Source organism: Chaetodon auriga, chromosome 2, assembly GCF_051107435.1.
Source record: "Chaetodon auriga isolate fChaAug3 chromosome 2, fChaAug3.hap1, whole genome shotgun sequence".
Taxonomy (NCBI): domain Eukaryota; kingdom Metazoa; phylum Chordata; class Actinopteri; order Chaetodontiformes; family Chaetodontidae; genus Chaetodon; species Chaetodon auriga.
In genome coordinates, this window is record NC_135075.1 from 21,726,249 (window position 1) to 21,847,913 (window position 121,665).

At 42.0% G+C, this 121,665-nt stretch overlaps 1 protein-coding gene across 3 annotated transcripts; it reads left to right on the forward strand.

Annotated features, from left to right (window-relative positions):
- The first annotated feature begins 17,629 nt into the window (after window positions 1-17,629).
- Window positions 17,630-111,439, forward strand: tox2 (TOX high mobility group box family member 2). 3 transcript variants are annotated; one of them, XM_076740847.1, is made up of 10 exons: window positions 17,701-18,260; window positions 49,201-49,293; window positions 64,393-64,452; window positions 81,173-81,460; window positions 97,727-97,993; window positions 99,488-99,718; window positions 105,271-105,351; window positions 108,094-108,504; window positions 108,582-108,730; window positions 109,385-111,439. In XM_076740847.1, exons 1-10 carry the CDS (start codon window positions 18,168-18,170, stop codon window positions 109,425-109,427), a joined length of 1,716 nt encoding a protein of 571 aa, XP_076596962.1. In that variant the 5' UTR covers window positions 17,701-18,167; the 3' UTR covers window positions 109,428-111,439. The 3 variants fall into 3 exon arrangements, with proteins under 3 accessions (XP_076596979.1, XP_076596962.1, XP_076596970.1); XM_076740855.1 differs by lacking the exon at window positions 17,701-18,260 and adding an exon at window positions 36,227-36,298; XM_076740864.1 differs by lacking the exon at window positions 97,727-97,993 and having other exon boundaries at window positions 17,630-18,260.
- Window positions 111,440-121,665: the final 10,226 nt, after the last annotated feature.

Here is a 121,665-nt window from a genome sequence, read left to right on the forward strand (position 1 = left end):
AGAATCTCATTGTTTCTCCCGAAACCAGACATCTGAGTTTTTAATATCAAGGCTGTAGCTCTGCTTGTGACAGTGATACTGATGAAAGTGATACGGGGGGGAAATGCAAAACGCCTGTTATCGACTTTTGCAGATGGCACAAAACGTCTGTGCCTGAGAGCAGATCCTTCAAGCCTTGCTGGCCATCCGAAAAAAAGGCACGTTGAAGAGTTTTCTTTTATGCTGCGCCTGTGTGGAAAAAAGACAGCTGAGCCAATTGTGGTTATATATGTGTGGGTATAAACAAATCATAATGAAATGAGCAGAGTGAAGACAATGCGCTCGTTTTGGACAAAAATACATTTGAGCTTATATAAGCCTTATCATCTCCATGACAACGGCTTTACTGGTAACATGGAGATGTATTTGTTTATAGCCACAGCGATGTCTTCCAATTGAATTAAGCTGCACCTGTGCGCATTATGGATGGAAATAATAGACTGAAAGCAACTGTTGCAGTGAGCCTGTCGCTGGCTAGATGTGAGCATGCGACTGTTGGATTTTGTGTTGTTTTGAGCGGCACTGAGAGGATGTGTTTTTCTCACAGATGACAGAAATGAAAGAGATTAATTAGCCGATAAACAAAACTGATGGCGAGATAACAAATGTTTCACTTTTGTAGTATCATTTTACAGTATGCTGTGAGAAAGATATGACTAATAGATCCTGTTTTTACAGTGTTTTTAGTCAACCCCTGATCTTCAGTTGGTTATCTCGTACAATCATTGTGTCATGTTTGGAATTTCTCATTCGGCTTCACGCATGTTAATGAGGGTGAAATCGGAGCTTGTGTTCTTCCCGATGCACCATTGAATAAATAAATACAATCTTAAACCTGAATGAGAAACTGCAACAACACAAACTCCAGTGGATCTATGATGTAAAAGGAAAAACCTGACATTCAAATGAACAGCTACATTGTGAACTTTTCCCCCATTTTGTTTACCACTGGGATCTAAACTAAACACTGGATTAGTGGAAAGGGCACCAGAGCCGAGATACATACAGAGAATATTAGATGTGAAACAAAGGTAAGAATATAAGATGAATAACACGAGGTAAGGACAGACTCCTCTCTGCCACACTGTCGAATAATTGGAGAATATTATGCCGGCTCTGTCAATACATTTTCTTGGAGGATAACAGTCCTGTGCCAATGAATATTTATGATTAATACGACTATTTGTAATAAATATTTTATGTCACTTTATTCACCAAGCTGGCAATACCGAATGAAGGTTCAGGAGACTGAGAGGTGCTCATACGAATCATTCGATGTGTTTCTTAGTTTAATCTAAAATACAGAACTTATATTCATTCAGCTAGCAAACATCAAGTCTGACTTACCGTTATGCTTTTTCCCATTAAGTTTTAGGCATTCGCTTAAAATTCGGTGCATTGTGGATCATCTATTCTCAATATAATGGGTTTAATTAATGAGTCACGGCACAGCAGTCTCTGCAAACACCTGGGTGAGTTTGCTGTTTTCCTGGGGGGCCACCATGTTTTCTGAGGGAAAGGCGTGACTTCTTCTGCCCTCACTATGCCTGCACATGCTGCATTTGCACAACTATGCAGCGAGGTAAACACACATCCAATAAAGGCTGAAGATAGCAGTTGATATTTGAGGTGACAGGAAGCGATGTGAAAAACTGTGAAAACAGTGTTGGAGATGACATTTAATGATGAAAACTGCAAATCAGAAAAAAAAAATCATTATGGCCTCGAAGGGCGACAGCTTGTGAGGAGAACTTAGGTTTACTCACAGCTGAAAAGTTGCAACTGGAATAGCTGAAATATTGATACAGCTGAAGCTGAGGATGAAGTGGCAGTTGTATTACAAAATACTCAAAGAAGTTGAATTAGCAGTTAAAGCTGAAGTTTCTGTTATGTCTAAGCATCGAATGAAATTGAGGTGTCAATCCAAGTGTAGGAGCAGGCTGAAGTGCAAGTTTCATTTGAAATAAAAAGTCAGAAAGAAACTGGAAGAGTGCACTCAGTAGAGTGCAGATTTCTGCCAGGTGTGTTTGGGGGCATGTGGGCGAAGCAGTTGTTGATCGCTTTTGGCCCCTACCGGCTGGTTAAGAGGAGTGAGGGGTCAGCAGGCAACAGTGGTGTAGAACAGAGTCGTCAATAAAACAGGTTTTTAAAAAACTGTGAATGACGGCAACCGTGAGAGGCCCATGAGCATGAAGTCATAAATGTGCACAAAAAATATTAGACTGATGGGTTCAGTAGTATGTGAGATTAGCTGTGGTTGGACACACACACACACACACGCACACACACACACACACACACACACACACACACACGGCCAAACGCACGATCCACTCCAGGCTTACACCTGCAGAGGTAATGGAGGGAAGATTCAATAGAAGTTCAGGCACTGAGTAGTGGTTGAAATGTCAGTGTAGGTGATGAATTGAGCTGGAGGTGTTGGTTGAAGTGGAAGTGCTGAAAGCAGTTGGTATACAGTTTGTCTGAACAGTGAAAGTTGCGTGTTTGACAAGTTAAAGAGTTTCTGCTGTTGTCCAACTGAGAAGACCTGAAAGCTGAAAGGGTTTAAAGTGACAGTCGAAGTGTAAGCACTGAAAGGAGTTAAAATGCCAGCTGGAAAGAAGGAGATGGCCAAATCTCAGTTAAAGGTGTAAGTGGTGAAAGCGGTTGAAATGTCAGTTGAAAAGTAAAAGATGAAAGCACTTGAAATGTCAGTTGAGGCACGAAAAATAAAAGCAGTTTAAACGTCGGCTGAAGACTAAAAGATGAAAGCAAATGAATGTCGCTTGAAGAGAGAAAGATGAAAGCAAGTGAAAAGTCTGTTAAACAGTAAAAGATGAAAGCAGCCGACATGTCAGTTAAAGAGGAGAATATGAAAGCAAAATGTCAGTTAAAGAGTAAAAGATGAAAGCGGCTGAAATGTCGATTAAAAGAGTAAAAGACGAAAGCAGTTGAAATGCTAAAGAGTAAAAAATGAAAGTACTTAAAGTGTCGGTTGAAGAGTGAAAGACGAAAACAGTTGAAACGGGAGTTGAAAAGTAAAGTTGAAAGCAGTTGAAATGTCAGTTGATGTGTTGTGGTTCTGCGCTGATACTGCCATTTGAGCAGCTGAAATTTCAGTCATAGTTTTAGAGATAAAAGTAGTTGAAGTGTGTAGAAGAAAAGAAGTAGAATGTGTTCAAGTTTCAATTTCAGAGGAAGCGAGCGCACAAATGTACCAGCACATCAAAAAGAAAAGCAACACATCGGCTAACTGTTAGCTTAGATACATGAACTTCATACCAGGAAGAATAAAGGGATCAATAATTCTCCAAAAAAAAAGTAAAAGTAAAATGAGGGAAACGCAGTTAACCCAACGGTAAACAGTTAGAAACAACACATTAGCCTCAGGCAGCTAGCATAATGGCTAGCATGGTAATCAGTGAACTAAAACTGAATTAACCAATCACAGAACAAAGGAGATATGATTAAAAAAAGACTACCCACATATGATGATGAATGGATGTGTGGACTTAGCTGCATGTTCAGAGATCTGAGAAAATGTTAACAGTGTCAGTTAAAACAGTGTCGACAGTGTTTGCTACTGAACAGCAGATTGTTCACCTGAAGGACTGACTGATTAATACCCAAAAATAAGACATTTAACAATGAAGGCGGCCTCTTTAAATGTTGCCATTGATTTAATTAGTTGTCAACACAACATTTGTTTCTGAAAGAGTCATCATCAAAAAAACCTAAATATTCTCCTCCTGTATTCTTATCTTTGACTGCGTGATTTAATATGTTAACGATCATTAAAACATGACAGCGTAATGGATTCATTAATCACTGCACACATGATTTTTCCTGATAAATGTTGGTGTCAGGGGTCTCTCGCACTCTCAGTTCAAAGGACTGTATGGAGTCAGATACACAAACGCTGTCTATTGTATACGTCCATACAAACCGACTTAACTTACACTTAGTGCACACTCCGAACCAGCGCCATGTGCTCCCTTTATAATCAAACACAAAAATGACTATTTGATTTATACGAAAACATAAAAGACATAAAAGTGAGGTGCTTTACGGTTAATGTGCCTTTGCGGACTAAATGAGAACACCATTACACATACTGCACTTTTAGTGGATATTTAGCCTGTTGGAATTAACCCCGCTGATGAACATACAGCCATTATAAAGGCCCATTTATAGATTAACATACAGGCTGTATTGAAGGAATAATAAAGATATATTGATTTAATTCTGAGGGAATCTTAAGCAGACTGTGTCCAAAATGTCACGGTGAAGCCTTTTCCTAATGTTGTCTATGCTGTTGTTACCGAATGTTGGAAAAGGAGCAGGAAAGCAGAGGATGGGGGACTTTTTAGGCTTTGATTTATATATAGTAGGGATGTAATTAGGGATGCAATTAAAGATGTTCATTATTGATTAATGCGTTAATAATTGTCTCGATTAATCAGTTAATCTTCTAGTGTATAAAATGTGAGAAAATTGGGAAAAAAGGCTAATATAATATAGTTTCCCAGAGCCCATGGGGAACTATATTATATAATAGGCATAAATAGGCATATAGAAATTCCTTGTTTGTCCAACCATCAGTCCAGAGCTTAGATATTAAGCTTGCTATTACATTTGAGAAGCTGACATCAGACAACGTTAAATATTTCAGTCATTTTTTGACTGGAAAATATACTGTCTGCTCTTCACTTGATGGCATCTGTTGTCAGTATTACCTCAATATCCATCGAGTTCAAGCGGGATTACACGAAATGACATGACAGCGATGAATCAATCAAAACGATGCAGATGTTGGAAATAATTGAGCTGTGCCGGTAAATGTCGTGATTAGAGAGGTTAAGGAAACATTTATGACGGAAGAGGAGGGTGGCCGAGGCAGATGGAATTTAAGATCAAAGAGGATGACTAAATGCTCTGTCTTTAAAGACAAGAAGAGTTTTTAATTCCTGATCTCAGATGGGGAGGACGGGCTACACGGAGGTGTGCGGCTGATTCGGCGACAGAACCAAGCGAGATAAAAGCAAAACCCTGTAATTGCACTGTGACACAAGGCTCACATCAAGAGCAGAGAAAAGAAATGGTAAAAATGTTCTTCTGATAAAAAAGCCATGTTTTCTGTCAAATATTAATGACTCCATGAAAGGCTTTACTCATAACAGCAGCTATTCTGAATTTATAAGGGGCCACAGTTACACAGAATAGTGATAAATAACTTCTCCAGCTCTCACAACCACACCCCTTTCTCTTTTAATAGATGGCAGTCGCATCTCTCTCTCTCTCTCTCTCTCTCACACACACACACACACACACACACACACACACACACACACAGTGTTTGTGTGCAGCTCTGACTTATTTTTCACTTTTCCCTTTAACTTCCTGTGAGTCACCAGCAGTGGAGGAAATACTTTACAGCTGTACCTTTATTTTTTATGTGAAAACACAGCTTAATGCACACAGAGAACAAAAGCAGGAATCTGGTACAATGTTTTGCTTCACTTGTAAATTCCTGTGCACCTACTTAATTTGCTTTGCTACTCAATGGTAAAGTGCAGTTATAGAGCTGTTACATAACCTTTGCTTATTTAAGTATGTCATGAGCCTAGAGTGGCTTATGTAACTTTACAAGATGGTATAAATCTGTAGATCCTCTCCTCTTTTCACTTATCTAAAATCCAAGATACATCTTTTGTGCTGATGGAAATTGCTTGCAGAGAATCTGTGAGAAAGTGTCCTCGATTATCATGCATGAGATTAGATTCTCTAAAGTGGATGGTGTCTCCAGAAATCTCTCTCTCTCTTTTTTTTTCACCACAATTAATGTGATGCAGTGCAGCACTGGTTGCATGTGTTTCCTGTCACAAAGGAGATGCAGGGAGAAAAGACATGAAGATATTCTTCATTTGAGATAGTCACAATTAATGTTTTCCAAGTCACCACGCAAAGAATGAAAAGTCCTTTGATGACAGCGGAGCTTGATGGCTGCTTGTTCATTTGTCATTCACAGAACTGCAGGGAGAGATTAAGAAAATGAGAGCTGTCTGCAGAATTTTGCCTAATGATTTGTAAGAATTTCGTTTTCCGAAAAAACACAAAAAGCACCACCTTCGCTGGGAGTAAACTGCGACACAGTCAAGATAAACCTGTCATTGTGAATGCTTCTGGACGAGTGGTTGGAATGTTGCCCCAGTGTTACATAACCCAGAGGCATCCACCCCGAGGAGCGGCTGGAGGAGTGATTCGTGGAGCGTTGAAAGATACTTGGAGAAAGTCAACCAGGAAGAAGCCGAGCTTTAGATGTTAATGTGATGAATATGGATCCGAACTCGGAGGTGTGCCATGTCACGCCGCTCAGGCCATAATTACAAGCAACCAGAGTAAGGGTTTACACCCACCTCTTCACTGTAATTCTGAGTAGGAATTAACTTGGATTTCTGATCGTGAAGATATTTCTTGCTTGGTGAAAAGACGACAGAAGTGTCAACAAACCTGTGGCAACATGGCTCCAAAGCCATTGCTGGCGGTTAAGCGGTATCTTCAGAAAAATCCCATATTAACACAAATACAATTGATTCAGCCACTTCAAAAGGAGAAATACACCATTTGAATGTGGTTTCACTTGTAAACAAACCACACCAATGGTTTATCTTGGCTAATGTGTTCTAATTGAATGATGTGACCTCAAGGCTAGCAGCAGGGTAAGCATCAGGGAAGGACGTGGGAACACTCCCAAGTCAGACTAGTGGGAGGTTTTTTCAAAACTTAGCCAGCAAAAGTATATTTCTTTGTCTAGTTTGGACTCAAAATTCCTGAATCTAGAAAACATTACCTCTAAGATTAAGTTCAGGCAACCGTGTGCTAACACATTAGCCTTAAAAGCGATAATATGTCAGGAGTGCAGAGTTTTTCTGCCCCCAAATGGCCAAAAAATCCATTAATGCAGCTTTAAAACTGGCTTACATTATATATAGTTTTACATCAAAAGTTAGTAGCTCATATAATATAAAAAATGAACGCTTTGTGCTATGGATGACATTTGGGTGAACACTCCACTGCACCACCTTGACCCTCACAATATGGACATACAGTAAAACATCAGTGTTAATTCACAGAACTACAAACAGCACAATTGTCTGTTTTTACTTTTGAGACTTCTTTTGTAATTAATATTTGATTGTATTTTATTGTGGTCACATTTACCAGTTTGTTGGGAGGTTTGTGTGCCATATTGCTGCATTTGGTGTGAACGTTTATGTGCCAAACAGGAAGTTGATGTTAACTGAACTAACACCAACTGCACCGATTGTGGTGCTTATGCAAGGCCACCATATAAATAAATAATCGTGTGGCATTTAATTGGATCTTTCTTTACACTGTATGTCTCTTTTTTTTTTCTCCTCATGCTTCAGCCTCCCGTCTCTGCCCCTTTAGCTGTCAGACCAGACATTTTAAAATCTTTTTGTATCAGCCTTGTTTGGCTCGCTGCCTGCCCCACAGGTCGGCTAGCCACCGGGAAAACTCCAGGCACTCCAGATGGCCAGTCTGCTTATGAAAGCAAGTTACCAAGCCCTATTGAACATCAGTGCATTTCAAATGGTGTTTCAGAGCTTTAATATTCAGTAACATTGACAAATGAAATATATGTTGTATACAGAGGTACAGCAGTGCCTGATGTCAATAATGATGGCGTTTTATTACAGTGTTGGATTAGCTGACCGTCAAAATGCTGCTGTGTTTCCTCTCACATCTGTGCATCAACACTCTTTTCCAAGTCACTGTAAAAGCCCACATTCAGCTAAGTCGTAAGTGTGGGCAAGAGATACTGTAAGGCAGGAAATTACTGAGTTCTTTGCTTCCTGTAGGTTGCCATTTGTTGTGGTGGAAACTATGAAACAATCACTGAAGTCATGTACGAATTCAGGAGCTGGATCCTCTGCAGTCTGCATTTCTTCACCAAATCTGCTACAATGGGCATCGAGGCCTGTGCTCGAAACGCTCCACGTGAACAAAAACGGCAGCTTTCTTTTCTTCACATTTGGAAGATACAGCTTGTTTATCCTGCACAGCCTTCACTGTCCAATAGAATCCTTTGTGGATTATTAAGTTTTGCAGCTTGTTCAGATGACCCCTGCCATATGACTACGGGGTATTTACGAGGTTTTTGGTTGAGATGGCTATCATACATCACATGAACCGGACCAATGAAAACGCCCCAGCAGGATGTAAATAATGGAAACCAGGCATAAACACCATTGTTCTTACGGAGCACCCTGGACATGATGTTCATCACATACTGTTAAAGTATATATTACATTGAAGTTATTTACAATTCATCTGGCGCAGCATTTGCCAGTAATGTGATCATGAAACATCACAACTTCAACTGCACACTTTCCCCAGTCCACCGCTGGTATTTACACATTGTCATCCTTTGGAAAGCTGCGTCCAAGTGATACACTTGGAAATATTTGACTTTAAAAAGTTGACATGAACCACCTGAATGCACCACTGGGCTTAATCGCTGTGATGCTAACCATCCTATTTAGGGAGGAGGTGCAGGTTTAATCTGACCCTCAGGTCTTCTGAAAGATGAATCCCACAAAGGTGGACTCACATCCTGAATTGTGGCACATCTTAAGAGTGACTCAGGGGAGTTTGGACTCCTTTGGAGCTGTAGCTTTAGCTATAGGTTGGTACTTTGTGATAAGTGTTCTTGGTTAGGCTTCCTTGTGCCCATATAACTCAAGTCAAAACACTCATTAAAGCTGCACAACCACAGAGAGGAAATTAATACTTGGATATAAGTCACACTGCCGATGTCATTAGTATATTAAAAGGCTTGTCAATACTGATCTGGCATATTATATTTCATAATGTGGTGCAGGTATATAAAAAACCTGACTGGCCTGTGTAATTTGACGCAGTCTGTCAGTGTGTGTGTAAACTTGCTATTTCTCAGAACTGTTTCTTTCTTTTCAAACATGTAAATGTTTTAATTAATTTAATGGATTAGGATCAGATTCATGTTATGGGATACGGGTTTGAAAGCAATGTCCTCACAGATAATACCAAGATGAAATTAAAGACTGTGCCGTTTTTTAAGATCAAACTCAATTTTAAAGCAATCTAATCAAAATGTGAATGTTTCACTCAGTCCAAGCTGGTAGGAAATCTTTGTTTCTCCCAAAGACAGAAATGCAAATCTCCCCTCTGCGTGTTTCATCAGAGCATACTGAATATGAGACTATAGCCACGGTGGCTGATTTCCACTTAAAGATATACAGTCATATTAACATTAAAGTCAAATATTAAGAAGGTTGAAAATGACTCATTGTGAGAGAACAACAGCTAAATGCACCAGATATTAATTTTTGTTTTGTTAGTGAACGCTTTCAGCAACGATCAGCGTGATTGGCAGCTAAATGGTTGTCTCCAGTTTTGGAAGACATTTGAATTATAAAACAGAGCCTTAATTATAGTGAATAGAATTCATTTGCATGGCCGTTATTTAGCAGTTTCCCATTTTGTAGTTAACAAATAAACAACAATTATATTAAATTACAGTATTTTTTGACTGAGGAAGTGGAGCAGATGTTAAAAGCAGCTTTAAGAGCTGCAGGATTAATAAGGTTTATAAAAACGTCCAACAAGCTGCAGAGCAGCGCGTCTCGAATTCAACAGCAGCAGAAGGATATCAATGAGAGATTGAACCATGTATCTTTTCTTCCCTCTTGCCTCGACACCCTTCACATTCAAATGACCTCTGAAGGCAGCATGGGGAGCTGCCTGATACATATTACAGTATTTTGTCTGTCTGCTCGGTGCTACTCTTCAGTGCCACCCTCCCCCACCATGCAAGCTGACCTTTCATATTTAGTATACCATGTTGGGGAAAGGTCACTACTGTTTTAGCTTCTCTCCACTGGTTTTGTTGTATGATGGGAAACATCCACTGAGTCTTCGATATATAAATATTTCCGTGTTGCTGTCAAAAGCATGCAAAGGGCAAGTAATCACGCTGGATTTTCAGTAAGTGATTTTTGAGATTTCTATCCACGCTGGGCTGATTAGCTTACACCTGAGCATGCAGAGCTATACTGTTAGTTTCTCCTCTCATTAATTTCCATCACTTCTATTCAGCCATGATCAGCTTTGTGTTCTTGTGACCTGAAGTCTAGGGCGTGCAGAGCTTGAAATTAGTGTAAGACCTTATGTATCATGTGTCATGAATTGAAAAATAAAATGCTTTGTTGTCGGGTGAAAGCATCACCTGCTCAAAGCAGTAAATTACCAAGATATAAATATATATTTTCTCTTTCAACCACAGATTTAATATCACTGGCATGTTTTTTTTTTTTTTTTACTTCACTTTCAATGGAAAGGCAATGGATTTTCTTACATTAGATTTCCCAATCACATTAAGTGCCTGCGCCGGGTCCCTGTGACAGGTGCAGAAACCTAAACAGCCTCTTTGAAAACTGAATACCTCATTGCGAACACCATGTACATTATTTCATTACAGGCAGATCTTATAATAGTGGGTGAGACACATCTCCATTCCTCTATGTTAAAACGATTTCGACCTTCAACATATTTCACTCATCTAGTGGAATTTTAGACTTTTGTTTCATCACTCTGTCTTTCATTCTGTCATCATCTCTCTCTGTGGTGGTTCTGTTTTAAGACTTGGGAATGTGAAAGCCTCCAGTTAAGCTTCAAATGGCCCCCCTCCTCTTTCCAATGAGATGGAAACATTAATCAATTAGGTTGGCCCTTAAAGGATCTGAAGGAGATGAAGCTCCCCTCTCTCTGAAAATGAAATGCCACAGACTTTTAAATCCAGTCAAAGGGCATTTTTCCCAATCTTGCTCTCTTCTTCTCCCCCCCCCCACCCCCTTTCATTCCCCACTCCCTGTTTCATTCATCTTCCCTCCCATCCCCCTCTCATTTCTCATGTGCAACATAAGTAGAAGGTCGGGAATGAGAGGATGATGAAGAGGAGGGTTTATTCAGGAGTGGAATGGGAGGATGAGGGGATGATGGGGCCGCAGAAACACCAGTTAAAATAACATTTTCTAGCAAATGTAAAGGCTAAAAATACACAGATTTACATAATTTCTCCTCACTTTTGTTGTCATTTCATGTAAAAGACAAAAATGGTAAAATTGTTTGATTTTTTTTGTGCTTCAAATGCACAGATGAGCCACAGCCCAGCAGTCATACATGTACTTGACATGGAAATAATAATGTCTAATTTAATAAAATGCCATACATCTGTATATGAATAGCAAATATTGTATGAGGTTGGTTTGCATCTGGTGGAAATGCAACAGCAGCTAATTACTAGTATGGAAAAGGGTCACGCAGAGGGTGGAGCGGACTCCATGAATGGCAGTTGTTTCAATGGCCGATTGTCCAAAGGAACAAGAGACAACATAGTCTCATTATTGAAGGTCAGTGGCTAGAAAAGGTTAGCAAAGGTTCATCAGTGAACAGCCCTTTGTGGTGCGCCTGCCACGGCCTCACACAGAATTTATTCACACCAGCTTTGATACAGAACTCCACTAAAGAGAAGTGCACATTCTGCAAAGCATTCTTCGGCATGTAATTGTTGTTATTCTGGAACTGTCATACATTTTAGTTCATTTGCACATTTTAATTCAGTTGATGCCCGGCCAGGAAATGTTTCCGAGCGTTCTGTCATTTGAAATGCCTGCAGTTTAGTCACAGGTTTTCATGTACAGTACATCTTTAATCGCCATGTGCAGTGGAGCTCTCTGAAAGAATGTGCAGAAATATGATCTCATCAGGGAGCAAATAAAATTTACTGGGGGTCAGTAACACTGCATTAAAATATCCCCAGACAAGAATGGGGTGTGTTGTAAAGCTTTGGTAAGTGTGTCAGTTCTAGGCAAGAAGCTTCTTGTTGTGTCTACAAAGTCTAGATGTTGCGTCTGGAGCCATTATATGCCTTGTTAACCCAGAATTGTATTCCACCAAACCCATGTCATCATTTCCAATGTTTGTCTGCACAATACTTTCCCAGAGCCCTGTTTAAATTCATTTTATGATCACAGCAGTTCTGAACAAAATAAGCGTAATCATTTGATGTGCATGGTTAAGGAAGAACAGCCAAGCACACTGAGCTGAATGGTTTTTCATTCACCATATTTAGGTTGCCGGAGACGAGCGGAAATGTGAAAGTGAAAAATTAAACACCTGAGTACCAGTCTGATTGAGCTTACATTGACATAAAGTGAAATTCATTGTAGTGGAAGCAAAGGCAAAGGCAAAGTCATTTATGAAGGCATTTACAGAGCGTTTTTACAAGCTGCTCTATCGCAAAGTGATTCACAGAACACAAATCAAAGCAAAGGTGAGTCTTTTCAGCTTAATCAGTTTCCATGGGTTTTATTTTTGTCCATAAATCCGCTGCTCCTTTGTAATACTGCGAAAACAGCGTGTTTTTCTGTGTAAATTAAGGTCATTAATGAGTCATCTCTCTGCTTAATGGACCTATTGAACTATTTCCTGTTTACCATTACTTTGCTGTTTGCTTTTCTCAGGACAACCTTATATGGAATTTCTACCAGTGGACTAAGGCAATGCTGTTACAACATTTATATTAGTGCTAAATTAAATCAGAGAGAAATGGAGCACCGTTAAGGACCTTAAATTTGGACTGAAAGGAAAAGAACTTTGTGCGACTTCCATGTGAAAAATAATCACGTGCTGCCCCGATGTTATTAAAGGAAGTACTTGACCTCGAAAACCTTCTGAACCTGAAAGCTTTGACCTGTTTTGCAGAAGAATAAGCATAAATATTTTACTCAAAATGACCAACAATGTACGTCCTGCGGTGTCTGATGAAACTGCACCTTGACAGCTTCACTTTCCATAACTAGCAGGGAACTGAGGGTCTTATTATAGTGACATTAAATAACACTTGCATAACTCTGCTTATTTGTTACAGATGAGAGAGTAGGCTGATGTGTATTCTCTCATGTGGAGGAGGAGGAGGAGGAGGAGGAGGAGGAGGAAGCCACTTAAGAAACACTGAATTAGTGCACAGCAGGACCTCTGAAATACACAGTGTGGAGGTTATTTTTTGAAGGACACCTCTATTTTCCCATTTCGTATGCCTTTAATAATGATTTAGATTTTTTTTTTTTTGCATGAATGAAACCGAGAGTTTTCTCACAGAGGCAACAAGGTTCATTTTTTTCATCATGCATTAATGTAATGTCAAAAAGGTTCTAGCCTCCGTGGCTACAGTCAGCCTCAAACTTGGGTCTATGTGGCTCCACAAAGAAGGACCGACCACGTTCTACCTCTGAAACATGCCTCATAGTTCTGTGGCTGACTCGTGCATCAAAACAAAACATGACTTCACTGAAAGTCTTTGCTTTCTGTCGTACGAGTTCGCTGCAGAACCTTATTTTCTGTCAGGCTAACAGAACGTGTGTCAGGATGGAGATGAGTCTGTGGGCTGGTCGGTCCGCTGGTCAGCACACGTCAGTTTGAAATATCTCAACAGCTACAGGATAGATTGATGTGAAATGTACAGACATTCACTGGATCAATCCCACTGACTTTAGATCCCCTGATGTTTTCTGTAGCGCCACCATGAGGTTGGCATGTGGTTTGAGTGAAACATCTCAGCAACTGTCGGATGGATTGTCATGAGCTTTGGCACACACGTTCACGTTCCCCTCAAGATGAAGTCCAATATCTCTGGAGATCCTCTGACTTTTCTTCTTGCACCATCAGCAAGTCAACCTTTGTCCCTACCTGCCTCAGCCTCAGCTGTACTTTGTGTTTTGTGCTACTTTGCAAATGCTAACATGCTGACATGCTAAACTAAGATACACCTGATAAACATCAGCATGTTGACAGCATGAGAGCAGGAGCAGCCAGCCCGGCTGTAGCCTCCGATTCCTGTTATTGTGGCCAATAAAAGAATGCTTTGCCTCAGCATCTCAAATCCTCTGGAGGTGATGGTGAATGGCTGACTGTTAGCATGCAAACTGTCATTAGTACACTATTTCGAAACATTAAATGTAAAATGCATGTCTGTATACAATGCATATAACACAACACATTATGATTGGATTGTGCATATAACTGCACACGTTCACTCGTTGTTTAAGTCTACATTTGATCTGCGAAGGACTTTTATATCCATCACAATTCATTTTAAGCCTACATAACAAAGATGATGCCAAACAAAAAGGCAGAGCGTGAGCAGAAACCCCGTCACACTGTGTCTTGAGACAAAGGAAAGAATCACTCCTTTGGTGTTGTTTATCGCTCATTGCTGGTAATCAGTGCAAATTTCCATGTGGAAGAAGAATTAACTGCTCACTTAAATGCGAGAAGAGAAATCTGAGGGGCAGAGTAGAGAGGGAAGAAAATGTTTCTGTCTTTGTCTTGTGCCACTCTTTGTAAATGCTTTGTTTTAAAGTGAAATCGTACACCAATTCCACTAAAACTGATATTTTTCTCCTCAAAGCCAATTACTCCCGGAAAAGCACAAAGCGTTACTGAACGTGTCTGAGTTCCTTTGCTTCAGCAGCTAACATTTTTGAGGGCTTAGAGTCACCACTTTTAGAAGTTATCTCGCTACTAAAGAAAAAATAGTTATCAATTTTCAAAAAGTAAGATCACTTAAGCTCAGAAGAAGCTATAAAACCAGCTCTGCTGACATCATCTAAGTAATGGCAGGGTCGTAACCCTTAATGGAAAATATTGTTTTATATTTTCCTCTCATTTCCTGGTACGAGCAGGAGCTCTTACCAAGGCAATAAAACGTATTTGTTCTGCTAATTGCTCTGAGTGTATTTGAAGATGCTAGACAGTGTGATTTGCATCCTACGTTGGAAAGAAGTTCTTGAACGTTACACATCCTTAAAGTTTGTGTGACTTTGACTTTTCTCTCCCTGTGTCATCTCCCCGTTATTTACATGTTACACCAGTCGACCAGTCCCTACTTTGTTCACCCCTCCACCCAGCAACTAATTCCATCTCCTATCTCAATCTTTATGTTTTCGAATGCTTTCCCCTCTCTTTCCATTAACCAAATTTCCTCCACCCCGCCTTTTTTAATCAACCACCTTTCTTTCTCAATAATTCCCTTTTTGAAGACAGACAGTGACGCAGAGCCGCTGCAACCCAACCGCCACAATAAATGTTGGCATTGTACGTTTCTTCAAACCACAGGATTTGATGTTTCTTTCGGTTCAAACGTAACATTTCTTTATGTTTCAATTTTCAATTTCATGTTATGACAACGCTGTGGTTAAGGTCTGGTTAGATTTAGGCACAAAAACCACTTGGCTAAAAATACCTGCTTTTGTTGCCACAAACACGGCTAGAAAATGTCCCGACGTCTCGATAAAAATACTGATTGAAGAAACACGGCTCAAGCAGCGGTCGTCTCGCCACCGCCACGCCGCTCTCCTCCTGATGAGACACTCAGCTCTTACGTGTACAGGTAGTCTCAACTGTGCAACTATTCTGGAAAACGTTGACATATGAGACGAACACACTTGACGCATCTGTGGAAACGTACCATTCCAACACTTTATTCTGGGCAGGGTACAGAATGAGGAGAAATCTGCGTCTTTGTGATACTTAACCTTATGAGCCTGGAGTCAGGACAGCCTGAGCTGGCAGCTGATGGCAGGCCGCCACAGCAAGCCCACGGTGTGACCCATCTGTGCCTGGTATTAAAGCAGGCTCACACCCCAGGGCCAGAGCCACCACGCTGCGTAATAGCTACACGGACATAGGCACAGTCCTGAGGGGGCCAACAAGTCGCCCACTGGGATGACAATAGCAGCTTGGTTAACACAAACACACACTCAGACTGGTACAAAAGCTCCCACACACGCACCAAAAGCACAGAAAGACAAGAAATACACACGGTGGCTGGAACACGTAACTTGCATTCTGCTCTGCCTTGCAAAAACACATTAATGACACTTTCCTACACGCGTGAGTGGGCACATAACACCACTCCACCCTATTCTTAAAAACAGTGTGATACACATTTGGCCGTGAGCGATGTTTTTTTCCCTCTCCGCGCCGATTTGAGGCTCTGGTTGGACATTGTTCAGTGTTTACATCCTGTTGTGCCGACCGCTGTGTGAGTATGTTTTGCGTTTGTGCAGGTGTGTGCAAATGTGATGCGTGTGTGTGTGTCTCTGTGTGTGCAAGGGTCAAAACCGACGCACTGGAGCAATGTAGATTATCTCAGCGACCACGAGAAGTCTATCTGTTCTCAGTGTGTATTCAACTGCCCACTGGCTAGAAGACAGGCATCAAGATGAAATGAGAAGTGAAAAAAAGTACATTTCCAGAATAGCTGTCGGCAGTGATGTGGTGGAGTCGAGCAGGTGAGAGTTTACCAAAAATGGTGTCTTAGCATGAACTGCATGATCTAACTTATGCTAATATTACACATCATAACAAGTGGTATCAAAGTGGTGGAAGTCATCCGAATGTAGTATCTTAAAAAAAAAATCACGCATTCATGGAAACATAGGTAATAATTCTCCTGTTGCTATTAACTCCTATTGTGATATTCACCAACAGACCATCATTTTACTTCCACTCAGTCTCTGCTTGTCTGGGTTAGTCCTCGCTGACTCTCAGCTGTGTCCCCACTAATATTCAGCATGTAGCTGCTGGACATCCATGACAGTCCAGTCGGTGAGATTATAAAGAAATAAAAGGAAAATGTGACAACAAGGACAGAGGAGGCTTATTGGCATTTGGGGTTCGATTTTCTTGTTTGGATTAGAGTAAGACCCCGATCCTGCAAAGCCAATGGACCAGTCAGCAGCTTCAGTGCTGACCACCCCCCCCCCCCCATTTAGGCCACTTTATTCTTCAATACTGTACTTTTAACTCCACTACACTGATGTGACAGCTATCGTTAGGCTGCTCGTTTCATTGCAAATAAATGTTACATGCAAAACATACAATCAGCTTAGAGAATATGACACCATGTTATAAATTAAACTACTCAGCAGTATATAAAATACAAAATCCTCAATAGCCAACTACAATAGTAAATCTAATGTACTGAGCCATTTCTGCATGAATTACTTTTATCATTGAAACTTTAAATGTACTTCGCAAATACTCACATACAATTAAATGCAATTACAGATATTAGTCATGCAGAATTATTCTGCATGTGGTTTTACTGCAGAAAAGAACTTGAATACTTCCTCCACCGCTGCCTCAGTTACATGGATACCACATGCATTCATTAACCATTAATACGTCAGGAGTCGGTTGTGGTCTTGATGACACTGTCAGAGTTAGATTACAGAAAACAAGTGTGACACCGACGATTCGTTTACAGATCTTTAAATCGGGCTGACTGGACTCTAAGACTCAGAGTTAACTTGAATTAGAGGTCGGTTTGTAATGCAAAGACTGCCTCTATCCCGCCATCTGAGAGGGAACTTGACCTCAGTTTTTTTTTTTTTTTGGGGGGGGGGACTCATCTCCACCCTCACCGTCAGCCTGCCTGTTCCTGCTCTGACCGGTAGAGGTCGCAGTCTAGCAGTCACTCCGTGCATCGCATGGATGTATCCGAGCGCTCCCACATGACAAAGCTACAGCGCGTCTGGAAACCAGGAACAGAGCACGGGCGGTTGATTTTTTGGAGAAACAAGATCAATTCTGCATCTTTACGGCTGACAAACAACTTCAGTGAACGCGTTACTTTGTGTTTTCTGCCAGCAGTGAGACGGGCAGCTCCCCCTCTCTTCCTCCCTCTCTCCAAGTGAACTTTATAGGGATGTTATATCAGAGCATCACCGCGCTTAAAGCCCTCATAGTGCTGAAGTAAGTGTTGGACGGATGTGAGGAGTGAGCGGCTGGAGACACTCGGTCCTCTTCTTCTTCTACTACTTCTGCGACTTTTTGTTCGGTTTTACACACCAAGTGAAAAAAGCAAGGGAGAGAGAGTGTGTGTTTGCGTGCAGGAGAGAGAGAGAGAGAGAGAGAGAGAGAGAGAGAAAGAGAGAGAGAGAAGTCGCACCGGTTTTTTGGAGCTACGCTTTCATGCCGTCAGTCTTGCGGACTCTGAGATGGACGTCAGATTTTATCCAGCTCCCCCTTCAAGCGTGGGCTCATGTACGTTACCGACTGACTCCGGTTTGGACTATTACCACTCCAACAAGGTAACAATTATCTCTACTTTACGAGCTGATAGTCGGTCAGATGTGCAGCCTTCTGTGGGGTGATGCACGCTCGCACATATGCATGGTGGCCCATGTATGGCTGCATATGATCAGGCGCAGTGTCTGAGCGAGAGCTTCAGTGACAAGTGCTGCACTTTTAGTCCCCTCGGGATGAATTAGATCGAATCAGCTGCGTTGTCACCGAACTTTGTTGTCTTTCTGATGTGCAGACTCTTTTAAACTCAGCCACACAGCACACCTGTTCTGAGCTCGAGCGCGCGGGTTTGCCTTTAATTAGAATTTGCTAATGTGTTCATCTGGATGGAAAGTGTGGGGACGTTGTGTTGTGGCTGTCCTGTGAGCTGAGTTGGAGCGCACCACTCTCTCCACAGCGCTGGAAGCATTGGCGAACGGTGTCTGTGAGCAAACTGGACACGAAATGTGCCTTTTTTTTTTTTTCTTTAAAGCGAATACGTGTAAGCCAGCAGATTGTGCTGTGCGTAATTGAAACCTTTTCGAGCTAAGTGCGGAAGCACTATCTTATCTGCTCCACACAGGTTCGCACCTGGGTCAGTGCACAATTAGTGCAATAAACAACTATCATGATTGCGTCTAAATGATGCATGCTATGAGCCCGGGCTATTTGTGATGCTCGAAGGCATATAGGCTGTCGTGCGGCTTGCGACTGACCAATCCGCATATTTATGTGTCTCATTTGGTCTCACTGCTCGAGAAAAGTGCTCCCGTGAAGAATATACAGTGTTCTGACGGGCTTGGTTATCGACACCTTTTTGCGCATACATTCAGTCTCATCGGTGCGCACATAATAAGTTTTTAGTAATTAATTATCCATCAGCGACCTAAAATAAGAAACCTGAAGGTGTTTTTTTTAATTCTGAGGGATCAAATGTTGAATTTATTAATGAGCATTTGTGTGCTATCACGGGGAATAAGTTGCGAATTGCGTTTTTACGCACGAAATCGTATCCAATATTACTAGAACCTCTTTTTTCAAACCCCTTCTTTGGTAAATTGCAGTGGGAATAAGTTTTCCTATTTGAAAAAAAGTATCACAAAATCAGGTTGCATCATCTTCCTTTTTTAAGGTATATTGACAAGTTTCCTGATTTATACAGTTATTGATGTTTCTGTTGAATGTCATGAGGCCTACTGTACAGAGATCACTTTTTCAGTGCTCCTCTCGTTCCATGTGGTCTACAGCGGTGCTGACTCTTTGCTTTACTGACAAAGGTTTTTGCGTGTAGACAGATGAAAAAAGTACAAACCCGCCAAATAACCCAAGCTTACAAATCAAAAGCACCCAGGCTCGTATTCGTCTTCATGTGGTCAAGGTAAAAACTTGTGCAAACATTTGGCTGAGCTAGAAGAAGGCATTATACCCTCGACCATTCAACAAGGTTTGCTTGCCTTAGCACCTGGAGGGAAGCCAGCGGGCAGTTAACATTTGCTGATGACAAAGTGAAACATTATAGCGCAGTACAATATTTGAATTGTTAATCTCCCCTGTTCATACACGCAGTCACCTGTATGTATACATGAACAGCACACGCAGTCAGCTGCACACACAGACACACACTCTCACACTCGCTCGCAGGGAGGTTTGAATTACGACACATGGGTAACTTTACATCGACTACGGCCGTTCTTTAACCCCTGACCTACTACACCATCAACATCAACCCCTTAACTATAAGAAAAACTGATCCTAAGTCTGGAGTTCACCTTAAACCACATCTTGAATTAACCTGTTATTGAAGTGAGGACCGGCAAAACACTCTCACATGGAAGGCTTTTTGTAATCTTTTTGTCCTTGTGATAATGTTACAGCGTTCACACTGTGTTGGTGTGCGCATGGCTAGATCTGTCTCACACACATAATAGGCATATATACAGTAGCTGCAGTATATTTAAGATCACAATGAGCCCTGGCTCTTTGACCAAGGCCGTGTCTCAGGTCTTGTAGTGTTAACACAATGAGCCGTACTACTTGTCATGATTCAGCGAGCTTGGAGGTTGTTGGCCCGCTAAGAAGCAGGTTTGGGTTTCAAGGACAGAATCGCATAACATTGTCATTACTGAAGTAACAGCTGTGACTAAGATGTAGAGTGACATATTATCTGTGCTGTGCCGCCGCTGCTGCACATAACTGTTGAATAATGATACAGGAGCTTTATATGACGATTTGGCAATAGTTTATCTTAATGGCAGTTTCATTTCGGGAGCAGGATGGAGTTGACCTGCTGGAGTAGCACTGTGTTAGCAGTGCCACATTGGTCCAGTGCTACATCACCTGCAGGTGTTAAGCGGGAAGCTTGCAAAGATGATAAAAAATGAGTTTTTTTTTTAATTTCACAGCCATTATGTAGTTAGTCATGGCTTTTGCATGCTTGGTTTGAATGCTTTTTGTTAGAATATTTCACAGGAAACTGGAAAGATGATTGCATGTCACTGATTTTTGCATTAAGTTGCAGTAACTATGGCCTGGATTTTTTTTTTCCCAAGCACAAGCCACAGTGATAAATAATTTCTATTCTACACTGTCAGTGCTGTGCACATACAGGGTCTGAGCTGGCACAAAAGTCTCAAACCCTCCCGACTGAGACCTCCTAGAAGGTGTTGATTCTCCATCATTTACACTTGAAACAGGCAGGAAATAGCTGGTGTGAAACTCACTGGTGTCTTTATGTATTACTGTACGGTATTAAAGACACCAACCAGGAAGTGAGAATAATAGTATGCGGGAAAGTCCATATATAAAAGCCTATCACTTCCTGTTCTAGTGCTGTAAACTCAAACGCATATATTTCTGAGGGAGACTATCGGGCTTGCCTGAATTATTTTTGTGTGTGTGCTTGTACTTGGACCTGTAGTCATCCTGTTTTCTACCTGAAGGGGTTAATGACAGAAGAACGTAAAGAATGTGTAAGCTGAAACGGGTTTGAGCTGATTGGCCACGTTCGGTCTAATGATTGATTGATGTGTTTTCGGGAACATGGATCACACTGACAGGAGAAGTCAATACCACAAATCTATGAATGCACTTGACCTTTGAATTTGGGGAATGGTTTTCCTGCAATTAGACATGAACCATCAACTAAATATAGCATGCAGCAATCACAAGTGCTGATTGGTGATTGAGTCTAAATGATCAAAACCCCAAATGATAAGGTGATTATACAAGACAAAAACGCCATTGTGCTTCCCTGCACTTCATTGTAAATTCCTTGATAAAGCAACCTGTGCATCCGCATTTCAGAACAATGCAAAGAAGTGCACATGAGAGAAGCATCGATTTGTATTTTGCTATGAACCCCACGGCTCTGTTGCTCTTCTCAACTCCATCCAACTTGCATTGTCCTGCACTTGCACAATCACCGTGAGTCATCTTTACTTTTCGCCCAAGATTTCTCCTAATCTTTTTGAAGCCTCTCTGTATCTTTCCTCGCTGAGTGGGAGGCTTGTTTGTTCAGCGTACACTCAGCTGTGTATACCAGCGCTGAAGGCCACTTCTTCGCAAATGCCGGTTTTAGCGGGAGACTATTTGTCAAATGCATTATGACTTGTGCATACCCCCTGGCAGAATCACTCCGGTGAAATGAAGTTGGATAGATTACTGTAGCTGTTCCACTTTCTCCTCATCCCTCTTCCCTCTAACAGCACGGTGCCCAAGAGAGAGGCTCTCATGTAATTATACTGTAGTTATACTGTAGGTTTATAATCCAATGGTTTGCAGATGTTATTCTTTACATAGTTGCAGTGGGTTGTAAGTTACTGTACGTTATTTATATATGCTGAACTCGTTTTCACCGCAGTGTTGGACAAACACTTTATTGATATCTATTGAAGTGATCTCAAGCAAATCGTTGCTGTGTCTCAGTATTGGGTGAAGGACTGTATGCATGCGTGTGTGCGTATGCATACCTAATTTCTAATATACCTTGAGGCGAGATGTATGAAATATGTTTAACAAGATAACCCTCATTTATGCATTGATTTGCTTTGTAATGCCTTGTTGCATATCTTTCTATGAGTGCAAGCAATAAGCAGATGACATTTGTCCACCCGAAGAGCAATGAGGCCAGCTTTTTTCAGAGCATGTACACCCCCTTTTCAAGTGGTCCATTCCATTTCCACCACTATCCAAATCACTGTATTAGTCATGGGATACTTCAAAGTATGGACAGGAGAAAATATTTTCCATGTTGAATTCTCAGAATGTGTGCGTTTTTTTTTTTTTTTACTCCCTCTTCAAAACATGATGGTAATAGAAACAGAAAAAGAAAGAGTTATTCCAGCAGTACCTCATTCTGTACACAGAGAGAAGTTAATTACATGGAGGCAAGCATTCTTGGGTCGACAGCGTGGACTTGGGGTTTTTCATTGTGCCCATTCATAACATTCTGCTGACTGGCCAGTCCGAGATGCAATATCCCAACCGTTCTCACTGGGAAAAAGTTAACCCATGCATGGCTCTAATGCACACCAGAGGGAAAAGTGCAGTCGAAAGCTGCTGGAACTGGGAATACTCAGTGGCCAGTTTATTGTTGTAATGCAGTTCCAGGCAGTTAACTCAAAGTAAATAATAGATAAAATGAAGTCATGAAATGAACATTATTTTTTCTGCATTTGAAAAACCCCTCTAACAGGCTACTTTGTGAAGTTATTTTTTGGTCTAACCACTTCCTGGCACTATTCATAATCAAGTCTTTCAGCCTCCCCACCTCTCCCCCTCTTTGTGTCTAACTTCTTCTCTCATTTACCTTCCCAGCAGCAATGTCAAAAGGTTATGGAGGGAAGCCGGATCGCCTGGGGCTGATTGTGTCTTTGAGTTAATGATAAGTAGCTACAGTGTTATTCTCCGGAGCAGTGGGGCTTAGATTGTGTTCTGTGCACAGACCGTTACAGTGGAAGAAAAACTGCATTTATGAAGACTTTGTTGTTGATCGCTTGTTTAAAACGCAAGAAAGGAAAATGCAGGACTGAGTTGAGTCCATTTTCTGAATAGAATTAGATGGATAAATTGTGGATAAGGGAGTTGCAGACCTCTTTTGAGTCACTTCTGCTACAGCACAGTTACAGCAAGGAAAAGTACCCACATTGGTGCCACCACATTACTGCTACTGTAGTTTTTATTCCGCAGGTACACCTACGTGGGGTATTTGAGGACAGCAATTGGCTGCTTAGAGAACAGGCCGCGAGGATACAGTACTGTCCATAACGGGGATTTACCACCATGGACTTCAGTTTAACCTACAGGATAGTGAAGGTGACAGAGCCTCAACCAGACTCTGCAGCACTCCCGCTGCTCTGCTCTGTACTTTATAATCTCGACCAGACGTGACTCAGAGCTACTAGAGGTGTTAAGAGGGTCATAAGTCATGTATGGCTGAAAATAGATAGTATAGTTTATCCTGCCTGGTTAGCTACTTAATCACCTAGGTCCATAGAAACAGGCTATTTATGTCGATGATTGATTGTATTAACTGCCAAGAATTCAGTCATGACAGTGCATTTTTTAAAACTCTTCCCAATATACTTTTGTGATATACTACTGCTATCCAAATCATTTCTATGCTGCCATCACATTGCAATCTATCAGCCAGAAAGTCGGTCTATTATAAGAAATCACCAGACTGCTTTCAGGGGACGACTGATAGCAGGTTTTCAGGCTTGCTGAAACGAATGGCAAACTGTAACGTAGTGCGAAACACGGCCACATCACAAGGTGTCAGAGTAATTCCGATTTTGACGTTGATTGCGAATTGAAGCGGCCCGGCCCCGGCCCGACTCGTGCCCCTCATTAAATCACATTAACCCTAATTATCGTCACTGCCCCTTGAAACCCAAATACTACAGTCAGGCTTGACTCCTGGCTCCTCAGCTGGATGTTGGGTGCGTGTTTCATCCCCTCGACTTGTGTAAAGGAGTTCAAGGCGTTTTAAACTGTCTTCACCTCAGGAAGCCACTGGTTTCTCAGTAGCAATAGCCCAGCCTGTCTGTTTGTCTCTCTCCCAGTCTGTCTGCCCCCCGCCCCACCGCCCAGTTTCCTTGTGCTGTTTTATATTCACTTCTTGATTGGTTGGGGGATGGGGTGCTGGAATAGCATTTGAGAGGTTAGCCGGTTAGTGCGGGGAGGGGGAAGCAGATTTGGGATGTGTGGAAAGAGAGAGAGAGAGAGAGAAGGGGTTGTAGACAGAGGGAAAATGGAGAGAGATTTTTAGGGGTACTTTATTTTTCAGCTCGCCATTGAGTCTGTAATGTCATTCAACGATGTGGAAACCAAAATGAGCCTTGCCACCAGATGTGTTCCAGTCCAGATAGCGACTTGAAAGACAGACGTTTATTGTTTTAGTGCATTTGGTGTGGTTCAAACCCAAACTGCATGAAATGCTGATTGATGGATTTCACTAATGAATGTGTCTGTGTGTGTGTGTGTGTGTGTGTGTGAGTAAGACTGACAGAGAGAGAGAGAGAGAGAGAGAGAGAGAGAGAGAGAGAAAGAGAGAGAGAGAGAGAGAGAGAGAGGCATCTGCTTCATGTGATTTATTTAACCATTTCTGTGCTCTGCTCCACGCTCGGTCTGCTGATGAGAAGGCGTGTATTTCACTGTGCTACAGTAGCATTTCAAAGCAGATTAATTCTCTTTCTATCAGTGCAGCAAAATGAAAAAACAACCACTTTTAGCAGTGTTTCCCTTTGATATCTACAGAATGTTTCTTTAAAACATATGGACCAAAATTATACTGTATAACAGGCTTCAATAGCGATAAGAATGGCAAACATACACTGCAGCAGGACAATAGCACACAAAGTTGTGGCATGGTGGGCTCTGATTTTTATAATAACAAGAAGACAAAGTCAATATTAACATCCAAAGTGCTGCAAACTTCTGTTATGCAACTTTACATCTCTGCTTCACCTAGGCAACAAGCCAACTTATTTTTGATGCTGACATTTAGCATCATCCACAATGCATGTGGTTAAGACTGCATGTCAGGAAGTGCGCAGCTCTCTCTTTTTTTTTTTTTGATCCCCACCGTGAAGTGCACATCCTTAATTATCATAAAGTAACATTTTTGTTGCTGCTATTGTTTGCCAATTAAGGTATCGGCTCGCCAGCGTGGTCGAAACAAAGACAAAACATTTTTGCTGCTATTCCCCAAACAAGAAAGCTGATCTTCATTAGAGAAATTGCTACGTTTCATTTCTAAACAAATAGACCACAAAGTGTTTATTCTAGATGTTGGAGATTATGAGTGCAGTTATTGGCCTTGGCAGATTTGTGTAAAGCAGGCTTTGCTACATAAATTAGCGTGCTCATTGTATGAGAAAAGCATATCAACATTTCACATAAGCACAGACGGAGCTCATCATCTCTGACTTTCACACTCGCCACTCGGCAGAGATCTCACAGTTCATCCGACAATTTGTTTTTCATTTCATGTCTCTCTGCGAATGGTATATTACAGCCTATGTTTTGGTCCTATCATGATCTATCATGCTCCACGTGAAATGGTGCGACACTGCTGTTTAGGCTATTAGCAGGAAATGAAACACTAAGGAGAGGAAGGGGGTGGGGGGAAGGGAGATTTTTGGGCATCTTGACAGGTCAGAGTGGGTGAGTTTTGACAGGTTGTGCACTTAAAGATAAAATTTGCCTTGGATGTCACAAGATTGGGAGGAGCAGTGTTTCTATGAAGCTTAAGTAAGTCAGTGAACGCACCAAATCACCCATCAAAACAAATGATTGGGGATTCATCATGAGCTTTTGTTGAAGGTGGCTTTCATCGCTTCCCCTGTTGACTCAGACCTTGTTGTATGGAAGGTTTTTTTTTTTTTTTGCAATAAATGGTCGACTGACAGCTGATCCAGGTACAGCTTGTAAAGTTTGACATTATATACGAGGCCCCGGGAATTTGCCTGTCGGAGATTTGTTGGCATTTCAATCCCTTCGCTCCACTCCTGATGGGTGTGTCCTCAGAAAAGGTCGGCGAGGATGGCGTGATCCAACAGATTCCATAGGATGAATGTATAAAAACACTGATAAACATAGTGTCTGCTCTGTGGAAGAATGCAGCTGTCGGGTGTATTAAGAGAGGTCTGCAACATGGGCAAACATGAACAGTTGTCTTAGCTTCCTGAGGCATGTCCTGTGCAAACAGAGCTGGAGATGACGGGTTCAGGTCCACGCTCAGAGACCACAGGCCCACTGAGTACACACACTCTCTCACAGGTAGACGCACACACTCACACATGCAGATCCAGGCGTGTCTGCACTTGCATAGCATAAATAAACACAGGCGCACACGTGTGAGCGCACAGACCGCAGAAATGCTGTCGAGTTGTTGCTGCTGCTGTCGTGTTGTACAGTAAGAATGTTTTACAACCCTGATTACAAAAAAGTTGGGACGCTGCGTGAATGCGCAGAATGTGATCATTTACAAATGAACTGTCAACAGTTTGTGAACGTTGTGATCGACTGAGTCTTTCCAGGATGCCCCTTTCATACCCAATCATGATACTATCACCTGTTACCAATGAACCTGTTTACCTGTGGAATGTTCCAAACAGGTGTTTTTGGAGCATTCCACATCTTTCGCAGTCTTTTGTTGCTCCTGTCCCAACTTGTTTGAAATGTGTTGCTGCATCAAATTCAGAATAAGACTGAGTCTTATTCTAGTGTCTGAACTTTTTGAGGCTGATTTATTAACAGTTAATTCTGTGATGAAACACGTTTTTGGAGAGATTTTTTGTTGGGACGTGTGTATTAGATTGATCTGAAAGATAGGTACGCTTCTCTCTGTTAGACTTCTTTAGTTTCACACATCTAATTGCTTCTCTCTCTAACTGTCACGGTGGCTTTAAGTCACATGTGTGAATAACATCATCACGAGGTGACACTGTTAGTGATAAAGCAAGTACACTTTTGATGTATTAAATGATTTTTTTGTTGTTGTTGTTGTTAGTAGATCATGTTTGAGTTACTCGAGGATTGCACAGGAAGTTAGTTGGCTGGTGAGACCACCAGGGATTGGTCCTCTTCCGTGTACCGTTTGCTTCTGTGCCAAGTGCATGTGCGCCTGTGTGTGTGTGTGTGTGTGTGTGTGTGTGTGTGTGTGTGTGTGTGTGTGTGTGAGAGAGACTCCCCTCCCTATCACTGCAAACCCACAGTCCCCTCAGGCCCCATTTTGCCTCAGTCTAGTAAACCACCTCTGGCACTTTTGGGCTTTGTTCATGATATTTTCATTGTAGCTTTGCCTTACTTTCCAGGAATCCCATTCGCTGTGTGTTGATAGTTTTTGCTACCCCTTCATTTTCAATGAGGACCAGAGATAACATTGTCAAATAAGAGCACTTAATCTTATAGGAAAACTGTACCCTGTACTTAAATGCAGATGTGATTTGCTGCAATATGGCTGTCTTTCAGCTTTTACTCTCCACTTCTGAAATCTTCACACACATGCAGAATAATGCTTCAACAGGAGCTCGATGTTACACTTAAAATTTTGTACTTTCTGTTTTATTAATTATGGGCCTGCAGTAGCTGCTTCAGGTCTGTTTCAGGCCTCAGTATGCTGATTGGTATGTGGTGTGTCGGTGCAGCTGAAACAGAGAGTGTTCACTGTGCAAACACAGCATTGCTGGTGCTCCTGGTTTCACTTAATCTTTGACACAAAGGCACTGGCATGTGGCTGGGCTCTCAGACAGATTCAGTGACAGAGGGAGAGAGAGAGAGGTGGGTATGTGGACATAAATAGCAGGATAATTGCGTAAAAGGTCTCACATTTTTAAGATTTTAGATTTATTTTTTCTTTTTTAGGCTATCTAGACAGGAAGATTACCTTTTTGGGGATTTCTGTAGGCCTTGAATGTCACAGTCAGTATTTAGGATTTCCTGAAGCACACACAGCATTGTGTGACTGATACCAGGCCTTGTACTTCAGTCACCTCAGGACCTTATTCTGGGTTGTAGTAGAAGTCAGTCTACTGCCAGTCTGGATGGATGATTTATTTGCCTGCCATCCCATAATTACCCACCGGGTAGATGGGAGGACCTCTCTGAGATTATAGTTTGTCTTTGCAGTAAAAAAAAAAAAAGCCTCAGACTCTTTGGCAGTAAGCTCTTTTAGAAGATCTTTTGATGTTTTATCAAGCACTGAAACATTAATTGGAAATGAATTCATCACGTCCGTAATGATGTAAATGGTTAAACAGACTGTTAGAAACATTTAAAAATGGAAAACATTTTTTTTCCCAATTTGTCACGCTATGTGGAGTTGTGTTCTTAATTACCGCAGTTTTGCTTGTTTGTACTAAGACGTTACCTCTTGGCGCCGCAGACTGTTTGCGAAGTTTGATACCTTTCAGATGTATTCAGATAGCGAATAAATATCTTCACATGAAAAGAATTGTTTCTGTGCTTTTTGGACTCGGCTCAAGGCTAGAGGAGTGAATCCGAAAGGAAAAGCGGTGACCTCGCATCAGACTTTGACAGGATTTTGCTGACACCAGTCATGGGTAATCACCAGCTCCTTGGCAGGAGAAAGGCGTTAGCTCTTTCTAGATATTCACCACCTAATATTCTTTTAATTGACTTCAGAGAAAGTGTATGAAGACGTGCTGATGAAGTTACAAATTGGCTAAAGCAGCTCGTTCTGAGAGCCAGATCTCCTTGTTCCTTTTGGTTTGGTTTGTTGTACTTTCTCCTGCTCCGCATAATGACGAGGGTGGAAGAGTGGAAGATTTCAATTACTCACAGAAAGTCAAGGAGGTTGTTGAAGTTTGAGAAATACAACACGGGCTGGTTGCTATGTGGAGATTGCGCCCATTTGGAATGTAATTAAATTGGTTTGGCTGCTTGCCAGTGAAAAAAAATACATCCCTTTTTTTTCCTCATCTCAAATGAAAATGTATAGAGTGTTTTGCTGAAAAATACCTGGAGGGAACAGTAGGCTGTTGAATATTTGTAATACAGCTTGCACTGTGCAGTTGAAATGAGTTTTGAGATGAGTTATCCGTTGTGGTTTCCCCTTTGACATTTCAAAGGTATGCAGCTTTTGAACCATGGATTTACTGTAATCTATTTTTTTTCCTATTATTGATGTGTGGTTGAGTTATAAACTGTAAATTGGCTTCTCTGCCACTTCACTGGCTGTGCCGTATCAGAAACCATGAGGCCATGGTGCAGAAAGAGACTTCTGTAATAATATTTGTATGTGTAGTCACATGCAAACCCCAGTTGTTTCCCTACTCTACATATGAAACCAAGTAACGCTGCTGTTAACCAGAGGGTGTGAATCTTCAGCCCTCCTCGACAATGCGACCAATCCATACCGAGACATGCAACCGTCCTAATTTGAATGGACCAACTGAATTATACGCTAAGACACGCACAAGAAAAAAATGTTAGAAGGTGAAAGGAGCTTTGAGGGTGCTGCAGAAAGAATTGAAGAATTGCGATGATAGGCAACGGTATAAATCTGCTATCGTATCTCCAAGTCTGCAAATCTCACTTTTAAGAATGGGTCTGTCTAGGGCACTGAAAATACACCTACAGTTTACATTCGACATCTGCTCTTTGATTGATAAAAGGACTGAAAAGAAAAAAAAAAAAACATTTAGCAACACTGACTAATAGGTGGATAGATAGTGTGGCTGTGTTATCACTTCCTTCCTTTTAGCTGTGCGAAGACCAACAGTAATTGCCATTTCAGGTTGTTTTGGCTCTCACAAAGTACAAAGTGATCTTCCTCTCCTTCAAATGACTTCAGAGCAGTGTGAACCGCTAAAGGGAAAACAAATTTTCTCAGATTTGTGTCAGAGATTTTTTTTTTTTTGCAAATTGTACCGTTCAAGAGAACTTTCAAGGTTTTATTCCACGAATTTTTCAGGCTGAAAAAAATAACAGCAATTTCTGACCAGTCACAATCATGTGAAAATGCCCTAAATATTGTATTTAAGGGGGAAACTGAGAGAGAGAGACGGAGCAATCAGCAGATACATTCTGAAGCATCAGTATGAGCTGTTAGGTTGTTGTGTGTTTGTTGTAGAGTATTAAAAAAATCCTGCTGCCTCTGATCCAATGCTGCCTGATCTGCAAATGGATCGAGCTGCCCAGCCGAGCCGTCCTTACAAAATCAGCCTGGCATGGCGTTATAATAGCTTTTCCTTGTACGTGTCCTGTCAGATCAACTTAGCCTCTTCGGGGGCTATTTTGGTGTTAGTCACACAGTCGATAGAGGAAAGTACAAGTCCTGTGTGTCGCCGCTCGTCCCCAGAGAGCACATGGAAATATACTTGTATGCCCAGAGCCGCAATGCCATCATTATGCCATGACACTTCTGGAAAGCGTACTTTGAAATCAGATCCATGAAGCGAGCGAGAGAGGTGCTGAGATGATGAGCTAATTAGTGGGGTCTACCACGATAGTGCTAATGACTGTTTGCGGGTTTGTGGGCGCTGTCGCATGCATGTGTGTGCAGTCATGGTGCACGGTTGATTTTCAGTCAGAGGCTTAATCCAACATGCACATGACAAAGCCTGCTAAGTGAATCAAAAAGCTGTGTATCAGTGGAAACAAGGCTCCTCAGTCTCCTCAATGGAGCTGCAAAGATAGAGCGAATGGGCACAGACTCATGCCAGCGCACCTTCAGGGCATTGACTGTGTGCCACAACGCTTTCATGTGCCTCTCCTGCCTATGTCGAATGTAAACTCACATCTCAATAAAGGCATAGGATTTTTTTTTTTTTTTTTTTGGTCGTCTACGGTGGGTGCGCCATGCCAGATATGTAGATGTGAGAAGAAGTGAGTAAACGTGTGTGTGAACCCAGGCTTCAGGATACCCTGTTAAGCTGTAAAGTGATGCAGGTTTCCACTATTACAGTCGTGCACTTGCGCGAGGCACTAGAACACAAACATCTGACGGAGAGGAAGAGGAGATGGAGAGATAGAGCTTTATCTGGTCGACAGAGAAAGAGGCCTGATGAGTGATTCTGCCACCTATCAGAAAAAAAAAGGAAAAGAAAGAGCAGAGTAGAACAGAATAGATGCATAACACACATTAGCATGAAATCACGCACGCAAACCGAGTCGGAGTCCTCTTTCCCAGGCATGCATGTGCTGACAGCTCTCACTTTCGCTTGCTCTCACCCACTGTTATTTTCATTAGAGCACGGGGAATGTTGTCTAACATCAAACATCAGCGTTCCCGCCACAGCGAGAGCGTCACATGGTAGTTTTCAACAAGTTCTCACGACAAACAACAAAGTAGGTTGTGCTTCAGTGTAGTTCAGAATGACTTTGGGCAATTAGGCGAACACTTTGGGGAGGGTTTGCTGTTATTTCAGAGGAAAACTGCAGCTGAAATGGTTATTTGACGTATTGATTTAGTGATCAACATCAAATGCCAACAGTTCTGACAACCCATAAATACTTAAACAGCCAAATATCAAGCAAAGAATGTCAAACAATTGCTGGCTTCACCTTCTCAAATGTGAGAATCTGCTAATTTTCTCAGTTTTCTGTGTGTTAATTGAGTATCTTTTGGGGTTTGGGCTGTTGCTTGGACAAAATGAGCAATTTAGTTTGTTTTTAACGTGATGACTTGTGATCATCTACAGATTAATCGACAACAAAAGTTACTGTTATTTACAGCCCTCAAAGAAAGCAGTGGAAGTGTGACGTAAACCATCATCCAACCTGTCCTCCTCTTCCTCACGAAGCACTGAATGCACCGTTCTGAGCTGTTTGAACGAATGTCCAGTGCTGTCCAGTTTCTAGAGAGGTTCTGGTTTTAATGTCTGCGAAGGTTTCGTGGTTTGGATCAAAAAGGTGTCTCTTGGAGAGTGAAGCCAAAATATGCAAAAACGTAGATACGGGGAGGAAATCCATGAGCCAGTGCTTGACCTTTCAGCAGCACTTCCAGCTTTTCTCACATTGCAGTTACATTTCTGCGTTTCTCTTCGCTTTAAAGAGCCTCTTGCTGCTGTGGGGTGAGGACTCGGTACATCAGCTCGGGTGGATACTCGGAGGATTCCTGTTTGTTGACATCCCTTTACAATTAAAAGAGGTTTTCTGCAGTCATTCCGGCTTGTTCTGCGTATTTGGCAACTGCTATCGCTAACCAAGCAACAAAGCAGCACGAGGGGTAAGCAGGTCTCATGTACGACACCGAGGTGACGAATGAGCTAATTGGGGATTAACAGTTAATAACTGAGAGAGGTGAGAGTGCTGAGCCCCTCTCTGTGCCAGAGTCTGCGCTGGTGTTTCTTTCTTGGTTGTGCTCATCGCTGCTCCTCACCTGCCATGCTTTTGTTTCTATCTCCCTGGATCCTCATCCTCTCTCTCTCTCTCTCTCCGTCTGCTGAATTTCTCTTCCCTCCTTCCTCTAACCCTCTTTTTGTTCTCTCTCTCGCTCTCTGGCTGATTCTCATCAGCCTGTATTAGTTGCAAATGCAGAACTAAGTGGCTGTGACAACATTCTCAGATGCTCCAGCTGCCACAGATTTATTGAGTTATTAAAGTAATGTACTGTGATTAAAAATGCTAATTTTCCCTAAATCGTACGCCAGCTTACAATTTTTTTTTTTTTTCAGAAGCTGATTTAATTACATGGAAAATGAAACAAGGGTTGATGATTCAATCTTTGCAGCCAATTGCTTCTTCATACAAAAAAAAAAAAATGAATTAGCTCATGATACAGAATTATTATTTGGGTTAGAAAAATGAAATGACAGTGGGCTTCTTTTAGATTGAATAATCAGAGCATTTGCTGTTGCACTGTACCCACTGTGGTGTGCACAAATGCTTATATTTGAACCATACGTATATTATGTTAGCTTGCATTTTTTAATTTTTGATGTCACCTCAGCAATCTTAGCTCAGGCCATAATGCGTGAGGCATTGAATTGAGTGTAAAAATACGCAGAAATCCTCATCTTGCCACTATAAGCCACTCAATACACGCAGGGTAGTTCTGGTTTTACATTTAAAGCATGGATTTTAAATAAAGAAAGAGAAAAAAGTTTCCCTTTCCAATATTATTATGAATTGTGTCCTCGTCTGTTCTGAATAATTTCCTTTCCCCTGGGGGATTTGTTCAGTGTGCTTTCCTTGGCTCATTTTGGCCCCTCATTATGCATTCATGTATTCGTTTATATAATGCGCAGCACTGCAGCTTCATTGGACAAATCTCAGTCGTTTTGGACAGCATTGCGTATGATACATGAATGGTAACGTTTCTTTTCTTTGAATTCATTTTTTTTCTTTACTTCCACTTCAAGCAGTTTCTCCTGCTGCAGTTATCTTGCAGAATATGCAAGGCCCCTTTTGAACATCGCTGGATTGAATCGGCTGCTGAAAAAGTCATTCTCATTTGAATAATGAGACAGAACTTTTTTTTTTTTCTTCCCCGTGATCAGTTGATCTTTGCAGAGCACTTCTGCTGAGCATCATGCAGCACTGCGCTGCACCGTTATTCCAGCCCCTCTGCAAGATGACCAGCATAGCTTTAGGTATCGCTTGGATCCCCTCCAGATTTCTCAGCGCGCCGTAACAGAGCCTCATCACTATCACCGCCACTTTACAGCCCTACCTCCTGAACAGATCGTAGAGGTGAGCGTGTGAAATACCCGCGACCATGTCAGATGTCTTTTCCTCTGTGGACTCGTGTGTGGAGTACAGCAGAGTGAGCGGCTCCGGCCTTCCAGATGTCCGAGACATAACAGAGGCTTGTCAGCTCTGTGGCTGGGCTCTAAATGGGTCAGTCTCCTTGATATCACACAGCTCCTTCACAATGACCCCACTGTTCTCCTGATATTACAGCATGCCAGGTGGCTCACTATGAAAAGTCATGGCCAGACAAATATGGACTGCGCCTGTTTGTGAGAAGTCAAGAAACACACATGCCCACATACGTCTCATGGTTGCAGAGTTGTTTGCTTGTTGATGGTATGGAGACGGTTTTAATACACGCTGCAGCTCAAAATCACATGCTTTCCAAAAGAGCTTAAAGACGAGGCTCACTGATCTGTGAAAAAGAAAAAAAAAAAAAAAAGTATTGGATTTTTCTTTCACTGTATGATCTCACGATTCAAAGCTTCGATATGGGGGAAAAAACATTCTTCATTGATCTGCACTTCGGCGGTATATGCATGCCTGTATGTAACACAACATGCTATACAGGGAGCTCTGCAGAGAAGAGTAGGAGGCTAGTAACAAAAAGAGATAGAGAGGGAGAGGGAGAGGGGGTGGGAGGATGGCAGTTCAGTGATTTCTGATTTATGGTTTGATTACAGTCTTTCCATCCTGCTGGAGCCCGGCTGTATTTGCCTGCATCACGTGAACTTTTTCTCACATGGCCTAGTGATGCAGCAAGCTCCGGCTCGTTCCGCTCCTCATCAAAACGAAACACACATTTGCACGTACACACCGGTAGGATGGCATTCAGGCAGACAAACACACAAAGATACACGCTGACTGAGAGATAAAATGGAGAATGGCTCTTTTAGTCAGCTGAGCAGTCTCCCCTCCAGCAGCTTGGCAACCATTCAGTACCATTTACCTCCTACTGGGAAATAATATTGATATTCATAAATGTACGCAGTAAAGGGACAAAAAACGCGCCTTACAATAGAACAGACTCGAGCACAGGTGTCCACCGTCTAGAGTTCACGATTTCCCACTCATCAGAATGAATATCAGCACGTTTATTACTGCGCGCATGAATGAGAAGCCACAGTCTCTTCATCTAGAATGTCAATGCCACCGTTTTGTAAGAAAAGTAGCCTTCAAAATTTAGACAATGGGCCTTTTTCTTTCACCTGTAGCTCGCTGGATATCATCTCCATTAATAGTCCAGAAGTGATCAGACCTTGGCAAGAAAGAAACAGTAGCAAAGTGTGCTCCCTTTATGTGCCATTAGTGTTTTTAACCAGCATCGATCCACCTGCATTTAGACCATGTTGGTGTATGAATAGGATGAAAGCTGCACTGAAAGAGCCAGTCACCGATATCATGTCTCCCCAGACGTTCATTAAACTGCCATTCATTCTCCTCCTCAGGCCTCCCTAGGCCTCTTACTTTGAATTCTCTCTACTGCACATTCCTTACCGGGGACTCCTGAGCCTCGTGAGTGAAGTAGTACATCCGAGTTCACCTCGTCATTCAGCCTGGTTATGAAACGCTTCAGTAAAGTGCAGAGCTGGTAGAAAATGGAGGTCTTGATTTGCAGCTTTGGCGGGACGGTTCCAGCTGTCCCTGCAGCACCGAAAGGCTTCAGAGCTCATCTCTTATAATAATGAAAATAATTTGCACTCTTGTTGGATATCATTTGCGTTGTTCACTTATTTGGTCCAACTTGCCAAACAAAAGGATATTTGTCATTTTAAATAGTGATTGTGAATTGATAGCGCCCCCTACGTTTAGGTCTGACTACAGTTTGTAATGTCACTTAAATTCTCACGGCTGCTGACGACTCAGCTGCTTTTGAAATGAATGAAAAGTGAGTTTGAATCAGTGCTAGCTACAGTAGCCTAGCTAGCTAGCCTCACCCCAAATGCTTAGTATGCTAAAGGGACAAACGTCTCGCTAACAGGACTTAACAAACACGATGTGGGCTTGTTGAAAAAGGGGAAACAATGTCTATTATTAACGGTCAATGACGTCTCCAGTCAATAACGCGTCACAGAGGTTGACAGCGCATCTCTGAGCGAGTCAGTCAACAGCTGCCGTGGAAACACCCACTCAGAGGCTGAGACACTGTTTCCACTGATAGGTCCAGAAATCATATGTCCTCTATTGTAAAACGGAAAAAAACACGTACAACAGCTGCAGCATCACAATAAGAAGGCAGGAGAAGTAAAATTTCAGCTCTACTCATTTTCAGTATTTTGAGGAGAACATCAGTTTGAACAAATTGTCATCTAGATTTTGTGCCTCCACACGTCTGAAATGCAGGTTTTTGGCTACGAGAGGACTCTGATCAATGCAGTTTACGATAAATACGGGTCAGTGTAAGGTAAGAAAATGCCTCCAATAGAAATCTAACAGAAAAATGTGGATAAAATGAAAATGAACTGTAGATTATACCCCAGCTTTTGTGGTGTTGTGCTGTTTTTTAAATCCAATTTTGACATTTCTAAATTGTTGAGAATATCATTTAAAATTAAATACCAAAATAATGTGCACCACCCACAGCATAAAAATCTGCTCATGGTTTTTTGTGGACGAGCCGTAATTCACTACAGTCAGTCAACCCAGTCAGTGGACCTGATTGTTTCTGGCAGCACTCAGAAAGATCTCAAATTAACACCTGAGAGCTGATGTTAAAAACCTGTGAACACCGAAAAAAGGCCAACCAGAATGACGGGTGAGCTCGCAGCGGCTCCGGCATCGGCAGGTACATTTGAATATGAACGGCCCCGACTGAAAGGTTATGACCCATAAAGAGGGGGAACGATTTGAGCGAAGCGTGCGGCGGGGAGAAATGTCAGAGTGAGAATGGCAGGAAATATGTTAGTGACAAGGAAAAAGCTGCCCCTGGTATTCTAGAGCCCCGATGAGTAAAAATAGGGCATTGGGCAAGAAGGCAGGAAACCAGCAGAGCGAGGCCTCTAGTAGGAATTTCTTCTGGGGAGGAGAGATAAGGGACTTAACTCCCTCCTGTCTGGGCCAGCCGACTTTAACATGCGACATGTGATCACTGATCACTTATGTAGAGATGGACAGAGGAAGAGGAGATTGAAGAATTGAATAAATGATTTGAGCAGTGAGTGATGTGTGTGTGTGTGTGTGTGTGCGCACTGCTGTGTGTCCTAGTGTGTGTGTGTGTGCGCTTTTGTGTGCTTTCTGATGACTTGTCAGTCATTGAGCATCGGCAGGACTTTTTAATTAGGTCAACTTGTGACGGAAACCAAAGACTGCACACACATATGAGGACTCTCACATGCAAAACACACAGTCATACACACATACAGTACACCACACACACACACACACGCACGCATGCACACACACGCTGAGGTAATGGCTCAGGAGTGGAAAGTACCGTGTGTGAGAGTCTGAGGTTCCTCAGGTTAAAGAGTGGAAGTTAGACAATAAACAGTGGCCTTATCAGGCTCTGGGCAGAGCTTCCAACCTGATAGCCCAACATATCACTCTGACTATTAGAAACAAATGTGACCTCTGCAGCACTTGCCTCAGCCCACTCACTCCTGTGAATAAGCGATTTTGATAGAAAGGACCTTCAGTGGCACGTTTAGGATTTCAGACTGCGTCTTCGCTGCTATTTCACCACATCACGCTGATGGCGCCACATTACTCGATTTGCCCGAAGTTACGTGACATCGCCGGGACGAGATTTATCAGGACTTTTTACAAATCAAATTTTCAGGCCTGGTGGAATGTGAGATCGATGCCCCCAGAGGAGGCGAGACTACGAGATGATTATCACATCGTTGATTACAGTCATTTGTGCGTGGCGTGGCAGTTGTTGAGCTGATAGGGCGTTCACTGACAGCTACACAGTTGACAGCCTGACCACTTCTTATAAACTGTGGGTGGTTCAGGAGTTCCCGATGCTGATCTCGTGCAGGGACAGAGTCAGAACGTGCCAAACGTCTAGTGAAAAGAGGCTAAAAATACTGCACCACAGTTTAACATTTACACCAACAATAGAGGCCAATGACATTCATTAATTGTTTTCAAGTGTTTCATTCCTGTCCTGAGAGGAGAACAAAACACAGCCCTTCATTTTAATGATCAACTGTGCATCACTTATTTCCTAATGAAGATTGTTTGCTGAATTTATAACAGTAGGACAATTAAAAGGCACACAAATCCACTGTTTGTTGACTAGCTGCGGCCAGCTGTTGACGTAGCTCGACATACTTTTGGTTGAGTTGTTGATTGAGATGATTTTATTCCGAATAGAAGAGCAAAATATGCCTCATTTCCGTCCCAGTTGTGCTACTTGTTTTTTATTGTTATGAATAGTCTGCCACTTAAAAAAAGGTTTAATGACCTGCGAGAAAAGGAAGCTGCAGATTGGGAACAACGCGAAAGCAGGAAGGCAAAACTCAGCGTATAATCTCTGAGGTCTGGAATACAGGATTATATCAGCTCTGTATGAAATATGCTTTATGATAATTAGAGTCGAAAGACAGAAGCGCTTGCATTGACAAGAGGAATGGTGTTACATAAGCGTCCTTATGTGTCCTTGTTGTGTCCAGTCGCTGTCATATTGAGGACGCAGCCTTCCCTCCAGCAATATTGCTGTATGAGACAATAACCTAAATACCTGTCGGATTTCTCTCCGCGTTTCTTAACCTCACTCTATCTTTGTGATCCCATTTCATCCTCACTTCTTTTCTCTCTCCCCCTCTCTCCCCCCCCGCACCCCCTCCTTACCTTCACTCCCTCATGGTCACTCTCTTAAGTGATTGCTACATTTCATCTCACGGTAAATCGTCCGTCAGCCCGGTGAGCTATCATTATGCAAATGATGGGCAATTCAATTTCAGTTGGTCGGAGGGGGAATTTCTAATTAGGGTGAGGCACAGCACTCAAGATGGAGAGAAAGATGTAAAGGCAGGGAGAGAGGAAGGCAGAGAGGTGCTGTAAATGGATAGCAGAGAGGGAGAGGAGGAAGGCCGGAAGACGAGGAGTATCCATCCACGAAATCAACACCTGCATTACAATTATACTCTTTAGTTGCTCTCCTGCCTCCTTCTCTTACCATTGTTTTTCCTTATCCAGTTAATTTTAATGAAGTACTGGCATCGGAGCTTTCCCAGAAAAGGATGCCTATAAAAGGTTTCTCATGCTCACGGCCAGATTTATGATGTTTTCACCGTGAAAAACACTGTAAACTCAAACTTCAAGAAAGACGGACACACAAAAACTGTGTAATCACACTGATACTAAACTTTTCATGACACTGTGGTGAAGAAAGTTCTCAAATTAGCAAGACGCCAGTTTCACATGGGGGAAAGGAAGAGTGCTCAGTGTAAACTATAAATATCCATCTTTGACTCATCTGCTTCTTTTGACATTACAGTTGTTTCATAACTTGTGGCAAGTCATACATGCAGAGTGTTCACGGGGGTTTGAGTCTAAATCTGAATCATTTTGCATTTCTTGATAGATTGTAGGAATTTCCTCTTGCTGTTTTTCAGGCTTTTTGTGCAATTAGTCAAAATCAAGTTTCAAGTCTTGACAAAGCAAGTCTCAAGTTGAGCTTTTAATGCTCGAGGGCTGATCTAAGCCCATGATAACATTTGAACAAGGGCGATTGTGCATCATTATCGATTGATTCGTTTCATCTCATGAACAGGGGGAAAATATATTACATGTACAGTGATATAAAACAGAGAAAAGCAGCAAATTCTCATATTTTAGAAGCTGGAAAGAGCTAATGATTGCCATCTTTGCTTGGAAAATGACTGAAATGGTTAATTAGGTATCAAAATAGTTGCTGATTACGTTTTATGATGGTTGACAAATTGGTTATTCAGAACTGTTTCAGTTCTAATTAGAACATTTTCCTTTGAGAGCTGCTTTAATTGTTGTTCTTGTTTGTGTTTTTTTTTTGGGTCTACATTCAGTTTATAGGCCGCATAATTGAATAGGTAAAGTGTGTGGCTGTGAGACGCTCTCTGTCTCACAATATTTCTTATTGTTCTGCAGTTTGAAAGTCTTTAAGGGGTGAGGTCTCAAGTGGGTCGAGTCTTACGTCCTCATTTTTGTCATTAGCAGTTTTGTCTGATTCTCGGGCTACATCTGTCCTTTCATTGTGCAAACAGAACCGGAGTGAAAGGAAGGATGCTAAAAAACATGTGGGCTATTTTCTACAGCGACACATCTATGCGCATTCAAATGCATCGCTGCCGAGCTCTGCAGAATGAGCGAATAATGAGATGTCAGATAAATGAACTATGAGACCTACATTTAAATGTACATGTAGGGTAAGTGTGTACACATGTAATTATGTACACACACACACACATATATATGCACGTGTATGTTTATGTGGGTGTGTAAGACTTCACCAGTTAATTCTGTAATTACCACCGATTTGCATTTGTATACATTCACGTGTTTCACAAAACCTCTTCATTTATATGAATTAATACTGAATGTTCAGTTTGATCCGTGCCGCTAACGTCATTTTAAACACATCGTCTGTATGTTTTCAGTCTGTTTCCTCCCCTGACGGCACGTTTTTAGTGTAACTGCTAAAAGTCGCTTTAGTGTCAAGAGACTTGACGTGATGGATACAATTAATATGTATTTGCCGTATGTGCAGGTTTGTGAATTACATTTTCACAAATGATTTTTCACGATGCTGTCAAACTTGTTTTTTCTTCCCGTCACTGTAATGAAGCGCTGGGCTTGTCTATTTTTATTTATTTATTTATTTTTTATTCTTTCAGCAGCCCAGAGGGACAACATGCTTCCTGCAGAGAAAAGAAAAAGACCCTCGGTCAAACTCTTCCATCACGATTAAGTGAATGTGCTCAATTTACCTGCATAAGAAGGTTGTTTGTGTCCGAGTGTGTTGCCGCTTAGTTAACGCTCATTTAGGATTTGATTTATGCGTTCGTTCGTTTCAGTCTCGCTATCACACACTGTCCACTCTGTCTTTGCATGTGTCTGTGTGTGTGTGTGTCTGTGTGTGTGTCTGTGTGTGTGTGTGTGTGTGTGTGTGTGTGTGTGTGAGTGGGAGTCTGTAGACATACTCGTGTGGGTGTTTCGACTTTTTTGCACAGCCACACATATCTGAACATGTGTAGGTGTATGAATATGTCGGGTATCAACCATACATTCTCACACACATTCACACATTCACACACAGGCGTGCACACGCGCGCGAGCACGCACACGCAGAACAGAGGATTCAGCTGAGATCAGCAGCTCACCCTAGGCTGTCAAATATTCTGTCAGCACAGCCCAAGAATCACAATTGGACTCTTTGGGAGGCATTAATTCAAAGCACCGTAACAATGCTCTCTGAAACCAAATCAACTGCCTGTAGTCAGCATATCAACTCTCAACTAACTCTCTCCCTCTATCTCTCTATCTCCATCTCTCTCTCTCTCCTTGCCTCCTCTCTCGCTGTCTCTACTCTGTCTTTGCTGCCTCGTCTTTTCCTGTCCTCACTGCCTCTCTCTCTCTCTCTCCCCCTCCGATGTGTGATTGAACTTCCAAATATGTTGCTAAAGCTGACTTACTGTACAAGAATGCCTAACATAGACAGTGACTTCCTCTGCAGCGCATATCGTGTAAGAGTAACATGTTTGTTTCAAGTGAATGCATAGAAACGACACACGGCAAAGCATTTGAAAGGCTCTCTCAAGCTTTAAATTACCGCATTTCAAACAGTAGTTTAATGTAGTATTGCAGTGGCCAGCATGATGTGGAATGTGCTTTTGCTTAAACTGAAGAAGGCCATGCTCATGATATGATCTTAATAAGAATAGTTACACAAATAAGAGATTTTAATCCCAAAATTTACTTTTTAAGCCTTCAAATAACTATTGTTTTCATCAATGATTGTCAGAAAATAGTGAAAAAATGGCTATCAGCATGTCTCAGAGCACATCTGACGTCTTCACGTTGCTTGTTTTGCCCAACCAACACTCCAAAATCCCCAAAATATTCAGTTCATAATGATATTCAGCAAAGAAAAGCAGCAAATTCATTAAATAAATGGTCGATCACCAGAATAGATCATTAAACTTCTGTTGTTAATCACTGAATCATCTCAGTTCTGCTTCCTTATCGGTCTCACTATCAGCTTTGCTATAGTGCTAAAAATCCAGATGGTGCTGCACATTTCCTTCTATTAAAGGAAACACGAGAACATTTTATGTCACAGAATTTCTTGTGAAGTCAGATGACAAATGCAAACTGACATTCAGGAGTCTCTGCTCTCCTCAGCAATCCCAATTTGTTAAGGAATTATCCTCCTCAGCTTCTGCCTGTATTAAAATAATCTAGCCTTTGCGTGTACCTCTCTTGGATAAAAAAAAAAAAAAAAAAAAAAAAGCCCTGTTTTTGTATTAGCTAAATCTTCTCCCAACCGTCTGTTTTCTGCCTGTAACACACGAGCTGCGGCCAGCGCACAGCCCAGGTGCTGGCTCTGCTTGTCAGTCGTTGGTTGGAAGTTGTATTGTTGTAACACCATGTTGTTTTGCCTCCAGGAAACAGCCTCATAAAAAAAGATGAGGGGTTCAAAAAAAGCAAAAAAAAAGAAAAAAGAAAAAAGAAAAGCAGATAAATGAAAATGAAAAGTTTCTTTTCTGTCCTCTGTATCAGAGAGAGGAAGGGCACAGACTGCGCTTTATTACTGTACTCCATCTCCTTCGCTTTTGTGTCACGCGTAATACAAAGGGCAGGTGTGTTTGTGTGTGTGACAGAAACGAAAGCGAGCACCATCAGTACATGTTACCCTTGGTAACAGCCATACTGTTGGAGATGTCTTTGTGGCATCTTTAAAACAGCCTTTGATGTAAATAGGCGACGCTATTCATCAACGCTCAGCTTTAGCGTCGATGAGGCTTGATTACTTTTTCTTTCAATTGAACTGAACCACTTCAGTCTTTAATTTTGCACTTTGATGAATCCTACGGCAAGCTGTACGTGACCACTGACTGGAGCAAAAATCTTTAATTACATCTATGACTTTTATTCCATTTTCCTGTGTGGAGAGTTCAAAAAAAGCAGCGTTTAATCCACTCAATAATCCACTCAGCCGACTGTACTTAGTGTCTGAGCTTTGGTGCAATTTTAGATGGTGCTGTTGAATTTCCTATCTGCCTACCTGAAAGCATGCAGCCAAGCTCCACATTGTTGTGCCAGCGGATACGGAGTCTACTTTCTGTGGCAGCCCTCTGTAGCTGCAGGTATACACACAAAGTCGAGTTCGGAAGAACAAGAAAGAGTCGCGGGAAGAGAGAGGAGAGCGACGCAGTGTCAGAAAAGTTTCAGGGACGAGCGCAAAGTTGGGAACTCAAACTGTGGTCCAGACTGACGCTTTCACTATTAATTGTATTTCTTAAAAAAAGCAAAACATCTTCAGCTGCATGAAAAGGTTCAGTAACAGTCAGGTTATGACAAAAACAGCGTCTGTGGTTAAAGCAAAGGTTGGGGTTAAAGTGAAGAACTACCACAGTATTGATAAGGTTAGAATGAGGTGTGAATTGGGTGAGAAACTGCCACAATCAAAGGCAAATGTGACCTCCTCACCCTCATTTTCTACTGTACGTTTCAGGGTTCAACAACATGAACACGCATAATCACGCTCGTTCCTTCAAAGGCTGAGGGTAAAGAGAAAGGGAATAAGAGAATGAGAGATTAGCATACACACTGATAGATGGCAAGAGAGTGAGAGGGACAGAGAGAGGCCGATATCAACGGTTCATCTGAAGAATCCTCCGCCGATGCATTGTGCAATCCGTGCTGACTAATGGAACAACAAAAACTATTGGAGAAATATAAACAGGAGATAAGGCAGCAAGAGGAAGGGTGGGGGCACAGGGAGGGGCTGAAGACAAGGGACAGGCCAGCAGAGGAGGACACGAGAAGACAGGAGGCGCGATACGAAGGCAAAGCTGTGCTACGAATTCAATTTGAATTATAGTGGTTATTATATAATCAGCTGTTCCCACCTTAGAAGCACAAGCGTGAGAGTGCACGCACATGCAAACTCACGAGTTCACACCAGGAATGGATGGAGAGTCACTGTAAGAGCTGCGGTCACCTATAAATAGCCACGGCTCAACCACTGGTGTTGGCCGGATTTTCCCAATGGTGTGATCAGTGTTTTGAGTGTCAGTTGTGGCCTGAGGCAGGTAGCCCCTGGGTTCATGTCCTGGTTATGGTTGAGCTGCTGAGGCCTGAGCTGACGTCTCTTTCAGACAACTCGTTCTCACTGCCGGTATTTGGAAATAAGTAAAATGACATGCATACAGATACGGCTCAAAGACATGTGACATTCCTGTTAGAAATATCTAAATAAACAGTGGAAATATTTACATGGGGATGTACAGTAATCAGGTCTGTAGCGTCCATCCTCTGGTGATCAATGCTTTGTATTGATTCACTATACTGCAGAAGTACTGGCTTAACAATAGAGTCTAAACACATTTCTATAGCCAAACCTTGAGCCGTATATTACTGCAAGTTACCTCTATTATGGTTTGTTCTTCCCTTTGAAATAAACAACACTTAAACATCAGCGTCTCCAAGGTCTACAGACGAGAGCTCATAGATGGTGCCACCAATAAATTAACATCAAAAGATGTAAAGTGGGTTTCATAAAGTTATGATTGTTACACATAATGTACACCCTTACAAACTGAGCTGCAAGTTCAGCTAACTTTTAGATATAAAGCTAAAAACGATGCACCGCATGTAAAAAGGATGCTCGTGTCAGATATAAAACATGGTGGAAATACTACCTGAATCATCTAAACAATTTCACATTCAGTACAAAATTTATGATGGAAAATGATTCATCACAATGCAATATGCAAACCAGTATTTCACACTGCAGCTGGTTTTGTCTCAGACTAAAAGTATCTTAAAACCACCGAAAAAGTGATTCATGCTCTGTTATTGACTGTCAGACCACCACAGCTAGAAATCCGTCTGATATGATGTAATGTGTTTATGCAACAGAATTGACAGGATAATGTATTTTACCAGTTGAAATATCAGCAACTACAGCACCAAAGGGAGCAGAATTGAACAATGCAGGCACTCAATGGCTATTTGGAAGGAGGGTAATGTTTTGTGTTATTGATCTTCTGATGTCAGCGTGCATGCATTGTTCGGTGCATACTGTACATGCGGTACACTGTCTCCATAATGTATAAATACAGTAAGTGTACATGCATGATTGTGTGTGTGTGCATGCATTACTGTATACCACAGATGAGTGATAGGGTTTCCCCATAAGCCGGTCTAGGCCTTGCATTCCTCTCATCGGTGGAGTCTGATGTGTGCAGGCCTTTCGGCTAATCTGGGAAGAATGTCGGCTGCAGACACACATGTGTTCCATTAAGTCTAGATCTGCGTAAATAATATAACATGCAACAGCTAACGTTACAGGTAACTATACCCCCACAGCTGTGCCTTTGGCTTTACAGTGCCCCCCCCCCCCCACCCTCTCCTATAAAAAGGCGAAGCCAGCGCTGATATCTAATGAGTAGCTGTGTCGTAGCGCCTACTGTGCTTTAGGCTAACGATGTGGAGAAAAATGAAGATGATGAATATTTATGAGATAATACAGCACAACAGATAATTTACTTTATTGGATATTGAGAATCATGAAAATCAGATAACAGTATATCTTTCTTCTCCTTTAATGTTTCTGTGTTAACATAAACATGAGGTGTTCAGGATATGAGTTTAGATATTTTACAAATGAACCGTGATCTTCAGCATCAGTGATGACTATTAGCTATAAATGACAATTATAAATAAAACCACAGGAAAATATAGTTGAATTGGGCTGGTTAGATGATGTGGTGGCAGACATTTCAGCCGCCCGCTGCAGTTTGAAACATGCAGCATCGAGCTTTAGCTTATTTCAGCGAATAAGCCTTTTCAACATGGTTTGTCAGACACAATCTGAAACTGTCATGTGCATCGGTATAATCAGTGTCATGAGCAGAAAAGTCTGTCACGTGGCACGAGTCGTGCGGGAAACATGTCACAGCCCAACTTGTATCCCTCCCCCTATTGTTAATGGTTCTACATCCAGACGAGAATCATTGGCTCTCTGTGTTTATTGTCTGCCGGCTCAGCTTGTGCTGATTGGCTCGGCACTGCCAAGCGACAGGACAATGTTTGCTTTTGCTGTCTGCCTGGGGAAGTCCCTCTTGTCCTCAAACAAGGCCCAGCTACAGTAACTGATACAAAGTTCAGAGGATGCCAGTCTCTTCCTGGTGTGGTGCAGCATCTTCCTGTGGCTTCACACCAAAGTTAGTTAGAAACTGAGTTACAGAGATATTTATTTATGTATTTATTTATTTACTCATCTCAGACAGGACTACAGTAGCGTGAGCAAACAAGCGAACTCTGCCTTCTGCTCTATTTCGGTCTGAACTAGATTGTGTGTGCGGGATAAAAAAAAAAAGAAAGAAAGAAAGAAAAAGAATAAGTGGTTGGACTCAACAAGGTGTCAAGTCGAGACGGCAAACGGCTGGCAGCATCTGGTTTGGTAGAAATATCACAGGAACCCAAAGCCAGCCAGAAAGTGAAAGAGAGGTGAAGGGGTGAGAGCGTCTGAAGTGAGGACGAGAAAACAAAAGAAAGGTGTCAGAGAACAAGTGTAGAGAACAATACTTCTTGCACTTGCAGACTGTTGTGAGCCAACAAGGAAATGTGAGGAGTTTGGCTGTTGCTGTTCTGGGTGCCAGCACTCCTAATGAGTCTGTCAGGGCCAGTTAGCGCAGCCAGGACTGCTTGTGTCCCCTCCAGGCCGCAGACAGCTGTTATTAGCCCCGTAATGGCATGCCACAGGGCCAGATTAGCCTGGCACACTGGAGAAATATCAAACATTCACTTACTGTGGCTCCTTCGCTGGCTAAAGCAGCTATTCTGCGAGGCATTCATTTAGCTGCGATGCTGGCAAGCTACCTAACAAGCCACGAAAGAAAAAGTCTCTGTTGAGAGATGCAGTTAGTGTACAGTAGCTCCTCTGCAGGGCAGAGAGAAAAAGAAATATCTACATGCTGGGTCATGTTGCTCATTATGACCTAGAGCGGCTTGGTTCATGTCAGATCTGTTAATGAAGAGCCTCTCCCAAACCTGTACTTTGCTATACAGAAATCAATGTAAGTTTTATAGGAAAAATATAAATCCACATATAAAAAAAAGATGCTTTAAATCCAGAAGCTTTCTGTGGGTTTCAGTTTGCCGGGTGTCAGGACGGTGCATCACCGAGCAAAGTTGTAAATGAGAGTTCTCTTTAATAACGCTGTGTCATCATTATGCGAACCATATCGACAAGATGGCCACTGCTGTCTACTCATCTGTTTTCACCTTTCATAATGAGCACAGGAAATCAAAACCTTACACAGCAAGTACTCTCACTCCGCCTCAGGGGATAGCCTGCACTGTATACAGTATGTGATAGGCCTACGCCATTAGGCCAGCACACTGTTGGGACTATTCTGCATAGAAAGCTGTTTATAGGGCATAAATCATGCTCTTTGAGCCTGTGATTTCTTGAATATGTTTCATGCATGGTGTGTTACATTAGCTCTTGTGTGCATAGCTTGCGGGTTTCACTGCGTGGTAATCACTATGGGTTTAGGCTCATAAATGCAATCTGCAAAGGTGTGTTTATGGCGGCTCCACTGTAAAGGGCCTGCTATGCTCGCGTGCATGCGCTGGATGCCTGCACCACGTGACTGACTAGAAGTGAGAGGCAGGGCCAGTTTTGGTTGGTTCTGGGATATTTTCTCACTCAATTGTTAAATATAGTGAAATGCTTCATGTCTCACTGCATAGCAATCTGAAGCCCTGCCCTTGAATGTATTTCTGTCTGTGTGATTACTTGCATGTCTGGGTGTTCTTGTGTGCATGTGTGAGTGATTTTTGGTTTGAGTGTGAGTGAATATGTGTGTGTGTGTGTTGATGAGTTGGTGTAATTTAGAGCCATAAATTTTACTATTCACAGAGTGAATGGTAAAAAAGAGAAGGGGGAACAGAGTTAAGTGTGAGAGAGATAATGTGGTATTTGTTCTAGATTCCTGCATCGTGTTTTTCTGCCTCCATAATCTACAACACATCCTCATTAGCAGACTGTATGTATGAAGTCTGGCAAAGACATTAAGCGCTATACATAGCAGGTGGCAGCCATAGTCATCTCCAAATGTAAATTCATGTTTTATCCTCTTATTTATTAGAAACCAGCTTCCACATCACCAGTTACAGCGTTCATTTTAACAGCAGGCAGCGAACAGAGGCTAAAATAGACTCTCTAACGCTGGAGAGGAAGGGATGTAGCTCGTTTTATCAACTAACACGCGCACACAATAGGTTATCACGTTGTGCAAATCCAATGACAGAAACGACATGCAACCTGCCGAACAGATGTTACCGAAGAGAGATGTTAATGTAAGAATATCAGGGAATCGCAGGAGCGCGGTGAGATGAGAGTGAAGTGAGGAGGGAGATAAAGACGAGGAGTGAGATCGAGAAAGTGAGATTTGGAGTGAATCCTGGGATGAACCCCTGCTGCGGCTGTGGGCCACGGTGTGAACCCCACTGAGCTGCACTGTCTCTCCCCGGCAGGGACCACTTGTTGCGAATCATTAGCTTCCCAACTACTGAGGGCTTTGCCACCACTCCTTCAGGTTGTGTTATGCAGCTGAGACCCTCATGGAGGAGCAGAGGGAGGAGCAGGCGTGGAACCCACAACACTGCAATGATCAGCTGTGTAACGTATAGAAAGATGGAGTCAGAGGAGTACAGTGGAGCCGAGCACATGAACCCTGGCTACCAAACACAACAGCTTAGCTCCATTAGTGCCGCTACTGAGCCAACCTTATCCAGTTATTATGTGTGGTACATCACCATGAGGTGATGTGATTTAACATGGCAGCCAATGAGCTGGCTCTCCGACTTGGCAGAAATTTATGAAACACTAACACTCACAAAATGAGGACCACGAGGGGAACCACAGTGTGTCTGATCCCTGCTCTTTGGATGAGAAAATAAAACTTAGGTAAACTTTGAAGCTAAATTACTTTGAAACAAAGTGAATTCAAATCTGGATCTTCTGATTGTGATTTCATTACAATGTTTTTTGAAGTGTTTCATCCGTGTGTTTCACGCTGAATTCTCTGTAAAAAAAAAAAAAAAGACAACATACTTAAAATCTCTCTCTCTCTCTTCCTCCTCCAGAGCAGATACGGTGCTGCAGATCGAGGTGTGAGGCTCTACAGTTCCCTGCCCATGCGCCCAAACCCTGACGGCAAGAGACTGCCCTCTACTGGGGTATGACTCATCTCTCCCAACCTTCTCTCCCCCCTCACCCCTACTCCCTCACCCCTTGGTCGCATCCATACCTACATGTACCCAACATTTAACCCTCATATATACAGTGAGAGCCACCGAAGAGGCATTCCCCCATCTGCACAGCAAAACTGCCCAAACACAGGACAGTTCAGAAGTAGTGCAGTCTTTGCAGAAATATGCAGTATTTCTTGGCTTTTAAAACATTTTTTTATTGAAGTATACAACATTTGGGTGCAGTCGCAGGGAGTGCTTGATCCTGCGACAGAAAGCTCATGCATAGATTTGCCCGTCAATATCTGGCCTTAAATCATAGCCAGGAATCAGTACAACCCGAAGTTCAGCATCGTTTTAAACTTCACATCTTCCTCAGCTAGCGTGACTTCCTCCTCATCCTTTTAACCCCACGCCCTACCGTGCGCAGCCTCCAGTACTCAACCAATGCGCTGTTCCCATGCTCACTTTGATAGACCTGCTCAGTCCCCCATCCTCAAACCATCATTGGCCACCGCAAGGCTCCCAATAAAGCACACATCTGACTTGGTGGTTTGTGTGGTATCTGCCTGGTAGCTTCTCAGTGAAGCGTTTCACTGCAGCTGATAGACCAACCAACCGTCTCCTACTGTATTTGTGTTCGCACAGAACAAAGACATGCAGTGGCTGTCTGGATACAATGCTTCCGCTTCTGACCCACTTTAGGTTTTAAAAAAGGAAGGACAAATGTTGATAAAGTGTAGAAATTAAAATATGTTGGTGATTTTCCCCTTATTTCAACCTCTTTTGTCGGAAAGCAGCTGTGTTGGGACATCAAAGTCTCGTTTTTCAACTATTTTATTATATAATTGTTCATGAAGACGGTTGGAAAAAAGAGAAAGATTAATTTTATTGAAGTTTAGTGATGCAGCACTCACGGTACTTTGACTTTGACAAAGTGCTGGAACAGTAAGTCTACTTTGTTTGTGAAACCTTTCTTTCATTTTTTTTTTTTTAATAAAAAAAAAAGAAATCTTTTAGTATTGTGAAAATCATAATTAGAATCTAGCTTGCCTTGCTTTTATGCATTTATGTAACAAAGGAGAGAAAATGAAAGAACAATAGAGCGAAAAGAGAGAATTTAATTTCATATGTCTCCCTTTTTCATGTTTCACTCCATGCAAGTGCTTTTTGAATTATCTCTTCTCTGCTCCAGGGCTCAATGAGAGGAAGAGTGGGTGAGCGAGGGAGAGACAGAGGGGGAGAGAGAGAGAGAAAGAGAGAGAGAGAGAGACAGACAGACAAAGCAAAAGCTGTGTAATATTGTTGGTGCGCACCTTTTTTAATTACAACAGAGATTGTATTGATGTCTCAGGCCACATGTCCTCAATCATTTATCAAGGGGGAGAGTGCTAACAAAGCATTTCTAAGACACCCATCCTCTCCCAGGGCCTGGAATCATACGTTATCTAAAGTGAATATTGTTAATGCTGTTCTGTGGAGAGACCCACTTACAAATCATGGGAATGAGTTCCTTGTCAGTACATGCATGAGGTAGCAAAGATATATGTCCACTCTCATCTGATCCTCTGTTGCACAAATTACACTGTGCATCTAAATCTCTGCGCAGAAGTTGCTTATAAAATGAAGATGGCCGTGCTAAAAAAATGACGGATAAACATTAAAGCAAAGGGAGGAAAATTTCGAAATCGTCTAGTGGTTTTGTTCAGCACCAACGTAAAGATCGCATCTCTCGCGCAGATTAGAATTTGTAGAATAAATAAGTAAGTACAAAAGGAGACAATATGTGCTATTTTCTGCCTCCCCCTTTGGTTTTCTGTCATTTCCTTTTGTCTGTTATTACCTGTGTGTAGCGTCAGTACAGTGGCAGGCTGTAGCTACAGGCTGCATGGAGAGGAGGAGAATATAAACCACTTAACATGCAGGAGGAAACCAGACGTTTTTCCATTGCACTTATCAGGTGCTGCGGTGAGAGCAAGTGTCAAGGTGCAGTAGGTCCCTGCCCCCCCCTTCTCACCCCCCAGCTCCTCTCCTTCCTCCCCTCTTCCTTCCCCTGCACACCCCTTTTATTTTCCCCTGATCTCTATCTCTGTCCCCCCCTCCGTCTCGCCCCACCACCACTCACCACCTTCAGTTCAGTTAAAAGTGGGCTTGGCACTTCCGCAGCGACCCCCCCCCCCCCCCCCCCGGTCCTCCTCCACCACCACCACCACTTCTTTTCTCTCTGTCAAACTAACCTCCAACTCCTGCTCTTCACCTCTATGTTTCCTGTCAAGGTGCAGTGCCCACCTCCCCCCGGCCCCCCCCAACCACCTTCTCTGCCCCCGCAACCTTTTCCTTTTCTTTCTTTCAACATCAATTATGGCTCTAAATGCCTACAGTTCATTTTTTTAAATGTTCAGAGTGCAGAGGGCGTGACCCCCAGCGCTCTGCAGTGATCTTGCCATCATTGCATGTACGTGAATAGGGGAGGGGTCGGGGGGTGTTTGTTGTATTAATGGCTTGAAGGGGATTTCTGCCCTAAAAGAGAATGCAGTCTCTTATATCAATGCCCTTTTTTATAAGAAGTCTTCCTCAAAATGTGAATGAGTGAATGAATCTGTCCCAAATGACAAGTGCACAGTGCATGAGGCATGAATGTGTGGTGAGTGAGTGTGTTGAGTCTGAGCATAAAGCACAAGGCAGGGCAGTGGAGCTGTCTGAACAGCTGAGATTATTAACCTCTTGCTGAACAAAGTACTTTAGGGAAATGTAATTAGCCTAGCTTAGCATAAAGACTAGAAGCAGAGGGAAACAGCTAGCATGGGTGTATCCAAAGTAATCATTTGGTTTAAAGGTGCACTCTGGAGTTTTCTCTTTCTCTTTACATTCAGTGTATCCTTCAGGTCAAACATGACCGACATTTAATGCAACGTACACATCAGTGTTCACCTGCTAGCACTCTTCCTCATCTCTGCCTTTTGCTTTTTCCTGCGTTTCCTTGCACATTACTGCCGTTTATGGATCAGTGAAATAGTGTGAAATCATTGGCCAGAATATATAAACAAATAAATGAGGACCCACATGTAAAACATTGCTCCATAGTGGCTGTCTGAAAGTACCATGTATGTATTCTGTAAGACTGTGCACTTTGCCATTTCACCGAATGGAAGTCGTGCTTCATTTTACACACAGTTCATTTTCTGGTATCACCCTGACAGTCTGTTATTTTGGAAACTTTCAGATATCGAGGAGAACTTAATGTAACTTTCTGTGGGTTTATGCACTGTGGCTGCACAGCGTCAGTTTGTAATGACTGACCCAACTTTGTTTACCTACACCTCCCCGCTGCAGGCGTGCATGTTGCAACGCCTCCAACTTTTATTGTCGTCTTTAATGGAACTACAGGAATCTATGCAATGAAATTAAACCGTGAAATCCACTGAGTGTTTAAGTTGATGCACGATGACTCTCAAAGCTGCTGGAGTGGAGGTTTGTTTTAGCTCTGGCTGGATAAGCATCAGCGTATTCTTCGCAGGGAGTCAAACTGTTTGAGCTACCGTTGTAGTTGTTGTTATTGTTGTTGTTGTTTTAGCTCCACTGCCTTGACAGTGATACATGGGGTGAAGGTTCAGAATCTGCTATAGCGCAGAGATGACAGGATCGCTTCAGAGCTCCTTCTCTTTCTCTCTCTCCGTTTCCCTTGGTTTCTACATCTCTCTCTCTCTCTCCTGCTTTGTCTCTCTGAGTCTTTCTCTCCTTTTCCAAGCTGATTTGGAGCCTTGCATAGTCAATTATGTCGGGAGTGAGAGATGGAGTGGGGGCTCCGGCTTCCATATTTTGGTGTGATATTAATATTGCATGAGTGCAATTCTGTAGCGAATATCTAAGAGACTGCCTATTAAGGCAGCAGCAAGAGAAGAATGTGACAGACACACACAAACACACACGCAGTCGTGCTTCCATCACTTTTGGGGACATCACATTGACTTACATTCATTTCCTGGAGACTTACCCAAACCATAACCATAACCACCACTTGCCTAACCCGAACCATTACCCGAAACTTAACTTTACTCGAACCTAAAACCAAGTCTCAACCCTAAAATATAAGGATTTACATAATGGGGACTTGCGTTTGTCCCCATAAGGAAGGCGTGTCCCCACAATGTGACTGTTTAAAGAGATTTATGTCCCCACAATGTGAGTAATACATCTCCACACACACACACACACACACACACACACACACACACTGTACATAATACACACACAGCCAGCCAGAGAACAGGGGTGAATCAGTCAGGATCAGGAGCAGCTTGTTATAATTAGTGTTTTCCAGATTTATTTTGGTGGGATAATAAGAATGACTCATTTTCCTGTTTAATATGTCATGTTTGTTTATCTTGACATGGTTCACATCACACCGTACAGTGAGCGTGTTTGATGTTGGTGAGAACTGAGTGATGTTCCACTGTAATTGTGCTAAGAATGGAATATTTTAACTAACCAACTGAATAAACAAACAAAACAGAGACACAAAACAAATGCCTGCTGTAAAAAAAAAAAAAAAAACCCTTGCCAAGATAATTGTAATATTGCAGAGCAGAAGTGATCTGATGGCAGGCTATTTATTTTCTGCTGCTGGGTGGGTATCAGTGATGCATACAGTAAGTGTCAACAGTGACAGGCTGAGGAGGTCCCAGCGATGACTGAGAGGCTCAGCATGGGCACTTGATGCTTTTTGGGTGTTAAGTGGTGGTGACACCGGATGGTCTGTGACAGACATCTCATTTAATGCCACCAGAGATTGTCAAAAGCATCTGATATTAAGGTGTCATGCGCATCACCCACATTAACACAGTTTGAAAATATAATAACACTTATGATTTGTTACAGTGGCTGTTTTGTCAAGCTCAGATTAGCAGTGTAGTAGCGTTGGGTGACATGGCTGAAATCAACATCAGAAAAGGATCATATTGATATTTTGCCAATATATGGAAAGTGTAGGTAAAACTTTTAATACACTGAATGCTGTTTAATGTTTATGCATGGCATCAGACAAATTGGGCTGCAACTGGCAATTATCATTTAGCATGTTTCTGTTTTGCAAAATCCCATGAAACAGAGACATGTCTCAGAGTCCTAGGTGATGTCTTCAAATATCCTGCCAACAGCCCATTCAGTCTATTCAGTTGCTCAGTTTACTATTATCATACCTACATGCCAAAGTAAAGCTGCAAATCCTCACATTTAAAATGCTGGAACCAGCTTGTAAAATGACTGAGATGATTTTAGCCGTGAAATGCCATCAGACTTTGCAGGTTCGCTCTGATATGCATCATCTCAGATGCCCTTTTTTGTCTGACCAACAGTCCAAAACCAAAAAGTCAGCTTAAGCAGTCTCACATTTGAGAACTGGGCCTAAATTGCACACTCTTCATATCAAGTGCGTCAACTGCACACCCAGGCATCCCCCTTTAGTTGCCAAATCAGGTAAGCTACTGCAAAAGTCCTGCATATCAAACATAACAATCAGCAGAGAAGTTTTCTCACTGGACTTGCATACTGGGGAGGTTTCCCTTTACAGTTTTTACCCTCTTGCAGTAGGATTGCCAGACGCTGTCAAAAGCCCAGAAAGCCTGGCCCGGAGTCGAGACAGCCAGTTAGTCCCGAGCCCAGAAGCTTCACGCTGGGCCCGACGTCGAACAAGTGCTTGGTGACCTTACAGCACCAGCTGGAGTTAAAAGAAGTCTTTAAAAGGCCGATTCTCCACAGTAATATCATCGCCCATGCCTCAGAGACTCTGGATTAAGGCCCACTTTCCCTCGCTAAAATGTAACAAATGTGTGAAAAAACATCACAGCCAAAGCCAGTGCGGAGAGAACAATGGAGAGAGGAAGGGGAGAGAGAGAGAGAGAGAGAGGGAGAGAGAGAGAGAGAGAGAGAGAGGGCTAGGAACAGATAGGAGAGGCAGAAAGGGAGAGAGAAGGTAAGAGAGGGAAACTCAACATCTTAACACCCCCCCCAGCCCCCCCCCCCTCCCTGCCAGATATATCAATGTAGTTGGCTTTCTCTGAAATTCAAATGGCATGAGGAAGAAAAACAGATGAAAAAAAAAGAAACCTCTGGCTTTGGGGGGGGGGGGGCTGCTGAGAAAAAGACCTGCCATCTATGTATTAGTGCTCTGTAAATATTACATGAGCTCCACATTCGCTCAGTTGTTTGGCATTACTTCCACTGGATAGGTATATTATTTTAGAAACCATGCCTTGTTTATGGAGAGGCATGACCTACTTCCAGACACTCTCTCTCTCTCTCTCTCTCTCTCTCTCTCTGGCATTTTTTTCTTTTGCTCTCCCTCTCTCTTTCCCTTTACGTCTCTCTCTCTCTCTCTCTCTCTCTCTCTCTCCCCCCTTCTTTCTCACTCTCTCTTATCCACTCTCAATCTGCGAAATCTCAACTGGTTGTCCCTGCTGAACAATTACAAGGCAGAGAGACCCAAATGGAGATGTTTGTAGAAAACAACATGTGTATAATTAAGGTTTAATGAGCTCTTGTCAGGGTGGAATGTGCAATTAGATTGGTAATAAAAAATTCTGCCTGAACGCTAGTGGCAGAGGCTGGATGTGGAGTCAGCATGGCAGTGAATGAAAGAACAGTGAATTATTTCGAGCCCTATTGACAGAAGTAGACGGTGCTGGATGCTGCATTTAGATTTAAATACATGGTGAGGTCCCAAATACAGAAAGAAGGTTTTTTTTTTCTCCCTGCTGGTGCTAGATTGTGTGTTATTACTGTACTTGTGCACACCAGGTTGGTTTCTTGGGAAAACAGTTCTTAAACAGCTGAAGTTATGCTTTACCGCTGCAGAATGACGAGACAATAATTGTGATTTGAATTGAAAAGGTCACGGATGTCACCATCTGCACAAATAGAAAAGGTTGAGCAGGTTTTATAAGAATTTCTCCTGAAGTCATTCTTAACCAGAGAGCATTCAGAGAGCACGTACTCGTGCCAAGGTTGCACAAGCCTCTTAATTCGTAATTTTAATAGAAAATTTTTACATTTCTGACTAGATCTGAACATGCATCAGATATCACAGTGAAACCATGCTGATGAAGGAACGTCTTTTGGAGAATAACTAAATCCTGTCCTACCATATCAAGGCTGCATCCAGGAATGTGCTAGAGTCACTAATTTCATGATAATTAATCGTACGTTTATCATGTTGCTGTAACACCATCTACAGGTGACATGTGGGCTGCGACTCATGATTGTTTTCTTGCTTCATCAATTTATTAATTTGTCTGTAAAATGTAAGAAAAAATGTCCACTTAAACTAACTAACCCTCACCTATGGTGTCTTTAAATGTCTTGTTTTGTCCAACCAACAGTCTATTCAGTCATTTCAGTTTGCTCATTTTATTTTCAGCACATCTACATGCCAAAGTAAAATCCTCACATTTCAAAGCTTGTAAAATGACTGAAACAATTAGTTGACTCGCGAAAGAGTTGCAGAACGATTTTGTTGATCGACCAAATGATAACCTTTGAAATGTCTTCAATCTTTGCAGGTTTGCCTTGATGTGCATCATCTAAATACAAGCAGTCAGAAAATCTTTCAAAATGGCCACATGGTGGTGCTATTTACAGCTAAAATAAGAGAACAAATGTAATTGAAATCTGGTGCCTTTTCTCGTAACGGTAAACATAATAGAAAAACGTTAACGACGTGGGCACAAACGTCCGGTACGACGAACAGCCACCTCGTCGCTGGCACTTTCCAATGGTGATATATCGTTTTGGGAGTCATTGGCAATCGACCATTCAGAGGTTTAGATACTAAGATGTATTGACAATACTTCACCTCCTAATTTACATCCAGTGCCAATGCTGGAAGGAGGGTGCTATGGATGTAGCGATGCTAGAAGTTCAGGCTGCAACACGTCCAAGAGACTGGAGTTTGTGTCCTATGACACATCTATAATTAACATTTTCCATTAACAATGCGTTTTAGTTGGTTAACCAAACCTTAACCATAGCTTATTTTCCATGAGCACAGTACTTTCTTCGACTATACATTGAAGAAAACGCCCAGGGTATTAAAAATCCTTGGAACCGGACGAACAAAAAGTATTGTTGAACGTAGAGTTTCATCGAATCATCCAATATGACTGTTCTTGTACAGAACTGAAAACATATGCAAATAAGATTATTTATTGAATATAATCAGCGCTCATTTGCTCTCAAATCGCTGCCTGGCATTTCTCTCTAGGTCTGTGCTTTTTCTGTGCCAGAGACTCACTCTTTCATGGAAGGACACTTCTCCACAAGACCCAGTGTCTTCTTAAATAAGGCACTTGAGATGGAAAAAAAAAACAGGTATCTTGCTGCTCTCTTTTCCGCTCTATTCCTTTTTTTCTTGACTTGGTGAAATTGTGGGTCTGGTGAAGAGGATCCACACACACAAAAATGGTGTTTGGCTCTTTCTGAATTACTTGACTAGTCTCTGAAAGAGAGGGCCCTTTGTTGGCTTCCTCTGGGACTGCCCTTGAAAGGCTCCTATTGTGTGGTTAGCACTATGATATAATGCAAGTGGATTTAATAGATTTAATGGAACCTGCAGACATGGTTCTCATGCCCTCGTGTGATGAGAAGCAGCCTGTTTTTAGGAGATCAGAACCACATCTTAAAGAAATGAAATGATATGCTGCTGTTGCGTCGCTCCAGAAGCCTGTTAAGCTTTGATTAAATATTCTTGATTGTTTGGCCCGTGTGCAGACAGAATCCGCTGCATTTCTCTCGACATTAACATCAGTACGCTTTGGTATTTTTCAGCGCTTTTCCGATTTCTCTCTCGCCTGATTATCCATCTCTGTGTTCCACCTGAGTTGTGTTGGAAGTCAAGGTTAGGCAGAGTGGGGGGAGTTGAATGTCAGCGATGTGTTAGCTTTGTTTTCATTGTGTTAACAGCAGCACAATGGTACGATTGTGTGGCCATCTGAAACTCTACACCTACCCAGAGCTTTCGGGGGTCAGAGGTGGGGGAGATGTGTGTGCCTTTAGCCAGACGAACCACGCTTTTTGAAAGACCCAGAAACCGAAGAGTAATCCACCCAGCATACCATCAAAACCATTCTGCTCTGCCGGCTCGCTCGCATACCAGATCTGCTCATTTTGACTTTTTGCAAAATGGTCTCATTTTCCAAATATAAATGATGCTTTTCTTTCCCCTTTGTTGCTTTGTAATCTGTCTCATTATTTTAAGGTGCCATTTGAGGAGTGGCCTGCCTCTTGAAACCCCTCAATGTGATGGACAAGACCATAAAGCCAAGCAATAAACCTGAGATGAATGTTATATCTTAACACTGATAGAGGCAATTAAGTCCATCATAAGCGAGAGAGGGAACACTCTTCTCTGGGGACTCATTCACTTGCATGGTTTAACATGATCCCCAGCTAAATGCCTTATTTTATTTCTCCTCTCAGCTCACAGCTTACAGTCGAGCACAAATTGAGCTGATTTTTTTTTTTTTTTCACACAATTTGGTCTTTCTGTCTGATCTGCCCTTTTCTGTCTGTCGTCATGTGCCCCCCCGCTATCTCTCTTTTTTTCTCTCTCACCTCTCCATTTCGCCGTATTTGTCATGGTAATGTAAAAAATCTCAGCTGCTCCAATTCATTTCGTGCTCTTTCAGTCGAGAAAGAAGGGCAATTCTGTTTTTCCTCACTACTTTCTGTGTGTTGTGGTTTAAAGGTAATGAAGACCATATTTCATCTGCATGGAGTTATATGACTGGGCGTGGCTGAGCAGGTCTGTTATGGGAAAATAAATATTATGGAAGGTCTAACTTTGTTATCTTTATCTCGCCGGGATCAATGTGTGTATTATTGGACAGGATACATTACACAAACACGTAGGCACGCATGTGATGTGCACACATTGAGAGCCATGCTGTGTATACAGTATGCAAACATGCACGCACACACATAAGGAACACATAAAGGTGAAATACACATGCAGCAGCAGCAGCAGCGATATCCACACATGCACACAGGCAATCCATATCTGCTTTACAGCACACCATCCCCCATCCTCTCTGTGCTTTGGTTATGTCTGCATGTATGTGTGTGTGCATTCATTTGTGTGTATTCAACTGTGTGTGTGTGTGCCTGCCAGCGAGTCACTGAATGCTCTAATGACCACAGTCCTGACACAGGTATTTTGACTGCTGCCTCTTTCCATCGGCACATTGACTGACATGTGATTAGTTACGCTGGGATGGAAAACTAGGGAGGCGCACACTGTAACCATGAAAAGAGACCAGGAGGAGGGTTAAGTCCTTTTTCTCTCCGTCTCTCCTGCCTCATCTTTCTTCAAATCTAAAACATCGCTGGCTGCAGTTACCGGTTGTGTGATTTGGTATTCAGTGCGTACAGTAAAGCACAGCTGGGCTCACAGCGACCTTACGAGAAAAGCCTCTCGTGTAGATCAATGCAGGTTAGCAGTGCTGTAGCACAGAATGCAAAGTAACCTTCAGAGTAGAAATATAGAATTGGTACAAAACTGATCTAAAATGCTTTTTTTTTTTTTTTTTTCATATGTAGGGATCTCTGCCCTGTTCCTGACCTTAGTTAGTGGACTGTGTGTTGGCCGGACTCAAATGATCCCCATTAAATCCAGTTTATTTGTCATGACAAAATTCACTGTTTCTGTTATATGTATGAAATAATCCAGTCACAGTGGGCAGGTGACTCCATTTTTAGTGCATCCACGATGCCTAGTAATGTCTAACTTATCACAATGAGTCCCACATTTGAGATTATACAGACTGTAAATCAGGAAAAAAAGAGCAATGACATCTGATCAGTATTCAGTGTTGGTCGATACCCAGAGTTTAGATGTTGGAGGAGAAAGAGCCTCCAGAAAAAAGTAAAGGGATTGGTGCAGCCTTATTTATGAGCTTTTATTTTAAGCCTAGTTATTGGTTTGGTTCTATTGGAATTAATTATAAACTACAAACAATTTGTAGTTAGTGAAGTACAAAACTTTAAATGCAATTTTATGTGATCAAATTCAACCATCAGGTACAAACACCAGACTCCATCTTCCCACTTCAATGTACATCTAACACACTTGCCAAAGTACAAACTCAGCACAAAGCCACTAAGACAGGTATCTGAAACATGTGAACACAGATTCATATGCAGCATGAAACACAAGCTCTTAGATCCTACGCATGAAGCTGAAGCATGCCAGCATTAAAGCACTCCAAGTTAAAAGTTGCAGATGTAGACTGCAGATCAACACACTGTATCTAGAAATACAGTAACAACTGAGCCAGTTACATCACTGCAATCAGTAAAAGTAAAAGAAACAGTCCTGAATCATAATTCTTCCCACTTTTTAAAAAGTTCTGTGTTCTAGGTAGCGAAACTTCTTCTTTAATGGATAAAACAGTAAGTTTTGAGATGCCGCTGTAGATGTGACTTCTGGTCTGAAGCCTTTGGAAAGCTACATTTCTGACATGCTGTGTCCCAGTCAACAGTTGTTTTATAACCTCTATGACTGTGGTGCACTTCCTGCATCAAACTGACATTGGTTTGGCTTTACGCAAACGCAAAGCTATTTATAGCATCTCTCCCACTTTTCTCCCTCCTGTTCTCTCCCTCTCTATCTCTCTCCCGCTCACGTATTTGCATTTCTGCTATGCAAACAGGAGTGTGGTGTCAAGTGCGTCAGTTGTTCGGGCCTTACTTGTCCCTTCTCTTTCTCAAGCCTCAATCCATCTCAAAAATGTCTCTCCTCCTTTCCCTCGCTCGACATGACTCCCCTCTCCTCCATCTCACTGTAGCTTTCCACCTCTCTCTCACCTTCACCCCCCCCCCCCACCCGCTCTCCATCCCTCTCTCTCCGTCTGTGTTTTCCTTTGCTCAATTGTTTTGCTGTAGATTTGACCGCTATGATTAATGACCTCAAAGCCTCGGGAAAGCAAACAGAGAGAGAGACACGACAAGCTTGCCCTTCCCTTACAAACCTCCCTTTTTCTCACATGTCAATGCTCATATGTTCGCACTGAGCACATTATGACTTCTGGAAAAAGATCTACTTAATATGAGTCAGGTTACATGAGATAGATAGGTTTTATATGCAAAAAAATGTCGTCTGATTTCTGCAGACAACAGCCGCCACCTGGCAGACAGAACAGCTTTCCCAGGCCGCTGCTGTAAAGCCGCATGCATTATTAATTTATTCTGAGCACATTTTTGACTGTAGTTGATTTGGCTCATTAAATAATTGTATATACGATGAATCTTTATATCAGTGCACTGGCTCTTCATTTCTTTTGTATTAAACTAACATTTCAGAGCTTTTGTTGTCTTCCAATGTTAAATGAACATCAGAGCAGGGAGCTCAGATGCAATGAACCTCAGAGGTCAGAGGTCAGGTTCAAATTAGCCTCTGTGGCATTCAGGGTCTTGCTCAAGGACACTTCATCGGGGTGGATGCTTGAATATGGTTAACCTTTAGGTAACAAAGGTGGCAGTGTGACTCTAATAGCACAAAAGAACCAAAATTTATACCCAGTATTCAACGCTTTCCTGTCATAATGACCCAAAAGTAATGTGGAAGTACTGCTGTGAAGTTCAGCGCCAGGCTAGCTGTTTCCCAGGTCTTTGCGCTAAGCTAAGCTAATCATATGCTGGCTCCAGCTTTATATATTTGCAGCATGGACATTAGAGGTTTGTAATCTTCTCTAACGTTCAGCAAGAGAATAACACACTGGACATACTTCACATTGGAAGCTATTGAAGGATATTAAACTCAAGTTAGCACAGGGTAAATGCAAACCCAGGGTCATGCAGAGACTGGTTTGCACTGTCCCCCCTCTCTATGTGTACTGTAGCATGACTTCGGTACACTTAACTGACCATTTGCTAAGCACAAAGAGGCAGGAAATGATTATTTTTATGTTTCCCCTCGGTTTAGATATGGTTTGTTATTCTAACAACGCTGCCCTCGGTGACTCCTTCACATTGTGCCTGCAGGAGCACCACCGCAGACTTCAGTTTGCTCTTTGACATTCTGCACAATTGTTTTTTACTGACCCTGTTTTGCTCGTCGAGATCTGGTTTGCAGGTGTGAAAATAACCCATTCCAAGACACCATCACATCTAGCACGATGTGATTAGGACAGCATGTAAAATCATTTTCCAGGAGCAATAAAGAAAGTGATTTCATTTTCATTGCAGAATACAATGATTGTTCCTCCAGCAAACTAATAGTGCTATCAGACAGAAATCATTGCACTAGAAGTAACGGTTCCATCAGAGGCTGAATGATAACGTGGAAATGGAACTGGGGCTTCAAATTGAATAATGGTGCAAAGAATTGCCTTTGTACTGTGGTTTGTCTGGTGCTCTGACTGTGTCGTGTATAAAGATAGACACAAAAATGCAAGAAAACTCTATTGGAGAGGAATCTGATTGCAATTTAAATGGAAAATATTCGAATGTTCGAAAAAAAACGAACCCCTAGAAGGGTTCATATTGAACAACTGCACAACACTAAATTTAGTCCCTGGAAAATGTGGCTTACAACATGTGGTGAAACGTGGCTATAAAAAAAGCTTGCGGCCCATTTTTGGTCCCTGCCCGCAGCTTGAGAAACACCCCTAGTAAGTTACTGTAGGCACGTATCCATCCTGTTACTTGACCTTACAGTAGCGGCGGTAATTCATCTCAGCCACTACGAGCTGTCTTGAGGTGTGTTTTGTTTCCTCATAAATGGCTGGTGCCAAATAGTGTCAGACAGAGAAGCAGGGAAGGCCTCTGGGAGTGTGTGTTTGCGCACGCGTGTGTGTGTGTGCATGTTTATATGCCTGTGTGTTTTAAGCTGCGGCCTCTGGCTGTGACCCCAGTGTTAATCACACTACAGCCAGAACAACCACAGGCTCTATTGCCACTACTGCTGCTACAACCCTCCTCCTCCCCGACTCCATTTCTCCTTCATTCATGCTCTCTGTTTTTATTTCTCCCTCTCTATACCTCCATGCTTACAGTATCTTTCCTACTGCACCTCCCACTTGCACATCATCTCTATCTATTCTGTCACCATTAGCTCATAGACTCACCCTTGTCTTTCTCCTCCCCATAACCTCAAACCATCACCTTTCCTCTGGCCTGAGCCTCCTCTGGCCTAAGCCTCCTCTTTAGGCTACATGAGCTTGCTGTTTCCAAGTCTTGAATCTAGAGTCCATGTGGTCTCGATCTCTAGTTGGGTGGCTGGTTGGCAGGGTGGCTAAAAGTGCTGATTTGTGATTGGTCAGCCATGTTACTGATCTTCTCCAGAATCAGCGTCTGGTGGGCTTCCTGAGATTTCAGTATTGTCAGCCTCTATGTGATGACTGATAGTGATTACTGTTTTAATCACCACCTCCGTTCTGGAGATTTGGACTACCTGGCACGAATGATGTCGATCAGAGCGAGGAGCGTGAACCAAATGCTTTCCAACAAAAAGCTAATCTAACTAGAAATCTTCTTGTCTTTGGCCAAAAATAAACACGGAAAGTAGGTCCCTGTTCTCGCAAACTGCATGGCACAGCAAATCAATTTCTGGGTCAGCTCCTGGCTGACTTACCTGTCATACGTCGTTTGATTACATAGGTGTTGCCTTTGATTTGATTTGACTGGCAAACTTGCCGGCTGGCTAACTAGATAGCCGTCGGTGCGAGTGTTGTGCTCCCAGTGTTGTGATTATCACTGTGTTGTGCCTTTGTCGCCTTTTGACATCCGTGCAATCGCAGCAGTGAGGTGTGCGCACACTTAACGCAGACTCAGGCTGCAGGCAAGCTGAGACGAAGAGTGCGAGTTACACAAGCTTTGACAGGGCCTAATTATACGTGTCTCTAATGAACTGTAATTACTGACATCCACCAGAGCATCGAGGTCTATAAGCCGAGGACTCGCAGTCATTAGGCTGCTGTGTTACACTGTTTCTGTAACTCCACTGACTGACTGAAAATCTCTGTTTTCGGTCCCTGTTGTGATGTGTCGGTCTCTGCCAAACTGTTTTCTCATCTCTCTCCCTCTCTCTCTCTGCAGTTTGATGGTGATAACATGTACATGAATGAAAACAACCACGAGTTTCTCCCGCCAAACCAGGTGAGTTCAAATGGCCCCTGATGGAATACCTGCTCTTTTCCTCTTATTTCATCTGTTCCCAGTGATTGTTGAAGAGCAATTTTACTCCCACCGCCACTCAGGCTTGTTAGGACGGACGACAGATCGGTACTGAAACAGCCACAGTTAAATGACATGAGCTGAATGCAAAGACAGTGAAATCTTTCAAAAAATATTCCAATTAGTTCACCCGTGTTTTACCGCACACATCATATTCTTCAGTGCATTCTGGACTACATATATGTGAAATATTCCCGCAGGATTGTTAATATGAGTCTCAGTGCTCACAGTGTGGAATAAACAGAAACACATTTCTGCAAGCAATAAAAGCTGGAGTCTAAATACAGTCAAATGACGCCAAAGATTCCTGTTAAGTTTTTATATTGCTTATTGTTCATTTGGATCCCCATTAGTTGTTATGTTGGCAAGAACGACTCCTCCTGGGGTCCGTAACAAAATATACAGTATAATCAACACATTTTTTCACTTGCACTACATACAGCAAACACTGTGAATCACTTACAGTATCAGCCAACTCAATAAAACAGCATCAAAACCAAATATATTTAACAAACACACACAACAATTAACCATAAAGCATTGAAATTACTGTGAACTTGCAAACACTTAAAGATCCACCTTCAAAGATGGTATACAGATGGCCTTAAAAATATACATTTGCTGTGTTTCGTACACTGAAGCTGGAGTCTGTCCCAGCATGCACTGGGCAGAAGGCATTGAAACACCTTGCAGAGGTTGCTCATCCGTCACCGTCTACATCAGGTGGTCATAATTGCGTTTCTGTGTTCAGTAGGAGGAAACCAGAGAACCTAAACCAGCACAAATATCCAAATTCCAAACAGAAAGTGCTGGGACCTTCTTTCTGTGAGGCAACTGTGTCAACCATTAAGCTAACGCTGCCATCATAAAATTCAAATTCACTATATTCCAATTATGCAATCATCCTCTGTGCACACAAATATTCACTTTGGTAAAAGCCAAGCAGGAAACGCCGCTTCACTCTGAGTGAGTTTTGGCCTCATTCAAAGGATTTATTAAGTTAGAATGGAGGGGGAGTGAGGCTCTCCTACAGTACATGGCAACCATGCCAGATACACTGTAGCACAGCTGGTCACGAACAACTGGGAGACCATATGGTTGTGTTTGGACAGGGGGATTTGTGGAGTTTGGGAATAAGCCCATCTGACATGCACAGGGGAGCGGGGAATTTGTCCCTGTCAATTGCAATTATTAGAACCAACCCATAGGCTTCAGTAGTTCTGAGTTTCTGTTGCATTTGCTGTTTTGCTTAATTTCTTAATGCCCTGGTTTTGTTCGAATGTGGCTCAAGGCCCAGAATGAAGAACAGAGCTGCTTATGCTGCTTCTTGTACACGATTTCTTAAGTTCATTTAGATAACTCTGACAACAAATATGTCTGTCACAAAGTGATTTTCAGTAGTACAGCCCTGTTATCAGACAGATTTCTCATGCTGTTACTTTGCAAAAAGAATCTTAAGAACCACTGCTTTTATCGCCCATTTCGATTCGGCACATGTAGTTTTACTGCAGTGCTGATTGACTGATTACAAGTCGTGCTGATGTGCACAATGTTTTTCGCCGAATTACTGAGGGACAGATAAAACATTGCAAATGTGGCATAGAAGACAGATGGAGAGAGAAAGGTGGGGATCAAGGAAGCAAGAGAGAAAGAGTCGGAGAGAGGGAAACAGCGTGAAAGACGGTGATGAGATGAGAGACGATTTTGCTTTGCTCTGTGTTATACTTTGTTTACTCAAGATCTTCTCATATTTGACATGTGCCTTGCTCTATTCTCCGCTTCACCAAGTTCAGCCTCTCCTTCCCTCTGACAGCTAGAATCAGGGAGGGCCTTAGGGGTGGACACACACTCCGACAACAAAACACAGAGATGGGAGAAATCTAAAAATCGTTTAAGTATATAGTGCGTTCACACTGAAGAAGCCACAAAGTATACTCCACAAAGTCAGGATGCATGATAAAAGTGCTCGATTTTTGAGGGTGCCGCTGATGAACTGTTGTTTCGCAACACACAGACTGTGGATGGTGGTGAAGCAGCTCGAGGAAGATCTTGGAAAACAAACCTTGTGACTTTTAATTGAATACAAATCATAAATCAGGTGTCCCAAATCCACACCAATACAGTAACACAGTGTATAATATATAACATAATAACATAACATAGTATACTAATTGGATACAGCAGACTGTATATAGTCCACTGATCCTTATATCATGTTGGTGTTGTGTTAGAGTAGAAGAAATCAAAATACAAGGAGACAGCCAAATGTTTCTCCAAAATATTTAATAGTTGTTGTTGTTGTTGAGATGTTTCTGGAGCTTTTTCATAACCACCCACGGGTAGTTTGAAATTTTATCCAGCTGTGAGCAGCTTTTCCAGTTTCTTTGGTGTGAGAATACTGTACATCAACAGCACACTCATAAACAAATGGCTCTTTAGTATGCACACTGACTGTTTTGAGTATATCTTATTTTTTCACTCCAAAGCTGCTTGGAATTAGTCTAGCGAAGATTTGGGACTCAGCTGCCGTTTGAGTGATGTCTGTTAGCCTATGTGTTGCATCATTTCCTATAAATACAAATTGGTACAGTGCATTGGTTTCTTCTGCGCAAAACGGCTATAGCATGACACTCAGTGACAGTACATGCAGTATTTTATACCAGTAAGTACGGCTAAAGTGCATTTAGAAACTGTAAATGTGTTTATGCTTGTGCTGTTTGTAAGTGCTGAGATAAAAATGGACTTAGTGAGAAGTAACAGAGGGATATGATCGCTGCAGGGATAATTTTTTATTAACTAGTTTTGTTCCTCAAGAAACAGTGTATACAGCAGCAGTATTATTCTCAATATATTCCATCTCGAGTAAAAACAAATCTTACTGCCTAAAGCTCACTTTTCTCTGCATGCTGCTTTATTATCTTACTTTACTTCTCTATCTGTCTTTCTCCCGTTCTCTCTGACTTCCCCTCTTCTTCTCACTCTCTTTCTCTTTTTCTCTCTTACCCCCCGTTGCATTTAAATGCATTTGGGTCAGTGGTTCCACCTCCAAACTGTGTGAAAGTGTGTTACTTGCCGCTCTGCTGTTTCTCACTTCAGCTTCTCCATGTTATCACTCTATTTAATCTGGCTCACCTACATAGATCCATTTTTTATGCACAGGGTGCATTCATATAGGACATCGCCTTGCGACCACGCCAAACAGTGGGTTTGCTCTCGTGATGAGTCACAAGGAAAAGGGGTCAGTGCCATTGTCATATCGATGTTCCCATGAGCATCATAGTCTGACCCTGCTTAGTTCTCTGTAGTGTTTCTTCCAGTCTACCCCCCCCTCAAGCAGAGTGACAAAGTGTTAGTGATTCAATGACAAGGTCACGGACCCTGGTCTTGCCATCAACAAGCTCTTTGTCTGCCCCTGTGGCCGCTGACCATAGTCGTGGCAACAATGCAGAAAAGAGTAACCAACGACGAGGAGCTCGCTCCGGTGTCTTCACAGAGGTTTGAGTCGACCCTCGAGCAATAAAAGAACCACGTGAACAGGCAATCTCCACAGTGGGAAGTGGAGGAGCACCTCCTTAGCAGAGAGCTTTTTTTATTATAAAAGTCTTAGTAGACCTTCACCTGAAGTGGGATTTCTCTTGCTTATACTAAACAGAACAGTACAGAGCGATGCGATCAAAGATAATGCACTGTGGAGATGCCTTCTCATAGCTCCGCAGCAAAGTGAAAGAAACAGTATACTTCATCAGCACTTTACCTTGACAATGCTTTGCTTTGATGTCTTTCTCCCTGACTTATGAATTCATTTAGCAGAACTGCTGTTTGAGAGAAATATGTCACCGAAAAAAAAAAAGAGAACACGAGGAGGAAATGGAAGTTGGTGGTGGTGGAGGGGGGTTTGAAGAGAGATGGAGAAACTGCACAGGGGAATAATTCGGCTAATGGAGTGACTGTTTGGATATTCAGCAGAAGTAGGAACGGAGATTATGATCTTGCAATTAGCGTAACAAGGTTTTATTGATTGGCTGCCGCTGTAGCGTCTTTGCTGCCAAGACGCTGCATGTGGTTTTAACATGCACAGTGTGTGTGTAGCCCAGCCAGTCACACTAGTCCTACTACTACTACAGCAGAATCCAGCTCAGAGTTACCATCGAGCTGTGGCCATTTCCTGAGCATCAAAGCTGAAATATTATGGATTGCCGAGTTGAAAGGGTCTGTTTGAATGCCTGATGATAAAGTGGACTACATTTGCATTTTCCGCTCACTTTTAAGTTAATGCATTGCCCTCCTTCCTCTTTGAGTAAAATGCAGGTATGAAAAGGCGACTTCTGGTATTTGAAAGTTTGTCTGCCTGATTACATGTTGGGAGTTCAAATCATGTTTTAACGGTAAGTTTGATGCTATTTCTTGTCTCAGTTGTTATGTTGTGAGTCACTGCTGGCAAGGATTTTACCGGCCCCCTTGGGTGTTGTAATTGTAATTAGAGAGGTGTTTGAGTGCCAACAGCAGATCTGTGAGACACGGAGAAGCAGAGACAGATTGTAGATCGATGACAAGTTTTTTTTTTTTATATGGCTGATGTGATTATGAATAAGTTTTCTAAAACACATTGACAGACCAAACTCAGAGTGAGGCCAAGGGAAGTTTTCAGTTCGGTTTGTTTGTTCGTCTGCTTGTCAGCGGGATTAGCAAATAGCTACTGGCCCGCTTATCATTAGACTTGGTGGGAGGTTGTAGCATGGGCCAAAGAACAACCCATTACATTTTGGACTGGGTCCGAATCATGGGGCGGATTCACAGATATATAAATACATCGTAGAAGAGTGCCCTTGGTGTGTTTTCTGTGTGCCCTTCATTAGAGATTTGAACTGATTTGACGTGTGTCACCCAGTTTTAAACTTGTAGAAACTCCACTCGGATGAATATGATGAAGTCCTCCTCCACTGCTCCCCCGTGTCTCTCATCTTTCCCCCATATGTTTCTGATGAACCATTGTAGAACATGATCCCACAGTCTTTTATGTCCAACCTTTGACAAATCTATCACCTGGTCCCTCTATGATTTGAATTAAAGGCCCATTCCACCTTTCCAGTTTCGATGAGTAATCCTCTTGTTTGGCAGCAGCCCAGATCCCAGCCAGCCCGTCTGGAACCTCGGCGGAGCCTGATTGGTCAAGTTCAGTCGTGTGTGACTGACAGGAAGCCTGCTGATTGGGGGAGACGGTATCTTTGGATCGTTGCACTGATTAAAGCCTTGCGGCGGCGTTTTGTAAACTCCCGCCATTCGGGGTCCCCGCACCAGCGCCCTGGCCCTGCTGGTCTGAATTACAGCTCGGCCGCATTAGTCTGATTTACAGCTTCCTCCCGCTGTTTAGACTGGAGCTGGGGACCAGAGTGGCAGGCTCCTCCTCCCCTGCACTTCCACCTGCCCCCTCCTCTTCCAGTTCATTCTCCCACTTTGAGCCTCACTTTCTACTCGTCACCCCAATCTTTCCAACCCCTTGTCAGTTCCCTCTTTTATGCCACCTCACCTGATTTACCTCATTTAGGTCTCCCTGACTTCATACTTCCAGCTAGTTATTCTGCTGTTCTTCTCCTACCTCACATTTTCCTTTCTCACCCTTTTCTGCGTTGCTTCCACCTCCCTTCTCTCCGCTCTTCTCCCTGACCTCCTTTTCGCAAATGTCCCCCAAAACTCTGACAACATCCATTTACCTTTCCCACCCAGTACCTCTCCCACCTGCCTCCCCCCTCTCCCCCACTCTCTCTCTCTCTCTCATTCCCTCACTACATCTTTTGTGAAAGTGAAAACAAAGAGCAGCCTGCCAAAATATTTCTATAGCTGTTCGCTGACGAAGCAGGGAGTGGAGACAATGCAAAAAGATGTGCAGGCATATTTGTCGCGGCAGCAGAAAGATGGAAAGCTCTCTCCCCGTGGCCTTTTTACAGTCATTTGGAAACCCCCCACCTCACCCTCCTCTCGCTCTCTCTCTCTCTTGCCCCGTTTAAAAGCCCTCTGTTTGAAATACTCATCTGACATGGCACCACATATAAATGCACAGCTGTGTATTTGTGCAAGGCCCTCGCTCTGCCAAGCTGTCCATCCCCCTGTTGCCCCAGGTGATCAGATGAAACTAATGGCAACCTTAATGTGTTTGTGTAGGCCTTTCACCCCATTGGATAGAATGATGAGAGACCAAACACTCACTCTTGTGCTAGATCACATGCCAGAGTATTATAAAAGACATGGAATCGCCAGTGTCTGTCTCGCCTTTTCATAACAACAGAGATTTTCTGTCTCTTTTAAAAATGAAATGTACAAAGTTTGCCTTGAACTGGTTTGCCCTCACTGCTGTGAGGGGAAAAAAAAAAGCTATGGGTTATTAGAGAGGAAACTGTTCCACTCAACCAAGATTCATTAGCAAATATACTTGGTTAATTATTGATGCAGTATCTCCAAGTTACGAAAAAAGCCCTAAGCTGACATCGATCCATGTTGACTTATTTCCTCAGCTCAGAGAAAGTTGAAATGAAGTAATATAATTTTTCTTATTAAACGGGTTAAGCAGAGCACAGCAAATAAATTGATACAAAGCCTGAGGCCTACAGCTTTTTTACTTTCATATTATATTTATATACTTCTTTGTCAGTTTAAGCTTCTCGTTGTGAAACACAGGTGGGGCTGAGCATGTAAGACAACAAATACAAAACCAAAAAATGTAGACGATCACCTTTCTGTGCTTTAACTGTCCTGATGCAGTTAATACCACCTAGCTCCTGTTTGTATTGAAGCTAAGAAGAGTGCTAGCAGCTCTGTTAGGGTGCTAACATCAGCAAGCTAACATTGCTAATGTGCTGATGTTTAGATGTTTGGCTGAGACTGATGGGAATGTCATTCATTTTGGTCAAAGTATGAGACAAATGATAACGTTGACTTGATATTGGCACTCAACTGTCACCAGGATGAATAATGAGGATGTGTTCAAACTTTATGTTCAGACTAGATCTGGTTAGGTTTAGGCACAAAAACCACTAAGTCAGAGTTAGTAAAAGATCATGTATTGGCTTAGAATACCCGATTTTGTTGCTACAAGCACGGCTCGAATGGTGGTCTGCTGCACAGCAGTGATCTCGCCTAACTGCCACACCACCACCATCCCCTCCTCCTCCTGATGAGAAAATCAGCTCATACACAAGTACCAGTAATCTGACCTATGTCACTTCGATTTACAAAGGAGGAAGGAAGCACTGAATGGCTCTGATGGCTGATCCGAAAGGTGCTCTTTCGATGTGCGGGTAAAAGCACAAAAAACAGGATCCAGGAAGTCTTGCTTGATGTTAAATGCTACAGACAACCAAACAATTGCAAAATAGTATTATTTATCCAAGCATATAGACAAACCTGAAATATACAAATTTAATGTATCAACGGTTTACAGAAACGCACAATGCCAACAACATTCTGCTACTGGGCTTTGGCACGAGATGGATACCCAAGGTTATTACAATTCATCCAGACGGCGACGTGAATGTCTGTACTAAATGTTATAGCAACCTATCAAATAGTTAATCAGTCAAATTTATTCTGTGTAGACAAACTTGCAAGGCAGTCAATCCAGTAGTTTCTATAGTTCAGTCTGGACCAAAATGGAAGACCGACCGACCAACCAACCGCCATCACCATCCCTAGAAGTGCACCACTCACATTGCTTAAAACTACAAAACCCAGGCCTATAAAACTGTTCCTTTTAGGGTTTAACTCAGCAATACTGGAGGTCCCTTTGTCGACACATTTGCGATGCATCAAGTATGAGCTGCAGCGCTGAGCTCTAGTGAGAGACAGGGAGGTTCATTGACACTGGAGAGCTGTCTCCTCCACTCCCCTCCACTCCCCACCAGCCTCTTATTAACAATGGCACCAAGAGTACGAGGGTCCAGATGTTAGTCTCCTGCTCCCACCAGCTGTGCCAGCCTCCGATACACAGCCTCATTGACTCTGAACCAGGGAGGGAGACACTTAAGAACACACTAACACCACACACACACACACACACACACACACACACACACACACACACACACACACACACACACACAGAGCAGGCAGTCTCTGACAGTAAGTTATTGTTTAAAATCAACAGAGATACCTACAAATTGTTCACAAAAAGCATTCAAGAGCTATTACCCTCTTCTTCTTGTGTGCAAGAAGAAATGCATGACATTAAATGACACATACGCGAACGCACAATCTCACCAACCACATGCACTTTACACCCCCCTTCTCCTGGTGCATAGCAGAGTTATTTGTGGGTGACAGGATCCTAACAATTCTTAGAATAATGCACGTTTGTTTGGATGACTGCGCCATCAGCGCTCCCTTTGTTATTTCCAACATTGTTAGAGTCAGTCGGTACTGATCCACCAACCCTTTATTGTGCTGTTTTTTTGTCCATTTACTTGCTCTTATAGCAATAATTAGTTTTGTCATTCAGACACAGCAGCACCATTGTGCACATGCTAATAATGATTTGACTGAGCGTAGAAAAATAGATAACTGAAGAGTCATTAAAAATTTAAAAACAGTTGACCGGCTACTGTTTTTTGGCCTTGCCGGGTCTCTGGGTGGCTTCTGTGTGGTCAAAACTCATCAGCCGCGGTGGCTGTTGTTAAGGCCAGAACAGACAGTGGTGTGCCAATGAGCCAAGTTCAGAAGGCTTCCATTGGAGGAGACATGGCTGCTCCGAACAGGAAGAGACAGAGGGGACTCTGGAAATAATACTGCACGTCTGCCAGTGTAACAGTGTAATCCTAGATTCACCCTGTCAGGCAATAAGTTTGATTATGGTCCTCATTTGAAATGTTGGATTCATCTCTCCCCCCTCCCCTTCTTCTCTGCTCCTTCCTCTCCGTTTTCTACTCCACCCACCCTCCTCCTCCTCCTCCCCTCCCCTCCCCCCGCCACCCACAGCAGTATCAACATCGGCATCACAATCACTCTAGACGACTATTGGGAAACCTGAGCAATCTCGTGCACCCATGGTTTGTTTTCCGACCGCATTACTGGAGATCACAGTTGAGTTTTCACTGACACTGTGCGGCATCTGCATATCATTACTACGGCGAGGTCCTGAACTCTTTCTGTGCACACGACGCAAAACCAGCAGAGAAACATTTAAATCTGTGTTTATTTATCAAACAATAAAACCTGTTGTTATTCCTCTTCACAGTAATAAAGCAGTTGATTTTTTTTTGCTACTGTTATCTATTCTATCTATATCTGTTCTGTTCTATATTCATTTGGGAGCTATTTAAATGTTGTTTGTGTTCCAGTTGAATGTTCAGCAATAATGATGTGGTTGTTGTTGCTGACAGCACTTCTCCATTAGTCTCCTCTCTCGCCAATATGAAGTGTTATTAGACAGCGAGGAAGAAACAGAGGCACAGAGAGAGAGAGAGAAAGAGAAAAACATGAGACAAGAGGGTCAGCGACACATCTTCAGTGACTCAAATTGATAAAGAAAGAAAAAAGGAGGAGAAAAGTAACATATTAGGCACAGAAGGCGGCTAATGTCTGGGCACTTGCATCAGTTTGCAGAGTAAAAAGAAAGCGTGCGAGAGACAGACGGAAACAGAGGTACAAGGGAGGTTGTGTTTATTATTTGATAAAGCCTCCCTTATAACCTCAGCATGTTGTGCAATAGCTCTGGCTCTCCTTCAACTCTGCGGCGTGCCACTTCGAATTAGTCGCTTGTGGAGAGGGCCTGCCCCGTCTTTGCAAAATGCATTAGTACGCCACTCAGAGCCTCATACAGCCTAGGGTTAAACACAAATTATATCATTTCTGTCATCCAATCAAATCACACTGACCCCTTGACCTGCGAGATGAGTCAAATGCATAATGAAATATGACATGGCACAAAAGCTCTGATTCTAATCTGCTCTGACACGCGATCAGATGAGGATGACCTCCTGACCTTGACTGACAAGTGAGACGAGCACTGGGAACAGGATACACGGGGGAGCAGGAGGAAAGGAAACTTAAAAGAAAAGGGGGACAATATATGCAATTAGAAAGGCTGGTTTTAGTCAATGGGAGGTTAGTTAGTAATGCACTCAGTGTCTTGGGTGAATCAGGCCATCTGCATCTTTGGACAGTTGGTACCTGCTTTAATTATTATTCTCACCATTCCCGACATATTCTCCCTCCTATACTGATAAATAATAAGCATTTTTGTCACAGAGCAGCATTCTTCTCACATAGCTATGGCCAGGGCTGCAGAGATAGTAGCTGGATTTTATTTCCTAGAAAGAGCCTTTGACATTATACTTTTTCCCTGTCTCACCCCCTTGCTGCCTCCCAATCTCTCTCTCTCTCCCACCTTCGTCTCTTCCCACCCTCCCATCCCGTTCATTGACCGGACAGAAACCAAGTACACGGCGGTTTAGCATCCCCGTCCCCACAGCCCCTTTCATGATTTCCAAACAGTAACAGAGTGACAGATAAATAATGCAGCCTGGCTGTTTTAGAGAGAGAGATGAGATGACAGGGGGATGGGCGGGAGAGGGGGGGGGTTGATCAAGGTCTGGGGTATTTGTGGAGCGGGGACCAGAACTGTTTGGGCTCTTTGAGTGGCAGGGCAGGCTGGGGTTGGGCCAGCCAAGAGAGGAAGAGGAGAGTGGAGGTGTAGGGTGGCTGTAACTGGATCTCCGGCCCTCTCCCCCCTCCCTGTCTTTGGGCTCTGCCAGAGAAGGCTTTGTGGTGTGTTGATACCCCCTGACATGATATTGTAGCAGAAGAACAGCTATGGCTTTAATTAAGCCTGAGTTGACTGAGAGAGGTGGAGGGATAAAGAGAGAGAGGAGAAGAGAAAAGGGAAAAGGAGAAAGAGGAATATCAAAAACAAACAGCCCAGTAAACAGAAGTAGCAGATCAATTCCAGCCATTCAGATTAAGCTCTTGAAAGTAAGTGATCTTTGTAGTCTGACAACAGCTATTTGCCTCTGCTGTGTTATATTAAAACAAGAGCTCTGTGTACTCTAGTAAACAGGATCATTCATAAATATACAGTATAATCTTCCTTTGGGAGAGCGATGGCAGAGTGAATGAGAATAGATGATGCTCTCAAATTCTTCCCAAAGATAAATCCACCGTTTTCCTTGCAAACCGGACTGCGTGGAAAGGAGAGATAACGGGGCCTGACTTTGTCTCCGTGTGCAGAGCGCTGCACGGTGGATACGCGAAGGCGTTGGAACGAAGAGCGTCGGAGGTGATGGAAGTGGTAGTGTGAGGGGGATTTTAAGCATAAATCACCACTGTGACAAAGCTCTCCAATAGGCAGATAAGTGCACATTAGTGGTAAGGCTGATCTGTCATCGTCTGTCTCCGAGCTGTCGGTCCCGCCCTCTCTCCGAAACAAACGCTGACTTGAGAGGACGCCAAACTCTGCGTCTGTGTGGCACACAAGCAACTGGCCCAAATATGCTCATGCACTTGTGCTCTTATTATGTGAGCTTGATTATTTTTAAGAGGAAATGTTCACAGTGTGTGGGCCGCCTGTCAAAATAAGAATAATGTTTGTATAAAGATGTTGCTTTTTCGCTATAATAATAAGAAACCAGCAAATTGTAGCAGGGCTGCAACTAATGATTATTTTCAACATGGATTAATCTACTCATTATTTTCTCCGTTACCATAAGAGCCCAAGGTGACATATCAAAATGTCTTGTTTTCTCCACCCAACAGTCCAACAAATGTTCAGTTTATGATGATATGAAACACTGAAAAGCAGCAAATCTTCACATTTGAGGCAGAGAAGTTTTTGCTTTCAAATGGCTTAAATTATCAACTAATGATCACAATAGTTGCTGATTAATTTTCAGCTCTAAATACAACACTATGCCAAGAACATGTAGTGTTTTACGAATACTTGAATACATGCAACTCTTTTGTTGTGCATGCAGATTACATTGGACAGTGAATCATTTTACAGAATTAATATGCATTTTGATATTAATTTGCTTACGTCCCAAATCCAGATCTCTGCAGGCATTACAACAATAATCTAATAAGAAGGAGAATGTACAGATAATGAGCCATTAGCCACAGTCAATATCATCTCCAGAAGGCCTTGAATACTCAGGCAGCGTTACAGAGGGAGGGAGAGATCTGTGCCAAATAAAAGACAAGCTGGAGAGCTCCCCAATCAATGTTATTTTCTCTCTCAGTCCCAGACCAACTGTCTGTTCATCTGTTTCTTTCAAATGAAAGGTGTGCTGGTATGTAACACTTACAGTCGAGAGATCTGTCTCTTAATTAAAATGTTACAGATTGTGTTTCGCTCGCTGTGCAGGCTGAGCATACTGTGTATTGGAAATAATGCTCCCTATAGTGTGTGCTATCGATCAGACGAGGAAAATAAAGGATGTTTCGCTGAGAAAATAAAATGTGAGTAATGCAGCTTTTGGTAGGAGCGCGTCCTTAACTATTGAAAAGAAACCAATGATGAGTGCCTCATAGGGAGGGAGAAAAGGCTTTTGTTTGAAAAGTGAATTCCATACTAGGACACAGCATTGGTCCATACGATCCATCAAATACCCCGCCTTTGTTTGGATTTTACTTTTAAAGGAGAAAAGAGTATACATTAGCCAGAGTGTACACGTGGTCCTGTACATGCATGCTCATTCTGAATAGAGGCATATGAATAATTTATCTTGCCACAATCCAACTGGGAACGTCCTTGGTATTTACATTTTATCATCAAGGGCAGTGGATGAGCCCTCACAGCAGTCTAACACATGACACATCCTCAGTCCTCGTCCCTCTGCACAATCAAAAGCAGCGGATGGGGCCGGGAAAATGTTTCCGCAGTGTGCATATATATTTAAACTGAGAAAACAAAAGGTTGATGAACACGCTCGATGATGACAAAGAGCGGCGGTCTTCAGATTACACAGTGGTCAGCCGCAGTCGCAGCGAAGCGCGGTAAAAGAAGACGGCCACGCAGAAGGCTCCGAGGGACACGCACTGAGACTCACTTCACACAATGGCTCCCATGTTTACAGCAGACAATTTAGTTTCCTTCCAACAATTATGAGGGAAATTGAATCTCAGGAAATGTTCGTTTTCTTGTCCATTAGACCAAACAATAACATTATCCCCACAGGTTTACAAAAACATCTGTCTTCAAAGGACAGTCCAGAAAATTAATATCAACCAGCTTGCAGGCTTTGTCAGGACAAAGTGAATCAAACCGAGGCGATCGCACTTCTTCTCCTCTTATTTTCTTCATTTGCTGTAACGTGCAGGGAGATGAAAGTGTGCTTTAAATGCTGAGGCTGCGTCTGCATTCTTGCTTCACAATAAAACATCGCTAACGTCCTTTTTTGTGGTCAAATTAAAGATGGGTGTTCTAGTGTTTTAGGTATTGTAACTTAATGAAATTCCTCTCATCTGGCTTTGTGCTTACATCCTTAGATTGGTATTCCTTTAAAAGACATTATGTACATTTTAATCCTCCTGAAAGCTATTGTTGTAAACAGAAGATTGTTCATTACTGTGTACTTAAAGGCCCAATCTGTGATCCAAATGGCCAAAGCACGAAAGCACGAGGCTTGAAAGCTGCTATCACTTCAAAATTAACACACGCCAACATTAGACGAGCACAAAATCTACAATGTTGATAGTTTCTGATGCTGACTGAGGTTTCTTTGCAGTGAAACAGGGCTGTGTTTTGTATTCCAAGCAGCTGAAAATGCCCATTTGTCATTTGGAAGTGATATATCTTAGCAAAGCTGTAATTTATGTGGTCACAAAATTACAGAATGGGCCTTTACGCTCACCTCTACACTAAAAGAGGGTTGGGAGAAATAAGAAAAAATAAAAGTGCCCTGTATCCTCTCTTCTGTCTTCCATCTCCCCGTGCCCCTTATTTTCTAAAAGTATCTGTTTGAGAGATAAATGACCACTCTGCTGCCGAGGATGACAGCCTACACAAAGATGATATTGAATTGATTTCAGAAATGTTGCAGAACTGACTGTTTGATGTATACTGCTAGACATGAATCATAAAAATTCTATTAAAAAACCCTTGAATGGCTGACACCAGAATATTATTTGTGATGATTAATTTGACTCAGTCATTACAATGGGAGTCAAGTTGGATCGTCTCTGACAAAATTGCTTTTCATTCCCCGTTGAATTTCCCTGCTATTTTTCTTTTCTTCTCGCTCTGTGCAGGACTCTGATCTGATTGGACTTACTGTGTTAGCGCGACAGCACACAAATACAGAGGCTGTGGGTCTTCTTTATTACTCATTGCCGAGCATTGAGTTTTTGGTTCAAAATGAGACGTTCGTCATGTGAAACAAAATTACACCTAGTCCAGCAAACGGCAGAAATAATACAGTTTTCAAAGCTTTTTGCAGATGGGCAGGAAACCAAATTCTTTGGTAAACAAGATGTTAACATATTAATGAATAAATTCTTCTTTATTCTATTTTTTGTTTTCCCCCGTATCAGTTCTGTTATTCAAGCATGCATTTTCAGGGTTATATGATCCTTAAATGTTGTAATGTAATGTAATTTTGCATCTATTTTGCCGCTGATCGACCAACTGTTAGTTAGTTCAGCTGTCAGTAAGGGGTTGTCTGCCAAATAAATGTTTATCCTGGAGTCTGCTGCAAGAAATTGAGAACCACAGGACATCAGTTTTCAATTTATCATTATTTTTTCCTATCTAACACTCTATAATCCATAACTCTCTTTGCGGTTTCCTGATATATGAAAATAATGGATGAGACGGAGGCAAACACCACAACACTAAACAGAGTTTTATTTTCTGTATTGGAACACCACAAAGAGTGTTATTACACTTATTGCATGTCTGTAACACTTATCTGGTTTTTGTTTGTTGTCAGTTGAACTTATGGTCAGGTCAGCGGCGGCAATAAAGGCTAACTGATAACGAAGCACAAAGCAGAAGTACTGTTGCGATGGTTACCCGCAGGCTAATATTGCTGTGGTAAGCAATAGTTAACGACAAGGCTTTAAGATAATATGCACGTGGGTGAGGCTGAGATCCATTTTTTGAAGTGTCAGTTAGCTTAACTGTTAGCATGTAGCATTAATAACATGTACTGTCACTCTGGATGCTGTGACTTTACACTGATCTACAACAGTGGCTCTGAAAGTCAACAGTTTCATTGATTTGAACAGTTTGGAGGTTTCCATGTCAAAATTACCAGAGCTCTGTCTTGATATTAGTTTTAATTATTTCAACTTTATAATAATAAAAAAATAGTTACTTTTCATTTCTTTTCAGTTTGATATTGTGATTGGCTCTAAATACTGTGATACACGTGAACCTCTGCTGCCATTGCTATGCATGAGAAATCATTTAGAGGTGAATTACAGCTGTAGCAAATTCATTGTTTTTCCAGTGCATTTGGGGAACAACTCCCACCATTGATGCCAAAATCATCCAAGATTGACCAAGAATGTAAAAGGAATCTGATTTAGCTTTAGTTTGCTGTTAGCGGAGCATGCAACTGAATTTTAAGTTTGGTGACTGGATGAAATGAGCTGTTGTTGACTTTTGTTCTTATGATTCATGTACACATTCTTGTACCTTTGACTCTTTTATCAAAGGACTATTAATTTTACAACGCAGCTGCTCATCTTTCATGATACTGATGATCCAACTGGAAGAGTTTTCTACCCATCCATTCCTTGGAAGTGCTCCAGTTGCCTAACACGGTCTTTGCAGGAAATGAATAGGACATTTTGGATCCTTGGCCCCTGAATAAGCTATTTCTCTCTGTCAAAAAAGTCTATTACAGTAAACTGAATGTCTACATCTGCAGCCCATATGAAATAGTGTCATGTAGAAATTAGCTTTGACTCTAGCTTGACGCTAGCTTTAGTTTGACTTAACATGAAATATCCATTACTTCCTGAAAGGTGGAATGAGCAGCTTTTTCCTTAAAAAAAAAAAACAATTTATAATGCAAACAGTTTTTGATTATGATTGGCTTGACCTGGTGTGCTGAGAAACATCTGGCTAATGATTTGAAGACAATCACCTAAATGAAGCTAAACCGGGCTCTCCATCAGACTTATGCCACTGTGAAAAACAGGAAAAGTGAACCCTTCTGGCACCCAAACCACGACGAGAGAGAACATGCTGGAGCAATACCTTTGCTTCTGGCAATTAAAACGCATCCTGTCCAGAGTCAGACACCCCTGCACCAGCAAGGAGGAGCACTAATTGAACACTACTTCAACAGTTGCACAGTTAATGGCGAGATCCAGATAAATGTTAAGAATCACTCCAATCTGTGAGCATGCCTTCCACTACATCTGTGTGTTGCTCAGCGTAGTGCCAAACAAAGCCCCCTAGCTGTTCTAAAATCAGTGTAAACCACCACCTCTTGGGGCGTGTTGCTTTAGTATATACTCATAGAAAAATAATCCCTCTCAAGCATCACTTATGAACCACTAGAAGTGTGGTGGTGTTAGTATCAGCAGAGTCCGTGCCCTCTGCCTGTATTTCCTTATTTTGCTGTGTTTGGGACATGGTATCAGCCTTGAGGTAGCAGGTGTGTAGCCCCAAGTCAATAAAGTTTTCTCATGTCTTTGTCTCCCTCAGAACTACACAGGCCAGAGCGGTGGCGGCGGGGGAGGAGGCGGAGGCGGCGGCACAGCCAGTGGAAATGGAGCTGGGGACGAAGACTACGAGATTCCCCCCATCACTCCACCTAACCACCCCGAGCCTCCTCTTCTTCACCTGATGGAGCATGACTCTACAGGCTACCTCTGCCACTCGCTGCCACACAATGGGCTCATCAACCCGTATTCCTACCCAGAGCTGCCCACACTCATGATGTCTAACATGCTGGCACAGGACAGCCACCTCGTCTCCAGCCAAATGCCCTCGGTGAGTAGCACTACATGGGCTGAAACGCTCCATTAGGGGGCCCCAGTAACACGCTGACATTTAAAGAGTCAGAGAATACTTTCAGTAATGGTCACAAATATTTCGACCAATTTAAGCTTCTAATTAAAGAAAAAGTGAGAAGAAAAGAGGGTTGGACTTGAACCAAAAACTTTCAGTTTGTTGTGTGGTTTCAGCTGTGCTAGCTTACACAAAAACTGATTTTCTTTCTGAGATAGCCAGGAGGACATGAGGGCAAATTATTAACCTTTACATCTACACAATCACGGAATAGATATCAAACACAGAGGGAGATACAAAGTTGCAGCTTAGGAAAAAAAAATGATGGAGCACATGAGAGACTGGACAAATCTGTCTTTTTAAATGATTTTCAATGCTTTCTGTATATTGCGAAACATCCAAAACAGCCATTTTAAAGTGCTTTGTAATATGAAACAGATTACAACCATATAAGGTAAATGTAATTTTCAAGACATGACGAAGGGGGCTAAGTGGGGGAGCTGAGTGATTGTTCAGTGGTTGCCATGTCAGCTCTGATGCATGGAGAAAGGGATTGTGGGTAAATCCATCAGCATCATATCTACCTCGACAGCATGCATCGGTCAATCTGTCAAGCCTTCAAACATGAATGCCTGCTGATTACTCCCACAGCTCCACACAGAACTGCTCCTGCACAAATTAGCTTCTCCAAACCATAATTGCATTCATGAGAACTGCAGGAAATAGAGCAGGTTTCTATCACAACAAATTATATGTCTGAAGCTTATGCGTGAAACATTATGTATCCTATAGGCTGCAATAGGTTCTCCAGTTAGCAGCCTCTGTATAGTACACATACAGTATCGCCATATGTGGCAACAAAAAAAAAAGCTGAGCTGAGCAAATCGGTGGAGTTCAAAGTATTGTTTTTGATCCTATTCAGTGTCAAAAATATAAATGTTGTAATAGAGGTGAACGGAATAGAGATCTTTAAACATCTATGTGACTCCTTGATGTTTCATTCAATACTTGCCTTTGAAATATGAACAGATGCGAATGCTTTTTATTGATTGCAGACCTCAGTGAAAATCACTTGCATGAAGAGAAAGCGCGTACTGTATGGTCACCGATATTAACAAATGCAAAGATGTTTGCGTTCGGGGTGTGAAGGTCAAAATTTCCTAGCTTCATAACTTACTTGACATTGACTGATATATCGTAAACAGCTACACTCTACAGCTGTGCCTTCTGAGTAGATTGCTCATAATGTAGTGCACATGGTTCATAGTTTTCTTTTTCTGTCTGAGGCGTCATTGGAAATGACAAGCCAGCAGCGTGTTTCGTGTGTGTTAATGAAAAGACAAGAGCATCTATTGTATACGGGACACATTAAATACATACAGCTGCATATGTAGGTCAAGCACAATGTATTATAACGCTCATCATAAACAGAAGAGATAAGGATAAACACAGCCTGTATATAGCCAAAATACAGTTTGATAAACATCTGCAACATAAACATGCTGTATATTCCATATGATGTTGGAATATTCCCCCTAGGCCTTGGATTCTTGTGTCATTTATCTTCATATTCATTTCACATTTTGGTCATGACCTTTGCTGGGGAGACAGTGGTTGATTGGCCAGTCTTTCTCTCTGCAGTCAGGATATTTGTTACAGCTACAGAGGGACACACTCGCCGGTGTAATAGATTGAATGCCGCAGGCTGTGCGATAAAAGCGCGCGAGACGTGTTTGAAATGACACACGATGAACATGTAAATAAAACAAACATAGGAAAAAAGGCGGTAACTGCAGGTGATTACAATTCAGGTGGATGTTTTGTTTTTTTTAAAGCGCAGACACAGAGAAATGCAACACATACTGCAAATGTGATATATTATTCAAATTAGGTTCATATTCAGGGTGAGTTATAAGCAAATAAATCACGGAAACAACCAAAGAAATTAGTGCATTGAAAATTACACCAGCAGATTTATTTTAGCCTCTAACCAGGTGATCAGGGTCTTTAAAAGAAAACACTATAACCTCCCAAACCTCAATATTCCTCAGTGGCTCTGAGAGCAGCCCCTTGAACATATAGCAGATCTTTTCAGGGCTCTGCTTCAACTTGCAGCATATAAAGCAAACTCAGAAATTTCTAAATCAAATAGCCTGCCTGGCGAAACTACCAAACCGTAGCAGAGGTTCATTTGTGCTGAGAATGGAGTGTCTATTAAACTGGTGCCTCACCTTGACACAGTCTGTTGAGCAGAGTAATTAAGCAAACTCTGCAGTTCAAACATGAGATGCTATCATAATGAATACCTCACTTGACATGGATAGATAAATAACAAGGGTTAATTCTAATTTTAGACTGTTTTGTGGGCTGGAAAATACTGCGTTTGAGAGTTACATGTAGATAGAAAGGGATTTTTCTGCGGCTGCTGTTGACGTTGCGTGTCCATGTGTTTCTGTGTCCTCACTATAAACAATATCTCTGCTGTTGAAATGGATCCACTACATCTGGAGGTCAGGCCTTATATTCAATCTTGAGCACATTGAAAAAAAAATCCATTAGGGTTCATCTTTCCTGCATCAGCCATTCTATTGTGGTGCTGCAGTGAGATCTGTTTTCATCAGGCAGATTCAATACGTGAGCTGGGCAATGAAAAGAGTGCAATAGAGTTGGATGAAGTGAGGAGGGGTGAGGATGGGGGGGAGGGAGGGAGAGGAGGGCATTGTGGGAAGGAAAGCAAGAAGAAATTGCAAAGAGGAAAGCGGTAACTCTTATTCAAAATGAGCATATACCTCAAGTTTTCTGTACCTCCCGGATTTCATTATTAGATATTTTAGAGATAATTCAGTTGAGTGAAATAGGGTTATTCTGTCTCAACAAAAGGCTGAGAGCTTCTGGTTTTTAAACGTGGGCCTACGTGATTCAAGCATGAGGACGTTTGAAAGTACTCCATTGCAGGTGCAACAATATAAACATAAAATAAAATAGGGCAATTATATAACGAGAATGATTCAGAGCGGCATTATAGCAGCAGTTGATCATAGTCATGCAGCTGCTGGACAGAAGAGATAGTGCTCTTTTGTCGTGGTAGAGTGAACTGTAGGACTAAATGGTGTTTAGATTTAGATCTCTAGGTGGGTGTGGATCCTCCTGACTGCTGACAGCTATCAAGATTTCCACTTAAAATAAAGAATAGAGAATAATAAAGAATAAAAACTGGTGTATTTCTGTGTTTCCATCCCCTGACTTGCCAGTCTGTGCTTTTCCAACCCAAGCCCAGTTCTTCCTGCTGGAGATGTAAATACACAAACTGATCACTCATATGTAATTTCATTTCATGCTAGTGCGGATTTACAGCAAGCAGGACGGCGAATGTGGAACGAACACTGCCCATGTTCACAGTAATGAAGGAACATGTTAGCCAGTGCATCAGTGGGGCTCACTGATGTGCTTTTAATAGTTCAACAACAATGGAGGTCTATATCACAGAGAGTCCTCCTCCATCACCCATCAGGCTTTGGCTAGGCAACACTTGTTCACAGAGATGAATCGAGAAGTCAGATTTATGCAGTTTTTGCCACCAGTTCGAACTTCTTCATGTACAAATAAGAGTACAATGATGTGTTATCTTTGAGATCTGGATTGTTGGTGGACAAAACAAACAGTTTGAAGATATCTACTGGGCTTTGGGTAATCAAAATTATAGCACAGCAAACAATTAATCAGCTGGATGTGAAGACAATCTGCAGATTAATCGATACTGAAAGTAACTGAAGCTGCAGACCTGCTTGTTAATTCATTGCTGGATTTGGCTCTCAGGTTTAATGGTAACCAAACTGTAGAATACTGTTGAACCTTTAAAGGTGAATCATCAACAGGATCAAGACGAGTCGATGGAAACTTACAATCCAACCAGGTGCTGACTTTTCAGGTTTTATCGCCTCTGCTGACTCTCCAAACCTGAAAAAGACGTAATTGACTGTACTCCCCTAATTTTGTAAAAAGGCCATTTTCAATTCATAAGGTGTTTTTTTTTTCCTGATGCTTATTATGTTGCGGTCTGAAGCCCCTCCTGGCCCAACCTGATATCTTTCAGAGAGCTCCTTTCTCTGATGCACTTGGCAGGGCCTCTCTCTCTCTCCCTCCTTCTAGCTCTCTCTCTGTTAATGCCCCCCTGTCATAGCATCTACAAGTTCCAAAACACATTAGACATTTAATAGCCATGCTCAGGTTGCATTGATCTTATCAATACAGCCCAAAAAGATACACATCTATGCTGCTGCTGCTGCTGCTGCTGGTGATGGTGGTGACTAATTTCTGGAGTGGCCTCACTATTGTCTGCTTTGCCTTTATTCAAAACCTAAAGCAAAACAATTTAATTATTGGCTGGACCCATATATTAACATGAGCTTCACACCTGTGCTGTGACAGCCACATCTGCCATCTCTTTGCACAGAAAGGCTCCATATTCAGTTACGGTATGTTTGAAATTCTCCTCAAATTCATATGACCTGTGCCTACAACTGGAATAAATTATCTTTGATTAAGTTTTTTTTCTCATGTTCCTCAATGATGCATGCAATATTAGCCATCATCAGACTGCCTCGAGTGTGATGTTTTGAATATGTAACAGATGATGAATGTATAATCAACCAGGGGATGTTATGCGTAACAGCTATGTATTGGCAGAAAGAGCTATATGCAGACGCAGCCTTAGCTCTGTCGAACTCCCAGGTATTATCTCGTTTGTTATTTTCCGGAATACAAGACGTGAATCCGCCTGAATGAGGGTCAGTTCATTTGTAATGAGGGTTGTGGCACCCTAAAGATCTGCATTCATATTCAAATTCATACTCTAATTTCTTTTGTTAGCAACATTTAAATATAAAAATTTCCTGGCAAGCTCTTTATCTTCAGTGGCTGAGGTTAATTATCAAGTGTTAATCCCACCCTGATTGTCATGTTAAGTTGGGTGGATGCCGGTGTTTTCTTTTCTTTCTTTACTTTTACTCGCGAGGTATTAAGTGCTCCTGGCAGGTGCCCGCTCTCCAAGCCTGTGTGAATGAAATATGAGCTGCAATGTCAACTGAACTTGTCACAGACAAGCTGGGATGAATTAATGATAAGAGAGCAGAGGTGTGTTTTAATGTGTTCTCCCTGTGATGGAAGGTCCCAGCAAACGTATTATCGCATACTGTACACCTGCTGGTTTTTGTATAAACATGGAACAGAGAAAAAGGTGGATTAGAGATTAAGCGATGCATTTATAGAGACAATCTTGGCCTCATAAGTCTCAGTCTGAAAAATGAATAGTGCTGTATATCACCTGGACTGTTGTCAAGTGACTTTTCTGAAATACTGCAATTAAATGTGTTTAGACTTTTCCAATATGGACTTTAAATTTGTCTTACCTTTGCCTGTAAAGACTTTCTGCTCTTTGAGGCTTTGCCTTATTCTATACTTTTCATTCAGATGAAGAAAACCTATTTCTCCTTTGAAAGACCTTCATTCTTAGTCATTTTTTAAAGGGATTAGAGCGTCTGCGGGAAATGATGGAATGTCTGTCGCTTTTCACCACAGTTCAACAAGCCCAGTGATAGAACGGGACTTGTATTAGTTATTCGAATGTTGATTCAGGCGTAGATGATTCTGAATGATCAATGCCTCCAGCAGAACAAAAATATCACTTGCTTGTTTGATGGCCTCTTGAAATCTGCAGCAAAAAAAAAGAAGAGAAAAATAGGGCAGTTCTTTAAACTGCTTCCCTTTTTTTCCCACTTTTTTGTGATTATTTATTTTCAAATTGTCCCTTAGGCTAATGTTCCATTTGGCATTTCACACCTCCCTCTCCCATAAATGAACCATCACAGCCATAAATCACTGGACAAACAGAGACTTGTGCAAACCCTGAAAGGTTCAGAGATTTATGTAACACATTCATGTTTTCCACTTCCTCATTTTAGTACTCCACTGGTAAAGCCTAGCTAATAAAAGGTCCTATTAATATTTCCTGTTGCTTAGCAACGGCAGGCAGCAAGTAATAGCATTCTGTGGAAAAATAGATGACCGATAAGGAAAAATTCAATTCTTTTCTCATCTCCTGGGAGAAAGTGCCTTATTTCTCTGGCAATGTGATATGAAACTGTAGTTGTATATTAAGAAATATCTTAAAAGAAATATAGGTTATTTTCCAATTTCATCATTTTGGAGGGATTTTTATTGCGGGCTGGGATGGCAGCTCATCTATTTTCTCCACCCTGATAAAGTCAATTAACCTATTGGATTAAGCTAATCAGAGGATAAGGTGCCGACTTAATTTATTTTCTTTTTAGTCGGAAATTCTAAAGAGACGGTGTTAAATAACACACGCCCCGAACTCGAAAAGGATCAGTTATGTGAGACAAATTGCATTTCATTTATATTGCAGGTGTAACTCAAACTTGTTTCGTACAAACACGGGCCAGCCTCGACAGTAAGAGCGCTATATACAAATTCTCTTCTAATAACGCTGCTTATCGGAGCGATCGCAGGTAATGGATGAGGATCTCTACTGTGACAATTTTCAATTTAGATAATTCATCACATCGTATTTCAAAAACAACTGAGTAAAAGATGTGTTATCGCACACATGTTGTTGTCACCGTGCTCCTCCATACTGTAGATGTGATCAGCAGTGGCATTCAAGCAAAGAACAGAAGCTAAAGAAACAAAGGCAGATTCAGCTGCAGCAGATAGCCGGTGTTATGAAGCAGATACATAGATAAGGGATTTCATATTACACTTAGCCACGGGCCCCTGCTGAGATTTATCATGCCATGAAATCTTGTCCATATTGCACTGTGCCCTATCTCAACCATCCATCAGCTCATTGTGCTTTCACCACCAGGAATATTCTGCCCTGGTGGCGGTGGAGAGCCGTCCCATGTCATCTCACTCAGGGACGTCTCCCCTGCTGTGCCACCAGCCACCAGCTCAACCCAACACTGTGGCTCTGTCTGCTAATGTGCACAAGAGTGGCTCGAGTCAGGGTGATTAAAACACTTTGCGTATTCATGTAACAGTTCATCGTGTACTGTCAGAGGCGCAAGCTACAGGCAGAAGTCACGGGTAGCACTCACCCTCCATGGTGTGAAGGAGGAGAAAAAAAAAAATGTCTCCAGTAATTATTACATGACTGTGACAGGTTGTATTTGATTTTAGGATAAAGAGGAATTCTGCGGCGAAATCTCACCAAATCACAAAAGTAAGCTGAAAAATACAGTTTCCTTCATGTGTCTCAGTTTTCAAAGCACCTACAGGAGCAGGCTGTGGGAATATTTTCTGTTTGGATTATTAAAAAATAGGTGAAAAAAAAAAATAATAATAACACAAAGCACACAGATGTAGTTCACATTTTGATTTAGTTTGAGAAGCAAACTAGTGACTAATGTGAGTTTTCTTTCCATTTTGTCTTTTACCAGAACTATTTTCTGAGCTGTTTGTGCTGCAAAAAAACAAAAACAAACTTTACTTAACCATAACCTGTCGTGATGACTGTGTTTTACAGTACAGCTTTTGGAGGGGCTTCAAATCTGGGTGAAAACCCAATCGAAGGGGTGAAGATCAGCAAAACAATAAGCCTTACACATACCGTACCTCAAGCCGTGACGTTAATTTGTTGGCTGATCCTCTGTCTGTAACATTTGTTATAGCTCAAAGCTGGAGAGTCAGGTGTCTTCTGTCAGATGTACGTGAAATTTGAGAGGATTTCACACACATGCAGATCATCTCGCCATGACCTCCACTTGCTTGGCACATGCAAACCTATAAGCACCTGCTTCTCATTTGTGTGCGCTTTCTTGTTTTTGTGTTCATTATTTCTGCATCTACGTTCAGTTTTTGTTGTTGTGCGAGTGTGGGCACGCCTACACACACACACATACACACGTATACACACAAAGTGTGTTTGACACGGCAGTCAGGGGTCTCATTAGTGGGAGCAGAGGAGCCTAGCCTTCTGCTGTCTGCTGTGTGTGTCCCCACCGCTCCTCACAACCGTCTCCTACATGTCATGTCAGACGAGGCTCTGATTCTCTGACGCTGTGCTTTGTGAGGTGAGCTCAGAGACACGCCCGGGCTGAGAGGGAGCGAGACAGGGGGAGACAGAGACAGTGAGACAGAACAAGAGAGAGCGAGAAGAAAAGAGACTGAGGAACAAGAGAGAGAACTGGGGGGGGGGGGGAGGGGGGGGTGGGGGGGTGGAGAGGAAGAGAGAGGGAGAAAATAAAAGCAAAGGAGGTTCTGACATTAGCAGTAATGAGGAACATGGAGGATGGTGCCGAGGGGGACATCATGACATTACTATCTGCAAATCAACCACTGCCTTGTTGCTGCCACAGAGTCACTCTGAGAGGCGTTCAGGGTGGTACAGTACTTTTTGAACCAACAGTCATTCGCAGCCAGGGACATCAGCCTCTTTGTGCTTCCAACTATACTTTTAGATTTAATAATAAAAATGATAATGACGATAACAGCCGCCGACATAAAGTACTTTCCACACAAAGGAAAATACATTACCAGCACAGAGGGTTGTAAAGAACAGCATCGTAAAAGTTAATCTTTTTACCATTTACTTTGTTATAACTTCACGTCTAATTTGTTTGTTTTTTTTGTGTGTTTAGTTTACCATTTATCTGTGAGGCACCACTTACGAGTCATTCCTACTTTTTATGAAAATATCAAATGTGCTGGCATGGTCTCCGCTTGGCTTTCAGAGATAATGTGGCAAAGTCCATTTCAACAGTGTGGCTACTTACGACGTTCTTGGAATAAACTGCTTCTTCTCTCTTTTGAAGTTTGTGCTGAAACTCATAATTATTTCCTTCTGCTGCTAGTTTGTGAGGTATTGCTGTTTTTCTGCCAGATTAATTACTTGATCACAGTTCAGTGCAGGAGGTGCAAGAGCAGGCATTTTATATTTTTTCCTCTTGACTAGCATGTAATTGGAATGATTGAAAGTGACCTTATAGTGTCTTCTTGTTGTGGCAACACGGAGCCACTGCCAAGCTAATAAATAAAACGAGGTTTTAATAGCGTGTTGCTAAATACAGTTGGCTGGTATACACCTGGATCACAGCATCATATTACATTTGAATCAAAGTCTCCTTGTCTTATTGAATAATGTTTTATAAGTCATATTGACTACTTTTGAAACGCATCCAATTAAGCTTCAACAAATTCTTAAACCACTTGTGCTTCTTCCTCTCGAACATCCCGGCATCTGCTGCCCATCATATCTCCTCACTTAGCATCTGTCTGATGTCACAAGAAGGCAGTGGCAGCATTTTGCCTTTGCTTTCATACTTAAGTAGCGTATGATTCATAAATCCACTCTCTTATTAATTCTCCTCAGCTTGTGTAAATGACCCTCCTGGGTGTATATAAGCTTGATAAACCGAGAAGACATGGATGAAGGGAGAGAGAAGAGAGGGAGAGAGTGAGGAGGGGGAGGGAGGGGTGGAGGCTCGAAGGCTCTTTGAGGAACAGAGTTGTTAGTGCTTTGCCCTCAGGGTGAATGAGAAGTAGCTTTGAGGGCTGCGAGGCCCCAGGGTTGGCTCCCCACCTAAAGGCGTGTTTACCGCCGTGTTGCGCGGCGGCTGTGCTTTTGAAGGATCAGTCTTGAACGCGCCTCTAATTAAAGCTGTCATGGCTGGGTGCCTGCAGGGATAATGTTCTATTATTATAGTCATTTGTTTCAATTAAACGCTGGGTGATTTTACAATAGCAGCCGTGAACCTGTGTGAGTGAGCCATCACTCTAAACAAGATGGCTCCAGTCAAGCAGGGGGTGAGGAGAGGAAAGTCTCAGGACTCGCAGAAGCATTGATCACTGTATCTTCAAGCAGGGCAGGACGGGATAGGGGGACCGTCTGAAAGTCTGATAGCGCTGATTAAAGCAGTTCAGCAGGTGATGTTTCTGTAAAATCCAAACACTAACGGATACCACGCGGCACTGTGGGGTAAAATCCTCTATCATTAGCAAAGACGTTTCATTTTTCTGTTAGATTTTGAAGCAAGCGAACTAAAATTGACTCAGCTCCACAGAAGGCCCCTCTGTGTTTGGATGGTTATTTTTTAGATGGTGATAATCAGCTGAAACATTTATTGATTCTTTAGCATGGGGAGACTGGTTATTATGATGCCAGTGCTATAAAACCTTGCATAGCAATCAAGCCGCTTATTCAAATGATGAAACAGATGCCACTCTGGTTTAATCATCATAAGGACGGAGCAAGGTTAGCTGTTTTACTCTCTCTGGTGTGAATCTCTCCTCTTTCTCCTTGTAGCAGCGTAGGGCTCTCTTCTCCCCTTCTCTCATCTCTGTGCTGGTGGTCAAATCCCCTTAGCTAAATCAAATGGTGCAGGCAATTGGAGCGGCCGTGAAACCATTTCAAAGGTAAGGTCAGCAGGAGCACGGGAACAATGGCTTTGTGATATTCCATCTCGCACACAATGTGCTACACATAATTGGAAAGCCTTTGTTATTTGACTCCCATTTGACTATGATGTACAAGATGTGAATACAAACACGACAGGCGTAACGATGGCAGAGGAACACGTTCACACCGAGTTTCCTGGCTTTACATCACAGTTTAGGTCTGCCTGGCTGCTCATCACCAGAAAGCAATATCTAGCCATCCTCTTGCTAACTTTGTAGATGGGTTTTAGGTCACGTGTTGTTGTTTTTTTTCTCTTGCTGTTTCCCTGCTTTTATCCTCTGTTATGTCTCGCTCTGTTCCAGTGTCCTCTTTCCTTTCCTCTTTCTTTGCCTCCTGTGTTTATGAGGGTCTCTGATCTCCCGGGGCTTTACAACAAACAGCTAAATTGCTGGAGGTTAAGCACAGCTATGACAGCACCAAGAGAGCTCAGAGTCCAACTTCATAAAGAATCTAAATATATAAATTTAGGCCTCTGCATTGCTCAAGTCGGGAGTTATTGGTTTATTGTTATGCCACGAAATACAGAAAGCAGAACGATGATGAGTATAATGTTCAGTGAGTCGGCTGCTTCAACACAGAATAAGACCGCCTGCAATCTACCCCTCAAAAAAACAAAATAATGTTGCGTCACGGACCAAGTCATGCAGGAATAAAGTGCGTATTATAGACCTGTCGTCTGCATCGAGAGTCCATGAAAAGTCAGTATGTGTTACATGCTAAAGGCAGAGAGCGGTGACCAATCAAATCCTGTTACTCACCGTGCACTCCTCCCTCTTTTGTCCAGCTATCTGGATGATACCATTAGGAATTAGCATACAGTACCTATGGCAACCAGCAACCTTTGTCAGATTCTTTCATAATATTTGTACAGCCGTCTGCCGCCTGCTTTATTTAGCTCAGGCTTGATGGCGTTACGTGATAACTTCTTGCTCTTTCTGTCTCACACAGGTGAAAGCGCCAACTAAAAAGCACTCGTTTTAAGGAATGACACAGGAATGACTGTTAGAGGCAGATTATCACAGGAGGTGCTTTGAGTAACGAGCGCTCGTCTTTCAGGTGTTATATTGCACGTAGCTGCTTTTTGGAAGGGTAATAAGGAAACACGTTCAGACTTTGGAATCAGTTTCTTTGTGCTTTCATTGTCTTTGCTGGCTGATTTGTTTCTGTATTTCCTGGTGACAAACTGCTCCATTAGTTAGGACAAAAACACTCAGCTCTAATGAAACTTTGAGCTAATGCTTCGAAATATGAGAGTGAATATGAATAACAGCAGATGACACGTGCACTTGATTCAAAACAAAAGAAGTACAGTGAATAATCTGGTGTGCTTGCTTTGCTTCCCTCCCCTCTCTGCCATCTCTACAGCTTTTCCTCCACAAAAATAAGATGAATTCTCTTAGACGAATCCCTTAAAACAGGAACTCGGATGCAGTTTCGTGTCTCGACGAAAGGTTTTTCTGTCCCTGCTCTTACGAGGCCGACCAGCAGCACCCATGATGCCGTGGTGCCTTCCCCCGGTGAACCCTTTTGCTCTGCATGTCTCCTTCTTGTTTATATTAAACATGGTGTGGCTCAGATTAAAGGGTGACAATTTTGCCTGGAGGCTGTTGCTATGGAAACGTGTCTATGATAGCCCATTCATGTTTGATTAATTGGTTTTTCAATGCTTCTTGGTTTGTGAGGACCCTTAAAGAGAAAGTCCATGGAAAATGGAAAATTAATGGATTTCTATTTCCTTCTCTTTCCTCTTTCTTCCTCTCTTTTCCCTGTCTTGCTGCTTATTTTGCTCAAGCTATTTCCTCATGTTTTAAGAAGTGTAGCGATGGTGTTTTGAATTATGATTGGAAGTTGGAGATTGCCGTGGATGGGGGAGGTTAAAGCTTGGTTATTTGAAATGCAAAAGAAATGTCTTTGTTCATGGCTGCCTTTTGTGAGCAGCTGCTGAGGCAAACACAGAATCTAATGTCGTGTGAATATTATGAGTTTTCAAAGCAGGCCAGAGCCTCGTACAACATTACTTTGTTGTGCATTTTTATTCCAGCAACCTACTGGGGCCAATTATGATTAGAGAGCAGAGCCTTCATCTCTGAACCTCCACTCGTGTTTATCAAGACCTCATATGCTCGGGCCTTTTCAATTTGATCTTTTTAGCACTTCACTAATGTGTAATGTATTATTTAACTCATAAATGTTTAAAAGAGCTAACAAATGCTAGTTCATCACTTTCTGATCTGTAAATTGCCAAACATTCCCATTTATGCCCGCATTAAAAGCATCCTTTGGTCCGTGCTCGTGTTCTGTCCTGATGAATCTTGAGGAAAAGCTTTTGATGTAGTTATTATTGAAGATCTTTTAAGACTGCTAAGAGCAGAACTTTGTGCGAGTCTGATTCTGTAATCACGTGGAAGGGTGTTCTGCACATGGGGGTCATTCTCCAGCTGCGAGTGCCCTTTTTGTTTCTATTTCTATTTGAAAAAGGTGTCATTTTATGTGGCAGTCAGTAACATTTTTCTCTTTCATTGCACACAGTGAGCATAATATATCTGCAGGGGGCTGATAGGGTTGTTGAGCAATGCCATTGACGCAACGATTGCTTTGCAAGGTGCTGAGATTTCTGGCTTCTTAAAACTGAATTTTCAGAAGCAGGAACTGAAGTCCACAGTGTCTCAAGGACCCTGGAGGGCCTGCACTTGTTGCACTTCCTACAAAATAGAAGTCAATAGAAATTATGGATTGTACCTTTAACTGTAATAGAGAGCCCCCTTGAAAAATCACATCATTTTGAGTTAAGTGATAATGGGCATGTGTGTTACTGTACATGGCTGAAAGTTGAAGCAATGAAAAAATTGGCTTGAGGTAAAGTTCCCCTTGTGATTCAAAACTCAGATTGAATAAAAAACCCCTCTTTATTAATGTAACACCCATCCCATGTAGATATATAATCCGCTCGTGTTGTAGTACTCTGGGCGGGGCCCTGGGTATGTTTCAAACTGGATGGCGCTTCTAACTTAATATTTACAACCTGTGTTCCCTTAAAATGAAAGTAAAATAACTGGCTCCAATGAGATTTAAGGAAGTATATTAAAAATATATTTTTTTTTGTCCTTGCATTTTAACCTACTTGACCTACATTTCATTTTCAATCAATGAAAGAGACGTTGTGCACAGTGTCCTGGACTAACGGGAGGAACTCTGGTTACATATTACCTGACTTTTCTGTGTCCAAGTGACTAATGGAGACAACGGATATTAAGTTTTTCAGTACTGAAAAATGTTGCAATGTAATCCCTATGGATGTTTGAGCACCATCAATGCATGTCCCTAAAAGTGTTTGTTTTTGGCACTGACAGGCTCAGATTTGTATAGTAAGTGTCTGACAGCATTATGGGAAGGATGCATACAGTTGTTAAAGAGTAAGATCTGTTCTGTTTAACCAGAATCAGCTGTTGTATCGCTCTGGCCAAAGCCACCAGACTCCATTCACAGAAACAGCCATTTTAACGTAAAACACACTGCATTCAAACACATCTAAGATGAAACTCATCAAAACCTTCATGGTTCATCTTTCCACTGTTCCAGCAATCATCACTGACTCTGGTTTGGTTGAAATAAATTCTTAATTCACCGATTCGGGAGAGAAGCAAGAGAGAGGGCGGACATCAGAGAAGCAGCGAGGGAAACAGTGCGTGGAGCTGGAATATTTCATATTCTCACATCTATCTCAGGAATTATTTTCGCATTACAACAGGAGAGACTTAAATATGTCGGACTCCAATGGATAGAAACACACACAAGCTCACTCAGCAATACCAAAATGTAAAAGCAACTCTCAAGGCCGAGGAGCTTGGAGGCCGAAAAACTGCAATGGCCACTTCAGTTGTTTACACAAGCATGAAATAAAAATGCACATGCAATGTAATCAGTACTCACCAATCCTGGAGATACTCAGCGGGGCAGCAGGTGGAGCAGTGAAGAAAACAGCAGCAGGTGGAGCGACGATCTACAGTACAACAGCAGAAAGGAAACCACTCTTCATAGTGGTCCAAAGGAGCTTTCCTGGTCCCCTCTCCCTCTCTTACAGTCACAACTGTCCATCTCCTGAATCAGATAAATCAGCTAAACAACAAATCCATACTCTATTTCATGGCAAGCTAGCAGTAGCTTGTCACAACCAGCTGCTTCACATGCAAGGCTAACAGTGTTTACAAGCAAAGCTAATGGCTAACAGGCGAAGGCTAACAGCTACGTCAATACACACGTTGCTTTTTAACACAACAACATTTAGTCACAGAGGCTCATATTTACCTCTTGTGATCACAAAAGTCCAAACCAGAGGGATAACTGCTGCTCTGCCACAAGTTATGGACGCTAATGCTTTCATACAGTACTTTAATTCACTCAGTGATGACTTGATAACTCGCTTCTGCCTCCCTCCGACTAACAGAACCAGCAGCTCACAGCTAAGCCCCACCCCTTTACCTGGGAATGTAATTAGATTGGCTGCTAGTTAGGACCTTCCAATGAAAGTAAAGAAAAACTAAGATTGACACATTATGCTGCTTACTCTTACGTCGAATGGCTGATGATACTGCTGGCTCATGTACAAATCAAACAAACTATGATTATACAATTTTCAACATATATTTAAATGTTTTTCATTTATATTTAAACATATGTAAACGTTTTTAACCATTTTAAATGTTTCAACCATAGTTAAATGTTTTTAACTTATTTTAATTATTTACATATTTATCTCTAAAGAATATTTAGCCAGGGCTATATTAAAATGAGAAGCAGATGTGGGCCAGTAAACCAAAGTAATGAACTAAAAGAAACTACAATGCTCTGTAGTCTCTATGGATTCATTTCTACAAACAACCCCTTTTACTTACGAGAAGTCATGTGATCTGTTGTAATATAGAAGTATTGATTATAGCTGCTTTGAGCTCTGAACAGCCAATTTCTCTCCTTCTAGTGTGCATTTTGACAGTGATTGCAAAATCATTTTGAATTAAATGTAATCTTTAAAAGCGTGTGGCTGGGTCACAGTTGTTTGATTGATAGCTGACTGAACCTATCACAGGTTGTGCTGCTGCTCTGGTCAGGCTTCATCCAGCTACAGCTCATTGGAAATCTAGATTTTGTGGCTCTAGTAACTGGAAATGAGATGGACCTTAAAGCTATCAGGCTTCAAAATGTGCCACCAGAAAACTGGGGAATGATACAGGCGCTATATTCATGTTTTTAGTTAAGACTGAATGGTATTAGCCTTTAGGGAGCAATGAAAATGTCTGCTTTAATTTCCTAGTGAGCTGTCTAGGTTGGTTTGGGTTGAGAAATTAGGCTTTTTTTTTTTTTTTTGGCTTTTTAGTGAGATATTTGCTGCCATTATTCAAATTTCCCCCCTGTATGACTTCCATTTACCTAACAAGTAATAAGATAAACTTGGCCACAAACCTACAAGTTTGAAAGTGCTTGTTACAGTCAGAAGAAAAGAGAAGTTTTCAAACCACCAGCCTCAGTTTAACAGTGGGACCTGTAAGAGGGTTTTTTGTCTGTCTCGTTCCTGCCAACAGACATATTTCCCTCATTACAACATCAGAAAAAAGTTATTTTTTGCCTTCTTTTTAAAGATTTTGTCCAATGCATCTTTTTCTCAAATTTGAAAATGTCCTCTCCACTTCTACATCTTTGCATATTTGGCTAATTGGCATACTTTTATTACTTTGAGTAGAGGAGAAGATAGTAAAGCTGGTGTTCTTCTCTCACCCCAGATGCAGGAGATGGCTTTGCACCACCACCAACAGCAACACCATCACCAGCACCCAGACGGCTCTCATTATGACCCCGCCCGTAACCACCCCCTGATAAACAGCTCACCTCCGATACTGCCCAACCCCATGAGCGCACTGACCCAGCTAAACCCTCAGGTCAGCCGGAGTGCACTGCCTCATGGTTCCCCCTCACCTCCCGGAAGTAAATCGGCCACACCCTCCCCCTCAAGCTCCAATCAGGAAGAGGAGACTGATCCTCATTTGAAGGTACTGATGTGGCAACGCTTCTCTGGCTTGTAGTTGTGGAGGAGAGGCGAGGGCTTGGCAGTTCTGCTCAGAGATGGTTCGCATGCTCACTGTAGAGTTTAGGGAAGAATTCAGGGGTAGCCATGCTTGTGCTGTTCATTCGGCTGGCTGGAAAACTCACACGGCGCAACATTTTGCTGTTGATGGCAGCAAAGGCCATGATTTTTTCTTTCCAGTTTGTGTATGTAATGGTGTGGTGTCACATGTGAAAAGAAATCATTAGTTTGTGATTGAATTTAAGTGTAGAAACAGTTTTGATTTTGTTTTAATTTGTTCAGTTTTCCTTTTTGCTTTATTCTGAGCAGCACATTTCCAAAATCTGGCATTAAAAGCTACAAAATCTTCCCTCGGTCCTTTGGTGAAAGATAATTTCACCCTTCCATTTACACAGTTGCTAATAGCTGACAAGCCATTACCACTAAGGCAAGTTTGTTGGCAAACTCTTGCACACACATGACATGAGACATGACATGAAATTCCCTGAAGTTATTTTACAAATCTTGTTCTTGTAAAAATGAAAAAAAAACCTCCTTTATTTACAGATATGAGAGCTGTTTTAATGGGTTGATCATGAACAACGCAGACACAAGGTGCTGGCGATCCCATCTAATTTTGTCTCTGGCGTTATATACAGTCTGGTTTGAAACCTGCCTCTCCTTCATTTAAATCAGTCATTCATTTAAATGAGAAGAGCAGGACTCTTGTTTACATTCATTTGGTTTATGTAAATCGCTAAAACTGCCTTCATAAATTGCCCACCAACCAATGTCTCAGTGGATTTGCTTCGTTTCTGTCAGGGGAATGTGAATGAGTGCATAATTGAATCTGCCACCTCCACAGTGTTTCAGATTCATCGTGTATTTAAATGCTAGCTTGCAGTGATACAGTATAACAAGAAGGGGATTCTTCAGTTAAAGAACATATATTTCCCTGCCTATACATCTGCGCTGTGCTCCTCACTGTGTGTGTGTGAATAAAAATGATTACCACCTCTCCTATCAGTAAGTAATTCCATTTGCTCTCTCCAATTCATTCTGAGACCACATCAAAGCCAGAGCAGATACAGCAGGCGATTTGAAATTCCTTTCAGCCGGAGCATGAAAAGCCAGAATTTATGACTTTCTGAACAACTGAAAAATAAAGATTTGAAAAGGTTTGTTAAATTCAACTAACAGATCTTATTTTTGACAAAGTAAGGCAGAGAAAAATGCTGTCAACCAGTGCCAGTGTCAAAGTGTTACTGTCACTGAAACATTGCTGCAATACTCAAACGCTGACTGCGCACATATTGAACAAAGAGCTTGAATCATGGATTTAATGAAGTTTACATGCTTCACCTGCACCCACTGTTCTAAGCATTCGTCAGAGATGCAGTGATTCACGTCATTGGCAGACCTCGTTTCTGCGGTGTCAATAAGCTGCTTTGTGTTTTGTGTGTTTTTGATGGTCTTCCAGATCACGGGCGAGAAGCGGCCGTCTTCAGAGATGATGAAGCCCAAGCCCAAACCCCAAAAAAAGAAGAAGAAGAAGGATCCCAACGAGCCCACAAAGCCTGTGTCAGCCTACGCCTTGTTCTTCAGAGACACCCAGGCGGCCATTAAAGGACAGAATCCCAACGCCACCTTTGGAGACGTATCCAAGATAGTCGCCTCCATGTGGGACGGACTGGGAGAGGAGCAAAAACAGGTAGATTAATACTGTCCACTCAGAGCATGGAAAATTTATATAACATTTAAAATAACACATTCTTCCTTTTAAAAATGTAAAGTTGGATTTATTTTAAGGTGTCTGTGGCTCAGGAGGCAAAGCAGGTTGTCTAATGATCACCTCCTCCTGTCTGCATGTAGAAGTGTCCTTCAGCAAGACACCGAACACCAAATTGCTCCTGATGGTCAGGCCAGCACCTTGCATGGTAGCTCGCTGCAATTGGGTTGTGAATGAGTGTGTGAATGAGAGGCAAATTGTAAAGCGTTTTGGATAAAAGTGCTGTATAAATGCAGCCATTTCACCATTTAGCTGCTTTCAGGTGTTGATTACAGTATATTCCTACCGTTCAATTAAGATGCTTCGGTGCACTGGGAAGAGCAATAGTTGACTAGCCACCAGTCAAATGATTGAGTACATATTCAAATGGTAGTTACTAGCCTGAAATCAGTGTAAAATTACTCTATTTTTAGGTCGTAGTCATGCAGATTCACAAGTCAGGTACACCACACATACTGTAAGTTTTGCAGAGCATTCACAGAGTCTCTCTGTTGTAGCACACTGCGAGCAAACCGAGACTCTGATTGTATCTATGTATCTGTCTCATGCAGCTGCAAAGATTTAACAAGAAAGCTTGCAGCTCTGGTATTGCTTGTCAAGATATTATGTTCTTCTGTCAAGCTAATATGCAGTAGCTATGTGGCAGGGGCCAATTAGAGAGTGTTAACTGAACGTTCAACTCAGTTAAGTATTTTATTTTGTTTAAAGTTACATATAAATAAGCAAAGGAGCATACTTCATATAGCATTTTACCTTATCTATGGAACACACTGTAAATACTTTCAAATGATGCTGAGTAAAACGTAAATAAAAACAGGATGCAATCATTTGCAAATTAACTGTGTTTATCAACAACAGTTTTACGACATGTTCCTGAATCCATGCAGTCATTTCCTTCATACAATCATGTGTTCACAAAGTGGTGAACCTCCATCCTCGCTTGTGAACGACTGAGCCTTTCCAGGATGCCCCTTTCATACCCAATCATGATACTATCACCTGTTACCAATGAACCTGTTTACCTGTGGAATGTTCCAAACAGGTGTTTTTGGAGCATTCCACAACTTTCTCAGTCTTTAGTTGCTCCTGTCCCAACTTGATCAAATTTAGAATAAGCAGATATTATTTTAAAAAAAAAAAATCAGTGAAGTTGTTGAGGTAAAACATTCAATGTATTGTCTTTGTACTGTTTTCAGTTGAGAATATGTCCAAAAGGATTATCAAATTCTGTTTCATTTATGTCTGACACAGCGTCCCAACTGTTTTGGAATCGGGGTCGTGTGATGGAGCCATCAGTTTCAAAAGTGTTTTGTTTGTTCTCTGCTAAAACTGCATGAGAAAATGTATTTTAAGAAGAGATGGTGCAGCGTGGGGAAATTAAGATTTTTGTTCCGATATGACATTATTGCATGACAGCAAAGCACATAAAACATTTCCTTTATGCAATGAGAGTTACAGATCCAATGCTTTTTATTTGTGAATTCGACATGCACCTACAACACTGAATCAGCTGGAAGTTATAATCCTGCAGCCTTAATGCAGTGACAATCATATATTGAAATGAGTGAAACATTTTCTACCATCGGCAGCGTGGATGTATGTCCCTGAATATTTTCAGGAGTCAATTTAATTTTATTACAGCCTGACCTGTGCATATGGAACTGCATTAACATTTACTGCAGTTTAGAGCCGTTTCCCATCCGGCACATTTTCTATTTCATTTTAGCATTCCAGACCAACAGACAAAGTCAAAGGGGTTTCTGTGTGTTTGTGGTAACAAATGATGGCGTGAAATGAATGGAAAACGAGACAGTCTGATGATCATGCACAGACTCATATTTTTAGAATATCCAGTCAGGGCGCAGCCTATTGGGTGTCAAATAAAAGCACCTGTCTCCATGACAAAGTGCAGCCCATTCTCCTCAGCCCCAGCCACCGTCGACTAGACCCTATCTAGCATGTGTGTGTTTTTCTCCCACCAAACCTACTTTATACGCTGGACTTTGGAGGCCGTCTGTCCCTTTTATTTGCAGTTAATTTTTGCCGCCTTCACCGGGGCTCTTCACCATGAATCTTCATTTCGCCGCTGACACTCTTGAATGTGAATTCCTCATTTCCTGTCCTTTTATTTATATCTGTTGCCTGGTGATTTGATCATGCTGGGAATACAAGATTAGCAATTGCCTTGTCCTTGGTTTTGCCTCAAGGACATCTGCTCCTGAAATGTTATTGTTTGTGCTTCTTAACCCTTTGTGTCCTGGTGTCTTTTTCACCTTAGATTTTGCACTGTAGATGCAATGCTCTCTCCCCCTCGCTCTCTCTCTCTCTCTCTCTCTCTCTCTCTCTCTCTTCCCCTAAATGCATTTGTCCTTCACAGCATTACCTGGGAACAGAGACGAAACTAACAAAAGGGCAATTCCGCCATTAAAAATCCACCCATTTATTGTGCCGTTCCACAGCTAATTTTTTGATTTGTTTGTGCATTCATGTGTTTAATCAAACATGTCACCTCGCAAGACACGTAATTAACTTGAGGTAATGATGTCATTATGGAATGAAATGTAGTACCCTGTCTGGGCAATAACACAGTGATTGCTCTAATTATTCTCTGTGACTAGCACTGTCACTTATTCCAGCACAACAAATGGATAGACTTGTTAACTGTGTATTTACAGAGTGTAACCAATTCAGCTGCTGCGTGTTAATACTCCAAAGATATTAATATTTCTGTCTTTGGTTTATTATGATAACATGATCGTGCACCGTGCACACATCTGCTGACCGGTAATGTTCAAGTGAGATGCATTTAAAGTGAAAACTTTCTATATGAGAGTCTCTTACCTGAAACATTTTCAATATGCAGCTTCACTTTCTCCCTGCTTTCTATCTACTTTCTTTTTTTTTCCAGCATTGGCTGTCACGTCATCCCTATAGGACCGGTGAGGTGTGTTCTATAATGTCACAGTCAGACCCTCTGGAGCCATGCAGGAGCACCAGAATGTAAACACAACCCTTCCCCTACACACAGCTTTGTTTGAACTAGAACGTGGCCCCTGTTTCCAATTACCTACAGTACTTCTCAAACACACCATGCAGCAGAATTCACATAAATGCATTGAGGGCAGCATGTTTTATTGCTGTATTTTATTGAAGAAACAATCAGAAGTTTCATTGTTGTGATCTGTGTTCTTTTTTTTGAGCCTTTTTCTGCTCTTTTTTTTGAGCTTCAGTGTACATTTTCCCCGCTTCGCTCGCGATGTTGTGTATTCTCCAGTGCCGCCCTTGAGTTCAGTTCAGAAGAACAAAGTGCTTTTTTTTTATTCATGTTTATGTTCACATTTTCTTTTTTATTAAGATGTTTTCGAACGCCTGCACGCCATACAGTGTTTTTTAATTCCCGAAGGCCTTTGATTTATAGTGCAAGATCAATGCATTATTTGGGCTGCGTTATTCCTCAAGGTGACTACATGTTAAAGCTGCCCCAGAAACACAAAAGAACATTTTTCTTGTTTTGTTATTTAAGATAAAGATCAATTTTCCGTTTTTTACAGCAGTGGGGAGGAACAGTGATAATGGAGTTGGGTGGGAGGGAGGAGAGACCTTGGCTTTATTTAATTGAGTCTGCTGTGTTGGAGTTGTGTATCAGTGAAAGGTCAGAGATAGAAGGAAAAGAACACTGTCACTTTGTTTAAGCGACATGTTTTGATATTAAACTGCTTCTGTAGGCTGAGTTTTAGCATCTATCCAAAGATATCATCTGTATTTTAATCAGTTTTCTGCCTCTTTGTCTACCTTTCACATATACTTTTCTTGTTCCTTTCTTTTTAATTTGGATCTTAGCGCCCTCTCCTCTCAGCTGCTACCTTCCTTTTCACCACCATCTCTCCACTTCCTCTACTTCCCGGTTGTTTTCTCCTCCTCCTCCTCCTCCTCCTCCTCCTCCTCCCACCGGTCGCTCGGTCTTTCGGTCGTCGGGGTAATCACTCCCTTCAGTGTCAGCAGGGTGCGGAGTTATTGTCTCCTGTAATTAACTGGTTATCAAACAAGAACATTTCATTAAGGTACAATTAGGGGCTAATTCAGGCGGGACACCTCTGTGTCAGGATTACGATGGAGGCATATGCTCTCCCCTTGCAGCTTTGTTATTTTTAATTCATACTGACCTGCAGCCTCTGACGGCTTCAATTGCTAATGAATCCACTCACTTTGGAATAATTAGACGTCCTTAGGCATGGTAATTTATTTAAAAGTATCCGTCGTTGTGCGAATCATTAGCTGTGTTAAATTAATTTGAAATTAAAGCTGCTGGGAGTAGTTTGGGGTTCATTAAAGAGGCAGCCATGGCTCTATCAATATTTAAGGGGTGAGGGGTAAGGTTGTCACTTCTCTTTTTTTAACAAGAACTGTAGTTCCTAATAATGATTATCATTTTTTTGAATGAAAATCTGTGGTTTGATTTTGTATCTTGGAGTTCCCAATTCAATGCAGTCTTGCGCCAAATACCTGAATGTATATCACGGAAGGGAAATAATAATAATATTGTAAATAGGGATGAGTGAGAGGATAAACATCAGCTGTTTGAGCAAGAGATTGTATCCGTCTTCATCCCGGTTTGTTTGCTGTTCTGCGTCTATGTCTGTTTGTTTATTGACTGTGTTAGCAGCTGCCAGCATATGTGCATTTGGCAACACATGAATGCTTAATGGTTATTCTACCCCACCTCTTTGAAAGAAATGACCCCGTCCACAGAGCCACACACAGCCTCTCACTGAGGATCAGTAATTACCCACTGCATTCACACACATGCAAACACACATTCTCCTTCATATTGAAATGCTCCACAGAGGAGCTGAGATCTGAGTCTTCCTCATCGATTTAAGGGTGGACTTTTGGCAACTTGTTTTCCCCGCATCAAAAAGGCAATGGCAGCTAAAAAGAGCCTGTGACTGACATGTGGTGACATTAACTCGAATTCCCTGTCTTAACGCATCATTTGAGGTTCATTCGGGAGGCTCGAGATTGCCTCTTTGCTAATGCTGTTTTGAATTCTTTTATTTTTTATTTTTTCTTCTTCCTCGTCTGAATGATTTGCTGGGACATCAGCTCTGATTAAGAGATGAGCAACAGCCTTAATAGAGGAAGGGGCTGAAAAGCAGTACACAAAATGACAAACAGCTTCTCGCTCCTTATTTAGCAGCATAATATTTCAAACTGTGTTTTCACGTTATTGTGCACAAGGAATAAATGCTTCAAATGCAGCAACATCATGCAGATGGTCAAATCTCCTTGACTTGATAACTGTGCTATGAATGCATGCGATACATTTTTCATCTCCGAGCACACTGCCGGGTCACACAATCACACTAGGACTCCCAAAATCTCATCCACATCAGTCAGTGTGGACCACAGGGTCATTTTAGCCTTTGGCATCACCTTGTAATCAATCGTCGTTGTTGTTGTGTTTGCTCCTGCAGAGCTACAAGAGGAAAACAGAGGCTGCTAAGAAGGAGTACCTGAAAGCTTTGGCCGCCTACAGAGCCAGTCTGGTTTCCAAGGTAACCACGGGGGTCACGTCTTTGATATACATGGGTCAGCGGCGATAGAAGGGATGATAAATTAGACAGAGAATTCCTCTCACTCTTATTCCAGGCAAAGGGTCCACTTGCTGCACGGAGGGGTTAGTATATTTGTGTGTGTGTGTGTGTGTGTGTGTGTGTGTGTGTGTGTGTGTGCGTGTGCTCAGAGGAGAACAGTGAAAATTAGGCCTCAAACACACCCGATTTGCAACCTGGGGAGAAATGAAATGTAACAGTTTGCTGTATTGTGTGTGCGCCCGTGCATTTGTGTGTGTGTGTGTGTGTGTGTGTGTGTGTGTGTGTGTGCTTGTGCACATGTATAAAGTAGAAGTGGACATTACCTATCATTTGCTGTCCTCCTGGTGTTTCTGTCCTCCCTGATGGGCGGCTAATGTGTTGGCTGAGGTTTGCTCACACTTGCTGCTCTCTCCTTGCTGCAGGTTACTCCAGCTTAGCCCAGAACATTAACACGTTTTTACCCGTGTTTGTATAAAAACCAGAGCTGCGCTGATAAAGTTCCCGTTTTTAAAGGCTCTTCTTACATCTGCAGAGATCACAGTCGTTATCGCAGCACAGGAGTGTTTCAATCTGTTGGCGCACTGCATCTCATTTCAGTGTTTCTGCATTGTTTTCGAAAAACACAACTCTAAATTGCATTAGCATATACCAAGCTCCTCCTCTTCCCCCTCCCTCTCCCCGTCCCCCTTCCTCCCCTCCGCTCAGCGCCACACTTCCTCTCATGCTCATGGGCCGAAAACAAGCACCTTGATTAAGGCATGAATAGTTAATTCATCAGCCTCTTCACTGTGGCATACTTTCAACTAAAAAGACTATTCTCATCTCTTGTCTTTGGTGCAATTAGACATTCATGTCAGAGCTCCTATACAGAGGCTTGATTGATACTATATGTTGGTAGATTGCCAGTCAAAAAACTGACTGACAAAAATAAACCTGCGACCCCCCCTCCCCTTCCTCACTCATTCAGGACCAGCCAATCTGAATGCAGGGCTGAATCCCATGATTCAACACGACTCTCTTTTTTAATTATCAATGAAGGAGTCTTTTCAAAGTGAATTGGGGTGGGTGGAATTGGAGGTAATTGGAGTATCATTTGAAGGATTCACATCTCCAGCGTGCACCTGTTGCCTTTTTGTTTTGTGACGCACGTCGGTTTGTTTGGGAGAAGAAGAAAAAACCAAAGTTTGATTGCCTCCCACTGAATGTCACGGCACTTCTCTTGTGTTCATTTCAGTCCAAAAACTCCGTGCACAAAATGTGATTTAGAAAGTCAAATTAAAAAAGTCGCGCTATGTTGTAAATTTCACAGATTTCACGATTTCATAAATGTTTCAATCCTCATAAACTCTCATTTAACACATATACGGTGCTGTTCGTATACTTCCTCTGATGAATATGGAAGAATTTTACTGCAGCACATTCTGAAACTTCCCTTTAAAGTAAAATAGGCTTCAACAAATCACACCCATCCTCACACTCTTTCCCTCTCCCCTCACACCATTTCTTCAGTGTTTCATTTTCCACTTGACCCTGCAAATGTATCTGTCCCTCTCTTTTATCCATCCCTCCAGCCCGTTCCATTGATTATTTCAGGGGTTCAGAGGGATGGATGTGAGCCATTACTAAATAGCAGACCAGCACGCATCACTCCAGCCAGTCTGACAGTTAATGAGAAACACTGGATGTATTTCATACACACACACCACCTCATGAAAGAAAGGGAGACAGAAGGACCTGCAGAATAAATGTGTGTGTCAGGTCTCACAGCATCCTCAGCGGTTTGTGTAGAATACATAAATAAATAGAAGAGGAGCAGAGTAGTGACCACAGGCAGCATTAGCCACAATGGCCACACATACTAAAAGTACTTAAGGTAATGACTATTGTAGAATTAGTGCACACTGTTTCCATGCTACCATTTACAACCACATTTTCACGTCAAATGAAAGTTTCATGGAAGAGGAGCTTTTCTCCCCCTTTTCACTTTTCATTTATTTCCTCAAGTTATTTAAATAATTGTCTTTGAATGTGAATTTGCACGTACCAGCTGCTCCTTTTCGTTTCCTACACTGACGTATTGTTTTGAAAAATTCCCCTGAGAGGGTAATCTCTGTGGAAATGAGGAGGTGCAAAGAATTATGGGACAGTTTTATCACTTCGCGACCATCATGCTCATATCTGTCTCAAACTGTATTTGCATACTAAAATTGCACATACTATAATTTCCATACTATTAATATGTATCATAAGCAATTTTGACACATGGTCCAATGCTGATGATACTGTTTGTTTACAGATAATATTCAAGTCCTAACCGTTACATAAACCTTTCAGCAAGGTGCACGCTGTTAATATTTCACTGAATGCTTGATTTATTCTTAAAGGATAAATATTACAACTCGGATCTGATTTTTGGAGCTTTGGCCATCATTTCTATTGGTTTTGATTACACTGTGCTCATCGAAGAAATTGCTGAGGTCTGGGAACATGACAACATCAATAAAGTCAGACAGGGCAAGAAACATAGCTGTAAACAAGCCAACAGTTTTGCCAGATTGTCTGAACCACTTTATTTTCCAGGTAAAATTGCAAGTGAGCACACAAAAATCCCTCACAAATGATGTTTGCACAAAACTGCAAGAATAAGATCCATGTAAGAAACTGGAAGATGAAATTTCCTTCTCCTTCCTTCTTCCCCTTCAGACATATAATGATCCCGTGGAGACAAAAAGTGCCCAAACAAGCCAGGCTTCTCCACATATGATGCCAGCCAACCCGCCCCTGTACAGTGTGCCACCTCCCCCCCAGCCGTCGTCGCCCTACCTGGGGCCCGGGGCCTTCCCTCTCACCGACCTGCAGAGCTACGCAGGACACGCCCCTCGCCACACACTGTCGCAGACGCTCAGCCAATCGCAGATGCTGCCCAGCATTAGTGCCTCTCCCCCTTCCTCCTTCCAGATCAGCCCACCCCTTCACCCCCACCAGCAGCTCTCCCTGCACCAGAGCTCGCTCCTCAACCAGCCTATCCGCATGCAGCAGGTCCAGTCCCAGCCAATCATCTCTCACCAGATGGGGCTGCAGGCCTCTCTTCACTCCCCTCCTCCTGGGCAGCAGGTAAAGTAACAAACAGAGAGCTGCTGTGCAGTAGTTTGTACTTTAAGACGGTGGCTTGATCTTCTTTCTTTCTGCAGGGTTTTTCCCACCTTCAGTCAGAGTATCAGAAGAGCATTGGGGGTTCCCAGTCTCCAGGAGCCCCTGGCCCTGGTCCAGGCCCTGGAGTGGCTCAGAGCCACGACTGGGACAGTGAATACTGCAACCGGGAGTGTGGCAACCACTGCAGGTCAGTGGAGACAGAGGAGACCGCTTTCCACAATAACCTCTGTTACTGCGACTCGTCAAATCATGTAGTTTTGAATGGAGACAAATGAACTGAATTCAACCTAATGGACATTTTCTTTTGCCATTTGATGCATTAACTCAAAACGAAACAAAAGGTTTTCGGGTTGAATATGTCAGATGAGACCAGGAGTACGTGAGAAATCAGCATATATAGTCATGTCGGACGTCTCTCCCCTGCTTTCACAATATAAGTGTTGAAAATTGTCAGCTCCGTTTCAGTGAGACAGAGGAGACAGCTGGAGAGGTAATGGTGAGATAATAGAGCTTGTCATGTGTTTGTCAGACAGCAGTAAAAAACAGATGTTCCTAACACAAGTTTTCACTGTTATTGCTTGGCAGGCTGTGCAGTCCTGCAGCACTGGAAGATATTCTAAGTCTGTAGGGCTCGTCGTGATAAAGTGCTATGAAATGTTTGGTTTGTTCACAGGGTTTGGTTAGAGCAAGGCAGCAGCTAAAGGAATGGGTGTTTCGGCTTGAACTGTGGCCGTCGGGGAATTGGCATTATAGGAAAACTTTCCTCCTTTTTTCTGTTCTTTTGTATTTTATCCTTCCTTTTCTCTAACCTGTGCCCGTTTTTGTTTTTCTTTCTGTCCAGTGGCAGCATGATTGGCAGGGACAAGCCACTCTACCTCACCTGAAACTGAAGATCATGCTCTGTCGACAAATACGACACCGAGGAGTCTACTCTCACCCACCCCCACCCCCCCCAATCCCCCACACCCCGACCCCCCGCGACCTTCCTCTGATGCACACACTTGCATACAGTTCACACTTGACATTACAAGTACATACATACACATACAAACACCATCACCGCCACCACCTTTTTTCGGTCAATGTAATTCTTATTTCTCTGTTTCTAGAAGAACTTGTGACCAGAGTTTTTTGACTAGATGACTGCTGTCTGTACCACTTAATGTATTAGCAGTCCTCTTGCTGTTTAAAATTCGCCAAGCACTTATGAAGCCCCCCTCCCCTCTCCTGCTCCCATCCTCCTCCCTGAGTTGTGTTTTCTATGCCCTCTCCAGTGCAGGCCGGGCTGTAGAGCACTCATCTTCTGTGTCACCATCAAAGTCCCCTCAGGGACCCCATCCAGCTTTAATTACAATGAGAAGAAAAAAAAAACTCTTCCTCTTCTTTAATCATTTTAATTTTCTTTTGTGTTTTTTCCCCTTTATGTTGTTGTTGTTGTTGTTGCTGTTTTATTTATTTCTGGCTCGCAAAATTGTTCTTTTTTTTTCTTTTTTTTTAAGCCAATAAGCGTTGGGCCCTGTACTGTAGAAAAATATTAACTTCTAGTAGGTTCAGTGCAGGCTTAGATGTTACGGTAGCTTTGCTTAAGGGCCTGCAAATTAATACAAAAAGCTTGGGTCGGGAAGAGAAGCAAAACAAAAAGAATCTTTTTTTAATATTAAAGACCTGTTGAGGTCTACTGAGCTGTCACAGTGTGATTGTAAATATCACTTTTATGGGATCAAATTGGGAATTGGAAGTCCAGATAGATTTGTTTCTTCTTTAATATTACATGTAAGTCATTTTGTGTCCGTGTGTGTGTGTGTGTGTGTGTGTGTGTGTGTGTGGGTGTGTGTCTGGACGTTAGAATGTATCCCATTCATGACGTGTGCAGTTGAGTGTGTATGTGTGTATGCGCACGGACACACACTTGCGTGCAAGAGTGTTTCAGTGTTCGAGCGTTGGGTCTTTCTCGTGAATTTTAACAGCCTTGTGCAGCTGGATTTCAGAGGAGTATTTCACACTCTCGTTCTTGCATTAAATCTGTGCTCACTGGTGTGTTTTTTCCAATAAAGTTCAATCTAAAACTGAATACACAATATGTGTCCTGCAGATCATTAAATGGAAAGAGCCAGGTGAGAGATAGAGAGGAAAGAGATAGAAAGAGAGAAAGAAAAGCTGTGAGATAAAATGAGATATAATGTTGCAGGTGGAGAAAAAAATTGCCTCAAAATGCCCCCCCCGCCCCCCTCCCCCTCCCCCACCCCGCTCCCTTTTCTTATTTTGTCTCACCATAATGTCAATTCTGTCTCCTCGACATGCAGAAGTGAAGTAATGAAATATGTGAATGGAGCCATCACATCCACATTACAGTGATTTTTATAAGTTTCTAGTTGGTGTTTGATTGTGTTGATCTCATCTTTTTAACTTTTTGTGTGATTAACAGAAATGCATTTTGCTGACAAAGACATCTGTATTTATCTCTTTACTGTAGCATAATTTCAGTTTTTTTTTTGTTACGGAACTATAACATTTTAAGTTGTGTAAAAAAAACTAAAAAAAAAAACCCTGCCAATTGTAGTTATTTTATTTGTAAAGCCAGTAATGATAAATATTTTAAATGGTTATCAATATATTGTTTTTGCTAGTTGCCCATCAGCCATTTGACAGGTTTTCTTATTTATGAGAGAAATTAGATCACTTTTTGCTTCTTACAATAGAGGTGTATTTTTATTCTTATTTTATTGTTTTCCCCCCTCTGGTTTGATAAAAATGATGATGACCACAACAATGATTTCTTTCTTTATTTTTTACATTTTGGGTGCTGCTCCTTTTTTCCCTTGCCAGCAGCATCTGTTTGTGTCACAATGCTTCTTTTATTTCAAACCTGCATAATAAAAAAAAAGTTGAAAAGTGATCGCGCCTGATGCCTGTTAATTTTACTTTTGGTCTCTTTTCATCCCCTTCTCTAATGAGATGATCGCACCTTTTTTTTTTTTTTTTTTTTTTTTCTTAAAGACATAATAATTGTCGCTTTAAAGATCCACCAACACCCACATCTTACTGTACCTTACAGTGCATTTGCACTTAAGAGGGTCACATTTGTATCCTATATTTATATTTAGCTCAGGGCTCCAATGGCATTAGCTAATTAGCCATGGATGCAGTGCACACCAGCAAGCGTGTATATTGCCAGTAAACTATCTTAACAAACAAGAGAGCAGATGCGAGAAGACGTTTGCTTTGCTTGTGAAAGTGGTGCATCGTAGGCGTCTAGTGTGAGATAAAGAGAACAGAGAAATGCAATGTGCACACAAACTCAGGCAACCGTCCAAGTACTGATTTTACCCCAATTGCACACAAGTCTTCTTAGAGACTTTCTGAGAGAGAAGGAGAGATTGAAATGGAACTGTCACGATCCCTCCATTCAATGTTTAATTCATTTTGCGTCTGCCTGCCGTCTCTTCCTCAATACTATTGAATTGCCAAATAGATCATTATTGGACAATTGGAAAACCTGCCACTTTGTGATATGACACACATTATATGAAAATCACAGTCATACATTCTTAATGCAACACCAGATAAAAGAGGTTTTGGGTGCAGCCACACAGCCCTGTCTCTGTGCCTTTTGTGACATACAGTCATGTGTTTGTGTGAAAATCTGCTTTTGTGTTTTTCTGTGTTTGGGTGTTGCCTCTCCTGTAGCTGTAGATATATTTGTGCATACATGTAACAATATTCCCTATCTTCTTTCTTGTTTTAGACGTTTTCCTTTACGACATATTCTCTCTGCCTTCCACAGATGTGCTGGCAGTCGATGTCTGTTGTAATACTGTAGTAAATACTGCAGGAAGACAGTATCAATTTGACACTTCTGTCAGCGCCCTTAATCCCGCGCCTCGTCTGGGAGTCAAAGTCATGAGGCCAAGAGAATGAAAAGCTACAATTTATGGTGGAGGGTGCCATCGAGAAGAGGTGAACGCAGCGGTCTTGTTGCTTTCCATAGATTTGAAAAGACCACTGCAGCAACAAAATGGATGACATCAGTAATAGCAGGCTGTTTAACAAAGACGAGGTCAGTGTTGTATCCATCTAGAAGAGAGCAAAATAAAAGTGACGCAAATCACTACAAGCTCACTGTTTAATGCTGAAGCCAAAGTGTTCGGAATTCATTGAAAGAATTTTTGCATGTTATTCTGATTTATTTCCTGTTTTTGACATTAAAACAGGTTAATTCATCAGCCTAGCTTGTGGAGTCCATTAAAACTTGCCTCGATTAAATCAAATTGGAATCCAGCCATCAGTCCATAGGCCACAAGCCAGATGAGGTATATAATCCTTCCACTGAATTCTGGGTCTACCGCAGGGTCTCCTCCCAGGTGGGTATGTCTAGAAAACCTCCAAAGGAAAGCACCCAGGAGGCATCCTGACCAGATACCTGAACGATCTCAACTGGGCTGAGGTGGGGGTTGGAACGGAGATCACCTGGTAAATTAAAAAGTGCCTCCCAGGTCAGCTCCCTCTTTACCACAACAATCCAGTACAACGCCCGCAATACTACTGACGTCTGTCCATCTCATGCTCCATTTTACACTCAATCACGAACAAGATCCTGAGATACTTGATCTCCTTCTCTGGGGATAACAACACCAGCAGGAGCAATCCACCATTTTCCAGCAGAAGACCACTGTCCCTCTCATCCCAGCTGCTTCACACTCAGCTGCATCCCACCCCAATGCATGCTGAAGGTCATGATCTGATGAAACCAACAGAACCACATCATCTGCAAACAGCAGGGACGCAAGTCTGAAGTCCCCAAGCCGGACATTCACCTCTCCCCAGCAGCACCTTGGGATCCTGTGCATGAACATCACAAACAGGAGTGGTGACGAGGGGCACTGATCGAAATGGAATTTAAATCATCATTCACCTTTGTGTTTCCTTTGTGTTTGATATGGGCTTAAAGCTACGTGTAATAAGTTAAAACACATTTTCTTCTCTCCATTAGGATCAATCCTTGAGGGTTTGGGGGAAGCAACTGATACTGATACTAAGGTTAAATGATGAAACATGCGTCCAGTGTCCTAAAAATGAAATATATTAAGACTCAGTGACAGTAAAATAATGTGTTTCAGTGTTGGAAACTGTGTGCATGGTCCCCATCTCATTTATTTACTTAAAGCATTATTTATTTAGCATCTGATTATTAAAAATATAACCATGCATGTACAATAAGCTGTGCATGTTTGTATATGATGAACATGAGGTCAACCTCAGCGTGTGTGAGTGTTCGTTTGTGGAGTCGTGCAGCCAACAGTGGGAAATTTCCATCACTGACAGGCTCGTAAGATCCTCCCTGTCAAAACCCTTTTATTTTCTTCAAAATGACCTTTTGCTACTTGCTCTCACTGGCTTTCGTGTAAGTGTGAATATAAATACGCTTAACCTGACCACATGAGACACCTAGCTAGGTGGAGCTTCTTTGTCCTTCGAGTTTAAACTGATGCAGGCGAGACGGTCAGTGCTTCGGGTGAACTAAAGGCTCATAAATGCACCACACAAACTTCTCACAGGCCAGCCACCTTAGCACACAGACAAAATGTTAGAGCTGCAACTTTGGTGCTGCGGTGGAGCAACAAACAGCAGGAAATGTGGGTGGTTTTAACAAGAAATGGGTTTCGCTTTGTGTACAGAATCAGTTAAGGTTTCTTTTTTATGCTGACTGTACTGCACAAAATGAATTTGTACATCAAGAACACACAATATTCCTTGCAAACTTGGCGAATGGCAAGTCAACACTTTAACTGTGCAGACTTTAATTTAGCATTTTAGCAACTTAGCAAAAGCTGTCAGTAATGAATCATTTCATCAGAATCATGTCTTGTGCAGAAGATGCCGAAGAATACACAAAAACTGCAACAGAACAGAGGCTGACAAAATATAACACGCAGGACATAACACGTGAGGCACAAAGCACACTTGTGGTTTCACACCTGTAGATCTATACGTAATGCAGCGTATATGCTATGTCAGCTTTGACAACCATTAGTTGCTCCCTGCGGTTGACAAATTTAGTCCATTTCCTGTTTTTTGATATTACAAGTGATTAAATGTTTAAAGTGGTTGCATTGTCTTTTAAAGAACCAGTGGTGCAGTTTTTTTAACATATAAAATTCCCCTCAGAGTCATTATGAAACATCAGGTGATGAGGACTTTCTCTCTATGACTAGATTAAACCCAATTTGAATGTCTCAATATCAATTTGGCTAGTTTGCTTCACACACTGCAGGATCATTAGAAAATGGTATTATCCACATCTTATGTCCAAAACAGCACAACTACTTTAAAGAGCCACTGATACGAACAGACAAACACACAATGGGGCATGTGAGTCATCTGCTGGGCAGCTCTCTTGCTTTTAGTTGAGTTGTGGTTCAAGAGAATCCCCTTTACCCAGCAATTATTTTTGTATTTTGTGCAGTTCCTTCATAGTATGTCTGCACAAGGCCAAATTAGCTAATATTCTGTTTCACATTTTCTAACTTGCTGCTGTTAGTGGTTGATAGTTTAAAAAATGGCAATAAATTCCCATAGCTAACCATTGCTTTGGTCTTTTCTTAACCAAGTGGTACTAGTTAACTAACCTTAAAGTACAACGTGCAAAACATGGCAAGGTAATGGACTAACATTATCAACACAATGTGAAGAAGTTAACACTTCTGATGGTTTGTCAAAGATGACTGAAGTTAGCATGCTAACCAGATGCAGTGCGCCCTGTTGTAATACCTCTTTGTACCTCAAGGGCAATAGTAGAATAACCCACTGTAGTTTCAGATGGGTGATTTTCACAAGTTTGCTACTTTTCACTTTTCTCTCAGCTTTTTAAGTCCAATAAATCAAGAAAGGAAATCAATCAATCAAGAAAGGAAAGATTTTTACACTGAACACCTTATCACACAGAGAAATGCATACACCTTCTGAATTCAAGTATTCTGGGTGCTCCGGACTCTTGGTCTAGGCAGACCCCCATCAGCCATTAGGGCCACTAGCTGCAGGGCTAACTGAGCTAACTAGCCAACAGCAGCTAGGAGCTCCAGCCAAAGATGGATAAAGCAAGGACTATAGTGAGCAGCAGCTAGCAGTTACTCTGGTGATATGCTGCCGCCTATTTGTTTGGAGTGACCTTCGACAGGTGGCCAAATTGTAAATACCCAAAATATGAATATACATTCCCAAAATCTAAATATAGACACTTCGACATACCGTTAAAAATATTGATTTTCTGTGGTATCCTTATCAGTTTTACTGAACTTGTACAAGTGTATGGCTTCTTGTGTGTTTTCCAGCTAATAAGGCTGCCTGCAGATAAAGTCATCTGCAGGCATCAGTTTGCAAAAAAAAAAAAAAAAACCCTCAGACAGAAATAAAACCTTTCACTTCAGTGTGCTGAAACTTCGATTACTTCGAGTACCAGTCGTCCTTATAGTGATTGGGGACACAAATCAAAAGAAGCCAACACCACGCATGCAGAGCAGCTTTCAGTTTACCTTGCACCTGCCTGGGATAATTTAGTTGAATTTTGAAGGAATGGTACTTAATAACCCCGCAAAGACATGTTGCTTTACAAATTTTAGTGCCACACCCATGTCATATTACTGGAGGATAACATAACACACACAGAGCTCCTTCTTTGAGCTCTCCTTCAGAGAATTCGATAAATGGGATCTATATCACAATGCATGCATGTACATTTTTTAGATATCTGATTGTGTTAAATGAATATGTGATATTTCAGAGGTTGTACATGTCCAGCAGAATATTTTGACTTACTAGGAATGGAAAGCGATGTGAACAGGCAGATATTGCTTTTGATCTTCATGAGCACGTGGAAATCGTGGTTGTGAGAGAACATTAAGCAAATGCTGGCCGGAAGAGAGACTTGATAAGAAGTCGCTTCTCTTTCTTTCTCATTTGGTTGTGGGCAGTACAGGGAAGGAGCCCACATCCCTGAAGAGAAACCACCGTGCTCACTGACTGAAGAGGTAAAATAGTGCCTCACATTTCTCCATCTCAGCACTTCTTAAGTCTTGACTTGAAGTGGAGATGAGTCAGATTGAGAACCACACGCATAACTATTTTCTCATCACCCCTGCAGTCGTCTGTGAAAGCCGGGTCTCTTTATGCCTTGCATCACCTCATGTTGGAGCCACAAAAACGGGACCAGCCATATCCAGTCATTTCAGATGTTTGTTAAACACTGCAGCTGCTCTATTTGAGCAATATCGCCCACACATGCTGCACCTTATCCTCCAATAATTGCATGTTGGAGGGAGTGTTAGAGAGAAATGGTTGTGTTAGTGTAATAAGGTTCTGGTCCAGATGTTTGGGATTAAAGGCTTGTTATGAAAATACAATATAGTTACTCAGGAAGTAAGGTATTCAGCTCTGTCATGCACATGGCATCTAACACTATTTGAAGATGAGATTGGGAAAGGATTCAATTGAATATAGTGCAACATGTTGGCATGTTGTATAATAGACGGTCCCAGCATTTGGATGGTGAAAAGGTCCATGTTCTTAAAATCAGCACCATAGCAACCAAGCTGTGGAACATGCTTTGCCAATATACAGTAAATGTAACTTCACAATACATTTTTACTAATTTCTCACTATATCAATGCTCTGATATCACTGGAAACAGCACTGCTCAATTTGCTCCTTTGATTATCAAACATTTAGGACACATTTCTGAAGATAAATACATTAAGTGCTTATTTGAGAATGTTCTTGCCTGTTTACTCAGCGACTGAACTATGAGATGTTCCTCTTCCCCATTTCACTGATAGCAACTGAGTACAACAACAATGACTTCTGGTGCAGAAAAAAAGAAAAAAGCTTTCACAGCCAGTGGTAGAAAAGGGGTCCAGCTGCATGCGGTGGCAAACCAGTGTGCAGAAAGTCTTGATGTATTGATTGTGAAACAGGTCAAACCCTGAATAAGATTCAAATTGTTTTATTATATGACTCAAAGTGTAACTGCAGCACCTCTGTAATAAAACCACACAGGGAGATATTAACTGTTTAACCATTTAGAGGCATGTAGAGTCCAGCTAATTTTCTAGCATGTAGGGCAGCCTATATGGCACTGCATCACATTTTCCCCACTGGAAGGACATCCTTGAGGGCAAATTATCACATTTTCTTGCACACTGGGCTGTCGTGGAGGGCACTTCATCATGTCAGGCGATTTTTTTCCAAACATGGAAGATCTCCTTTGTGCAGAGGAAATATTTCTCCCATGCCGTGTGCCATATGGTCAAAGAACTGATACATATTGTTCCTCTGGTAGAGCACATCCTTCTTTTGACAACATGCAAAAAAAGAAACAATCAAACATGCTTCAGACGTGCCAGAAAATGAAACACCATTTTGCCAAGTATATAGGAGGACATGAGGGCTGCATGCAGGCTGTTAGCAAGCCATCATCAATGCTCATGATGCCAAATACCTCCCAGAATCTCTAGCAGTCTTCAGCAGAAACGTTTGCACACTCTTAGATAAAGGCCTGGTGGAAATATCTCTTTATTAGGACACTCGAGTTGGCTAAAGCTACACTGCTAATAAAAATAATGACCCATCACAACTTTAAAATGTGATCATTTTTCTGTTTTTTCCCTCTGGAACATGAGATGATTATTGGTGGAGTTAAAGAACAGAAAAATAAGAATGCTAATAATAATGACTTGATGTGTTTTACTAGAAATATTCTTAAAAAAAAAAAAATTAATTGTAACAATTTGGTGGCACCTGCATTGTCATGTATGTGTATGGGGTCAGTGCAAATCTGTCCAAGATGCTAACCACTGCTAAGTGCTGCAGAGTGCATCGCTGCAAAGCCAAAGCATTTCAGAAAAGGTAGATAAATTTAAATGCAAATTTTTTGTTACGTAGCTAATACACTAGAATCCATTTCCTGAGGTTTTTACACTGCCCTCTGGTTGGCTGAATGAACTACATATGACATCCTCTTTTACCAATTACTGTGTTTATGTACCTGCAGGATCCAGAATGCTTTGTGCTTGTTTGCAGTTTTCATATTTCAAATCCGATGTATCGTTCCATCTTTAAGTCCTATCACTCTCTATTTATGTCTGTGAGACAAACTTATTCTTTCTTCCCAAGGGACATTTATTTTTGTCAGTCGCATCTGCATTCATTAGAATCAAATACACCGGGATCCTCTCCTTCTTTTCCTTGAGTTTTCTGTCTTTCTGTCTCTTCCAAGTAATGATACTTTCTGTCACTCCAGAGTGTTTTCAATCAGTCTCCCTGGTTTTAGAGAAATTGACTTAAAAGGCTTGGAGCAGGTGAAAAAATGTGGATTGAATTCTAACTCGGGATTCAATTCAAACGATCATCCTGGGCTAAATCATTCACAGGGAGTTCCAGGTGCCGGCACACAAACCCTGATGAAGGCCACATGGTGACAACGTGCGGGTTTTACAAATAAATATTTGTACTCGGTTAAAAGCATTTAAGTTTTTTCTCAATGTTAGCCATCCGTCCTGTGAAACTTGTCAGTACAGCAGGAGAAGTTGTGCCAGAATAACTTTTTCAATAATGAGCAGACCTGCCACGGAGATGAGCAGCAGCTGTTGAAGCTACAGCGCTTCACCTGAGTGTGAGACAGGTCAGGAGTTCAGGTGCAGCGTCGCTCAGATTGGGGAAGTTTTCAGAGGCTTCTAGGCATGCAAGAGAAACACTGGAACAGAAATTCTGATAAATGTTTAGCCTTGTCCAACGCAAATTCAACCTCATCTGTGAGAAGTTTGAATGCTGCCAGAGATGAAACCCTGCTACATCTATATATGACTAATCTACAACAGCAAATACATTCGAAGATAAATGTAATGCCACATGGATTAAGTATTTCTTACCCACATAATGACAAAAGGTCCCAAAATGTTTATGCAGATCATAAAGGCAGTCAGATAACGTATTTCATTCGTTTTTCCCCACTGTGTCTGCTCTTGCAATATAACGTCCACTTATAGCACTGACGCATGATCAGAGTTTTCTGTGGTTATGTGTAGGCACTCAAAGCACTTCGTAAAGGTCAGGGAAAGATCGTGGTCTTGTACTGAAATAGTCAAAGTGACTTAAAGCACAATAGCGGACATGTTTACCTTGTTAACGTTTAACTAAAACCACAATCTTTCCCGAACCTAAAGTGCCTTAATTGCCTCAGTCTAACCATATGTGGGATCAGGATGCCAATCCAGTCTGCAGTTTCAAAGTCCTGAACTTTGTGTGTCCACCATTCCCACGGACCACCTCCCTATGAGTTCAGAGCAGCAGGGAGGTAATGCTTACTTCAGGGGAAAAAATCTTGCCACTGAATGCAATCTGAGCAGCAGTTTAGGGGTTTCATTTAGAAATTAGCAGTATTGTGAGGTGATACTAATTTCCCTTTGTCAGGGGAGGATGTCCAGAATCTTCTTTATCTCAACGTGTAATCTCACTTTAGCGCTTCTGGAGCTTTCGGTTATGCCACGAGTTTTATCTTCTTATATATGTCTGTGGAAAACAGAAGTTTGACTTGAGTTGCAATGAAGTGAATAATTCAAGAATGAAAAATGAGATTTGAAACGTGATAATGTTTGTGCTAAATTGTGTAGTGTGTCAGTATCTAAACCAGACTAAGAGTCTACAGACATGACTGTAAACTGGCAGCCTGTGGGCTACATCCGGCCGACAAAAGCTTCCTGTCCAGGATGTTACTGAATTCAGAAAAGTGCACATCTGTGACCCACCAGTGGAAGAGGTCCAGTCTGCCCTGAGGGGGGCCGCCAACTAGCTTGAAAAGCCCTGTACACTTGTCATGAATGGGCAAATTACCTTCAGAGACCAAAATCATTTTTTCTACTCGGCTATAAATATGTTTATTTCTGCTGTTAAGTTGGGCATTTTAATATGGAGGTCTATTGCTAACATCGTAATGTTAAGCTAGTTTAATGTTTACTATCAAAGTTCAGCATGTTAGCATGCCAGCATTTGCTAGTTGTCACCAAACACAACAGCTAACGATGATGGGAGTGTGAGTAGATTTGTAGATATTTGCTCATAAATCTCAGACAAATGGAAATTATGACATGCGAGTAGAAAGGTCAGGAAATCACCAAAGTCTGCAGGGTTCCTCCTGTGGGGACCGTGAACGTCTACAGAAAAATATCCCATTAGACGCTCAGACCAACATTGCCATCGTCAGGGCCATGAAACGAGCATGGCCAAAACAGTTTTCTACAGTTGAGTCCCAAGACTATGAAACGCTAATGTGGACAGTCTTAAAACAGTCCCTGAGGTGAAGACACAGCACGTTACTTTTAAGTAATGGATAAACCCCAACATCACCCATAACCTCCAAAAACCTATTGATTTTTCTCTTCCCTCTCTTACAGACAGTGATATAGGTGGTAATATGCTGATATGTGAACAGCCCTGAATGTATCTCATGGATCTGGTGGACCCCTTTAATCTGAAACCATAAATTCACAACATAAACACCGCAATTAAATCACTCATTCGTAACTTTAATTGCATTTGTTAACCGTGAGCCAGTAATGACTTAAATCCTGTTTTCTTCCCACACCCACATACATGCAGCTCGCGGCCTCTTCTTTCTCTGCTTGTCAGCCTCAGATAATAAACACAGGAGAACATTCCGGAAAAGGCACATTTTAATACGTTTCTTTTAAAAAAAGGATTATCAAATTAATGGAAACTGCTCAATAACTGCTGCAGTGAGGAATGCTTCCCACCTAATTGAATTAGGATTTTCATTTCTGTGATTTCTATGTTTGTTTTTGGCAGCTGCCATCTGTTTGCCTGGGACCAGCTCTATTAATAAGCTATTCAGATTCAGATGGGGCTTTATTCCAGCAACTGTTTCTCACCTCCTCTCTCTCTCTGTCTCTCCCTGTCTCTCTCTCTCTCTCTCTCTCTCTCTCTCCCCTTTTCTCACTTCCTCGCTTACTCAAATGATTGTCATGGAAATCATCAGAGGTGCCAAACCACAAACAAAAGAAAGAGCTTTAACATACACCTGAGCCAAAAAGAACAGAACTGTAGTCTAATTACGAT

Bases quoted from the DNA above. Each gene is read 5' to 3' on its own strand.
- tox2 (XM_076740847.1), top strand. From the start codon at position 18,168: ATGGACGTCAGATTTTATCCAGCTCCCCCTTCAAGCGTGGGCTCATGT. The intron at 81,461-97,726 runs GTGAGTAGCACT...CTCTCACCCCAG, and splicing joins TCTCCAGCCAAATGCCCTCG to ATGCAGGAGATGGCTTTGCA. The intron at 97,994-99,487 runs GTACTGATGTGG...ATGGTCTTCCAG, and splicing joins AGACTGATCCTCATTTGAAG to ATCACGGGCGAGAAGCGGCC.